General features: G+C 47.4%; 7 protein-coding genes across 9 annotated transcripts; 3 read left to right on the top strand and 4 right to left on the bottom strand.

The window, feature by feature from the left end:
• Positions 1–2,303: 2,303 nt before the first annotated feature.
• On the bottom strand, positions 2,304–8,444 carry LOC119373921 (uncharacterized). The gene is made up of 3 exons (XM_037643983.2): positions 8,069–8,444; positions 6,180–7,089; positions 2,304–2,681 (listed from the first exon to the last, which is right to left on the bottom strand). The coding sequence occupies exons 1-3, from the start codon at positions 8,350–8,352 to the stop codon at positions 2,319–2,321; spliced, it is 1,557 nt and encodes a 518-aa protein (XP_037499911.2). The 5' UTR covers positions 8,353–8,444; the 3' UTR covers positions 2,304–2,318.
• A 27,008-nt stretch (positions 8,445–35,452) lies between these two features.
• LOC119375090 (leukocyte elastase inhibitor) lies at positions 35,453–40,815 on the top strand. The gene is made up of 5 exons (XM_049420485.1): positions 35,453–35,615; positions 36,481–36,644; positions 37,363–37,655; positions 39,139–39,458; positions 40,404–40,815. Exons 1-5 carry the CDS (start codon positions 35,466–35,468, stop codon positions 40,764–40,766), a joined length of 1,290 nt encoding a protein of 429 aa, XP_049276442.1. The 5' UTR covers positions 35,453–35,465; the 3' UTR covers positions 40,767–40,815.
• Positions 40,816–42,696: 1,881 nt separating this feature from the next.
• On the top strand, positions 42,697–48,012 carry LOC125756150 (serpin B9-like). Its single transcript, XM_049411155.1, has 4 exons — positions 42,697–42,884; positions 43,613–43,997; positions 44,469–44,655; positions 47,276–48,012. The coding sequence occupies exons 1-4, from the start codon at positions 42,703–42,705 to the stop codon at positions 47,839–47,841; spliced, it is 1,320 nt and encodes a 439-aa protein (XP_049267112.1). The 5' UTR covers positions 42,697–42,702; the 3' UTR covers positions 47,842–48,012.
• A 17,298-nt stretch (positions 48,013–65,310) lies between these two features.
• Positions 65,311–75,218, top strand: LOC119375089 (leukocyte elastase inhibitor). The gene is made up of 5 exons (XM_037645283.1): positions 65,311–65,460; positions 67,342–67,505; positions 70,535–70,827; positions 72,721–73,040; positions 74,667–75,218. Exons 1-5 carry the CDS (start codon positions 65,311–65,313, stop codon positions 75,024–75,026), a joined length of 1,287 nt encoding a protein of 428 aa, XP_037501211.1. The 3' UTR covers positions 75,027–75,218.
• Positions 75,219–83,241: 8,023 nt separating this feature from the next.
• LOC119375087 (uncharacterized) lies at positions 83,242–85,984 on the bottom strand. Its single transcript, XM_037645282.1, has 2 exons — positions 85,916–85,984; positions 83,242–83,793 (listed from the first exon to the last, which is right to left on the bottom strand). Exons 1-2 carry the CDS (start codon positions 85,982–85,984, stop codon positions 83,242–83,244), a joined length of 621 nt encoding a protein of 206 aa, XP_037501210.1.
• A 5,791-nt stretch (positions 85,985–91,775) lies between these two features.
• LOC125756407 (aspartate and glycine-rich protein-like) lies at positions 91,776–93,200 on the bottom strand. Its single transcript, XM_049411154.1, has 2 exons — positions 93,194–93,200; positions 91,776–92,209 (listed from the first exon to the last, which is right to left on the bottom strand). The coding sequence occupies exons 1-2, from the start codon at positions 93,198–93,200 to the stop codon at positions 91,776–91,778; spliced, it is 441 nt and encodes a 146-aa protein (XP_049267111.1).
• Positions 91,990–142,285, bottom strand: LOC119373785 (papilin-like). 3 transcript variants are annotated; one of them, XM_049410779.1, is made up of 26 exons: positions 142,149–142,285; positions 141,125–141,305; positions 136,389–137,372; positions 134,409–134,579; positions 131,490–131,867; positions 130,305–130,581; positions 129,005–129,138; positions 127,867–128,111; positions 124,586–124,762; positions 121,769–121,945; positions 121,135–121,311; positions 120,433–120,609; positions 119,472–119,651; positions 118,163–118,372; positions 116,683–116,853; positions 114,172–114,384; positions 112,422–112,604; positions 109,868–109,915; positions 107,283–107,453; positions 104,281–104,573; positions 103,449–103,539; positions 102,579–102,743; positions 101,312–101,380; positions 100,253–100,549; positions 93,194–93,464; positions 91,990–92,209 (listed from the first exon to the last, which is right to left on the bottom strand). In XM_049410779.1, exons 1-25 carry the CDS (start codon positions 142,165–142,167, stop codon positions 93,259–93,261), a joined length of 5,394 nt encoding a protein of 1,797 aa, XP_049266736.1. In that variant the 5' UTR covers positions 142,168–142,285; the 3' UTR covers positions 91,990–92,209; positions 93,194–93,258. The 3 variants fall into 3 exon arrangements, with proteins under 3 accessions (XP_049266736.1, XP_037499768.2, XP_049266735.1); XM_037643840.2 differs by lacking the exon at positions 91,990–92,209 and adding an exon at positions 96,979–97,363 and having other exon boundaries at positions 93,225–93,464; XM_049410778.1 differs by lacking the exons at positions 91,990–92,209; positions 93,194–93,464 and adding an exon at positions 95,891–97,363.
• Between the last annotated feature and the right edge of the window lie 1,008 nt (positions 142,286–143,293).

The raw sequence follows: 143,293 nt of genomic DNA, 5'->3' as shown, positions 1-143,293 counted from the left end.
AGTGTTGAGGCTTGGGCTAGTTTGTTGGTAATCATACTGGCAGGTGTTTGCAGCGCGAACACAGAAAAAAAAAAGGACAGAGTAGACAGAAACCGCGCTGACTTCCAACTGAATTTATTTCGCAAAGTGGCAAAGCATATATATGCGGAAAAGGAAGATGAAAAGCAAACATAATAGCCTAATCAAAGTGACTGTAATCAAAGCACGTGGAACGAGTTGCGCGAGTTGGAAGTCAGCGCTCTTTCTGTCTACTCTGTCCTTTTTTCCTATGTTCGCGCGCTGTAAAAACCTGCCAACGATAACAGCTTTTCGAGCCCACAGAACCGCTTCAAAAATGCATGCCAGATCATTCCCACTTGATCCTGTACCACTCAGCGATCCGTACAAGCATGTGTAGTCATTCGAAAAGCTGAGCGAAAAGCTGATTGTACAGGGGTCAGGGCCTCAGTCAGGCGCAGGCTCGCGCCTTTAGCCCTCACCCCTTTGGTTTTCTGTAAGAAAACTATCAAACGTGTGAATAAAAAAATTATTAAAACCTGCTCATAATAAAAATTAGCCCAGCTTGCACTAAGTCGCGCGAGGCTGGGCCATAGCAGAGCTGGTGGGCACCAAGCTGCTTCTGGATTGGCTAGGTTTTACCCTCTCACCTGTTCCACTCCTTGCTATACTCTGTTATACAGTGCTCTCTTTTTCTTTCTTGTCTCTTTATTTCTATGTATTTATTTCTCATTCTCGCTCTTTCTACATTTCTCTCTTGCTTTCTCTTTCTTTCTATATCCTTCTTTCTCTCGCTGTTTCTTTCTCTTTCGGTCTTTGTTCCTTTCTTTCTCTCTTTCTCTTTTATTCTTTGGATGTTTTACTAACGCCTCGCCTCCTTTCACTCCTCCCCACCCTCACATCTCTTCTCCTCACCGTAAATTCCCTTTTTCCCCCTCCTATACTTTGTTATACAAGATTCGACCATGCTCTGCTAGCGTGCCTGGATAGCCGAGTGGTTACGATGCTCGCCTTCAGATCGTGGGTACGTGGGTTCGAATGTCGTCTATCCAAGAAATGTTTTTCGCCAAGACTCTCTGTCTTTCTTTTTCTTTCTTTCTTCTCTTTCTTCTTTCTTTGTAATCGTTCCTCTCACCAATCAGAGTTATAGCATCCCACGTCGGAAAAATCAGCGCACATGTCCTGAGAGCGAAGCAGAAGAGGAATAAGAGGATGAAGATGAAGAAGAGGATGAAGAGACAGCGTTCCGGTTCATCATGATTATAATTTTCTATCTGCGACACACGGCAATCCTTGACCATAAGAGCTCTGCTGTAAAAATCGTTCTCTTACCAATCAGAGTTATAGCATCGCACGTCGGAAAAATCAGCGCACATGTCCTGAGAGCGAAGCAGAAGAGGAATAAGAGGATGAAGATGAAGAAGAGGATGAAGTGACAGCGTTCCGGTTCATCATGATTATAATTTTCTATCTGCGACACACGGCAATCCTTGACCATAACAGCTCTGCTGTAAAAATCACCAATCAGAGTGCATCGCAAGCGCACATGTCCTGAGAGCTAAGAGGATGAAGATGAAGAAGAGGATGAAGTGACAGCGTTCCGGTTCATCATGATTATAATTTTCTATCTGCGACACACGGCAATCCTTGACCATAAGAGCTCTGCTGTAAAACACATTGCGCGAGCATTCTCTTACTCGGTTCGCACACTCGTGGTTATGTGACAGTAAAATACTTCATTAGTTTTCCCACAATACTTTTTCATGACACGTACAATAGTGTGAGTCAGAATTAAGCGTAAGCATAAAGAAAGCATCCTATACTGAGGCATTTGTCCGCCTTGGCGTGAAGCCCAGACGAAGAGAGTTTGAAACGGTACGTCGTGTCCGAAATACTTTGCTGTGTATATATTTGTTGGCCCCGTTTTGCCTTTGAACTTTCTGCATTTTTTTTTTTGCGCTGGCAACGGAATGACAGCCTCGTTTTCAAGCTAAGCTTGTATAGGCTGACTTGCGAGGTCGGTTGAAGCTGTCTTCGTAGGAAAAATAAAAACCAGTCTCGCTTGGAGGCGACAGGTTCTCATCCTCACTCGGAGCTGGTGGCCGGAAACCCTCCGCTCTTGCAAGTGGCGCGTTGCATGACGCCAGTCTCAGCCAATCACAGGCGCTCCCTCCCTCCGCAGAAGCGGGAGAAGGGTTCACTGGCTCCGCGTGCGCGGTTTCTCGCAAGTTCAAGGCCAACTACGCTATGGGTTGGCTTCGCTTACTCCACTATGCCAGCGAGAGGTGCACGCGAGGGTGTTTTTTCTCACTCAGAAGTCCTCACACTCCCACAACGTCGCCTATCTTTAGGAAGCTGCGTATGTGCAGCCAACAATATGCGTTGATGTCAGTCAGTCTTAGTCCGGCACCAGGTTGATCATCCGAGCACTCGACCTTTTCCCGCACGACGCCGGCCATCCTCATGAAGTCGTCCAGACTGCAAAGGCTGACGCACGAGAAGGCGTTGGCGACCATATTTCGTGCTTGGCCCCTCGTTACACCAGCGCGTTCCCGGACCATTCGAAGGACATCCGGATGGCCGTGCATCAGTTCGAAGGCTCGCACTCCCATGACAGCATCTCGGTCGCCGAGTACGAACTCCACTGCAGCCCGCACCAGGGATGTGTTCCTTGCGACGCATTCCTGCATGTATGTAAATCCAAAGTAAAGGGGGGAACATATGGATGCAAACACAATGTGCTGTAAGTTTGTATGTACAGCACTAAGGGCCTCAGACAGGCTGGTTGCTGTCGCGATGGGTATATCTATCTATTACGTTACGCGTAGACAGCCGGGCTGGTTGATTTTGGTCATAGCTATGTAACATAACAGTGGCTAAAAAGGGACATGGTCTAGTAGAAGACGCCAACAAGTCCAGTCGGTGTCTCCTACTCATCCGTGTCCCTATTCGCCAGTATTATGCTTTATGTGACGTCACGTCGAGTTCACGCGTGAACTTGAATATGGCGTCGCCGCCTTGCATTTTCTTCTTGCGCGTTTTCTCGCTTACCAAGCGTCTTCCAGCTTTAAAAGGTCGTTTATTTCGTCTAGCAAGGAGGGCCATTAGCTAATACGAGCAAAACAGTTTCCACTTAGTGTTACCTTATGAACATTTCCCATATTTTATCGCCCTTACTTCTTACGGTATGCATACAATTACGCAAATGTGTTATATTTGTGTAACAATTCTCAGGTACGCCTAACGCTGGAACGCGACCCAGTACGCAAGATATCGCCGTCTTTAACACGCCTCCCTCTTTTAGTATATGTAGACGGAGCTAGTTAGAAGGGCCCCAGAGCACTTTTTGACACAGGCAAGAAACGCCGTTGATCTATCGGCAGGTCACCTGTGTACACGTCAGCTAAGTATTAGGGCAATGCATGGACAAGGGAATGTAGCACAATGCCCAAGAGTTATGGTGGTCTTTGACCGCCTGCCTCCCCCACTCCTAGTACCTCGTCTCTTCACTGCGTTCTGATCATAAGGACCTCAGTCGGAGGGGTCGGTAAAAGAAGGGGCATGGCTTGGTGGACACCTGCGACTACCGCCGGTCGCGCGACAATTTGCTACTGGCGATCAAAAAGCGACTCTACGCGACCGATGTTCGCACCTGCGTGCGACCTATATCCGTCGCCACACAGAATTCCCGCCTGCTCGCATTGCGATTGCCGCGTAAGATAAGCGAACGTCCTGTTCCTTCACATTTGATTGGTTCGTAGGTTTACGACTGCAGTCGCGCAACAGCAAAATCGAGCAGCGAGCGACTGGGCCAGTTCAGTCGTTCTGCGACCAAAGCGGCCATTTCCGACCGTTTGCTTGAGACTAAAGGCCGAGACAGACGGTACGATTTTCCATGCGATGCGACGTCCGACACGGCGGTGGGGAAACCGGAATGGTGACCTTTCATAGCATCGGACAGCCACCATTCCCTCTCCCCCACCGTCGCGTCGGCCGGCACATCGCATGGAAAATCGTACCGTCTGTCTCACGCTTAACTCGGTCACGCGGCCGGTGCTAGCCGCAGATGTGAACGAGCCATTATAAAGGTTACAGCGCACGCAGACGTAGACAAAAATTAACAAGAAACAAGACACAGCGCTGTAGTTGCAGCGTCCGTGCGCTGTAACGTTTCTGAGAGATGGAAAGCGCTGCAGTAAACCCCCTCTCCCCCCCCCCCCCTCCAACAATGAATAACCCTGCGCACGCCTATCGGGTCATTCGACGACTTCTCGGAATGCTGTTGCAAAACTGTATACCGATTTGGTACGCTGAGTACTTTTGCATAACTCTCTACCTTTACACGAGGTACACGAGGTTCCCGTAAGCGAGTCCGACGATAAAAGCAAGAGAGCGTGCGAAGATAAGCGCAATCTTTCAAATGAAACGTATTTAAGAGATTTACTACTAAGTTTTCTGTATAAGTGGTATGTGAGGTGTTTCCGTGTGGAAAGCACTTGCTAGAAAAGAAAAATGTTGGGGGGCAGGTGAAGAGGAGTATAAGGGTAAGAGATGCGGCACATGCGGAACAACCTCCTATCTTTTTCATCTTGCGACGACAGACTTTATAGTCCCTCTATTTTTCTTTTTCTTTTTTTTTTCAACCACGTTATATCTACCACCTTCGCAGAAACTTTTCGGGCTTGTCGCTAAATACACTTCAGTTGAGAATTGACACTGGATGGATGCTATGAGCGTCCCCTTTATAACGGGGCGGTGACATGTCTGCCACCAGGCTCGAAGGCGAAAAAAAAAGAGAAAGAAGAAAAAAAGCTTCCTTGTTTCATGTTGTCCTAATGCCTTATCTACATTGATTAAATCTATGTTATTATACCAAAAAATATAAATTCACGGTCCATCTCTCCGCCTCTTAAGGCAGAATGACCTTATTTTCCCCCATTATTTATTTTTGTACTTTATCTCTACTTTTCTGCCACCAATACTCTAACCGTCCCTTACTTATTTCTATCGCGGACGTGTTCAGCTTTCCATTGTTGTCCCTAAAACCCAAGGCTTCATGTAGACTCGTGCCCACACGTATACCTGGGTGAATATCGCCACATTCAATCAGTACATGTTCCATCGTTTCCTTAGTTCCCCCGCAGCATGTACAATGTTCTTCTTCGTTACTGAATCTCGCTTTATAACTACGCGTTCTAAGGCAGCCCGACCTTGCTTCAAACAGTAAAGCGCTTCCCCTTGAATTATCATAAAACCTTTCCCTCCTTATTTCGTTTTTTGCAAAATAGCGCGCGCCCCCTAGCGTACACTTTGCAAACACCTGTAAGTTGGCTTTCCTGCGATAATATTTTCCCACAAGACTTCTCGTTCCCAGACTGCTTTTTTCGCTCAAAGCGTGTTCACCCCTGCGCATTCCAGCGAAGGTGCGGGGACAGCACGAAGGCTTTTCAAAACACATTGCAGGAATGTGACGCGCCATTGTAAGTTACCTCGTATACAGAGAGAAAGGGAGAAAAACAAGAAAGGAAAGACAGGAATGAGCAGTGAATTGAAAAAATAGTTTGTCTGCTAGCTTCTGGTCTTGGCTGTTCGCGCGGAAAACATGCCTGCTCACGTGTGAACAGAGACTATTTTGCAAGCTGTCGTATGTTAATACAAACTACATACCACAAGCCAAAATTTATTACAAAACTCCTAAAAAGTGCTCGCGGCCAATCCCCGAGTGCCCTGTTGGCTGTCATACTAAGCCATCCTCATTGAACCGTTTTAGAGCGCTCACCCAAAACATTCTTACGGCTGGGTACCGCTTCTCGCATTGGAAACGAGAATAAAGAACGTTACTATTGCCGTAATAATTCGTACACCCGTACTCGACGCAGTTTACTGGCTGGCATGCCACTCACAAAAGGGCAAGAGATCGTGTCTGAGCTGCGGCCTCAGCGTACCGAAATGGCGAAGCCGACCAGCAGTCGTCTGCGACATTTCCAACCACATACGGGGCGCTCGCAGTAGCTTTTTTGCAAAGCGTGCAATTTGCGGTTGTGTTTGTCTACTACCGTTTTTCTTTTTTCATTTAATCGTCGTCCTTGTGAGCAAGACGTGTTCACTTATGAAGCTGAACGCTTTTTGTTTTGTTTTGTTTTTTTAGCTTACGATAAAAAAATGGGAGAAGTCCACATTACCTGTATTTCAGCAAAAGCTGCTTTTCTGGCGTGGTTCAGTTCCGTCCGCCGATCGCGTGTACGCCAGTTCCAGTGCTCGTCTACAGTCGCACTGAACCTAGTAAGATTCCGACTGCTGCGAGCACCGTCCACCAGAATTTTCATGTCGTTCTTGCTCAGGATCGCGCACCTGACGTCGATACTGACAAGACGGTTGTTGGAGGCCAGGGCAGACATCAGTTCGGTCTCCAAGTTCTTACGCTCTTTGTCCCGCAGATGGACACCAAAATCCCTCAGGTCGACTTCGACGTCCGTGAGTGAGCACGCACCACGCACGTACGCCGTCAAAGAAGAGAGTAAAGCGCCGTCGCATGTGTCCTGGCTGTGCGCTCGAATGGACGTCACGTGAGCGCAGCGACTCAGGACATCGTACGGCGAGCTGATTGGCTCGCCGTTTTCTGCGCCGCCCAACGGAAGATTCTTCTGTCTGACCGTGACGCAGCTGATTTCCGGGCATAGGGGCAGCACCTTTACCGACTCTTCGTCGACTTCGTGGTCCAGGATGACCACGCGATCAGTCAGCCCGAACTCGCGTATCGTTGCGCACAACTTCTCAACGCCGACCATGGCGGGCACGGTTTGTAGGCTGACCGACTTCAGGGTTTCATTTTCTGCCACTGCTTCAAAGAAGGCATGGCATTCCTCCGGGCCGAAGCCCTCCAAGTTTATGCGAAGCTCGTTGAGCTCGGAGTTCGGCGACCGTAGGGCTTTCAGCCAGGGTTCCATGAATTGGGCTGCGTTGCGTACCGGAAGGTCAGGAGTTCCATAAGATTCTGTCCAGCAGCTGAAGCCAGTCCCCGAATGCAACTGCAGCCGTCGCAGTGTGGAACTCCGGGCAACCACGTCGGCGAAGAGGCTGGTTGTACGCGTGCTGGAAGCAAATATAGGAAAGAAACATGTCAGCAGTGATGTTGCGAGTTTGGGTAAAATTACGGTGTTTGTTACACACCTCTGTCTCGTAGCAAAAAGAAATGGCTGAAGTTTGACTCTCCTAGTTCTTACGATGAAAAGGTAGATGTAGCTCAGTTTTGCAAGCACTACGGTTAAAACTCGATATAACGAAGCGCGATTTTACGAAGTACCCGATCTAACGAAGAAATTTCCATTCCCCAGCAAATAACCATAGGGTTCAGTGTTATCATCAACCCGAATTAACGAAGTAACTTGGCCACCAAACCCGTTTTAATTAAGTTTTTCTAGAAATAACTAACTTGAAAAGCGGTGATTACTTTCTATTTTGCAGAGATGGGCTTTTGCAGAGATGGGCGTATCTCAAGGGCCATTTTTAAACTGAAAGAAAATCTAGGAGCGTTGCTTTAAAGCGCGCCCTTCGCGCCATCTCGCGGGTTATAGCGAACACGCTGAAGCACCTCCGAGCTTTGCGTACCGCCACTAAAGAACGGTGTATATAAATAGCTCGCCGTTAGTATGCTGGATGATGTATGGAGCGTGGTAGAGTTGCCTAATGCGGCGCGCTGCGGACTGAAGGGTCGCAGGTTCGAATCCCGGGTCGCGCGCTCCGGAAAATTTTTCTTCTCCTTACTTTTTTCCTTGTGAAAAAAAATATATATATACATATACGTATGCGGAACATGACGGCGACGGCAGAAAGCCGCCCCGTGTGTGTATATAGTTCTACCGCAATAATAAAACATGTTGCTAGTTGGTTCATACCGTGCAAAACGTACTGCGACTCAATGAGTGACCTTGGGAGACATGGAGTAGTAGAGCATTCGCTCTAAAACTGAGTTCTATCTATATTAGCGCAGAAAATGAAATATATAAAAAGCGCCAGGAAGTACACGACACGGCTTAATGCTGCTTGGGCATATCATTAAAGTTATACTCACAAGAGTGTGTCCCAGGTAACTATGTCCACATTCAAGTCTTCTAGCTTTTTCATCTTGCACACGGCCTCGACGAGAATGGGTAGAAGGGCCTCAGCACTTCTATGGCTGAGCGACTTAAGCTTGAGCCTCTTCAGCGAGCAGTTCTCGTTGGTCAGGTAGGCGGCGAATAGCGTACCAGAGTCGCTTTCACCTAAAGAAAATATGAAATCGCTGACGGCGAGATCCACAACGCTGTTGTTCGTCGTCAGTGCTTGTGTGAATCGAGACGCTTGCTTCGGGTTCATCGCCAGCTCCGCCACGTCCAGTGTTGTGAGATGCTGCAGGCGCAGCTCCAGCGCAGCGCAGAGCAGGTCGTGTTCCGCTGTCCGGTCGTCGCAATTGCTGAGAATACTCTGGCGCCAGAAGGCGTGCGACACGACATCTAGCCACCCGAAGCCTGTTGTGATACTCGAGCCGTAAATGGTGAGGCTCTCTAGCGACGTGTGGTTCTTCAGCACAGCCGTAAGCGATGGGTGGTATTTCGCCCGTGCATGGATTTCTACGGCCGTGATGCACGGATGATTGAACACTAAGTATTCCGCGAAAAGCCACGCTTGCTCTCTGTGCGAGCCTTCGCCAGAGTCGTATCCGCAAGCGCTTCTGGCGAGCGCCAGAGTGACATCACCGTCGGCGTTCCTTCTCGCGGCCACGTGCAGCTCCAAACCGACGTCTAAAAGGACCTCGTTCATGTCGCGTGTGCGGTCCACCAGCCAGCATCGTTTGCCGCGGGCAACATTCTTCGTGCATGGCGTCGAAAAGTCGAGGACGGTGTCTTCAGTTAGGCTGAAGTCATGTCTTCCTTCTCTCCCGGTCGTGTGGCCAACTGGCGGTGGGTTCGCCATGTTCGATTGACACTCAGAACAGCGTAGGCGGCCTGGCAGACGTCCCTTCACGAACCTGCATTACAGTAATGTCAAACAGAATAGCATTAACAAGTGGTTATTGAGCACCTTTCTAAGCAAAATACACGTCACGCCTCCCACATACATTATCGCCTCACTTGTCAATTTGCTCAGGGGAGAAGGATGCATCCTAGTCGTGCCTGAGTCATGCATAGTGGTGACAAGTAAAGCTAGAAACCGCGAAGTTAAATTCGTAACTTTCCAAGAGAATTAATTTGCGAAATTTGTGCCGAAACAAGAAATCCTTGGCCGTATCTATCTATCTATCTATCTATCTATCTATCTATCTATCTATCTATCTATCTATCTATCTATCTATCTATCTATCTATCTATCTATCTATCTATCTATCTGTCTGTCTGTCTGTCTGTCTGTCTGTCTGTCTGTCTGTCTGTCTGTCTGTCTGTCTGTCTGTCTGTCTGTCTGTCTGTCTGTCTATCCATCTATCTATCTATCTATCTATCTATCTATCTATCTATCTATCTATCTATCTATCTATCTATCTATCTATCTATCTATCTATCTATCTATCTATCCAACGTCTTTGTGGGGCAGCAATATACTTCTTTGCAGACTAGTTGGTTCATACTTGTAAAGTCGAGTTTACTTTGTGGGGCGCTGGTTGGGGACCCAACCTCTCTTATGGTTGGCGACCCAGCCATAAGAGAGGCAATTGGCATCGCGAGGGTGAATTGATCAAGTTGAAGCACATGGACACAAAACACGAGGAATCAATATTTGTTGAACTTTTAATAATAATTGTTAGGTTGCCGCGCACAAAGGAGGACACGGACGAGGAAAGTGAATAGGAAAGCAGTGAGGAAGTATAATGCTGGCCGCTGTAACCGCCTAGCTCGAGCAGCTGACAACTGAACAGCAGTAGTGCGGAAAGCGGAAAGCTGTTTTTGCGCTATTGCACTATGAACTGAACAGCACACATCAAAGGATCAGGGAGGAGTAACTGCTGGGGAGACAGGGAGACGAAGCTAGTAGTGCATCCACCCGATGCGAAGAACAGGCAACCGATGATCAGCGGCAAAACTCGCTAGAGATCCGCTCGCTTCGCCACCTGAGCATGGCGGAAAGCCGGTTGGCGAGCCCGACAGGTCTCGTACTCATGTCTTCGCCGGAGCGAAAGCGGAACGTTTTGTCGCTTTCCCGGAAGCGGTACTTCGGCTGCGCTAGCATGAAGCGCGTGCACATGAATGCGACAAGTGGCGCAACGCATCGCATCCATGCAAACAGGGGTTAATGCGCTAGAAAGGCGTATCGCACTAGTGCGCCAGGCAGGGGTGGACTTCGGAAGGTCACGGACCTTCAACCACGAGGTGTGGCACGGCGGCCCCTCGCCGTGTCAGCTTCGAGCCCACCCCTGCGACATTACATGACACCTGCGGGTAGAAAATACGAGGCTTTTCCGAGAGAGTTAATGCGGGACTTGAAAACAGCGCCATGTTTAGAGGTTGAAGGAGAAGAAGATAAGCGTTTCCTGCCACCCTTAAGTCCCTAGATTCAGAGACTTTGGGGACTTTATCTAACCTAGGATTTTATGCCACGCTTGTTGTTCCTGTCCGCCTCTTCCCTTTCTCCTCCTCTCCTTTCATCCCACTCTCCCCTTTCCACAAAAGCCCTGATTCTTTACCCCAGCCGGGAACATTGTTCGCTACCGGTGCTGTTCGTAGTGGTTATGGGAACCGTAGTGGGAGCTTTGAAAAACGAATTAAATTCATTCTTTTCCTCTAGTATCTGCCTGGAGGGAATGTTGCGGCTATCGATTTCATCACCCAGTCTCTCAATTTGGCTGAAAATCGCGGCGGCAAAAGTGTTCTTCAGTATTCCTTTAAAGAGCCCCTCACTACCCCGCGTTCAAAGACGAGGGAGTTGTTTCCCCCTCGCCTTCGCTACCCTTCCTACAGGCCATATCTCCCCCTCAACACTTCTTTCTTAAAATCACGTATACCACGTCAGCACTAAGCGTTGACCCCATCAGGATTTCGCGCTTGTCGGCTACACGCTGTTATCTCCGTTTGCACAGTCGCAAACACAGCAAATGAAGTGAAATCAGTTCATCACGCACGATAGTCATGCGAGGCAAGGAAGAACGGATGGGCGGCTGCATGGCAAAGGAGTGCAGGAGACAATTCACATCTGATATACCGCGTATATGGACCAATCAAGAGTACGTACTATAAAGACGCCACGGGATTCACTATTCTGGCGTCACGAAGTGCGCCAGAAAGACGAGAAACGCCAGGAGAGAATATTGCGCTCGTTTTTTTTTTTTGTATTTTCAGAGGCTGGTGAGGGACCCTTTAAGGTAACGACAACTGTTCAAGCGCCGCCGACGAATCTCAATGGGTAACGTTCGTTTTCTATCCATGTTCTTCCTAACGCTTTTCCAGCGTGGTGAAAACGCGTCCCCCGCTCACTAATGACTGGTGGATTAGCGGAGGCAGAAATGCGCGTCGCGTCCGAATATTGTCCCCTAAAAGGTGCATGGCTAATGTACTTTTAAAAGCACGTGGCTTTGTGAATCTTCTAGGTTAGGAAGAACATGGTGGCAGACGCCGGCTGCGCTTGAAGGGGGTCGGGACAGGAGGCAGATGTCGCTACTTACGGCGAATTCCATTGGCAGAACAGGAGCGCTCAAAAGCACGCTGGAAGTGCTCCCTTCAGAGCCGGCGGGTTTCAGTGATCGAACAGGAGTAGGAGCTCTGTCATCCAGTGGCAGAGCAAGAGCGCTTTTGCGGCGCCGACAGCAGCCAGGAGCAGTTTTTAGTGATCTCGCCTGAAATTCGGAGTAGGCGCAGTGCCGGCAGTACGACGAAAGTCACGTGACTTTTAAACGTCACATTTTCCGTATTTGTTTCACTTTTGCTTCGGCCGGCGAGCGCGGCGGCAATGGTAGCAACCATGTGTAATTTGACACCACTGGTGTTGGCCGTATTGACGCCGTTTATACGGCTAGCGACGATTACGGCTACAAAGTGCACGCAGCTACGTTTGCTGGATGCGTCGTTGCACAAACGTACTATGTAACTGCGAATTAGGATAATGGCGATCATGTGACTGACAGATTGCACGCGTATTTTGCTGCTGCCCCGCGCAGAATGCCGGGGCTTCGAATGTTTCGATCACGTGGTATGTTTCTCCCCACTCGTCACCCTCTCACCTGCTCTCCAGAAGCGTGCCGCATTCCAGTGGCAGATCGAGTGGCCCTGCTCTCAGTGCTCTGCCCCCCCCCCCCCTACCCCACTTCTGTTTGCATGACGCCCCTACTCCTGTTTTCTGAATGGAATTCGCCATTAGGTAAAAGTGATAAATCTAGGGACTTCACTTCCATATGCTTCGGCAAATCATGGAGAACAGGCGTGACCGCACGGCATGAAGAAAAGAAAAAAGCTACCGCTACATAAACGCCGCATTTTGGCGCACCCCAGACACCCCTGAATGAGGGCCCGAGTGAGAACCAAAGCATCGAGGCTTTTTCTTTTTTCTTTCTTGTAATTATTTTTTTTTTACTTTTGTACCAACAACCCTTGTTGGCGTCCCTCTATTTCAACCATAAGCGTCTTCCCAAGCAGACAGACTTTTGTCGAAAGTTTAGGCGGGGACCTGGTCCCCAAACCGCTGGACCCAATACACTTGCGCTTTAAATATACAGGATAAGCGTGCATAAAACAACATCTACATAATTCTTGCAGAACACCTGAAAGAGCGTATGCTTGGACATTTGGTAATTCATGTTTCACTTTTTGGGCGCACAAAAGAACAGAGACGAAAGACGACGCGGACACAGAGCGGACACACGTTTTACCACATGCTCATAAAATTGAAAAGACAAGGAATTCACGCACGTAATAGCTATAGCCATAAATATAAGAAATAATGATGGCAATGTTACAGAAGTTCCTATTTCTTTGTCATGCCACTGGGGATGCTACAGTCACTGTAGCATCCCCGGTGCCAGGACCTTGGAAGTAGACAATCTAACCAAGCTTGCATTTAGCGCGTGTGTGCCCTGGAAAGAATTTTCTGAATATGATATTTTTCTCTACAAGTATATGCCAATGAAGATGGTGACTTAACATAATCTTAATTGTTGACTGCTCTATGACTTCCCTTCATGTCCCTACCGGAACCCAGATTATACTCTAATAATTTACGGGATTTTACGTGCCAAAACTAAGATGAAGCACGCCGTAGCGTGGAGCTCAGGGAATTTCGACCATCTGGTGTCCTTTAACCTGCACTGACGTTGCACAATACACGTGTCTTTGGCATTTCGCCTCCGATGAAATGAGGCCAGCAGCGGCCGGGATCGAACCCGCGACCTTTGGGTCAGCAGCCTATCGCCGCAACCACTGTACCACCGAGGTGGACTGCCTAGCAACATAGCAAGCCGGAAGAGTTGCAATTATTGTGTACTTGTAATAGCGACGACTGCGAAGAAGACTATGCTGTTATCTGCAGGCGGGTCTGGCCTTGCCAGATATGCACAGATTCCTTTGATAAACATGTGGGAAACATGGTCATCCTTCAAGTGAGCAGCGTATCGCAGCAGTCCATATCTGATTCTGAGACTGCAAAGCGCGGGGGCTTGATGATAGCTTTGTTTTTCATCTATCTGACCTAGATGCTGTGGTCTGTCTTGGTGTTTCCTTCTGCGAGGATTTTTCTCGAATAAATTTCAGTTGGTACACAACGCTCGTCCTGTGTGGTCTCCGCTCGATGGCAGGAGCCATTTTCGGCTGCCGATGCAAATATATGCAACTGGAAAATACTATTTCAAATGACCTGCTGTGACTACCCAACCCGCGTACATCTCACGGGACCAAAGTCCTGTCATCCTCGAGGTTTGGCGCGCGAGATACGTCGGTAAGATTTTGTGTCGGTAGTCTCGCCTTCCTCGATGTAGCATACTTGAATGAATGAAATCCGACTGTTGACCCGAAAGTCACGGGATCAAATCCCGGCCACGGCAGCCGCGTTTCGATGGAGGCGAAATGATGGAGGCCCGTGTACAGTCTCAACGGAAAAAATATTAGCGCAAGTGAACGGCGGCCGGAGCCACAAAATTACGACACGCGGCGCTGTTCAAGAGCACACCGGTAGCGAGACTGCCAAGGACATTCCACTTTCCAAAACAGGGGTGAACGTCGGACCGGCGGAAAGCAGCCCATCATGCTGTTGGCCCATCCGAAAGCCCATATCCTAAAGAAACGCTTGTTCATTGCTTATCGCCAGATGTGACTATGCACACGATATCTTTTTGTTTTTCTTTTTTCGCTGAGGTTGTGAGCAACCGTATCTTTATCGCAGTTGCCCCGAAAAAGCTGCTTGTTGGAGTGCTTTCCGCCGGCCACCCCTGCTTTGGAAAATGGAATGTGCTTGGCACTTTCGATATCGGGGCGCTCGGGAAGAAACGCAGCGCCGAGTGTCGCAATCTTGCCGCTCCGGCAACCGGTCGCTTGTGCCAATCTTTTTCCGTTGACACTGTGCTAAGATTTGGTGCACATTGAAGAACACCAGTGGTGCGATCCTTGTACGCGTTACAAAATAAACACGGAGGACGTGGCAGTACATTCCAGCCGCACGTGACCACACGTGACCGCACGCGATTGGTCAATGCAGAGCCGTGACGTCTGTCGCGGTTCAAATGGGCCATTCGCGTGCGGCTGGATGTAATGCCACGCCTCCGTGTTTATTTTGTAACGCGTACAAGATCGCACCACTGGTGGTCTAAATTTCCTTAGCCCTACAGTACGGCGTCCCTCATAATCATAACGTGGTTTTTGGATGCCAAAGCCCAACAAGCATTATTATTTTTACTACTATTATTAATGAATGAATGAAACTACGCTCAACACTTGCAAAGGAGGAAAGGGGATGCTAGACAAAGAGCTGCAGACACGTAACTTCAGTGCGCCTGAGACCCTTTAGACAAACCAGCCTTTGACAAAATGTAAAAATATCAAAAAATACCGTAGCCACTCACCCTTGCTCGGGTAGAACTTGTGTAGCGTAGGAGTCGTAGCTTGAATCCAGGGAGACGGACGAAGAAGGCGCGCGGTAAAATTCGTCGACCTTTCACCGGAGCAAGGCAGACAGAAATGACGGACGGAGAAGGGCTTGCAGAAGGCACTGCAGAGCAGCGGTAGGGGTTCTGAGGAACGAAGAAAAAGGCGCAGCCCCGAAGGCAATGTCAAAACGTCTAAGCGAGAGGACGTAACTGCCCTCTCGCTCTTCTTGCGAAGGGGAGCGCAGAGGCGGTTCTGAAGAAAGTACGCAGGACAGGACCCTCTCCCCCTAATCTCTATCAGCCAACCAGCAGCTGTCCCTTTGCCGTTCTGGCGCTCTTGTCAAATGCTAATCCGCCTCATTTCCGCGACCTTGCCGAAGCACGGCCGGTCTGGCGGCGCGCGTTCGAAGGAAGGAGCGAGCGCGCACCTCCAGACCGGCCATGGCCGAAGCAAGAGATCGTCCAGAGGAAGGAGTAACCAAAATCCTCTTGTGGCACGAGAAACGAGTGACACTATTGTTCCTCTTCCACGCACACACGGTCGAGCCCTTTTTTCCGGTTTTGCGAATATTCCTACAAAGTCTTCTCAAAAATATAAATCCATGGTTCTGTACCTCGATGGCCGCTTTCCCCCTCCGTGGAGGGTGGTGCCTTTCTTTGCGGAGGTCAATGCCGCCCCAGCGGCATTTGCACGCAGCGAGGTTCCGCGTCCTCCTGGTCCCAGTTTTCGTCGGGCCGCGAAAATGGCCAGAAGCCTGGTTGCTTCGTGCCACTGTGCACAACCCACGCATGAAACGGCTGGAGGACGTTATCATTCCCTAGAGACCCCAAATGAAGGCTGCTCTGGACGGTGAATATAAAGCGGGACAAATGACGTCCTGCAAACTCTTGTTTGAACACTTGCATTATTTGAACACTTGCAATTTTTCCTACTTAAAGGCCGAGGCAGACGGCACGATTATCCATCCGATGGGATACGTGTGTCGTCACGCCGCTGGTGGCGCCCTCTCCCTGTCGCCGCTCCGGTCACAGTGGCCAAGGCGAGTCGGTGTAGTCGAGCCTCGGAGCATTTGCCGACATCGCCGCTCGCGGCGGCATGATAACCATCGAGTACATTTCGTTATTGAGATGAAATAATTCCTGATTGAATAAAGTGATGTTTGAAGTACGCCATTTCTGCGCCCGTTTCCAAACCACTAGCGAGATCGCAAGCAGCTATGCAAGGCCATTTCGAAGGTAAACACAGCGACTCCGGCCGTCTCGGCGAGCCGGCTCGCTTCGCTTCCACCTTTGCTCTTCTCATCGATGGCGTAGAGAAAATTAATAGCGTAGGCTAACGCATTGCATACAAGTACAAAGCTTAATAGTGTTGAAAAACAAGCGCTCTATGACGAGCTTGCGTGTGATTGCGAACGGCGTAGGCGACGGCCGTCGTCCGCCTTGTTAGGCCTACCTCTTGGAGTCGTGACTGACGGCGGGCTGTTGCGTTGTGCTTGACGCTTATATCCATATAGAACTTGCTTATATTGCTTATATTGCTTATATATATTGCTTATATTGCTTATATCTATATAGAACGAAACGCGGCTGATCAAAGTTGTTTGTTCTGTGCTTCTTCACGAGGATACGAAGTCTTCAGAGCGTGCATGCCGAGGTGACGTATGTGGGCGGAGCCTACGGCTGATCGCTCGTTCGCCCCATGTGTGCGGAGTCGTCGTACTCCGCATGCCGGACATTTGACGCCGCACGTCGGATCGGAGGCAAATCGTAGCGTCTGCCTCGCCCTTTATGCCTGTTGTTGCGGTTATACATCCAATACGTGTACCATCAGTTGTGTTAATGTTCCTGGAAAGGACGCAACCACTCATGCTGCTGTGAATATTTTTTTATGATAGATTCGCATAGGCCGGCAATCTCACTCATGAGTCGACTCACTCAGATCGGGCCGTGAGTATGAATCTGTGTGAGTCCGGGTGAGTAATATTTTGGTGAGTTCGATTCCGAGTGAGTCCGGCAGAAGAAAAATTTAGTGGGTCTGAGACCAAGTGAGTCCAGTTGAGAAAAATACTGATGAGTCTTATTCCGAGTGAGCCCTAAGCGCAAAATATATTTCTTGAGTTTCTGAGTGAGCTCCATCTTCTATTGCCAACATATGGTCCTATCTACTCATCTTCAGCATTTTTATCAGCCTTATATCGGCTTATGTTTATACTCAAGTCTATACATAGCTTGCATTGACGTCACCGTTGCCGCCATCTTTACGAACCAACTGCTAGAGACGCAGGGTTATGTGCACCGCCTATAGAGGCGCCACTGATAGCCACCTAGCGGGCGCCGCCGACAGTACGTGCGGGAAGCCGAGCAGACGACAGCGCGTTGCACAGCTTTGCTGTGAGGAAATGAATGAAGTTCGCGGCTGCTATTTCCCCTTCTTGCGGGTGCCAGACAACTAATTCTGCACTGGCAGCTGCAGGAAAGGCGCGGGCCTCTACGAAAGTGGACTTGTGCACGATGTTTGTCACGAACGAGCGCTTAACTAAGCGCACGTTGCCGATTTCGAACGACGGCATGAAAGCCTGGCGCCGACGGTTCGTGCGCGACAGAGCGCGCGCATCGAAAAAACAAGTATAAAAAGGCGCCGGGAGCGCGCCCGCGCGCCTCTTACCCTCTCCGCAGAAGACGCCACCGACACAGCCAACGAACGCGAAAGATCGGCATATTCGAGAAAGCAAAGCCGAGCCAGCGGCGCCGTCTGATTCCGCAGACGAATCGGTGAGAGGATCTCGCCCTTTCTCTAGCTTTCGCTGTGCTACGCACAGACGAATCATACGCACCTTCCCGAACCCAGGCGTGAGCCGATACAGGCAATGCAAGCGCAGCAAGCGCGCGGGGGCAGAGTCAGGAGTTAGTCGGCGATGATGTCGTTCTAGTGATAACATCGTTCGCTCGACCGCAGAAGACGTGTTGTTTGATGATCTAGTGCTGTGAGTTAAGTATCAAGAGATGACAGTGACAAGTTTTGAAGAGGGTTGCCGAGAAGACATGTGATGACCGACTGCGGAGGAGAACAACGTCCGCGTGGAGTGAATCGTCATGCCGGTGAATATCAAAGGTGCGTCGCGCAGACCGGCGTAACAAGATCCAGCTATGAGGTGCAGCTCGTGGTGAACATCCGCTTTGTTTTGTTTACAAAGGTGACGTCTCAATCACTTCTTGTTCTTTCTGAAGTCAACCATTGCTGCATTTCTGTTTCTGTAAATAATAAATATAGAACTTAGCTTGTAATAGCGCGGTACATGTACCGCGCTAGTACAAGCTAAGTTCATGGATGACCAACTCGCCCGAACTACAACACTTCTGAAATATAGAACGTTTGAGCGAAGTGTCCTGCACGGCGGTCGAACCGAACCAACGCATGCTCAGGCTGATAACTTTGGTCGTCTACCAGTGTCAACATGATCGAGTGCATCCAGTGAGCACCGATATGACAGAACGAAAGCATTAGAACAAGAAGCGACGTGTTAACCCGCACAATGACGAAGCGGCTCGTCTTTGCCAACGAACAGCGGCGATCCATTGCTTCCGTCGCTCTTGCTCAGGAGGCCTTGCGGTAAGTGAGTGAAACCGTGTTCCGGGCGCGTTTTTGTAGGTGTTTGAGCACTCCACTCCACAGCAATTGTGATTCGACATCCCTTGAAGTTTCGGCCACCACACACACGACGAACGTTGCTCATTTCACTACGGAAACGGGAACAACGCGGATACACACGTACAACGACGTAGGAAACCACGGCGGCCGTCTGCTCGCTTTCCCGAGAGCAATGATTGAGTTCGCCGCCTATGGCGCTTCCGTCGGCGCGCACTAGGCGTGGGTGAACTCTTGCTCGGACGCGCGGAGCAAGAAACGGTGACGTCAGATTAGTTCCGGTGCCCCCTCCAATCCTTTGTGTTCCCCCTTGGCGCAGCTGGCGAACAGAAGAAAGCGGGGAGAGCACAAAAGAACGCGCGGGGAGGAAACGACTTGCTGTCCTCCGCTCAAGTGACACTCTAATAAGATAAAAAAATGTCATGGTGGCCGCCATGTTTGCGAACCAGCACAGAGAACATGTCAGTGACGTCACGGGCAAGCTATGTATTCACACATGTCTCAACGCAGAAGCGTTCATGCGTCACCTCAATATTTATTGATCAGATATGTGAGCTACGGGAGTGCCTTGACAGTACTCCCGCAATCTTTTTCACAGGAAGTTCTTGATAAAGATATCTCGTGCGAGTAGCGTATTTCTTAAAAGTGTTCTTGCCAGATTTAAACCACTGATACCACGCATTTGAAAGTACAATATCAAAGGGCGTATCGTAGAGCACCGATTATGTGAGATATTGGCGTTAAAGAGCATTGACACCATGATCAAAAACCATGATAGAGGGGGAGAACGCAGAGACTGTTCTAAGCAAGTGTGAGGCTCTGTAATGCTGACAAGATATTTTACTTCGAGACTAAAGTCTGTTTTCGCGTGGCGCACCTATTGACATCGACACTAGTGTGGCGTCAGGTTACACTATCAATTTTGGCGACTTCACGCACCAGTATGGCTAGTTGCGATTACGTCAGGTAACAAAACATTCAAAATGGCCACTTGTGCATCACCAATGGAGTCACGGAGCGGAGTGGGCGTGGAAACGTCACGATCTTTTCCGCGAGCACGTGACGAGAAGGTCATACCGTGCGGTGACGCCAGGGTTCAGCAGGAACCAAAACTACTATTAAAAACATGTAATTAATTTTTCAAGGTGCACTCACGTTTACCAGTGCATTCACGTTTACCAGTACAAAGTTCCGTAGAATTTGGATGAAATCGATTTAGGGTCCATTTCTCTCCTGCCTAAATAGTAAGCTTTTGGGAATCTTGTACTTTTTCGATTTTTCAAAAGATCGTAAGATTTTGATGAAATAGGGCTTGAGCTTTTTAGTGTCTCTACTTTCCAATGTCTTGTTTAATTTTCGTAATATTGATATGAGAGGCATTTTCTACCCTACAGTTGAGTCTATTGACTTGCCTTTTTTGGTAAAAAATGCTTCTATGATTTGTTTTATCGTAATGCATGGATATTTCCAAAAGTCGAAATATAAAAGACGTATAAACGAGGTAGCGTTAAGTCTTGGTCATTAATTACACCAAAATCTTCTTGAAGTGGCACCTGACGCGGGGCTTGGACACGACGCATTAAGTTAGCATTAAGTTTTATGATTATGGGGTGTAATAATCTACAGACCAAATTTTAAGCACTGTTCGCTGCGCCGTTCCAATAGCCCAGTGGCTAAGGTGTTACTCGGGAAAGCGAAAGGGCGGTGGTTCGAATCACGGTGAGGGTATCGCTACACGAAGCAGGTAAGGCTAAAACCCTTGCAATTCTTAATGTATCCGATTGCGGCAAGAGGGTTCTTGGAGTAAGGGACCCTCCCACCTAGAATGACCCTGACCTTGATTTACTTCATCCTTTTACAGCGAAAGCTGTTATGAGATCATTTCACCGGTCGTTTTTGGTGCCGTAGTTGTCCGCCGCCGCCGCCGCCGCCGCCGCTGCCGCCGCCGGTGTCCGTAACCAGTATCGCTCGGAATAAGAAAAAAGACTAAATAAGAAAAAAATTCCAGGATGGAACGAGGTTCGAACCTGGGCCCTCTGCGTGGGAGCCCAGTATTCAACCTCTGAGCCATGCCGGTGCTCGAAACTGCTTTGCAAAAAGGTCCTATACAGGCTTCATGTCGGGAAGGAACCACATTAGCATATGCAATATAGCGTGGTAAAAGAGTAGAATAAGCACCAAGCGTCGCACAATGCGAATTCTGTAACCAGGCGTCACACAATGCGAATTGCGCAACGAGTAGTTTGTTGAATGCTTCCAACCCATTACAAAGAGCTCTGCCATAATTCTTCATCGTCATCACGCACAGCATCAACAAAGTGCGCATAATGCCTTACATGCGTTTAGCAGGTACCACGGCTGTCTGTAGAATGACGAAAAATGGCACAGTGCCTATTGCCCTACTTCTCAAAAATTACAATGATTTATAGCGTAGTGGGTTCCTCGCAAGTGAACTTCTGTTGGTTGCCAAGGAAGCCCATAAGGCTCCCATGATTCATTTCCTCAGGGTCTCAATAAAGTCAATTCTCTCTCTCTCTCGCTCTACGTTTCTCCGGTTAACGTATGTTATAAAGCGTGGTGGGACAGTTAAATAACGACCGGGCGTCACACAATATGCATTACGTAACTAGTGGGTCGTTTAAAGCTTCCAACCCATTACAAAGGGCGCAACCATGATTATTCATCGTCATCAACCGCCGCATCAACAAACTGCACATAATCACTTACATATGGTACCTCGCTTCTCCGCAGAACAACGAATAATGTCGTGCTGGGTGCTTCCCAAAAATTACGCTTTGTGGCGTAGTGGGTACGTTGCTAATGTACCTGTATTAGTAGCCACAGGAGAGTTTATAACGGGCTCTAGAAATGCCGCTCTTCCAGCTTTCGCTGTGACTGTGCTGCGCTTTCCGCGCAGGCCTGGAGTTTTTTTAAGTTTCGTCACATATTCACGAAACTTACATCTTGCTCGTTGTTTACTACTAGTACCCTCACCGCAGTGGTGGCGACACCCTTAGGCGTCCGCTTCCACTAGTGCCGGCCGACCAGTCACCGGTTTCCAATGGGTACAGGCGGGCTTCGTGTTGATGTTACAGTACCGCAGTGGTGCGAGGGTTACCACGCTTGAAGCACTGCCAACTTGCTGCACGGGACCAGAGGCCACTTCCCGGTCAACGAACCGGGGGTACTTCTTTTTATGAAATATTCAAGCAAAAAAAAAAAAAAGATTAGCTCCGAACACCCAACCTGGTTTCACGCGTCAAAATCAGACGTTTCATAGAAATCCGACGAAATCGATCTGGGACCATTTTCCGCCTAAATAGTAAGACTATACCATGGGTATTGGACTTGCTAAATAGTAAGCCTATACTGTGGGTATTGCACTTGCTGCGTCCGGTGGGTATAGTTAAACCAAGGAAGAAGTAGGCTGCACAGAACAACGGACAACAATTTATTGAACGCTCACACGTCAGCACGACGACCGAAGGCGCGCAAGGCAGAGCAGGCAGGAAGCGAAAAGTAGGCGACCAGCAACTACAGGCAGCGTGTGGCTGTTGTCGGAGACAGAATATCCTCTCCCAGGGCTGCGCGAACGCGACCACAATTTAAGAGCAGTGGATGGACCACGCGCATGGCTAGGGCGCATCACGCGGTGCCGTCAAGCCAGCCAGTGAGGGCGTGGCTCCTACAGCATATATATGTCCAGTTTTGTGATGAAACGTTGACGTGGATGTGACCGCTCGTCATGCATTTGTGTTTTTCATCTAGTCCAATAGGCATGCGCGGAGGGTGGGGGGGTGGCAGCAGGGAGGCGGCCACCCCACCTAGTCACCAAGAGGGGGGGGGGGGCGGGGGCGCGAAGCCTTCTCAACACATTGAGTTAATAGGGAGGGGGGCGCTACGATAAACCTTCGCTAGAGTCACTGTATATGCTACCTTTAGGTAGCAGAGTAGCGCATAGGCCCGGCTAGCAACCACAGCTATGCGGTGAAGTCGCACTCCATTTTTGCAGGCGACATGCCTACCGCATCGCCGATAACCATGTCTGGCGTGTCGAAGGCCGGCGATAAACATTTGCTGTCGATGACTAGTGTTAATTGAGTGAGATGCAGCGGTGGCGTCGAGAAATACAAAAATTGGCCCGATCGTCAGCTTCTCCGCAACGCATCGTTGCTAGCGGCGTTTGCAAGACAGATGCGCAACTCTGCTACCTATACGTAGCATATACAGTTACTCTACCTTCGCCCGCCTTCGTCCCCCCTGAAAGGGAACCCTGCGCACGCCTATGATATCGAGTGCTAACGTTACTGAATACTTTGTCTTTTTGTAAATATGACGTGTATATGTGAGCGCACATCATCGAAAAATCAGATGAAGCCTTCAACGCAATAGACTTCGTTCTTCAATTGTGATAGCTACAGCGTGCTTACAGTACTTTGATAAAGGTTAATTAATTGACCTTCAATAATTTCGCGCTCAAAGTTATCATGCCGCGGCCGATACGAAAACGTGGTGTTTTGGAAAATAGCAGCGTGCCCGTGAACGCAAACAAACTGGGTGTTAGGAACTAATCTTGCGTGCGATTCTTTATCGTTGTAAACAGTGGCAATTCACTGCGCTTCTCCACACCACGGCGCGACTTCAGCGGGCGCATGATAAGCTCTTACGCGTAATAATTGATGCATACTTCCTTAAACTCTAAGGAATTATTCGTTCTAGTACGCCATCACTGTCGCGGCACACATTGTAGGTATTGAACTCGGTGCTTCCCGTCCGTAGGTAAACCTAGGCACAAGTAGTATTCATATAACAACGGGCAACAATTTATTTAACGCTCACAAGTCAGCACGACGACCGAAGGCGCGCAAGGCAGGGCAGCCAGGAAGATAGACGCCGGCGAACAGCAGCTCCAGGCAACGTGCGATTCTCGTTGGACCGATTATATCCTCTAACTTGGATGCGTGAAATCGGTCACATTTGAAGAAACAGGATGCGCCTCGCGCATCGCTAATGCGCATCACGTGGTGCTATCAAGACAGCCAGTGAGGGCGTGGCACCTGCAACATGTATACCTCGCATTTTGTGATCAAACGTTCAGTAGCAACCATTGCAAAATGTTAACAGCGCATATATAGATTTGAAAAGGTACGGGACAAAAAAGGCAAACAGTGCTCTTTGTTCCTTTCCAAACCTTCTATGCCCTGTTAACATTTTGCAATGGACCACACCAACCTACACAAGCGTCAACCCTTTCAAACTATGCAGTTCAGTTGTAGCCAGCGCTCGTCCTGTTCTCATGTATCTGATGACTCCGATCTGGTCCATCTTTGTTCACACTGCAGAATTTCTTTGCTATCAATCAACTAGACCAACTCCGAAATAACTCTGCCTAAAAACTCGATTTCTTCAAAATACGATAAATCTTTCAAAAATACAGAAATTCGATGTTTCCAAACGCTTTAGGCTGACCCTTTACGTTAAAAACTTCCATAAGATCCGTTCCATCTGAATTCGACGAAACCTTTAAAAACCTTGAAATGAAACTTCCTGGACGCTACAGCGTTACATTTCTTTTCACAAATGACACCTGAACGTACCTGTGAAGCTGTGCATTTGGCCTAGGATGGACAGGCAAGCACCGCATTTCATTTTGACGTATGCGCTACTACACCTTGAGATACATGCATGCGCTACATGTGTGCATGCGATAATGTGCAGTGCAACTTCTATGCACCGTTTCCTGTGCTGTTGTTGTGGCCGAGACGGTAAAGTGTTCGGTTCACAAGCGGAGGGGCGTTGGTTCGAATCCCGCTGACGGCATCGCCAAAAAAAAAAAAAAAACGGAGCGGTTTGACGCAGTGATGCGGTTACCGTGGCTGAAACCCACTTCGCAGATCAAAAAGTGGTGGTCCGTCTCGCACTGCCGGAAATGCAGAACATAGCACGATGACATCATTCATGTGTAGGGGCTCGCATTGCCACGGCCACCATTGGCTGTGTAAGCATGCGCTACAGTAAGGTACTGACCGTCCCTTAAACGCCTAAAAATTATCGCGGGTGTTTTCCTTTTTTTTGTTTCGACCTGAATATTTCATAAAAAAGAAGGACCCCCGGTTCGTGCACGGGCAGCTACCCTTGAGCCCGTGCAGCGGGTTGGGGATCCTCCAGGCGTCTTAAGCTCCGCACCACAGTGGCACTGTAAGACCACTACGAAGCCCGGCTGTACCCATTTGAAACCGCTGGGTGGGCGGCCGGCAGTGGGCTTCGAACCCGGCACCTCCCGTGTTGGAAGCTGACGCCCAAGCGTTTCGCCACCAATTCGGTGAGGGCACTAGTGAACAACGAGCAAGATATAGGTTGCACGATAATTTGCGACGAAAATTAAAAAGAATCGAATGATATAAAGGTCAGGGTCACTAGATCTAAGTGGGAGGGTCCTTCATTCCAGGAACACACCCCCTTACCGCGATCGCATCCATCAAGGATTCCGAGGGTTATTGCCTTACGTTTTTGGTTGCGATGCCCGCACCGGGATTCGAACCACCGCACTCTTGGTTACGAGCGTAACACCTTAGCCACTGGGCTATTGGAACGGCGATACGAACCACGCTTACAAGTTGGTTTGCACACTGTTGCACACTATAATCATAAAAATTAATGCTAGGGTTTTTTGTCCAAGCCTCGGTAGGTGTAGCACTTGAGAAAAATATTCGCGTCATTGATGATGAAGGCTATAGTCTCTATTAACCCTCTATTTCTCCATTTTTAGGCTTGCTTACAATTCGATAAAATGAATCATTGCAGAATTTTTGACCAAACAGGAGGCTTACTTGTTGGTGAACACTAGCCCTCAAATCTATATTCTGCAAATTCCACAAAACATTCCCAAGTGAAAAACTCTAGATTAGCTAAGCCTATAGCTTTACTTTCTTGGCTAAATATACACACACCATACATTTCATGAAATTTTAAGAGAACGTTGAAAACTAATAAAAAATGTCCATAGGTTGCCGTTAAGGTTGAAAATGGTCCCAAAATCGAATTCTTCAGAATACGACCAAACAATTGAAAAATACGAGATATCCAAAGGTCATAGGCTTGCTATTTGGGCTGAGTATGATCCCAAAGTCGAACGCATCAAAAATCAATCAAAATATAAAAAATCGGGAAATGTAACATTTAGGCTGCAAATAGCTTAAACGTTGAATGCATCAAAACGCGATCAATCTTGGCGGAATCTAAAAAATGCAAGATATTTAAAGGCCATAGGCTTGACATTTAGGTTAAAAATTGTCCCAAAGTCGATTGCATCAAAACACGATCTGACTACGAAAAAGCGCAAAATACAAGATTTCTAAAGGCTATAATAGGCTTGCCTGTTATGTTGAAAATGGTCCGAAAATATATTTTATCACAATACGATCAAACTATCAAAAATCAAAAAATACAATATTCCTAAATTCCATAAGCTTGCCACTTAGGTCTAATATGGTCCCAAAATCTGTTTCACCAGGATTTGAGCAAACTGTGAAAAATCGAAAAGTACAGCATTTCAAAAGGTTTTATGGTTACTATTTAGACCGAAAATAGACCGAACTGGGCAGATATTTTTTGCAGCATCAACAAACCAGAACGAGAAGAGACAATTAAAAACGGTACGAGTGCTAACGTTACTGAATACTTTGTCTTTTTTTAGAAAATATGATGTACATATGTGTGCGCACATCATCCAGAAATCAGATAAAACATTTCAAGCAACCAACTTCGTTCTTCAATTGTGATAGCCACGGCGTACTAACAGTACTTTGATAAAAGTTACTTAATTGACCTTCAAGAATTTCGCGCTCAAAGTTATCATGCCGCGGCTGATACGACAATGTGGTGTTTGGAAAATAGCAGCGTGCCCATGAACACAAACTTGGTGTTATGAACTAATCTTGCGTGCGATTCTTATTCATTGTAAACAGTGGCAATTCACTGCGCTGTTCCGTACCATGTCGCGACTTCAGAGTGCGCATGATAAGCTGTTACGCGCGTAATTATTGGGGCATACTTCCTTAAACTCGAAAGCATTAGTCGCTTTAGTACGCCATCACTGTCACGGCACGCATTGTAGGTATTGAACTTGGTGCATCCCATCCGCAGTTAAACTGAGGCACAAGTAGTATCCACATAACAACGGCAACAATTTATTTAGCGCTCACAAGTCAGCACGACGACCGAAGGCGAGCAAGGCAGGGCAGCCAGGAAGATAGACGCCGGCGAACAGCAGCTCCAGGCAACGTGCGGTTCTCGTTGGACCGATTCTATCATCTTACTTGGATGCGTGAAGTCGATCACATTTGAAGAAACAGGATGGGCCACGCGCATCGCTCATGCGCATCACGTGGTGCTATCAAGACAGCCAGTGAGGGCGTGGCACCTGCAACATGTATACTTCGCATTTTGTGATCAAACGTTCAGCAGCAACCATTGCAAAATGTTAACAGCGCATATATAGATTTGAAAAGGTACGGGACAAAGAAAGGCAAACAGCGCTCTTTGTCTCTCTTGGTCCCGTTCCTTTCCAAACCTTGTATGCCCTGTTAACATTTTGCAATGGACCACGTGCACCAACCTGCACAAGCGTCAACCCTTTCAAACTATGCAGTTCAGTTGTAGCCAGCGCTCGTCCTGTTCTCATGTATCTGATGACTCCGATCTGGTCCATCTTTGTTCACACTGCAGAATTTCTTTGCTATCAAGCAACTAGACAACTCCGAAATAACTCTGCCTAAAACTCGATTTCTTCAAAATACGATAAATCTTTCAAAAAATACAGAAATTCGATGTTTCCAAACGCTTTAGGCTGACCCTTTACGTTAAAAACTTCCATAAGATCCGTTCCATCTGAATTCGACGGAACTTTTGAAAACCTTGAAATGAAACTTCCTGGACGCTACAGCGTTACATTTCTTTTCACAAATGACACCTGAACGTACCTGTGAAGCTGTGCATTTGGCCAAGGATGGACAGGCAAGCACCGCATTTCATTTCGACACATGCGCTACTACACCTTGAGATACATGCATGCGCCACATGCGTGCATGCGATAATGTGCAGTGCAACTTCTATGCACCGTTTCCTGTGCTGTTGTTGTGGCCGAGACGGTAAAGTGTTCGGTTCACAAGCGGAGGGGCGTTGGTTCGAATCCCGCTGACGGCATCGTCAAAAAAAGAAACGGAGCGGTTTGACGCAGTGATGCGGTTACCGTGGCTGAAACCCCCTTCGCGGATCAAAAAGTGGTTGTCCGTTTCGCTCTGTCGTAAATACAGAACATAGCACGATGACATCATTCATGTGTAGGGGCTCGCATTGCCACGGCCACCATTGGATGTGTAAGCATGCGCTACAGTAAGGTACTGACCGTCGCTTAAACGCCTAAAAATTGTAGCGGGTGTTTTCTTTTTTTTTTTTGACCTGAATATTTCATAAAAAAGAAGGACCCCCGGTTCGTGCACGGGCAGCTACCCTTGAGCCCGTGCAGCGGGTTGGGGATCCTCCAGGCGTCTTAAGCTCCGCACCACAGTGGCACTGTGAGACCACTACGAAGCCCGGCTGTACCCATTTGAAACCGCTGGGTGGGCGGCCGGCACTGGGCATCGAACCCGGCACCTCCCGTATTGGAAGCTGACGCCCAAGCGTTTCGCCACCAATTCGGTGAGGGCACTAGTGAACAACGAGCAAGATATAGGTTGCACGATAATTTGCGACGAAAAAAAAATCGAGTGAATGAAATAAAGGTCAAGGTCGCTAGAGCTATGTGGCAGGGTCCTTCATTCCAGAAACACACCCTCTGACCGCATCCATGAAGAATTCCGAGGGTTATTGCCTTACGTTCTCTGTTGCGATGCCCGCACCGGGATTCGAACCACCACCCTTTTGGTTACGAGCGTAACACCTTAGCCACTGGGCTATTGGAAAGGCGATACGAGCCTGGCTTACAAGTTGGTTTGCACATTGTCGCACACCATAATAGTAAAAATCAATGCTGTGGTTTTTTGTCCAAGTCTCGGTAGGTAAAGCACTTGAGAAAAATATACGTGTCATTGATGATGAAGGCTATGGTCTCTATTGGCCTTCTTTTCCTCCATTTCTAGGCATCCTTACAATTCGATAAAACGAATCATTGAAGGATTTTTGACCAATGACCAAACAGGAGAGCCTATAGGCTTGCTGGTTGGTGAACACTAGCCCTCAAATCTATTTTATGCAAATTCCACAAAACATTTCCAAATGAAAAAACTCTAGATTAGCTGAGCCTATAGCTTTACTTTTTTGGCTAAATATACACCCACACCATACATTTCATCAAACTTTAAGAGAACGTTGAAAACTAAACAGAAATTTCCAGACGTTGCCGTTAAGGTTGAAAATGGTTCCAAAATCGAATTCGTCAGAATACGACCAAACAATAAAGAATTGACAAATACGAGATATCCAAAGGCCATAGGCTTGCTACTTGGGCTGAATATGGTCCCAAAGTCGAATGCATAAAAAATCAATCGAAATAGAAAAAATCGGGAAATGTGCCCGTGAACACAAACAAACTGGGTTTTATCTTGCGTGTGATTCTTTTTCATTGTAAACAGCGGCAATGCACTGGCGCGACTTCAGCGGGCGCATGATAAGCTCTTACGCGTAATCATCGAGGCATTCTTCCTTAAACTCGAAGGAATTAGTCGTTTTAGTACGTCATCACTGTCACGGCACACATTGTAGGTATTGAACTTGGTGCATCCCGTTCTTAATTAAACGGAGGCACAATTAGTATTCACATAACAACGGACTACAATTTATTTAATGCTCACACATAAGCACGACGACCGAAGGCGCGCAAGGCAGGGCAGCCAGGAAGATAGACGCCGGCGAACAGCAGCTCCAGGCAACGTGTGGTTCTCGTTGGACACATTCTATCATCTTACTTGGATGCGCGAAGTAGGTCACATTTTAAGAAACATAATGGGCCACGCGCATCGCTAATGCGCATCACGTGGTGCTATCAAGGCAGCCAGTGGGGGCGTGGCACCTGCAACATATGTACCTCGCATTTTGTGATCAAACGTTCAGTAGCAACCGTTGCAAAATGTTAACAGCGCATGTATTGATTCGAAAAGGGACGGCACAAAGAAAGGCAAGCAGCGCTCTTTGTCTCTCTTGGTCCCGTTCCTTTCCAAACCTTCTGTGGTTGTTAATATTTTGCTATGGATCCACACCAACATGCACAAGCGTCAACCCTGTCAAGCTATGCAGTTCAGTTAAATCCAGCGCTCGTCCTATTCTCACGTGTCTGATGACTCTGATCTGGTCCATCTTTGTTCACACTGCAGAATTTCTTCGCTTCGAATCGACTAGACAACTCGGAGATAATTCTACTTTAAACACGACTTCTTCAAGACACGATAAATCTTTCAAAAATACAGAAATTCGATGTTTCCAAACGCTTTAGGCTGACCCTTTACGTTAAAAACTTCCATAAGATCTGTTCCATCAGAATTCGACGAAACCTTTAAAAACCTTGAAATGAAACTTCCTGGACGCTACAGCGTTACATTTCTTTTCACAAATGACACCAGAACGTACCTGTGAAGCTGTGCATTTGTCCAAGGATGGACAAGCAAGCACCGCATTTCATTTTGACACATGCGCTACTACACCTTGAGATACATGCATGCGCCACATGCGTGCATGCGATAATGTGCAGTGCAACTTCTAAGCACCGTTTCCTGTGCCGTTGTTGTAGCCGAGACGGTAAAGTGTTCGGTTCACAAGCGGAGGGGCGTTGGTTCGAATCCCGCTGACGGCATCGCCAAAAAAAAAAAAAAGACAGAGCGGTTTGACGCAGTGATGCGGTTACCGTGGCTGAAACCCACTTCGCGGATCAAAAAGTGGTGGTCCGTTTCGCACTGGCGGAAATGCAGAAGATAGCACGTTGACATCATTCATGTGTAGGGGCTTGCATTGCCACGGCCACCATTGGATGTGTACGCATGCGCTACAGTAAAATACTGACCGCCCCTTAAACGCAGAAGAAAGGACAACCAGCCCTAAAAATTCTGGTGGTGTTTTTTTTTTTCGAACCGAATATTTCATAAAAAAGAAGGACCCCCGGTTCGTGCACGGGCAGCTACCCTTGAGCCCGTGCAGCGGGTTGGGGATCCTCCAGACGTCTTAAGCTCCGCACCACACTGGCACTGTAAGACCACTACGAAGCCCGGCTGTACCCATTTGAAACCGCTGGGTGGGCGGCCGGCACTGGGCATCGAACCCGGCACCTCCCGTGTTGGAAGCTGACGCCCAAGCGTTTCGCCACCAATTCGGTGAGGGGTTCAAGTGAACAACGAGCAAGATATAGGTTGCACAATAATTTGCGAGGAAACTTAAAAAGAATCGAATGAAATAACGGTCAGCGTCACTACATCTAAGTGGGAGGGTCCTTCATTCCAGGAACACACCCCCTTACCGCGATCGCATCCAACAAGGATTCCGAGGGCTATTGCCTTACGTTTTCGGTTGCGATGCCCGCACCGGGATTCGAACCACCACACTCTTGGTTACGAGCGTAACACCTTAGCCACTGGGCTATTGGAACGGCGATACGAACCCCGCTTACAAGTTGGTTTGCACATCGTTGCACACTATAATCATAAAAATTAATGCTAGGGTTTTTTGTCCAAGCCTCGGTAGGTGTAGCACTTGAGAAAAATATTCGCGTCATTGATGATGAAGGCTATAGTCTCTATTAACCTTCTATTTCTCCATTTTTAGACATCCTTACAATTCGATAAAACGAATCATTGAAGGATTTTTGACCAAACAGGAGAGCCTATAGGCTTACTGGCTGGTGAACACTGGCCCTTAAGTCTATTTTATGCAAATACCACCAAACATTTCCAAGTGCAAAAAACTCTAGATTTGCTGAACCTATGGCTTTACATTTTTTTGCTAAGTATACACACACACACTGTTGTGACCTCAGCAGACATGGCGCAACACCTAGGCTTGCACAGTAACAAGGGTTTATTAACAGAAACAGGTAGAAAGAAAGAGTCACTGTGAACATAAGCTGGCTGCCTTTTATAAGGGCAGTAATCGCGATAGTGATGACGTCTGTCCAGTCACACAGCGCGCACCTTCAACCGCGCCGCGCTTCCCTCACACACAGGCACTGACGCATGCGCACTGACACAACACTCCTTCCCCTTTATGTGGGAGTTAGGAGGGCGCTACGGGACGTAGCGATCTGCGGGTCGTCTCTCTCGATTGCTGCGACGCAACGGAGGTGGAGACTGGCCTTGTGGAGAGGCTGTTGCGGCTTCTTCTGGTTTTGACTGGATGGGCGAAGTAGGCCCATGCCGTTGGCCGGACTTTGGCTGGGCCATATCTGGCGCTAACGCTGATGGGAGGTCCGCGACGCCCGCGTCCACCACTTCTGGAACCCGTGTCGGTGTCACTAAGGGTGCTGTGTCTGGTTCGTCGTAGGATTCCATCGGCCGAATCTCAGGCGTCGACTTCTCCGGTAAACGTCGAGGTCGTAGGTTGTCTGCGTAAACATACAACTTTTCGCTCCTCGTACGTACTAAATAGGTTGATATACTCAGGCGCTTGAGCACGATTGCAGCCAGCCATTTTTCCTCAACCGGCCTTAAGCCATTCACGAAAACTGGCTGTCCTGCCGCAAATTCTCGCCATTTTCCTCAGGTTTCGTTTGTCGTATCCTTGCTCCTTCCAAAGGCTATATGCTTACTATTTAGGCGGAAGATTGTCCCAGATCGATTTCATCTGATTTCGACGAAACTTCAAAAAATCGAAAACCACAAGACTTCCAGAGGCTATGGCCTTGCTATTTAGGCGGAAGATGGTCCTAGGTCGATTCCATCTGATTTCGACGAAGCTTTAAAAAATCGAAAAACACAAGACTTTGAGAGGCTTATAAAGGCTTACTATTTAGGCGGAAAAGGGTCCCAGATGGATTTCATCTGATTTCGACGAAACTTTAAAAAATCGAAAAAACAAGACTTCTAAAGGGGCTTACTATTTAGGCGGGCTTACTATTTAGGCGGAAGATGGTCCTAGGTCGATTTGATCTGATTTCGAAGAAACTTTCAAAAATCGAAAAGTACAAGAGTTCCAAAGGCTATATGCTTACTATTTGGGCTGCAAGTGCTGCCAGATCAATTTCACCTGGTTACGACGAAACTTTCAAAAATCGAAAAAAATAAATACAAGACTTTCGAAGGCTATAGTCTTACTATTTAGGCCGAATTTTGGAAGTCCGAAATCGGTCCGGAAATATAATTGATAAATATCCGACGAAACTATGAAAACTCAGAAAAATAAACAATATTTTGTGCCCTTTGTGCCCTAAAACGGAGGGAAAATCGATTTCTTCCAAATTCGATGGAAACTTGAAAAGTCGCAAACTACAAGATTTGCGAAGGCTCTGTAGGCTTACCAATTAAATAGACGCAATATCAATTTCATACAAATTGAACGAAACCTTGAAAAATCGAGAAACACAAGATTTTCGAAGGCTATAGGCTTACCTTTTAGGTCAAGAGTACACCCCAATTCGCACAGAAACTGCGCAGCTCCAACAAACAACGACTACAAGAGACACATAAAAACGGTACGAGCGCTGGCGTTACGCTGAATGTACATTTTCTTTGAGAAAAATGTGCCGCTTATATAACTGCGCACAACACCCGAAAATCAGAAGAAATCTGCCGAAAAATCAACATCCTCTTTCAATTGTTATAGTCGTGGCGTTCTTATTTTACTTGTACAGAGTTTAATTAAATAGGCTTAATATTATGCCGTCCGAGGCAAGGGCGTAGCCAGGGGGTTGGGGGTTCAACCCCCCCCCCCCCCCCGAAATTTGTCAGTTTTGCTTGCGTATATATATATATATACACGCACACATACAAACGCACGCACGAACATATATAAACCATGGTTGACCCCCCCCCCCCCCCTTCGAAAAAAAATTACTGGCTACGCCCCTGGTCCGAGGCGATCGAGCGGCCGATTTGAAAACGTAGCGTTATGCGAAAGAGCAGCGTGCGAGTGAACACAAACTGGACGTTCGGAACAAACAAGTAGGGACCTTAAAAAATCGAAAAACACCAGACTCACGAAGGCTATGGGCTTACTATTTAGGCGGAAGATGGCCCTAGATACAAAGGACAAACATGTCCTTTCCTTTGTATCGTGAACAGCGCGAAAGACTGCTCTTTTCCATACCACGGTTTCAACGAGAGCATGATAAGCTCTAACGCGTAATCATTAAGGCATATTTCCCTAAAGTAGAAAGAAGTAGTCACAGGCACGAGCACGAGGGGGGCAGGGGGGCCACCGCCCCCTCCACTGATCACCAAGGAGGGGGCGCAAAGTCTGCCCAATACGTTTACTCAGTTATGACCACGCAGGTTTTGAACGATAATGGCAGCCGAAGGCCCCTAATGTTGCATTCCAAGAACTGTTTACTTCTCCTCTTTGCTACCGGTTAACTAAGACCAAAGGCGGGCCATTGTGAGAAACACGTCACCGCTGCATGTTTTTTTTTATCCGCATCTTGTCATTTGGGCTCGTCCAACAATGAGGAGGGGATGGGGGGTGTCTAATATAAAACGTTGCCACCCTGCCCCTATTGGGCAACCCTGCACACGCCGATGGGGTTGACCATGTCGACTTTTAGCAAAAAGAACTGATGGTCATGGTTCGAAAATTCCGTGAAGTCAGTCGCGCTTCTATTCTCCCAAGACGTTCTTTTTTTTTCTTCTCGCCGTAGGCAGGCAGGCGAACACAGCGCCGGCAGTGCCACGGTATGCCTCTTTCAACGCGCGAGAAAAAAAAAAGCTACGATTACTCTCTGACGCCACGGAAAGCTGCGATTACTTCCGTGACGCCACGGAAAGCGCCGATGTGACAATCAATCTTCTCATTTCCACCAAAATAAAAATAAAAAATTCCGAGTGGTAGGCAGTCCCTTTAACCGCCGGCTTCTTGGCCAATCCCCCATAGTGGGTAGGAGCCAGTTTTATGGAAAAAGCAACCTGCATTCGCCAGGTGGTGGAGCTTGGGGTGCCTGAATTGTTTCCCTCGCCCGCCGCTCCGGCGGATGAGTGAAACCATTCAGGCACGCCAGTGGAGCTTGCTTGCCAACGCCGCTGTTTGCCCGGACTTCACGGGCGTGGAATTGGCTTCAATTTTTATTTAATCTTAAGTTATTGCACCCTCGAACAATATTAGTGCGATTGAGTTATTTTCGTTTGTTTACCGTCCCCATCCAAGCAAACGTTGACTAACTGCTTTTCCTACGTCACATGTGATTTACTAAAATTCTCACATTTTATCGATATATTCATTTTTTTACTCGTGATTCGCGGTATTATTTCATCAAAAATACCACCCGGTTCTTGACATATGCCTCAAAGCGGCTGCGTGGCAGCATTAATAAGGGATCATCATCAGCAGTACGTCACTAAAAGAAGAAACTGGGAATTTCGAGGTAAGCTGACACGGAAGCAGCTTGTTCTTGTTTCATTTAAATGGCGAACAAGATTAGGAACAAGAGCGCACGATGCGCGCTTGAGCCGCTTATTCGCACCGTCATGACATTTTGTTTTTTCAATCGTGCATTCATTCGCCAGTTTTCAGTGATGTGCTTTCGATAGTGACCACGGGTGAGAGGATCGTCGCTACAACATTACGTTTTCGGGGCGCAGCATATCACTCTCGCGTTCTGGAATGCCATCTTCGGAAGAGGACCTCAGCAAGCCCGGACCCGCCAGGGCGTCCTCGCCGAGCGTCACGAAAGTCGCGGTAACCGGCGAAGGCGTCGCCCACGTCTGCAACGCCCTCGCCGCCAACATGACTAAGCAACTGCTCCACATAAAGGTCGCTTTCAGCGTTCTTTCATCCAGCTTCTGTTCAAGGCCTATGGAGCATATAGGCGTGCCTTGGGAGTCGCGATAACCGGCCATCCATTAATAGGCGTGGGCATGATTCTCCAGTAAAAGGGGTGGGGAGGGGGGGTTCGAGGCATCAACGCAGCACCCCCCCCCGCTTCCTTTTCTTTTTGGTTAGTAACATAGCGCCATTATTGTCAAAAACCTGTATAGCGATAACGCTGCCCTCAAAACAATGACAGGACAGGTCCGACTGAGGAAAGGTGGGGGCACACTTGTAGCCCCCTTCTATGATTGGGGGGGGGGGGGGGGGATTCCCCCTGCCTCCATTGTGCGCACGCCAATGCTGGGGAGTTATTTTCGAACTGTCCGTGTAGTGAACTGTCCGTTTCGGCCGCCGTTGATTGGCCGAAGCTTGACGAGCAGCCGCCCCCTGTTTCCGGCTCTTCTTTCGCAACGTCATTCTGACGTCACGAAGCTTCCGCAATTTTCGGCACAACTGAGAGGAACGAAACGCGCTTCAATGCGGCAAACGCAGCCTCCAGAGATCCGCTCTTGGCCGACTGAATCTCGGAGGCCGTGCTATAACTCTGATTCTTTGTAAACGTTACACCTCGAAACAGCTTCAACACGACCTCCCGTTTAAATGACCTGCTGCTCTTTACGGCAACTGCACGCTCTCTGATGACCTCCGGTCGAAGTCTGACCGATATAGATATATCTGATGACATCCGACCAATATATATATATCGCACGGATACAACAATAAATATTGCAAGATCGCCTTTTTACTTCAATATTGGCACGTTTTCTAGAGCGTGCAACGCAAACAAACACTGCTCATCCTTTTGCAGGCTCCGAGTAAACCCGAGGACATTCCGGTCAACATCGCCTTTTCCCCTCTGGCTGTGGGCTCGGCTCTGTCAATGGTGCTCGCCGGGACGAGGGGTCCCACGGCAAGACAGCTGACCGCCGCCCTCGGTGGAGCCGACGTCAGGACGGTGCACGAGCATTTCAGGTACGCAGCGCGAAATTGCAAAACTGTTGAGCGCCTTTTGTGTTACTTCCCGACTTACCCAAATGAGAGTCTTCACCTCCGCACTGCACTAAATCACCTCGACGGAAGCGTTTTCACTGTTGGGACCATGTGGCTGCCCATCACAGTTCCGAAAGGCAACGACAGCGCTGTTGCGTTTTCTCAAGGATACCGGGCTGATTCGCCGTTTGCGATATAAAGCCCGGAACTAGCTCGGCTGAAACAGTGACTTTTCTCTCCCCATCTATAACTTTCCTTCCTCCTCCCCCTTTCCCCAGTGCAGGGTAGCCTACCGGGCCCAGCCTTGGTTAACCTCCCTGCCTTTCTTTTATTCTTATTCTCTTTCTCTCTCTCTCCTACATACTGCTACATTTTCTGTCTATAGGCACTCTGCAGTGCAAGTCATCGCGGGGCTATTGCCGTGATGTAGGTTTTTGGCGACAGTGGCAGCCAAGAACTCCTCACGTTGCATTCCTACAACTGTCTATTTCCTACATATTACTTGGAAACCCGGGGACGAGATGCAGGCCGTTATGAGACGCACGTCATTTCCTCATTCTCATTTCTGCGTCGATGCTAAGGATTGTGTTCTTTTTGATGTAACCGACAGGTAGAGAGCAGAGGGGGAGACGTGTCCCCCTTTCCCCTAATGACGAACCGAAACCTCGTTACGACACCACGAATTGCACGCCACTCGCAGGCACGTCTTCAACGAGCTCGGTCACACGGACGAGCACATCACGCTTAGCCTGGCCAACCGGCTATACGTCGACGATCGGTTTCGGCCTGTGGGCGGATACCAGACCACGCTGGACCGGTGCTACAAGAGCACCGTCGGATCCGAGCGCTTCCACGCCGACCCGGAAGCGTGCAGGTCTAGCATCAACGCCTGCGTCGAGCGTACCACGTGCTTCTGCATAAAGGAGTTACTTCCGGAAGGCAGCTTCGACTACGGCACGCTGCTGGCGCTTGTCAGCGCCCTCTACTTCAAAGGTGAGCATAACATGTTAAGACGAAGGCCTTGCCGTGACCGAAACGTTAGTGAAGACATATTTTGTAGAGTATCTCCCTTCTGTACTCGGGGGAAATTCACGTAAGTGTGGTTACATATGACACGAGCAATTCCTACTCCCAAAGAAAGTTCTAGCGTGTTCATCCATGTTTAGGTAATTCGAGAAAATGTTTCCAATGACGTTACGTCACACACATGAACCAACGATCTCGTTTCCCTGCGAAATTCCTAAATGTTTTTGGAACAATTGGACTGTCTTTGTGTAATGATCAACCACTTGTCACGAAATTATTCGCTGTGGAACTTAAAAAGCATCTCTTATCAGAACAGAGCGCACCTGCATGCTCTGCCAGCATCATCATCATGGTGCTTAACATGTGCCCATGGTCAGCGGCAGACCAGGCCGTGGAGATGCGCTGGCAGCCGAAGGAGTTTGTTTTATCAGCGAAGCTCTTTGAGCTAGCCGTAATTTGTGTGTGCGGCGTATCACAAAACCATCGCCATCATAAACGGGTATGTGCCACAGAAATTAGGTCAATCTCACAACTCACCACCGGTCCATTAAAAATGAAGGAGGCAACAGTTAGCTCAACAAATGGCTACGGAGCGACGGCGGCGAGCCGAAGACCCCGAGTACATACAACGAGAGAATACTATAGGGAACGGGAAAGGCAACGGCGGCTGCGAGAAGACCCCGAAGTGATGGAAGGCCTACGCCAACGACGACGTGCCCGTAGATCTATCTATGAGAGGTGCGAACGCTTGTTTTCAGCGCGAGTTTCTGTCTTTAGGGTTTGGACATCCGTGTCGTGTTTGTGACTGTCTATGGTTTAAGTCGAATCTCTATGCACTGAGAACCAACGTAGAAACAACCTAGAATCAACCAGCTAAACCTAGCAACGACCTAGAAGCAACCTAGAAACAACCTGCATCACCTAGCTAAGGCCTAGCAAAAGCAACCAGATTAGTCTTCAGAATCGTCCAATTTGGCTCTTTCAAGCCTTGCGCGGCTTAAGGCAAGTTTCGCCAATTTTTCTTTTTCTTCTGGCTGCGTTAGAGTAAAAGATGTGTACTCTCTCTCTATCTGCCTGCCTCACGGTTATGAACCACAGCGCCGCTGCCGAGAAGGGGACGATAACAAGAAGGAACAACAAGGCACTGGCACACAACTGTTTATTTTCTTCCATTCGTAACCAGTTGTAAGTCAGCGCCCTGCTTGTCCTTCTTATCGTCCTCATCTCGGTAATTGAGCCGTGGTTCATTATGCAACACCAACTGTCTTACGTTTCCACGTTACTAAGCTCTATAGGCCTCAGAGTATGCGTATCTCAGAGCCTCCATCTGGCTGATTAGCCATGGCCCTAAGCAAAAACAATCAAAACTGATCTCTGTAGTGCATCTAGTGTCTAACTGTGCACGCTTTCTATTGAGCCATGAAAACACCCGACGATTCCCGACATGCAGGACAGTGGAACACACCGTTCGACCCGTACCGCACCGTCCCTGGCGCCTTCCACGAGTCTCGTACGCGGGTCGTCCGCACTCGAATGATGTCGGGTGACGCGCCCGCACGGCTCAATCGCTACTGCGACGGCCTCGTGGGGCACGCCGTTGATGTACCCTACAAGGGCAGCGGCGGCCGCTTCTCGATGACGCTGATGGTGCCTGACCAGGTGGACGGGCTCGGCGAGCTCATAGACTCGCTGACGCCTGACCACCTGGACGCTATTCTGCGAGGGTTCGATCCCGAGAAGGACGCGCAGCTGGAGATTCCGCGCTTCAAGGTATATGTATACAAGGATTGACCCCAATACGCGCGGCACTGAATAGGGCAGCAATAAAGGACGCGAGCAGTGTTACGGAAATACGGTGCGGTATTACCGTACACTCCTCCTTTTTGGCTCGTTGCGCTTCTGCCGCTCCTAATTGCAATGAAACCACCCCAACACCACACATGCTTTTTTTTTTTTTGTTTCAAAGATTACTATGGGGTTGTCATACCTCACTGTTGCTTCTCAGCCTAACCATGGTGAACGAGGAAACTGTCGTTCGAGGGATGCACTGTCACTGGAACTGGGATTGGCCAAAGCACAACGGGCGAGAAGAGAGGAGCGATACGGTAATACCGTACTGTATTGCCGTACCGTATTTGCCTAGCTTGCTAAAAGACGCAACTGTCCTTTTTGTACGTGCCCCTAATCCCTCTAACTTCGTCTGTGTTCCCCCTCCCCTTCCCTTTTTCCACACTGGATTCGGGGGGAGGGGGAGGGGGGAGATGAGCTATACGAAGGAGGAGGTATTCCTCACCACCCTAATCCTCTTCGGTATCTTACTATGACTGGACTAAATTGGGCTAATTGGTAATTCACATCGGTAAGTTTCCATCACAGCGCGAAAGCGCGCTCCAGTATATAAAGCCCTTTAGGTTTGTGCGTATAAGGGCGCCTAGACAAAGCTCTCAGGATTTTTTCCTCCAAGAGTAGTCTTTCATCTAAGTGGCGGAGCCTATTTTCGCGATCACTAAATTGAGTTTAGAAGAATGAAGAGCCGCCCCGACGGTGCTCAATCGTCTCACCACAGCAGCAAATGTCGCGAGCCGTAGTGAATCTATTGTTGTCTCATTGCATTGAGAAGGGCACACTAACTCGCGTAGCTGGTCCACATTTCTTCATTTCCCTGGAATGTGCTTCTACACGGTAACCGCGCTGTCGGTTAACTGTGTCGCGCAGGTAGAAGATACGACGGACCTGAAGGTGGTCCTACAAGCAATGGGCGTCACAGACCTGTTCGACCCGCTCATAGCCGAATTTCCGGGCTTCGCAATGAGCGAGGACGCCTCCAAGAAGAGCAGCAGTAGCAGTCTGCAGACCAAGGGACTAGCCCTTTCGGTTGCCATGCACAAGACCTTCATCGACGTCAACGAAGAAGGCACCGAGACCGCCGCGCCCAAGGACGTTCGGGTAACGCCTAAAAGCTTCCTCACGGACCCGGGTCGGTTCCGGGTCGACCGACCCTTCTACTTCCTGATACGCTGCCACAATCCGGAAGCGATCTTGTTCGCCGGTTGTGTGCGCCACGTTCAGCCGCTTTAGCGGAAATATTTACTTGCGTGAAAAATTAAAGCCGTCTGATTGAATTGCGTTTGTTTGACACCAGAGCACGACATTTAGCACGCTTTCACTGCACCTTCAAGCGTCTGTAAGCGTCTGAAGCAACCGTTCTCTTTCTTTGCAGCTGGCTATTAAATTATTCATTATGCGAGCACCTTCCTTATTTTCAGCATTCCTTTCGTGCGCGAAGTGTACAAGTTATTCATATCTCGTCGTCATATAAGCTGGTCTCGTCCTGTATATCTGCGAACGTGAACTATGAAGAGACTTGTAGTATGTACCAAGGTTGTACAAAGGTATGTACCAAGCTCTCGACAGATCCCAGTCTGTCAGTACTGTTTTGTTACTTTTTCCATCGACCTTCTCTGCCGTTCATTTGTTTGGACAACGCTCCTAAGGAGGCGTTGGTTTGGATCTTCAGTCGGAAGCTCACTCCGTTTGTTTCACCTGCTGAACATTCCCCATTGATTTCTGTTTCGAATATCAAGCAGCCCGATTCAAAAGGAGGAGGAATAAACGTTTGTTGTTCGAAACGGTATAGTGGTGCTAGTCTCGCTACTACCCTGTAAGTGGGAGATCTCATTCCAGGAACCTTCTGGCCTTCGCTGCCTCTCCTTGGCCCTGGCGACGACACGTCGTTGTTGGTCCAGGTCTTCAGAGACGAGCTTAGACTCCCCCGTTTTGTGGTCTTTGCTTCCTTGACCGGCGCTACAGGCATTCGGAGAAGGTGATGTGTCTTTGTATATTGCACGGGCTCGCGAGGATCAGGTCGGTCAAGGTGACAGGTACGACGCGAATTGGGCAGAGATATTAGTGCAACGTTACTGGGCATCAGTACACTGTGGGTGCGTGCGCGGAGGCCGAGTACGTGACCGTCCCGTATACTGTGCAATACTAAAATATCAAAGGCTGCAATGCTTCAAGACACACGGGGAAAATTCGCACATGAAGCAGCGGTCGACGCGCGCAAACAGCTGGACCATCGGTCCTGTCACTCTGTGCACCAACTTCTACGCAGGTGGCTTTCTTATAGCGCTAACGTTTACGGCACAACCGGTATTGTGACTAAGCAGCTGACAACAAACTTCAGGGGCTATGCATTATCGCGCCTGTCTATAGTAATCCTGTAAGCATAGGCGTGCGCACAGGGGGGGCAGGGGGCGCGCAAAATCTGCCCCATACATTCACCCCCCCCTCCAGTCACCTAAGAGGGGGGGGGGGCGAAATCTGCCTCTTACATTGACTTACAAGGGGGGGGGGCTGCGATAAACCTTCGTCCCCCCCCCCCCCCCGATGGAAAACTCTGCGCACGCCTATGCCTGTAAGTGAGCACGGTGCGAAATACACGCCATGTATATATCTATTACACTGCACTGCATGTGTTCTGTGTTGGCTACGCAAAGTTTAAGCAGGAAAGACGGAGTAAATTGCTTCCTTTCGTCCATTTGCGTGTATGAGCACGTGCAGTCTGGTTCCGTCCGCTTTACAATGTCGTTACAACCGTGACAGTGGCCATGATGACATGAATAGTTTACTATAACCATATCGCCATTTACCTAGTCCGAAGGAAATTGTTTTTGGCAGCGCCCACTGGAAACCATTTATTTCTAGCATTAATATTGAATCAATGAATTATTGATGCATAATTATTGAATATCTTGATAAAAGCTTCCAAAATTGACTTTTAATCAGCGTGCGCAAGTGGGGATGTGTTCAAGCTGACTAGGTTCGGGATCGCGTCCAGGGACGCGATCCGCCAAAAGCTCTCTGCTATTTTAATGTTTGGCTACCGTAGTGGGTACACCTTGATCGCGGAACAAAGCCAACCAGCAGCAATTCTCGGCCAATCCCCCACAGTGGGTGTGAGGCACAGTTGAAGGTGAACAAGAACAAGAACTAGCGTGGACACTTCGTAGCCATGAAGAAAACCAAGAAAGGCAAGAAACTGCCGTCGACTTCCTCCCGTCACCTGCAAGTGGAAACGACCTCGACAGCCAACAAGACCAATCCAGACACTGCTGAGTCCGCCGTTCCGACCTCTTCGTCAGAGCTAGAGACGCTAGGTTCCCGCAGTCGGCGTGCAGCTGTCCGCAAAGCAAAGTGAGTGTGCGCCATGACTCAGTAAAAGGCTTCGGCATATACCCAGAAAAAACGTTAAACATTTACTCCATAGAGTAGTAAAGTAAACGCTCGCTATTGGAAGAGGAAAGAAAGGTTACATCTAGCAGGGAGCATCCCGTGAATACATTGAAGCCCAGTCGTAAAATAAATAAGGCAAACAATAGTGGAAAATGAGCCGTCATTGCGTGATGCGGGAGCGGTAAGGGCTCGGCGTCCAGCACGCGGAGAAGACCCGCCGCGGTGGCTACGGTAAATACGATGCTCGGCTGCTGACCCGAAGGTCGCGGGATCGAACCTCGACCGCAACGACCGCATTTCGATGGTGGCGGAATGCTAGAGGCGCGTGTACTTAGTTTAGCCGAATGTTAAGGAACCCCAAGTGGTCGAAATTTCCAGAGCCTTCCATACGGCGTAACTAATGAGCATATCGTAGTTCTCGGACGTAAAACCTCAACAATTCTAATTATTAACGTGACACTCTTTCCTAATTGTTTCCATCCATGCCTACAAAGTATTGCAGCGATAAACGCTACATAATCAACATCAAGGTAAAGTGCGTCAGACATAATGGCTTACGCTCTAATGGGTGGACTTATCTTTGCCGAATGCAGCCATTTATATGCTCAGTCAGCTCATGCATAGCCACCTTGGTATCATATGAAACGGAGGCACACTAACGCGGCGCACTTTCTTATTTCCGCGTATAGGTTACCGCAAAACGAAAACGACATCAACGGCGCCATGCTCCAGTTCGCCGTGGATGTGTACCTAGAGCTGAGAGCAGCCACCGGGGCCGCCACTGGAACCCCGTCCAACCTGCTTTTCTCTCCCGTGGCCGTGCAGACCGTGATGGCCACGATGATGGCTCTCTCGGGCGGGCGCACTGCCGAGCAACTGGCCGAAGCACTGCACCTGCACAACATCCAAGACGAAGATTTCAAGGTGGCCCTCCTTGAACACATCGCTGCGCAGCAATTGCTTTCCTGCACTCTACAAAAGCGTTTGCACCCGCTGCAGTTAATGTTGTCCCCGAACAATGACCTTCACCTGCCGTGCGGGCATCTTCTTTTTTACGTACTCACTACGGCGCAAGTTAGGTTTCTTGGTCTCGTTTCGTTTCTCCCAAATTGCCCTCGTAATTTCTGAAGTGTAGGTCCCGGCCGCGGCGGTCGCATTTCGAAGGAGGCGAAATGCTAGAGGCCCGTGTACTTTTCGATGTCAGTGTGCGTTAAAGAACACCAAATGGTCAAAGTTTCCGGAGCCCTCAACTACGGCGGACCTCACAATCATATTGTTGTTTTCGCTCGTAAAACCCGAGATACTAATATTATACTTTCTGCAGTATTAAGCACGAGGTATAGTACCAACTAGTCCAATTAGCATTTTTGTTCTTTAGTGCAGCGCGTTAGAATGAGTAAGAATTGTCCCCTCTTGCTGCGTTTATCAAATCGGAACAGAACAAAGCAAGCGATACTCTGGACCGTAGGTTTGCCACATATCTCATAAAACTGCCACACCACTTTGTCTGTCTCATCGCACATTTTTTTCCATATTCATGTGCAGCTGTACATGCAGCGTCGCGCGTACAAGCTCACCGGCCTGGCGGGAGGCTTCAGCTACTTCTGCTTCAACAACAAGACGCAGCTCATCACGGGCAGTCACGTGGTCCCTAGTACCGCTCCGGGCACTCCTCTACGCACGGTCACTGACTCCCTGCTTGTGGAGCACCAGCACGCCGATTTCGCACTAGGTGACAACCGTTTAAATCTACAGTGAGGAGAAAATACGGAGCACGAGATTACCTCATTTTGAATGAGAGCTCCATTGGAAAGCCGTTACGAACTTTATGTGTCCCCGGACACATAATAGGAGCACTGGTTGACACTTGATAATGTTGACTAGATTTGGACCCGAAGGTCGCGGGTTTGATCCCGGCCGTGGTGGTCGCATTTCGATCGAGGCGAAATGCTAGAGGCTCGTGTACTTTTCGATGTCAGTGCACGTTAAAGAACACCAGATGGTCTAAATTTCCGGAGCCCTCCACTACGGCGTGCTTCATAATCATATCATGGTTTTGGCACGTAAAAGCCCAGATAATATTATTGTTCGCTAGGGTTGGCTCTTATTAACCAGCTTCGACTATTGCGGGCCGCAGTGGATGGCTATGTGTAGCGGGTGCGCGTGTTTTGAATTCCGCCGTTACTACCACACGTGAGTGGGAACTGAGAGGACGAGGAGGAAAGAAGGTGGCCTCCGTTGGAACTCGCAGCGTAGCGAGGCGTATAGTTGTTCGTGGGCCAACGCCTTCTCTGAAGATGCCTGCGACGTCGCCCGCTTTCCCATTGGGACGGGAGGTCCCTCGTAGTTCATTATAGTCTACGCAAGGAGCGCTTACAGATGACACTGCTTCGGGTAGCATCGAAAGTGACTCCATCACAACCATTGGCGCAGCATCTACGGTGGACGCTGCCTCCTGGGCTTCACTAGACATTGCGGGTCGAGCGTTGCACAGCGATACTGACCCGCGGAAGGCGGAGACATGCAGCGCCTACCTGCGCATGCATGAACAGTGACGCACGCTTCACTTATCGCGTCATAGAAACCGCACATCACCGTGATGGTTGCGTGTACGTGAGGGTTCGCGCTAAAGTGAGCACTTAAGGTGAACGGTCGTCTCCTTTCCTCCTGAACCCGTATTCTCACTATCGCGTGTAATAGCATTATAGTGGCGTTAAAGGCACGCAACCAGTGCATGTCACGAGGATGCGGCTAATGTTTCGCAGTTTTGTAAGTCACCCTTACGAAAATTCGCCACAATTTCTGTCTTTAAAGAGATACTGTAGTATCTCTTTAATAGTATCTCTTCACTTTATAAAGGGAAGCAATGAATAAGTTTACATCGATAAATTGTACTCTGAAATTTCTACCATCCTTAAGTTCACCATCATAGGTTTATTTGTTAGAAGAGAAAATCAGGGTCGTAGTTTTAATCTTAAGTTTTGCGCCAAAATCCTCGTACGTGACGACAGGAATTTCACAGTGTTTTTTCGTATCTTGGCGAGGAAAACTTCTTGAAACTTGGGATGTCAGGAAGCCTAACCCTCTCAGAGGACAATGTATTCCCCATTCGCCGATTAAGAACTGCGCAAGCCCTACAGTACGCCATCAAAATCTATGACATCACGGCGATTTGTGCGGGAACTTCAAGGCCGTCCCCGCCCGCATTTTTCTTTTTGTGCGTTTCCTTGCTTACTAAGCGTCTTCCCGCGGCAAGAGCGGTTCATTTGGATATGATAAAAGAGTAATTTACTCATGCGAGAAAAATCGTCCTTCTCTTTAGCCTCTCTTTAAAATGACATAGGGATCGACAAACCGCTCGCAGATGGCGCGAGCGTGAGGGAACGCGTCAACGAGTGGCTACACGTGATGTCGGCCTTCGAGTGCGAGAACGCCATCCCTCAGGGCGCTCTGAATGAGACCACATCTCTCCTGGTGGCCAGCGTGACGTCACTGCGAGCGGCTGACTGGAAGTGGAAGTTTCACCTCAAGGACACCACTTCTGGAGTCTTCTACGATTCTTCCGGAGCCCACAAGCAGGGTGCGTACCTGTCCTCGTCAGAAACCTTTTTACTACCTCAAGAAGAGCGCAATGGCGGATAAGCTGGGCAAACTTTTATCGGCGTCGTCGTCGATGTTGCAGTGATGTTCACTATATACGTCACTTTTTTGCCGGATGACACGGTTCACTTCATAGAAGCCGACGTTGTTATAGATAGATAGATAGATAGATAGATAGATAGATAGATAGATAGATAGATAGATAGATAGATAGATAGATAGATAGATAGATAGATAGATAGATAGATAGATAGATAGATAGATAGATAGATAGATAGATAGATAGATAGATAGATAGATAGATAGATAGATAGATAGATAGATAGATAGATAGATAGATAGATAGATAGATAGATAGATAGATATAGATAGATAGATAGATAGATAGATAGATAGATAGATAGATAGATAGATAGATAGATAGATAGATAGATAGATAGATAGATAGATAGATAGATAGATAGATAGATAGATAGATAGATAGATAGATAGATAGATAGATAGATAGATAGATAGATAGATAGATAGATAGATAGATAGATAGATAGATAGATAGATAGATAGATAGATAGATAGATAGATAGATAGATAGATAGATAGATAGATAGATAGATAGATAGATAGATAGATAGATAGATAGATAGATAGACGGCCGGACGGACGGATGGATAGGCGCGCTTTCTAAGTTCCCCATAAACAACCACCACTTAACGTATACCTCATGTCTTCTTTCATTTCGCCTGCCGACGCAGTGACCATCATGTATCAACGGGGTCGCTTCCCAACGGCCGACTGCGATGACGAACTGGACGCGACGGCCCTAGAGCTCAGATACCGGCGCTACAAGAAGTCCATGGTGATCATTCTGCCGCGCAAACGCGACGGACTGACCGCCCTGGAAACGGCGCTGACGGGACCCCGGCTGGAGAGCTGTCTGGACCGCCTCCAAGACCGAGGGAGCGTCGACGTCAAGCTGCCCAAGTTCGCCGTCAAACAGACGTTCGACCTCAAGGACGTGCTGCCCGGGTTGGGAGTCTTGGACTTGTTTGTGCCGGGCGTTGCCGACCTGTCGTGCTTAGCGTCGGACGAAGCCGAGCCTTCGGGTTTCGCCGAAGGGGGACCCCACCTTTCGCTTGCCGTCCAATGCGCCTCCTTGCAGACCAAGGAAAAAGGCCACAAGGTTGGCCCGTGGGACGATCCGGAGGCTAGCCTGACGTTCACTGTTGATCACCCGTTCATGTTCGTAGTTCTTAGCAGGGCTCCTGATGCGATACTCCTCATCGGATCGGTGAGGGAAGTTTGCCTTCCCTACATTTAGCCGATATTCACATGTATACATATGCTCACCTAAATATATATCAGACAAATAAATACGAAAAGCGATAACACAGTGCAAAGTGTTGAAAATTCTTTCGTGTGGTGTGCGTTGTATTGTTGAATCAGAGCGGCCACGAAACAATTACAAATAAGTTTGTCGTCGTCATTCACATCTAGAAGCGTGCAGGCTACGCCACAGGATAGGTCACTGACCCACACATATGACACGCACATACAGTAAAACCTCGGTGATACGAATCTTGCGGGGTTACCAAAAATATTCGTATGATCTGAAATTCGTATCACCAGAAAACATGGAAAATTAGTATGCGACCAAAGAAAGTTGGCATACGTTTTGATTTAGTGATTCTCAGGGCCGCAGCGACGTCATGAACAGCTCTGAATGACTGCCAGTAAAGATTTTAGACGTCAATGATCATACTAGTACTCGTAAATATACGGTGCATGCGCGCGTGAGTAATTAAATGAACCAGATGTGTTGTGCTCCGTGACCGTTAGTAGCCCCTTCCTAATCTTACTACGCTATTCTGCATGACACTACAGTACTGCGGCGAAAGTGACTTAAGAAGCGCTTTGCACACGATAGATAGAGGCCAAGCTCCTTCGCCAAGACCGTCCGCTTCGTCTCTCGGGGTCTTCGTCCACCTTTAATGGGACTTCATGACGGACCCGTAGCCCAAGTTTCAGTCTCGTTTCATAGAACGTCTGATTGCGGGGACATGGCTTGTATCGACAGTACAAAGACGCTGCTGCCTCGAGCATAGGAGCACGCGTCAACACTTCGGAAAAAAAAAAAAAAACGCGACGTGAACGTTATCTGTAATCTAAACGCGAAGGCACCTAAAGGCCTCCAAGATTCGCGCGCACTCTCTGGGAGGCCACGAGGCACCGTTGATGGTCGCGTAGCGCGCATGCCCACGCCCGTGCGTGACTGCCACGTCTTCCGCGACAGTACGGGCAGCACCTGTTCGTACCTGTGCGCCAGCGCACGTTCGTATCAAACGTTGCGGGGTGCAAATCGGTTCGCAACAACCGTACTCCAATACATTGCAGGCTAATGTCCCTTGGCCGGGACCATAGAAAAATTCGTATCACCCCGAAATTCGTACGAGCCGTGATCGTATCACCGAGGTTTTACTGTATTTCGACGAATGTGCGAAGTGTGACAGCACTGTGAAGTTAGTGACTACGAATAATACCAACACTATAGATTCACGAGATGATTTTTTTTGTAGGCTCTCGACAGATTCGCATATCACGCACAATGCAGCGCTAGCAAATAACAGTCACTCTACAAGTTCCTCGAAGTGGCAAAAAGAGGATCAAGGCTGTCGTTGAGGGTTGTTGCGGTTTGCAGTGAACTTCACCTTGGACGACATTGAGAGCACCGACCTACTTATTATCTCGCAGTCGAATTAAGCCAATAAGCATAATACACGACATTATTTAGCTGATTCAATAGCTCCGCTACTTACAAGTTCAAAGTAAGCAGTATGCTCCCGGAGGCCTAACGCGCAGCCCATAGTATGCTGACCTTGCTGACAAAAAAAAAGATTTAAAAAGGAGCAGTAGGCCCATACTTCCACAGAATCAAATTTCGCTACGTTGTCGTCCCCCCCCCCCCCCCCCGCCGGACAGTTTTTCATTGCTGCCAGTAAACCATGTAATGCTGTAACTAAAAGCTGTTCTTCCGAATATAAGAAATAACTTCGCAACCATAGGAAACAAAGATAATTGTAGCCCTAAAAAGTCAATACTTCACCGCTTCGTCCTGCAACGCATGCAAGTCACTGGGACTCCGAAGACGGGTTGTGTTACGAGCATAGGCGAGCGCATGAGGGGGGCAGAGGGCGGGGGGGGGGGGTGGCCGCCCACCCTAATCATATGAGGGGGGCGCCAAGTCTGCCCCATACCATTACTCAGCCGGGCCTGCCCCGGCATTGTTTAACGTGCGAGGTTATGGCCATGAAGGTATTGACGATAATGGCAACGCAGACCACTGATGTCGCTTTCCAAGAGCTGTTCACTTCCCATATTTACCCTTCGGAAAGCCGAGGACCGAAGGTAGCAAAGGTAGGTCGTTGAGGGAAGCGCGTCATCGCTTCATTTTCATTTTTTACATCGACTGCGAAGCTTGAAAGCTTGTTTCTTTCGAATGCAACTAAAAAGGGGAGGGGGGAGGGGTGGGTGAGGGGGGGTCTGCGGTGGAACATCTCTTCCCTAATGGGGAACTCTGCACGCGCGTATGGTTACGAAGCTTTGTTCTTCCAGCTTAGCACATAAAACAACTTGTTCCTTGTTTACGCTTTCCTAAATCAATTTTGGATTCATTCTAAAAAGACAGGGCGGGCAAACACGGACACAAGAAAGAAGTCAGGACACCACAAACGCCGGAAGTCCTGACCGGTGTCCTTACTTCTTTCTTATGTCCGTGTTTGCACGCCCTGTCTTTTTAGAATGAATACTTACCAACTAGCTCAGCTCTCTGTTATTCTAAGCTTCAATTTGGGAGTGGAGCTTTATCAATACTATGTGAAAACTTGCTAAACGTCATTTTATGATGACATTGATTGTCGATGTTGCTGACGCCGACGCCAGCGCGCAAATATAGAGTAGGTGTTCTTGACTTAAGCGTACAAGACAAGGAATGTTCAGAGCAGCTTTGCGGTCACACTACGACAACTACCGACAAAAACGTACATCACTCCAGCCATGCTAAACAGAATCGATCCGGACATTTCACCTCACTGTCAGCACTGTAATCACGTGCACTGCAATTTCGAACATATGCTCTGGCTGTGCCCCTTTAATTTGGGGTCAGGATTACCAGACAAACCCTACTGGGAGGCTGCCATGCGCAGCATGGAGCTCAGCAACCAACTCCTGGCAGTCCAGAGGGCTCGGGACATCGGCGAGAGGCTCCAGCTTCCGGCACTTTCCTGGGTGGTGCCACCTGGCTGAGCTAGCGGGACCTCCAGTCGCGTTCAGCTTCTGCCACTTTTGGAACACAATAAATTTCTCACTCACTCTCTAAGAGCAGCCTTTTTTAAAAGAAAATGAGAGTGCAGTTTTCTGGTATGTATGATAATGATTCATCAAGAATTGCTACTTTATTTAGAAAATATGTTCAGGCAGGCAGGCAGGCCGAAATTGTGCACTTCAGATGCGATGTGTGCATGTGTCCTTAGCAGATTTAGTATGCACCAGCGCCACCAAGGCATCAGCCGTTAAGAGACATGATTGGGGTCACGGGTCATGCGCTTGCACCCAAACCACGCAGTCAAGCTTGAAAGATATTGCAAAACTAGTAGCGAGACCAAAATGTACCAGGAGTTGTGACACGTAAGAATAGATGGGCACCGTCTCGAACGTGTCCATGTATTCAGGATCAAATTAACTGTAACATTGAATTAGCCAAAGCCAAACAAAGAAGGTTCTTCTGAATTGCCATTCTTGCATGAAAGTGTGGCCACCACACAAACGAACACTGGTGGCACACCCTGCTGGCTAATTATTGCTTATAAAGCGCTTACTAATTAAAATACACTAAATACATTGAAAGACTCGTAAAACGATTAGACGACGTGGTATAAACACAAAGCGAGAAGGTGCGTCTTCAGGAAATGAAGCTTCGGACAAAAAAAAAGACACTCCGCTGCACCCCATGAAGAAAAAAGAAAGAAAACATAAAACCAAAAGACAAAACACAGAAGGCCAGAATATACTCCCAATTCATATTTTACGTGGAGACCCACGCCAGCGCTTGGAACTGCTTCGGAATAAAAGCCTATACGAATGTCATATAACATGAGGAGTCTCCTTAACGCGTGTAATATTGCGTGGCAGAAGCGTAGAATCGCGCCAGGCGTCAGACATGCACATTGCACAACGAGTGAAAGGCCTAAAGGCCCACCCATTACAAAGCTCTCAGACATATTTTGTTATCATCACCAGCAAAAGCATCAACAAAACGAGCCGCTGCGTAGGTTCGCGTGTTGCCTTATACGGACGCGTAGTGGGCACTTCGCCGATTCTCAAAAGGAATAATTATGGCGTAGTGGGTACTTTGCACCTGTACTTGCTGTAGGCATTCTAGGATATTTTTAAAAGGCCAATGTTACTCCCACGGACGTTCCTTTCCTTGTGACATGGTTGAGGCGTACACCGAGAAGCGAAGCGAGGCTACCGATTGAGAAGGCGATGCGAACGGAGCCCCGATTAGGCTATCACATTTCACTCTTGAGGTGAAGCTCAAGCGTCCCCCCTCCAAGTTCTATTCTACTGACTTTTGTTAACACTATTTTTAACACGTGTTTCCCATTTATAGGTTTCCTCAATGAGATTCAGTCGCAGGAAAGCTCTTCGCGCCATCCGCAACTTGATTATAGAACCAGAAAGATTACCGTGTGAGGTTTATCAAATTACGCATTCATTCTTTAGCCTATTAATATTATATTTCATTAGTTAACGTCCTTTGCTTTGTTTCAACATTTTTTTTCTCTTTGCAACCACGCTGTCAGATAAAGCTCATAAGGTCACTTATAAGCATTCGCTTAGGCCGACTCAAAGCCGAAAGTCATCCAGTGAGGTTACGCAAACGCTCCTTTTTATTTATTTATTTATTTATTTATTTATTTATTTATTTATTTATTTATTTATTTATTTATTTATTTACTTATTTAGTAGTCACGCGAACCCCGCAGTGACGAAGTGGACGCCCAGCACACGAGCTCACGTGGTATTTTCCGTACCTCACAAGACGACCTTCAAACATAAACATCTAAGGCTTTCGCCTTAATAATTACAATACTGAATAATAACATATGGCAGACAGACAGACAGACAGACAGACAGACAGACAGACAGACAGACAGACAGACAGACAGACAGACAGACATAGAACTTTATTGGGTCCTGAGAAGCGCTACTCTTAGAGCAACGCCGCGGGCCGCTCCCACGTGGGGACGGGGAGGCGTAGCCTCACCGCCGCATCAAGGGCTCTCTGCACCGCCCGTGGTTATGGTAAAGACTCTGAACTTCGTAAGGCAGAGTCCCAATCCTGTTCTGTGAGCCGACTTGGGCCCCGTAACGAGGGGCACCGCCAGAGCATATGTTCAACGTTACTGATCTCCCCGCAGTCGGGGCAGGTAGATTCTTGTGAAAGCACCTGCCTCTACCCCATTGCACCGTATAGTGGGTCCGAGCCATCGATGAGAAGCAAGAAAAAGAAGGCGTCTCGTCAGCAAGCCGTAAGTGTCCGATTGCATAGCTCATGGTTTGTGATAAAGAGAACGTCATACATGAACAATGAAGCATATCGTAGAACGTCACTGTGACTGCATGCAGAGCAACGTACAGTTCGTGCATGAAAACGGTTTGGTCGTACAGAACGATTCGAGGAAAACCTCATGGAAAGGAGAGGACCTACCTGAAGAGCCTCGTATAAGAACATCCTAAAATATATGCTTTAACTCCTAAAATGCAGATCGATATAGTCGACTGAGATGAATTAAGAAGAAGGTGGATTTCTCCTTTGAGTCGTCTTAGGCGGATGCGTATGAGACCGTGTGAATTTTCTCGACACAGGCAGGCCGAAGCATTGGCCATGTCCGCCAGCAACTCTCCTTTCCCGGTCAAGGAGCGCAACCCGATGCTGCCCCGTTACAACGTGCCCAGGGTCGTACTCGATGATGAAGGATACGAAGTCATGGACGATCTTCGCACCGACGACCTACCACTGGTGAGCACTGCACGCGGAGGATTTCCGGCTTATCATATAAAGTGTCATGTCATAGAGCGTATATTAATGAGAACTAACAGACAAAGAGCGTGACACTAGTTGCAATGACACGCCTTGTTAACCTAACAGCCGCCCTTTGAAAATGACATTGTGTATAGCTCTTGTCTAAGCGTAAGCTCGAAAATAATAAAATTCTATTTTCGCGAATCTAACGCCATTTGGCAGGTCGCTCTGAGCTTGTTCCGTTGTGCCAAATGAAATGAGCTTATTTAATGTTGAACACACTGTCTTATTTATTGTTGAACACACTGGATCAATTCAATTGAATGAGAAGAAAAAAAATGTCGGTCTTGTGTAGGCGCCGGTGCAGGTCCACATCCCGCGCTAATGGCGTTCTTGAGTAGGTCTTGGTGTAATTCTAAATCCTGCGCTTAATGCAGTTTCACTACCATGAAACCTCAGGAAGTGTGTAGCACGGGCTATACTCGGCGATTCCCTTGCGCTTGCCACCGCCTCGGCCATCGCGCGCTCGTCGAGGAGGTGGCGACCTCTGTTGCGCGGCGCGGGCATAATTTGGATACTTCAGAAGCGTTTTCGCAATTTCAGATAAAATATTTCGCATAATTCTTGGTTATTTCTGTAGTTTATAATATTTCAGGCTTCGTTAGTTTATTTTGCACGGGTTTGAGCATTGTTAGCCTTGTTTTAGGCCTGCATTGATCAATGCGTGACCATGTGACTTGAGACAGTGGGTGGACGACAAGCCGGGCCCTTAAAGTGCTACGCACTTAAAAGAAAAAAGACGATGGCTCTAGCCTTCGAGCCATCTGAGGCGCATGCATGGACCCTGTGAGATTTTAGGTGCGTAGTTGTCGTCCATACGTTGATCTCATGTGGCGTTCAAAATCTCTCACGCTTAAAGGGGCCCTGCAACACCTTTCTTTGTTATATTGGAATAGTCCCATTATTGACGTATGACTCTTCACGAGCCATATGCCGCAAAAATTTTTCGAATCCGTCAAGTCTAAGCTGTGTTACCAAATTATAGAGATCACGTTCCGCAGCTTTCTCTCTCAACTCAACGCAGCGAGCGCGCGGAAAGCTGCGCGCGGCGTGAGGGGAGGGAAGGAGGGCGGAGGTGCGAGGAGGCGACGTCAGCGCCGGCGGCATTTTTTTCATTTTTTTCTCTCTGGCGTCTCGTCGCAACCACGTGGTCTGTGCCGCCACTTCCGGTCGGCTTGCGTCGTTCTCGTCGAGCGCAGTCGATCGCGCTGTGTATCGCGCGTGCTTGAAAACTGCGCGTCGGTTTGGTAATGTTGGGTGTGCACCTCGAACGCCGTAGTGTTTTCATCGCTCTGCCAACCATGGAAGCAAACGTGCGCGCTCGTTTGGAACGAATGACAGCTGAGATCGGTTTCGGCCCATACTCCGATACACCGCCTCGTAAGACGGCACTGGCAGACGACCCGAAGCGCCGCCATTACCTGACGCCAGCATTGTTATCGGAGACACGCTGCGCCCGTGCCTCGGTCGGTCGTGAGAACGTGCCGACGATGCAGTTCTCAGCTGACGAGGCAACACTCGAACGTCTGCCACTCTCAACGGCAACCGGCGATGGTCAAAAGCACAGAAATATTCACGTTTTCGGCACTGCGCATGGCGAAGAAAACGGAACCACGCAACTACGAGCAGACGAGCTGTCGGTGAGACCGGAAGTGCTAATATTAATGTTTGTTCGGTGTTTTTAACGCGATAACATAATATAAACATACATATTATCTACTTATTGAACTAAAAATTAACAACGAAAGTAAAAATGAGGGTGCTATCGTGATTATAACATCAGCCAATGGTGGAACAGCCGACAATCGCGTCATATTTTGCGGACTAATACATCATTTGTCGAGAGAAGAGGGAGCGATTTTCAGCTGACTTTGAGAATTTATTGTAAATTCCAGGCCGTGCGCATCGCTATAATATTTGGCTCGCGTGTTCTCGGGAGCCTCGACTACCGATCGGCAGCGCTTTTTGAGCATGCTCGAAAAGTGTTGCAGGGCCCCTTTAAAATCAAGTGGCCAATACTCGCTAAAACAAGGCTAGTATTGCTCAAACCCGGGTTAAAATAAACGAACAAGGTCTAAAACATAATTAACGTAAAATTGCTAAAAACACTTCGGAAACATGCGGCAGATATCCGCACCGCGCAAGAGAGAGGGCGCCACCGCCTCGCCAAGCAGGCGATTGCTCCTCCCACCGCCGCCTTCGTCGCTACATCTGAAGGGGGAAACGACCTCACGGAACTCGCTGCAGACGACACGTATCTCAATTGCCGTAACAAGCAGGGAATCGATAAAGCGCAGCACAAAGTAGCGCGCATGTCGCACACCGAGTTTGCGAATCTCCCTAACAAAGTTCTACTCGTGCCGGGGAAACCCTACATGCTTACCTGAAACACTGACGTCATCGACGGCGTGGTAAACGGAGCAGTGGGAACTCGAAGAACGGGAATCGCTGGGTGCCCGTACTACGCGCTTCCTCAGGTTTCACATTAGTGGAGCTGCATTCAGCGCAGGATTTAGAACTGCACCAATCCCTACAGACCTTTTTTTTTTTTTTGCTCTCCGCGACGTTCGATGACGTGATTGTTCGTTTTGCTATGTGATGGCCACCTTATGGCTAATGTCCCTTGGTTGTCGTTTCACAGGGTCCCCCGAACGACGCGAACTTCGCCCGCAGACGGCTGCTAGTCGTCGCGTGTTGTGTCATGCTGCTCGCCACTGCCGTGGCCTTCATCGTGTGCGCCATCGTAGAGAACCCCTCGGCATTCTTCGGCCACCGCTACGCCGCAGTGCTTGACGACACCACCCACGAAGCTGTCAGCACGTGAGTGTGTGTGTGGAGGGTGCTCTCGGTGTACTAGCATGTCGTTTGGTGTGTGCGCATGCGCACGCCACGCACTTGAACGAAATAGCGCAGCAGCGTTAAAAGTGTCACTCATCTGATTTTCGACTAGTGGAGTTATTCTTGAGCGGTCCGTTCTGTGGACTGTCCATTTTGGCAGCCGTTGATTGGTCGGAACTTGACGAGAAGAGTCCCCGGTTCTTTTTCCACAGCGTCATTAGGGAGTTTTAGCTTGTAACGTATACTTCTTTACGTTACCGTGTTACCGGATACCGGATGGAATCTGCGCATGCGCGAACCTTTACGGAACGTAAAGGATTACGGAACGTAAACTACTCGCCGGATAGGCTTTACGTTTACGGCCCTATCTCGCAAATCCACCTTCGTTCGTGGCTACTCGCGATATCCGCTTTGCGGAGACTCCAGCCGCCGAGTCAAAATAAGCAAAGTGCGCTCGATCACCTTTTTCAGCCGGATTACCGAGCCTAGAGCGACCTAGAATACCGAATCCGCAAACGTAAGAAGCCTAAAGACGCTGACAGGCTGGATAGGTGGCGCCATCTAGCGGGGCCAAGGTGTACCAGGCGAGCACAAAATTGTTATTGTAGAAACATCGGGCATTCTACTCCCAATGTAAATGCCTTGCAGCGGCATTATTACGAATGAGTTGCCTTTTTAATCATTTTTTCCCCTCAAGAACACTAAGCAAAAACAAACGTGTGCATGATTGTGGTTGCGCGAAACGTCACAAGATGTCGACACCATCGCCCGGTAACCTGGTATTGCTACACATCTTCGCTTATACCGGGATACTGCACGCGCTAAAAACCTCTCATGATTTTGCCGCAGCGTAATTCAATATTATCTAAATTAAATGTAGTTTAAGTGCTGTTATCATCACCATTTAGTGGTTTGCGCAAACGTAAAGGTTTACGTACGTACGTAAAGGTTTACGTTTTGGCAGCTAAAAAACTGTACTAAAACTCGAGTTCCGGTAAAACGGTAAACGTAATCCGGTAACGGTAACGTGAAGAAGTATACGTTACAAGCTAAAACTCCCTATTCTGACGTGACATAGTTTCCGCAATTCTGATCCGCCCTTTTAATTTTCCTGTGTTGTCCTCTGCCATTTTGGTAGGGATGCGGAGGTCTGCTAGGTGAGTCGGGGCAACCGGGATCGCCAGAACCAAAGCCTCCGAGATCGAAAGACGTGCGAAAACCTTTATACCACAGCGTTTCGCAACTTTCCCGCTAGAGGAAGGGCGTATGCGCTGTGGGCAACTTGGAAAAGGCGGATTGAGCGCTTCAATGCAGCCCACCTCTGACCAAGCGACGGCCCGCCTTTGACCAAGCGATGATGTCATATTGATTACGTCATCATGTGACGTCACGTTGTGACGTCATGTTGACGTCACCAATTTAATCGATTTGTGACGTCGTGATGAGGTCATATAGTGGAGGTTGAATTGACTGGCGCAAATATTCTGACAGAAACGAAGAACACAGAACGCGGACAAGCGCACCCTCTTCATCCCTGTCTGAGTATTAGGGCCAGTCGGTTCAACTTCACCTACGTATCAACTAACCCAACAGCAGACGCTACCAAACGTCATATGGTGACGTCATCACGTGATTATAATTTTTTGCATCCCTCTTGTTGACGCTGACGGACAAATTTCGCGTTTGATGTGGCATCTAAGGCTTTCTTTCGCCTTCATAAATAAAACTGAATTGAATTGAAATTGAAGATAAGCGCGTCATGGGCGTTCCTTTTAATCCGCAGAAAGGAAGCCGGATCGTCATCCAACACGACATGGGCCGACAAAGCGGACGCTTCGTTGTATCCAATTGTGCACCCCATGACCGGTGCACTCGACGACAACGTGTCTGTATCGTTCCTCTCCGAAGGCGCCGACGCAATTACACTACTTGCCAGCATCGAAGCGACGGAAGCGCCTGCGACTGGCGGGTCTAAAGTCTCCTGAAACAGCTTGGGATAGCACAATTCGCTCAAGGGGCAATATCACCAGATTATATAAGCACTGTGGTCAATCATCATCTTATCCTACGTCGAGAAGCAAAAGAGAATTACAATTATCTGAAACAACAGTCCATATTAACAAAATAAGGCATGTAAACGATAGCGATGTATACAGTACTATTTTACATTCAATAAACGCTGCCCTATCTTATGATTCGTTGTGATCTTATGATTCGTTATGATTCGGCAATAGACCCTTTTCGAAAAAGGGCGCCCCTAGCGCCGCGCACGCAAACTACAGTCTGCCGCCATTGTGAGGGCACCGCAGCAGACGACGCAAGCTTCGGCAACGTGCCAGTGCGTGACATTTCAGCACCGCCGAATCGTGAATTGTCATCAACGTTTTTTGTAGAGACGGCGTGCTGCAATGGTGCAGACGTGCTGCGTTCCCATGTGCCACCATCGAGGATATCGCGACGAGAACAGCGATAAGGTACGCGATAAAACTTGAACAACAAACACATGTGTTCTCTCTCCGTACGTGATGTCAAACGGACGTGCGGAAGGGCGCCGTTTTCTAAACGCGCTACAGAAACGGACGTGCTTATTTCATAGCGCCATGTGCAGCCTCGCTTTTACGAATGAATAGTCTTCTCCCGAGTGCCTGCACGCGGTGCATTGCGATAAGATTGTTTGTGCAGAAATACTGCGAGGGTTCGTAAGGCCAGCCAGAAAAATGAAGTTGCGTACCGTTCATTTAGTAGCGACAGTACTCGCATATCGTAAGCCACGTGTCAACATTTTTAGTACATACAAACAGGGGCGTAGGCAGAAATTTTTTTCGGGGGGGGGGGGGGGGCACCACCTTGATCTGAAGTGCGGGCCGGGCAGGCAGATGTGGTCGAGTGTCATTTTGTGCTTTGTGTGCCAAGGCAAAAATTCCGGGGGAGGGCACAGGCCCAATGTGCCCCCCCCCTCCCCCCCCCCCCCCCCCCCCCCGTCCGGAAAATAGTTGCGTGGTGTGGCTTGCGGCAGACAGGATTTTCACCGGTTGCGGTCGCATAGTTCCGCGACAGTGAAGTCCTTCCTTTCCTTCGGTGAGAAGTTTGTAGCTTCGGCGAGCCTTTTTTCCCTGTCCGGGCGCGCACGCGAGTTGGCTGTAGTCACGGTCCCGCAACCGCGGCAGTCGAGCCAAACTGCTCGTCCAACCCGTTGAAGGGTACAAAACGTTGCTCATTGTGCAGCGGAAGCACCTCAGAAAGACCAACGGAGAGTACTAAGAGCTCGTTCAAGCACGCAAACGGTGAGATTTCAGCGGATGACACGGAGAACTAGCCGCCAACACAAACATCACAGCGCTCACGCATTTGACGGCTCGCTTTCCATGCCCTCACGATGGCGCTGGCTATCCCACGCTCCTTTGCGAAGCGAAACTAACGAAAAGCCCACCGTCAGGTGGCGTATTTATGAAAAGGGTCTATAACCGCTCTAACGATCACGTATGGTGTATAAAAGAAATATGCCTCATTTATGTAGTAGCTAGATTTTTTTTCTTTTTACTACCTAATTTAGGGCTCTCGGTGTGCGCCACTAGCGAGGGACCTCTCTTGAATCGTGGCCTCCGCGATCGGCTCCGGCAGCACTGGAGCTGATCGCGGAGGTCACGGTTCAAAGGAGGAGGGAGATAAAAATAAGGCAGAGAAGTTAACCAGGGTTGTGTCCTGCACTACCCTGCATTGGGAAAAGGGGAGTTAAATGTTTGAGAGAAGAAAAAGGACATTTTAGCTTCATGCTCAAATGTCTTTTGCTCAGTGCTTAATGTCCTTCATGCTCAAATGTTATTCATGTTCAAATGTTCATGCTCAAATGTCATTCATGCTTCAAGCTCTGCATTCGGTGACGTTAGCTTAAAGCAGGGCTCGGAAACCTTTTGAGTGAAAAGAAACAGTTACGCCGCAACGGCGAAGAAATAAATGCGATAGCAACAAATAGGAATGTAACGCGAAGAACGGAAAGCAGCTCGAAATTTCCAGCGCGTCACTCAAGTACAAAGGACGCACGAAAAGCGCACACACAGGACGAGCGCGAACTATCAAGTGTCACAGCTCGACACCGAAAGCGCGCTGCTCAGACATAAAGAAGGACGCATGAAACAAATGCATAGGTATACACAGGACGAGCGAGAACTAGCAACTGTCACAGTTGTTACTTCTTTCTGTTTGAACAGCGCGCTCCTTTCACAAACGCGGCCCCTGCAGCGAGCGAAGTGACCTTCGTACGCTCTGTAACTTCAGCGCGGACATCGCGGTGAAAGCACAAGACATACAACCCCCCCTCCTCCCTCCACGAGATAAGCGCGCGCGCAGGCGACCACGCCCTGTAGAGCGAAGTGCACGGAGGCGCGCGCATGCGCAACGCTACGAGCGGGGCGATGACCTTTAAAGCGCGCCCTTCGCGCCATCTCGCTGATGAGCAAGAAATCACGCTGAAGGAAATGGTGTATATAAATAGCTCGCCGTCAGCGAGCTGAAAGACGGTACTCTTCGTGACCTAGCCGCCTAACGCCGAGAGGTCGCCCGTCAGAAAGTATTTTTCTGAATTATTTTTCTCTCTGACTTATACACATATATATATATATATATATATATATATATATATATATATATATATATATATATATATATTATATATATATATATATATATATATATATATATATATATATATATATATATATATATATATATATATATATATATATATGCATATACGGGACATGACGGCGACGGCGACGCCGATAAAAAAACCAGCCGAGAGTGTCCATATAATTGGGATCGCAATAAAAACCGCGTCTCGATGTATCGGCAATGGACGCCCTTGGATGTAGGCAAACACCCGCCGGCGCGTCCAAGGTTAGTTTTCACGGACTTGCTTCCCTGCGCTTTATTTCTTAAGTTTCAGACAAATTTTCTGCACCGAAGTCTGGATAGGTTAGGCACTTTCCGTGGTGCAGTGCAGTGAAGCGCATCCTCTGCATATTTATCAAAAAAAAAATATTTTTCGTTTTACTTGTCTTCATATGTCGGGGCTCAACTATGGGCTGTCCAGAGGGCCCTCGATGCGGCGGTTGGGCTTGGCTTGACTGTCCCAACGTGGGAGCGGACCGCTGCGCGTTGAGTCGTGCACCTCAGGACTTACAATGAAGTTTCGCATCCATTCATCCATCCATTCGTTTAACTTGCGAATAAAGCGCTTTTGAATAATTTTTTACGTGTTTCAAGGCACGCAGAATCAAATGGGCAAATTCTAAAAATCGGTATTTTTGAATCGTTTTCCGCCGAAACCTCGGCTGATTGGTTGGTTGGTTGGTTGATCCTAGAGGAATGACACAACCCACCACGGGGGATCGGCCACGAATCGTGCGGCAGTAGGATTTGTGAATGGGAAAAGAAGGGATAATTCTAAAGAGATAATTTGATGATGTGTAGGTAAGCAAAAATAGTTCTGTTTACGGTTTCCGAATTGGATGCTAAAGAGATAAAAGAAAAAAGGAAGAGAAAGCTGAAAATCTATATTCGCTGCACGAACACCGAGTGATAATCTTCTTATTCTTCATAGCATGTCCGGTCAAGCACTTGCTTTCAGCTTTCCGAATATTCATAAATGGTCCTTTAAAAAATAGAAATCGATGGTTCTTTCAAGTTATATTGCATACATATAATATCGGAGCATAACTTGTCGTATAGGGCAATTAACTTTCGGAATAATTAATTGAAATAAATTGATTCAGTTCATTGAAAAATTGTGAGGAGCTACGATGATCGCGGCACCTGGCGGAGCACATCTAAACCACGCGCTTCTTTCTACATGGCCTCTGAGAGCAGCTGCGGCAGCGCGCGAAACACAAGGTTAACACGGAGCCACCGAGATTGACACTGCCGACACGCAACGGCGCGTTGCCGGAGCCGATCACGGAGGCCACGGTTAACCCGAGGAATACATCAGGGCTCACGAACGCCGACGTGCGACTGCCGCTACCAAACATCTAAGTCAAGGATTGGGGTCGCCTCCAAATTTTTCACGATAAAATATTGAATGAATGAAACTATACTGAAAGAGCAAGCAGCCATCTGAGTTGGAAAGTAGGCTAGATATTATAACCCAAGACGTGATAAAAAAAATTTCGGAATGGAGACACTATAAAATCAATCTCACCGAAGTTGGAAATAATAAAATGACGAAGTGAAAAGGTTAGGACTACTAAGGTAATATTTTTGTTGCAGTTATACATGCCATAGTCGAACACAACGAAGCAGACATGCCTGTGACCCAGTGTAATAGCCCCAAAATGACAAAATTACTGGAATATTTAATCATAATGCTATCTTCTGAGGTCGAGCTTCGAGGCACCTTGCTTTCTCTGATTCGAATATATCTTACAGGATTGTGACGTAGTGCACAATCATGCACACGCGCTTAGCCGGTTGGGAGGAGAAGGAGGAACCTTTATTGAAGCAGGTGATGCTGGATACCCCTTATCCCTACCGGGCTGGTCGAAATCCCTAGTCCGGTATGTCACTAGTCGAAGCCGCCGCCCGCGCCCGCTGGACCACAGTTTTCTGTTCCTCTAGATCTGAGCTATTGAGCGGGGTCGCCTCCCAGTCCTCTTTTGTGGGGTTGGGGATTGAAGTTCACTTTGGGTTCAGTTGGCAGGCTCAGACCATGTGGTAAGTGTCGGCCACTTCGCCGCAGTACTGGCACTGTCCACTTATTTTTGGGTCGTAGTGTTTTATATGGCTGGACATAGCACCGTGTTTGTCAGTAGGCGCCGCAGGACGCCCTCCTCCGTTTTAAATCGCGAATGCATTTCTTAGTCGGGCTATGTAAGGCACCCGGCGTTGTCCGCGCGCCTCTCCGCTCTCACGCCCTCTCCCATAGCAACAGCTGCGGGCGCGCGCACTTATCCTCGCCCCTAGCAACCGGAGCAGGTGGTGCGGGCGGAGTAGCGGAGAGTGAGTGGAGAGGAGGAGCGCGCTCTGGCGTGTGAGGGCGCTCGCATCGCGGGAGCTCGGGGAGCTCGACCAGCGCAAATTTTTTTCTAGGCGGCATTGGCTCGGCGGAGCTCCCGCGTGTGTGGAGAGGGTAGGTGCAGTGCTTCACTGCTACTTCTCTCGCCGTTCGCTCTCTCTCCTCCCTGCGCCACCGCCTCAATGCAGTGCGTTTGAAACGCGTTTGTAGCGTTTGTGCTGCCTTGGCACATCCTGAAAACAGCGCGTTCTAAACGCGTTTGTGCTGCATTGAAGGCGGTGGCAACATCCCTGAGGTGATTACGAACGCACGTAGGAAGCGTTCGTTGAAACAGGCGCCCAAAAGGGAGACACTTGAGCGCGTCGATGTGTCCAGCTTTACGCCATTAAAATTACTACGCCGTCTACTCTCGGCGCAAGAAATGCATTCGCATTTCCTCACGATTCCCTTCGGGGAGGTGGGGGCATTTTTTGAAGTCCCTTGGCTGGTGCAGGATACAAACGGCTTTTTTCGATATAGTAATATCTAATTTCTCGGAACCGTGCGGGTTAAAGGTGTGGGACGTTCAGGTATATATATCGGGGCGACGGGGAGTCTCCCGGGAGGTAAGCGCGCGGGCCGCTGCAGCTGCAGCCTCGGCTGTGAGCCCCCCCCCCCCTTTTTTTGTTGTGTACGCAAGCGCTCTCCTTCTTGAATAAACGTTGTTGGTTTTGACGCACCATACTCTGACACATCCACAAGGATAACAAGAAATGATTTCAACGTTGTAGCCCCATTGTCATCGTCATCAGCACTTCCCAGCTGAAAGAAGACGAAGAGAAAATTAGGAAAGCGGCCGGATTCTTGGTACGTCACTTTAAAATTTGGACGCTATAAAGGTAAGCTGATACGGAAGCAGCATGGATGAAACGAACTTGAAGTTAATATCCATACCTACAGGACACTTGAGAGCTTTGCACACGTCTTGCCGATGTGTTTTCAATAGCGTCTGCGCTGCATGCACCGCAGAATCATCTAACATTAAACATGTTTTGATGTCTTCTTTTCAGAACTCACTAATAAAGCTGCAAAAAAAAAAGCATCTGCGATCCACCCTACGGTGTCTACATGGTCTGGGTGGCGTATTTATTTACGTAGCGGCAGCGTTTTTTTTTTTATGGATACTATCCGCAATAACACTCAGTGTCAGCATATTTCTCGTCTCGCTCTGCTTCTTGTATATATGTGTTACGTTACCTATGCATAAGTAATTACGCAAGAAGTGTTATGATAGTACAGCTCCTCATTAAAATCTAAAGTACATCGATAGCCAAGAAATGGAAGCATACAATAAAATAAAAGTTGTTTAAACAATCGGTACTTCGACAGGCTGGCGGACGTTTCGAATGGTGGACGTCTCTTTGTCATCAAACATTCAGTAAGTAACGTGTTTTATATTCAGCCTTGTCAACGTCGGCATGTCAGTTTTAAAGGGTTAACAAATGCCGTAACGCGACGTCATCATTTACGCTTTATAGCTAATGAATAGATGTCCGTCTATCGAAACGCCCGCTGGCCCTCTTTGAAACACCTCTGTTTATGCACTTAGTTCTACAATAATCCCTCATTACAAACATTACCTTCTACCTAGCATCCCCCGTAAAATCCCCATAAACGTATTACAATACCAACACATTAAAATTCAGTCATCGCAAGTGAGCTAGAACGAAGGCAGTTGGCCTTCATCTAAAGGTAAGCACAGTTTGTTTGTTTTTCGCAGGTAATTCGCTCGATTTAGTCGCAGTCACTGCCTATCGGCAATGGCTTCCACCGAAGACGTGCGCGCCAGGCCCGGCACCGCCAAGCTGTCTCCGACGAGGGCCACGAAAGTGCCGACAACCGGAGAAGGCGTCGCCCGGACCTGCAACGACCTCGCCGTCAGCATGTGCAAGCGCCTGCTCCGCATAAAGGTCGTCTTCTGTATTCTCTCATCCTTCAACTTCTTTTAACATTCGATCATCAAAGCGCCACGTGACACGAGTTCAACGGAAGGTGGAAGCTTGCATTGATGAGAGGTGGTCGAACAGGGAAAGTCACTGGAGCCAGCGTTTTTGATAGCAGAACTTGTCTGAAGACAGGGCTAAGGCAGACCCTCTTGTCGAAACGTTAGTTTCAGCAGCATATCCTGTTGAACGATTGCTCATCATTTAGGATGCACCGTAGCTTATTATAGTGACAGCGATTACAGGGACAACCAGTTTTATAGCGATAGCCACTGCAGTTAAAACTCGATCGTACAAAACCCAATTTCACCAAGTTCCCGATCTAACGAAGTAATTTCCATTCCCCGGTAAATACCCATAGGGTTCAGTAACCCGAATTTACGAACAAATGTGACCACCAAAGCCGATTTAACGAAGTTTTTCTCGGAATAGCCCAGTAAAAAGCCGATGATTTCGTTCCACTTTTGACATAGATGGGCCTTTTTTTCGAACGTGCGTCGTAACTGTCGCGTTAAAACATCTAGACGCTCGGCGCTAGCTTTACTTTGACCAGGCTACACACTACGCCCATGCACAGTACAACGGACTAGACAGTGGGTAGCGCTCCTGCGTACCGGAAGGTGCTATAGAGGAGGTGGTGGTAGCTTTGGTTATCACATGGTCTATGCAGCACTTAGTACGGATAATCTCCTCGCAACTTTCTCGCTCGGCCTGCTCGCACAATCGCTCCGTTCTTTTTCCGCATCGTCGCATATGTCGGTACACTATCACAGTTTCACGCAACCATCTAACCTGCCCTGCATCGCCCGGATATGGTATCCTCTAGTGAGTATCACTCCGTTATTGAGTATCACTCCGGATTGGGTATCACTCCGGATTAGGTATCACTCCGTTAAGTTTTTAGATATGGAAATACCTCAAAAACCGTTTTCTCGATTTAACGAAATAATTCGAGCGTCCTCATCACTTCGCTAAATCGAGTTTCAACTGTAAATGAACACACTGCAGGTGAATATTTGCCGCCGCCGTCGCCGTGATGTTCTGTATAAAGTACAAGAACGATCCCATCGTCCAGCGCGCGTCCTATGTTCCATGTGCAAGTGAAAGTGTGCAAGGGCTGCCGACGACAGCGACTCAAGGGAAAGTTAACGCGCCGGCTGTCCTCATTCGCGCTAAAGGCCCGTGAGGTGGGGGAAGGGGGTCCTCCCACAGTGGGGACGGGGGAGGGGGAAGCTGTGGCTCCGGCAGCAGCTACGTACTTTGAAAAAGCCGGCTGAGGTCGCGGGTCCTTTATCTTGTTCTGTATAAAGTACAAGAACGATCCCATCGTCCGATCATTTCCGATCAGGAGATGGCTCAAAGCTTTGTACGTCCTCATAGCTTTGTTTTTGTTGCAGCGATAGAGAGCTCGAAGGTCGCTTCGCTCGCTGAAGCGGCCGCGTTTTCTTACGCCTGTGTTTTGTTGATTTACGCCTGGTCGGGTGCTAAAGAAGCAAGCTGCTAGCCTTACTTCGTATCAAACTATAATTTGTCGCTATCGCATTGGTCGCTTCGCCCTCGCGTGGAACTGACCTTTTTGTTAGTTTCAGCGCACTTACGTAAGTTTGCACGTCTTCGCAGGAAGAGGTGCCATGGTGAAGCACTGCAGTGAGTCCTCTGGTGATGTTACAAAAAATAGCTCTACTACTGAACAGAAAAAAAAAATTTTAAAAAGCATTGATAGTATTAGTGCCATAACCTATTGCTGTAAACATAATGACAGTTTACGCACTTATACAAATAATAAACAACAGTAGTGCCTAAAAACAAATTATCAGCACATCGCAAACACTGGTCATCTGTCTGCAGGAGCAGGATATTAAGCCCGGGGATACTCCGGACAACATCGCCTTTTCGCCACTGGCTGTAGCCTCGGGGCTGTCGGTGGTGCTTGCCGTAACAAGCGGTCGCACGGCGAAGCAGCTGTCCGCCGCCCTCGTCGCCGACGTCAGAACGGTGCACGAGCAGTTCAGGTATGCCGTGCTTCGCTTGATATCAGTTTACGTCTCAAACTGCACTAATATTGCTTCATAATCCACGTCGCAATTTCCATGATTCTCTTACTTGTTTTCATTGTTCATTTAAGGGTACGCTTTCGCGAATTTTATTTTAAAGCAAATTATGCGCACTTCGAGCTAAGAAAATAATTGCTTTTGACACGAAAGTCTTTTATGCCGGGTTTCATCAAGACGTCACTGACGTCATTTCCGTCACGGAAATGACGTTGATAAAATGCACATTAACAGATGACAAAGAAAAACTAGAGCAAAAAGCTTTCCTGGCGCGAATGACCTGGGTGTCGAAACCACGACCTCTCGGTGCGCAGCGATAGATGCCGGGCGTTCTACCCACTGTGCTAACCAACACAAACGCACGAGGCTTTACAAATGCACCTTGTATATTTCACACCTTCTCCGCGAGAGCGACGCCAGCGGGAAGTGGAACGCCTTCGCGCGTTCACGGCTCAACCTACGAACAGACCTTCTCAGCGAGACACGCCAGCGGAAAGTGGAACGCCTTCGCGCTTTCGCGGCTCAAGCTACGAACAGACCTTCTCAGCGAGACACGCCAGCGGAAAGTGGAACGCCTTCGCGCGTTCACGGCTCAACCTACGAACAGACCTTCTCAGCGAGACACGCCAGCGGAAAGTGGAACGCCTTCGCGCTTTCGCGGCTCAAGCTACGAACAGACCTTCTCAGCGAGACACGCCAGCGGAAAGTGGAACGCCTTCGCGCGTTCACGGCTCAACCTACGAACAGACCTTCTCAGCGAGACACGCCAGCGGAAAGTGGAACGCCTTCGCGCTTTCGCGGCTCAAGCTACGAACAGACCTTCTCAGCGAGACACGCCAGCGGAAAGTGGAACGCCTTCGCGCGTTCACGGCTCAACCTACGAACAGACCTCAGCGAGACACGCCAGCGGAAAGTGGAACGCCTTCGCGCTTTCGCGGCTCAAGCTACGAACAGACCTTCTCAGCGAGACACGCCAGCGGAAAGTGGAACGCCTTCGCGCGTTCACGGCTCAACCTACGAACAGACCTCCTCAGCGAGACACGCCAGCGGAAAGTGGAACGCCTTCGCGCTTTCGCGGCTCAAGCTACGAACAGACCTTCTCAGCGAGGCACACGCCAGCGGAACGTAGAACGCCTTCGCGCTTTCGCGGCTCAAGCTACGAACAGACCTTCTCAGCGAGGCACACGCCAGCGGAACGTAGAACGCCTTCGCGCTTTCGCGGCTCAAGCTACGAACAGACCTTCTCAGCGAGACACGCCAGCGGAAAGTGGAACGCCTTCGCGCTTTCGCGGCTCAAGCTACGAACAGACCTTCTCAGCGAGGCACACGCCAGCGGAACGTAGAACGCCTTCGCGCTTTCGCGGCTCAAGCTACGAACAGACCTTCTCAGCGAGGCACACGCCAGCGGAACGTAGAACGCCTTCGCGCGTTCACGGCTCAACCTACGAACAGACCTTCTCAGCGAGACACGCCAGCGGAAAGTGGAACGCCTTCGCGCTTTCGCGGCTCAAGCTACGAACAGACCTTCTCAGCGAGACACGCCAGCGGAAAGTGGAACGCCTTCGCGCGTTCCCGGCTCAACCTACGAACAGACCTTCTCAGCGAGACACGCCAGCGGAAAGTGGAACGCCTTCGCGCTTTCGCGGCTCAAGCTACGAACAGACCTTCTCAGCGAGACACGCCAGCGGAAAGTGGAACGCCTTCGCGCGTTCACGGCTCAACCTACGAACAGACCTTCTCAGCGAGACACGCCAGCGGAAAGTGGAACGCCTTCGCGCTTTCGCGGCTCAACCTACGAACAGACCTTCTCAGCGAGACACGCCAGCGGAAAGTGGAACGCCTTCGCGCTTTCGCGGCTCAAGCTACGAACAGACCTTTTCAGCGAGGCACACGCCAGTGGAAAGTAGAACGTGGAACGCCTTTGCGCGTTCAGGGGCTTCTGCTTCTCGCGTTCCTGAAGCGCTGTGCGGTAGTGTATGCATGAGCAGAGGCATAGAATACCCTATTACTTGGAGCGTACACATTGCTGTTTCTCTTCTCAAATGACGACGCTTTGAACGAGTGCATATCGAGTATCAGTGTTTATTATGTGCCTGCTGATGCCACCTTTGCGCGGGATTGACTATATATATGCTGTGTCGAGGTGTATGTTAACGACTTACAGCTACCACAAGGGTTAAATCTTGATCATTAACGTTTTTAACCTCTTCACTACCGAGAAAAAGTGTAGGCAAGAAAAAGAGATGCACTTTGCAAAATCTCTTCCCGCGTGGTTCCACAAGTGGAAAAGAAAAGAAAAAGACATCGCGACAAAAATTTCCTATTTCAAAGGCCTAAAATGGGCGTCCACAAATGGGGACTCTTGCTGCAAATATGCCAATAACACCGCCGATAAATGCGGATTCTGGCTTTCAGCGTTTCAGATATTTTTATAACGATTTCCGAAGACCAATAGCACAACTTTTGTTCGCGCTATACTTTAAAGCCAAAAATAAAGTATTAAGCGCAAAACTCTACGCAGTCAGGTAGGCCTAGCAGGCGCGCGCTGCAAGATCTGTCCACTGCCGTTTCGTTTAGTTTGCACGACGAATGCGGACTACTGCTGCTCAGTCTTAGAGCATGGGCGTAGCCAGGGGTGGGAGGGGGGGGGGGGTTCAGCGCCTTTCCCAAAAAATTTTTCAGTTTCGCTTCGGTATATATATACAGGCACACATACAAACGAACGCATGAACATGCATTAAAAATGCCTGAACCCCCCCCCCCCCTCCCAAGAAAATCCCTGGCTACGCCACCGTCTTGGAGTACGGGTAAAGGACACTCTGAGCGACAAAGGCGCGAGTTTTCAGCGACGCTGTTGTGTAGTTTGCTTAAGAAGGCATGTCCACGAACGTGGACGCAGGTAGCGAAGAGGTCAAAATAGTATTTCCGGTTATAACAACTAGTCGCGACCAGTTGCCACAGCGCCATGTGCGGACCTTGCTCGCACGCAGGCACGTCTTCAACGAGCTCGGTCACATGCACGGCCAGGTCTCGCTTAGCTTGGCCAACCGACTGTACGCCGACGACCGACTCCGGCCGCTGGGCGGATACCAGGCCACGTTGGACCGGTGCTACAAGAGCCCCGTCGAGTCTGAGCGCTTCCACGCCGACCCGGAAGCGTGCAGGTCTAGCATCAACGCTTGCGTCGAGCGTACCACGTGCTCCCGAGTGAAGGAATTACTTCCGCGAGGAATCCTCGACTGCGGCACGCTGCTGGCGCTCGTCAGCGCCCTCGACTTCAAAGGTGAACATAACATGTTAAAACGAAAGCCGTGTGGCGACCAAAACGTTAGTAAGGACATCCTTTCTAGAGTGTCTCATTTCTGTACTCGGTGGCAATGTGCCATTTCTGAAATACGTAGTTTTCATTGACGTCACCATGGTCACCATCTTGGAGTACTAGCTGGTTGACATGCTGCGTGAACTCTTGCTCGAACGCGCGGAGAAAGAAACGGTGACATCAGATTAGTGCCGGTGTCCCCACGTGTTCCTTTGCGTTTCCCTTTGGCGCGTCTGGCGAACGAACAAAGAGGGGAGAGGACAAAAGAACGCGGGGACCGAACGACTGCGTGTGCTCCCCCGCACTGACACTCTCTAATGAGATAAGGAGTCACGGCGGCCGCCATGTTGAGGTACCCAGCGCAGATAACCTGCTTGTGACGTCATGTGAAAACTATGTATACGTTGTATCAGATGGCACGTTCACGTTTTAGCAATATACCCATTTGCTATGGTTTTGTTGTACAGGCTGTGAGATTCAATATTAATTAATCAATAAATCAACAGTTTCGCCGCAAGGGCGAAGCAGTGAATGCAATAGCAAAAAATTGAAATTTTATACGAAGTAAGGCTAGCACCTTACTCGTTTGGATCCTATCTCGCGTAACTCGAAACGCTAAGCGGATATGGCCGCTCCAGGAAGCGAAGCGGTTTTCTTGCTGTCTGTCGTTTCAACGCGAAGTAAGCGGTGAGGGCACAACACGTACAAGGGCATACGAGCCGTTTACTGATGTCTGTCCTGATAGCGCGTGTGCCAGCGCCCGCGACCATGCCCTTATGATCGAAGTTTGCAGTTGCTCAGGGGCGTAGCCAGAAATTTTTTTCGGGGGGGGTTCAACCATACTTTATGTATGTTCGTGCGTGTGTTTGTATGTGCGCGTGTATATATACGCAAGCAAAACTGAAAAATTTTGGGGAGGGTTTGAACCCCCCCCCCCCTGGCTACGCCCCTGCAGTTGCTGCTCGAGCGACCGAGTCAGCCGAGGCATTTGGCGCCTGGAAGTGTCGTGGTAAACGTGGTGTGTTCCCTCTTTGTCTGCCTGGCGCTCGTCTCAGAGTACTTTGGCTGGCCGTCTGGCTCGGAAACCGAGGAATTGAGTCCACGCAGTCTAAATTGATTTCTTTTTGTTATTCTTCATTGTGCTGTGCGTCATAAAACACAATGAAAAATCAACTTGAGCAAACGATTTGCACGTGTACTTATTTGCCTAGCCGGCCCGCGTCTTTGCAAGATAGTGTCTGACCCACGTCCGCTAGTCATGCCGCTGAAAGAAGAATAAAGGACCGTGACATTGTTAAGCCCCTGCACTCTAAAAAAATATTCATTTGAAATTGACTCTTTTTTGCTACATATGTGACTCTCGCAGGTGAGATCAGGCCCGTAGCCAGGGGGGTTGTCCTAGCCCCCCCCCCACCCCGGGATGTTGACAGAGGGGGGGGGGGGTGTTTTACTAAAAATAAATAATGAAAACAGGTGTTTTTCTCAAATAGTCAAGGCCTGCAGCAAGTGCCCCCCCCCCCTCCGAAAAAATTTCCTGGCTACGGGCCTGGGAGAGATCTATAACACTTTAAAGGGAGACAAGCCAACTCTCTTTTGGAGAGTCGCGCGTCACACGACACTCCTAAAAGGAGTCAACACGCCTCTCTAAAGAGAGTTATACATGTAAAACTCCAAGTAACATATGTAGCAAAAAAGAGTCAAATGACTTTTTTTTTTCTTAAAGTGTGGGACAGCTTTTCTTCTGCGACACCTTTATGTCTGTTACTGAACATATCGATGCAAACGATCTAATTAGAACGTATATGCACCCGTTTTCTCGAATTCATGAACATACCTATAGCCCGCATGCCTTCACAGGACGGTGGAACACCCCGTTCGACCCGGGCCGCACCGTGCCGGGCGACTTCCACGAGTCTCGCACGCGGGTTGTGCGCACTCGAATGATGTGGGGCGACGCACCCGCGCGGCTCAACCACTACTGTGAGGGCCTGGCGGGGCGAGCCATCGACGTGCCCTACGAGGACAACGGCGGCCGCTTCTCGATGACCCTGCTGGTGCCGGACCAGCTGGACGGACTCGGCGCTCTCGTCGAGTCTCTGACGCCCGAGCGCCTGAACAGGATCTTGCGAGGGTTCGACCCCCAGCAGGACGCCCAGCTGGAGCTTCCTCGCTTCAAGGTACTGTACGTAGCCTCAACGGAAGAAAGATTAGCGCAAGTGAACGGTGGCCGGAGCCGCAAGATTGCGACACGCGGCGCCGTTGTTCACGAGCACGCCGATAGCGAGATTGCCAAGCACGTTCCACTTTCCAAAGCAGGGGTGGCCGGCGGACTGTCGGAAAGCAACCCACCTTGCTGTTGGACCATCCGAAAGCCCATATCTTAAAGAAACGCTTGTTCATTGCTTATCGCCAGATGTGCCTATGCACACGATATCTTTTTTTGTTTGTTTGTTTGTTTGTTTTTTCGCTGAAGTTGCGAGCAACTACCTTTATCCCTGCCCAGAAAAAGCTGCTTGTTGGAGTGCTTTCCGCCGGCCACCCCTGCTTTGGAAAATGGAATGTGCTTGGCACTCTCGATATCGGCGCGCTCGGAAAAAACGCAGCGCCGCGTGTCGCAATCTTATCGGTCCGGCAACCGGTCACTTGTGCCAATCCTTTTCCGTTGATACTGTACATACGTACACCACTGTGTCCACGATATGTCTGGCACTGAGGCGGGGAGCAAAGGACAACGCGAAACGATTAATCGTACCAACACGAGCCTTATGTCTTGAGTGCCCCGTCCCCATCTCACATACTAAGATCGAGTAAAAAGGGCGTCCTTTGTGCCCCAACCATGGTCCTCATCTGGCTTGCTTGCGTTTCCTTTCTTGAATTTCTTGAAAACTCGGCACTACCCACTTTCCTCTGCAGAATGCTATGTCACGCTTGTAACGCTGCACTTGTTGTTGGGCTTGTTGGTGTTAGACTCCTACCTACTCAACTTCAGCAATACCCTTCTTTTATGTAGCGACCGTGGCATTACTATCTAGCCTTATGTCGGCTCACGTTTATACTCACGTCTACTCGCACATACTTCAACGCACTAGTGTCCATACGCCAACTCAATATTTATTGATCAGAGGCATGAGTTACGAAAAAGGGGGCGGGGGGGGGAGGTTGTAGAGGTGCCTTGACCTCTGGACGCGAACTCTTTCACGGGAAGTTCTTCATAAAAATATCTCGTGTGAGTCCTCTCTTTCAATAAAAATGCCCTTACTGAACTGGAACCAATAGTAACTCGTGTATGAAGGTACGGGTTCAAATGGTGCCAGGTAGAGCACCGAATATGCGAGATATTGGTGTTAAAGAGCATTGACACCATGGTCGAAAAAGCTAATTATACGCTAACGGACGCATGAGTCGACTCACTCAGACTTCCTTAGACGCAGATCGAGCCGTGAGTCTGAGTGAAGTGAGCAATATTTTCGTGGGTTTGAGTCCGAGTGAGTCCTGTTGAGAAATATTTTAGTGAGTCTGAGTCCGAGTGAGCCCGAAGGGCAGAATAATTTCATGAGTGAGTCCGAGTGAGCTCCACATTTTTTGCCGACCTGTGCTGTTAGCTGATCGCCCGTAGTGTAGCGCGAAGACATAAATACAAAGACACGTACGGAGTGCCTGTTTTGTATGTCTCCGTGTCTGTATTTGTGTATTCGCACTACATTATGACATCGTCTAGCTGTCGAGGTTGCGCACTTCTTGACCTCGCTGACGTAAGATTCCGCTTGGTTATACCTCTCCTGGTTGGTTTTTTTCTCGCACAGCTGGAAGACACGACGGACCTTCGGGTCGTCCTTCAGGAAATGGGCGTCACGGACCTGTTCGACCCGCTCGTGGCCGAATTTCCGGGCTTCACAATGAGCAGGGACCCATCCGAGGAGAGCAGCAGCGGCTTGCAGACCAACGGACTAGCCCTGTCGGTTGCCGTGCACAAGGCCTTCATCGACGTCAACGAAGAAGGCACCGGGACGACCGCGCCCAAGGACGTCCCAGAAACGCCCGGAAGCTTCCTCAAGGACCCGTCTCGGTTCCGGGTCGACCGACCCTTCTACTTCCTGATACGGTGCCACAATCCGGAAGTCATCCTGTTCGCCGGCACCGTGCACCACGTTCAGCCTCTTTAGTGAAACTACGCATTTATTTATTTTCTTTCATCAGCACTGCTGCTGGTTGCGTTGTCAGTGACACCATAAGTAAATATCTGGGCAAATTAGTAAATAAACGTTAGTGAATATTTTTCGCCTTGGCCGGCGTGCGTCGATGTTTTCGCCGCAAATTGAAAACGCCACGTTCATTCAAGTGTCAGTGCTTGTTTGATACTAGAACTATGCATATGGCAATAAATATTTTAATAGTAAGTAAAAACCAATTTTTCGCCCCGCCACGGTGGTCTAGTGATTATGGCACTCGACTGCTGACCCGAAGGTCGTGGGATCGAATCCCGGCCGCGGCGGCTGCATTTTCGATGGAGACGAAAATGTTTGAGGCCCGTGCATTAGATTTAGGTGCACTTTATAAAGAACCCCAGGTGCTCGAAATTTACGGAGTCCTCCACTACGGCGTCTCTCATAATGATATCGCGGTTTTGGGACGTTAAACTCCAGATATTATTAAACTATTAATTTCATATTGCCAAGCGTGTTTATATTTCTTTATTTTGATGTATTCGGATTTCACCTGCAAAGACTGTTAGCAATGCTCGGCGCAGACCGCTTCACAATGTTTGAGAAGCTTTGCGATTTTATGAGATCATTCTGTTAACATTACGCGCAGGACATGGATAGTCAAGTTTATTCGAGAGCTTACGCGAGCACCATGCAGCGATAACGCTGGAAGGTTCGATGACATGTATAAAAGACGCGTTCCACCAATGGACAGATTACTCGACGGCCGACGCCATTCTCGCCGCTGTCAGTGTGCAGCTTGAATTGCTAGTAGTTAATTTGAGCCTTTTATTTTGCGGGCACAAGTTCGAGCTAAATAAAGAGTTCTGTACTTCTGAGTTCTGCGGGAGTCTTCTTCGGCGTCACGGCCACGTGACAATATGTCAGTATTACGAGTACTAGCCCGTGTAACACGTAACAAAGCTTTTGGTAAACTTAATATGCCACCGACGAGAAATATATCTGGCGAGAGATTAGTTGAATTCATCGGCATCAAATTATGAAATAACATACCATTCGGTGTAAAGCAAAACAGAAACATGCCACATTGCTTAAAGAAATACTACTTTCCGCGACTGTCAGCCGAACATGTGAAACGATCTTCCTATGTACTTCTATATCTATATTCTCTTTTCTTCTTTAGATGTGAATCATCTTATAGCGGAGTTCAATCCGGTGTGGTGGTGTGCGGCGTGACCACCCTTACTGCACATGCGCAAGCCCTCTCCACACACCTCCTCTCCCTCTCCACCTTCCCTCTCCCATCCTCTTTCGACTTTCCCCCTATCCCTCTCCGCTTTTCCTCTCCCCTCAGCCCTTTCTTTCCCCCTCTGAAACGCGGGCTCTACATGCCGAAACGCTGCTTCGCATCGCCTCATGGTCCCCTTTAGCGGGAGATGGTGTGATTTTTTTCTTTTAGGTTGGAGTTCTGGACGAGATCTTGTGTCGTGAGAATTCGCTGTACCTTCATCTACAGTACTTTTATGTGTTGTTTTTCTGTTGTTCATTCTCTTTAATTTTGCATCCTTGACTTGTTGTACGGCCCCTCAAATATTTGTATATATTTGTTCATATAAAACGGACCCACAACTAGCCTTCAGCTAAGGGGCCATACGGTCATGTTTTGCATTTACTTACTGTTCTTTCTTTCATTTCGGCTGTAAATAGTCACCATGCGACATCCTTTATGATTTTCTGACACCCTCCGGCGCAAAGTATACTTAAGTTTAGTCGTATCTTGTTGTTTTATAGTAAAGTGTCTTTGTCATGTATTTCTGCAGACGCTAGCAAAAAAAAATTAGACACGTTAGATTTCGACACAGCCTACGTACTCAACTAACGCAAACGCAAAGAATCGTATTCTAAAACTCTCTAGTGGCAGAGCACGCGCTTTCGTCGTCGCAACACCACAACATAAAGCATAGGCAAGCAGGCATCATGTACGTTTGGGCAATTGAGCTATGATTTAACAGGTGGCTATCGCTTTCATGCCATTGCTCGAGTCAGTCTGGCAGTTACGCGGTTCAACCGCAGCATGTTTCTGTTTAAGTCAACGATGTCATATAGCAGCGGAGCTGTTTAAACTTGGAGAATCTCCATTAGTCGCGAACAAAAATTATCATTATCGTGAAACGGCAAGCGCTCACTTCGTCATCTTATTCCTCTACATCTTCTGCTTCGCTCCCAAAACACATGCGCCACTTTTTCCGGCGTGGGATGGAATAACTATCCCGTAACATGACACATTACATGACATACTTGCCAAAGTCACGTAACACTCGGCACGTGACGTAAAATCACGTAACAATAGTCACGTTACATGTTCCCACCAAAATCACACTAGCCGCATATAACACTGGTCACATGACATGCTCCCGCCAAAATCGCGTAACACTAGTTACGTGACATGTTCCCGCCAAACCGATGTCGTTTAAGTGGGCCAGGGACACGGGCTTTGAAGGGCAGCTTCTTCCTCGGGAGTCCGATACATTAACTCCCCTGTTTGTTCGAGCCTGGCACCACTATAGTCCAAGCTGTGCACATTATTTTTTTATTGTGATAATTATATGAACAGTCTCGGCGGGTTTTCGCCGTTGCCGTCGGCATCACCATCATGATCCGTATAAAGTCCAAATCGATAACAGCGTCCCGCGCATAGTATGTACTACGTGCAAGTAAGAGCGCGCGAGCTCTTTGGACCAACGTGGCTGCATGAAGCAGAGATGAAACGAGCCGGCCATCTCCATCGCACTAAGGGCGCGTGCAGTAACATCACCCGCGTGCGGGGCATGACAAGCAGAGAGGAAGCTTTCGTCGGGAGAATTGGATCATGAAGGGGCGCCGGTAGAGAGAGAGACCAAGCAGTGCGTGCGTTTGTATGTGCGCGTGTATACGTGTATATATACGCAAGCAAAACTGAAAAAATTCGGGGGGGGGGGGGGTTGGTTTGAACCCCCCCGACCCCCCCTGGCTACGCCCCTGGTGTGTGCCACTTCCTCCTGCTATGCCATTGTTTCATATTTATCATCTTGCATGAGTTTTAACAGCGAAGCTGTTTAGCAAATCGTTTCTTGTTCACCCCGTACCAAAAAACTACCATCATCATAAACAGGTATGTGCCACAGAAATTGGGTAAATCCCACTATTCACCACTGGTCCTCTGAAAATGAAGAAAACTATCGTCATCAAACGGGTATGTGCCACTGTGTGGCCTATCAGAAAACTACCATCGTCATAAACGGGTATGTGCCACAGGAATTGGGTAAATCCCACTATTCACCACTGGTCCTCTGAAAATGAAGAAAACTATCATCATCATACGGGTATGTGCCACTGTGTGGCCTATCAGAAAACTACCATCGTCATAAACGGGTATGTGCCACAGGAATTGGGTAAATCCCACTACACACAACTTCTACTAAAAAGGAAGAAGGCAGTTTGCCCAACAAATGGCGGCGAAGCAACGGCGGCGAGCCGAAGACCCTGAGTATGTACAAGGAGAGAATACTAGGGAACAGGAAAGGCAACAGCAGCTGCGAGAAGACCCCGAAGCAATGGAAGGCCTACGCCAACGAAGACATGCCCGTAGATCTATGAGAGGTGCGAACATTTGGTTTCAGCGTGAAGCCCTGTCTCTGGAGTTTGGACATCTATGTCCTGATTATGGCTGTCTGTCGTTTAACTCGAACCTCTCTGCACTGAGAATCAACGTAGAAGCAACCTAGCATCACCTAGCTAAAGCCCAGCTATGACCTGAAAGCAACCAAGAAACAACCTGCATCGCCTAGCTAAGGCCTAGAAACAATCTAGAAGCAACCCAGATTAGTCTTCAGAATCGTCCAGTTTCGCTGTTTCAAAACCTTCTGCGGTTTAGTGCAAGGTTCGCCTGATCAGGCGACGCTTTTTTGTAATTATATTCACAGCAGCGGTTTGCATTTGCTATCAGGTGTGAAAGCTAGTGCCGCTGCCCTGTGATGACTATATATCACTAACAATGCTGCTGACAGTAAGGTTTTTGGCAAAGGCACGTCGGCACTTTGTATTTCATATGAACACCAGGGCAATTTTCAGACCAAAGTTTCTGGAAAGAAAGCTGGGTATTATGTCTGAAAAATATAGTAATCATTCATTGTGAAGCACAAGTTTTATGAAAGGGGCCCTGAAACACTTTGCCAAGTAATCACCAAACCACTTCAGTATCAGTCTACATTGCCTCACGAGTCGAAATCACCACACAGCTACTTGGGTGGGATATGATGCGAGGGAAATAAGATACGTCAGCGCATGTAATGAACTTGGGCATTTTCTCTCTCTCTCTCTCTCTCTCTTTTTTAAACACGTTCACTCACTTCCAGTGTGATTACTAGCATGCTAGTATCGCTCCTGTCAGGGGCGTAGCCAAAAAATTTTTTCGAGGGGGCAGGGTAAGTTCAACCAACCTTTATGTTGGTTATATATATATATATATATATATATATATATATATATATATATATATATATATATATATATATATATATATATATATATATATATATGTAACATATAACCATCGGCTCACTGGCTCGTCCCGTGCTCCCAACAGCCGCTTACGGCGACAGCTCGCGCGTTTCAAACTTCACGATGGAGCACTCCTTCGGCACATTTACCATCCTCTCGGTAACCGATGGGTCCCAGTCATCCCTCGCTCACTTTGTTGGCACGCGTGAGCGACGCAGAGACGAGGCGTGTTGTTGAGAGTCTCGGTACCAACTAGCTTTATTTCTCGGCGAACTGGTTTTCCTTCTCTCCCTCTCCGCGCCTCCTTCGTGCCTTTGTTACGGCGCAGAGGGAGGAAAGGGAATGTCGTTCTTCCTCACGCTGGCAGCGCCACGGCTGCACCGCGGCGCATTTAGAGTTCACCACAGTACTCCCCCCCTAGTGAGAGCACGAGCGAAATGAAACGCGGCTACAGGTTGAGGCGATTTGGCGCACCTGTCCGTCTTCCACTGCGTGTGTGATATTTTTCAGTCACTTGGGTGTCCGTCGCTGGTGTGGGATGTGGCGCTGTTCGGCAGGTTTCAGGTGGAAGGGCGGAGGTTGCTGTCGTGGACTGGTTGGTCTCCATGTGTGCCGGCTTAACTCTGTCCAATGACACCACTTCCTGGCGGCCATGCCTTTCGATGGTAATCGTTTTTCTCCCGTGGCGGAGAACTCTGAAGGGTCCGTCGTACGGTGCTTGTAGTGATCTTCGCACTACATCGTTGCGCAGAAAGATGTGGCTACACGACTCGAGTTCGCTGCTCACATATATGCTTCTTTCTGTGGGCTGTCGTGGAGGTGTCGGTCGAAGTTTTGTCATGATGTGACGTAGGCGAGATGCGTAGTCGCCAGCAGGAATGTGGGTCTGTTGTTGGTCAGGCACAAAGAACTCGCCAGGCAGACGCAGGGTTGTGCCGTAGACAAGTTCTGCAGCGCTGCAGCCGACGTCCGCCTTGAAAGCAGTGCGTATGCCCCAGAGTACAATGGGCAGTGCTTCGACCCAGGAGTGTTCTTCGCTTGCCATGAGTGCGGCTTTCAACTGTCGGTGGAATCGCTCAACCATTCCATTACTCATCGGATGGTAGGCAGTCGTTCTGATGCGCGAAGCACCGATGAGCTTTGTTAGACTGGCGAATAATGCGGACTCGAATTGGCTTCCTCTGTCGGTTGTAATGGATGATGGCACGCCAAAGCGACAGAGCCAGTGACTGACGAAAGCACGGGCAACAGTTTCGGCTGTGATGCCTGGCATGGGAACAGCCTCTGCCCAACGCGTGAAACGGTCAACACAAGTTAGCAGATACATTTGGCCCTGACAGGGTGGCAACGGCCCGACGATGTCGACGTGTATGTGGTCGAATCGAGCATCTGGCCCGGGAAACGTCTCCAACGGTGTCACGGTGTGACGCTGTACCTTGGAGCGCTGGCATGCGAGGCACTCACGAGTCCATTGTCGGGAATCGCGGTTGATGCCGGGCCATACGAAACGTGCCGTTAGGAGCTTTTGCGTAGCCCGGATTCCTGGGTGTGACATCTCGTGTAGCGATGCGAATACCTCGCGACGGAAGTGCATGGGCACAAATGGTCGTGGCTTGCTAGTAGACGTGTCGCAGCAAAGCCCTTCTGTACCTGGCAAGGGCAACCACTGCAGGTTTAGTGACGTCGACGTTTCTTGTAGGCGGCGCAATTCGTCGTCATCCCGTTGAGCAGCCGCCATTTTGCTGAGATCTATTCCTGTGGGACAGGTTATGGCGCTGACCGGGCTGCGCGAAAGGGCATCGGCGACAGCGTTGTCGACTCCTTTGATGTGGCGGATGTCCGTGGTAAGTTCAGATATGTATGACATCTGCCGCAGTTCGCGGGCTGTATGGGCGCCCCCCTCAGCATTCAGTGAACGCAAGGCATACATGAGAGGCTTGTGGTCCGTCAAGACAAAGAATTCGGTACCTTCTAGGTAATGCCGGAAGTGCCGGATTGTCGCGTAGACGGCCAGCAGTTCGCGCCCGAAGGTGCTGTACCGCTGTTCGGTGGATGTCAGTTTCCGGGAAAAGAAAGCGATTGGTCGCCACACTCCTTTGATGAGTTGTTGCAGTGCGGCACCCACAGCTACGTTCGATGCGTCGACCATGACGCACTGCGGAACTCCCGGTTGCGGGTAAGTGAGAAGCGCGGCGTCGGCAAGACGCCTCTTGATCTCTTGGAAGGCCGCTTGGGCGCCCTCCGTCCAGTAGAGCTCCTTAGCGGCATCCTTTGTATCCTTAGCGGCACCTTCGTGTGTCGACAGCAGGAGGTGGAGAGGCTGTAGAATAGTGGCACACTGGGGGATGAAACGGCGGTAGTAGTTCACGAGACCAAGGAACTCACGGAGCTGACGTTTAGTGCTGGGTTGTGGGAACTGCTCGACAGCTTTAACCTTGTCTGGATGAGGTTTAATTCCGGAGTTCGAGATGACGTGGCCAAGAAACGTCAGCTTGTGCACCCCAAACTCAGACTTGTCCGTGTTCACCAGTATTCCATGCTCTGCCAGGCGCTGAAACACGGATCGCAGATGCACCTCATGTTCATCTGGTGTGCTGCTTGCGATGAGTAGATCGTCGAGGTACGCATGACAGAAGTCGAGGCCGTGCAAAACGCCGTTAATAAAGCGCTGGAATGTCTGTCCGGAGTTTCTCAAGCCGAAAGGCATGCGGAGGAACTCAAACAGGCCGAATGGCGTTGTTATCGCCGTCTTCGGGATGTCTTCTGAGGCCATGGGAATTTGATGGTAGGCACGTACAAGGTCGATCTTGGAGAACAGTGTCGCACCATGCAGGTTGGCCGTGACGTCGTGAATATGAGGTAGCGGATAACGGTCGGGCACGGTTGCTCGGTTGAGGGCTCGATAATCCCCGCAGGGCCGCCAGTCTCCTGGTGTAGACTTTGGCACCATGTGTAGTGGAGATGCCCAAGGGCTAGCGGATGGGCGGATTATGCCGAGCTCGAGCATGTGGTCGAACTCCTGTCGTGCTACTTGCAGCTTCTGGGGGGACAGGCGGCGTGGGCGTGCGTAAACCGGGGGCCCTGTGGTGGAAATGTGGTGACATACACTGTGTGTGACGACCCCGCCGGTCTGTGGCGGCCGCGTCAGCTCGGGGAACTCGCGTAGGATAGCCGTAAAACGGGCGGTGCCCGGTGGTATCACGAGTGTAGGGCTGAGAGGCGGATGCTTAGACTGCTTTCCGCACACTTCTGCTTGTGAGAGGGGATCCTGTATACGCCGGTTGCGTACATCAACAAGCAGTCCAAAGTGACGCAAGAAGTCTGCTCCCAGGATAGCAAATTTTACGTCAGCTACCACAAATATCCACCGAAATGTCCTCTTGAAGCCCAGGTCCAGCGAGAGTGAGCGGTGCCCGTACGCCGGTATCGTCGTGTTATTTACAGCTTGCAACGGTGACGAACACGGGCCTTTGCGATCGACTGGCGACGCCGGCACAACGCTCACTTCTGCCCCAGTGTCGACCAGGAAACGGGTACCTTTCTCGCGATCAGTCAGGAAGAAGACCGACGGGCGACTTTCCGCTGAGCCGGTGGCACTTGTCGCCGTCAGTGCTGGCTCGGCGCGTTTCCCGATTTCTCGCACGGCGGCACGCATTTCCGTGCAGTATCACCGAACTTACGGTGGTACCAGCACAGCTGCCGCTGTTGTTGTGTAGCACTCCGCCGTGTGCTTTGGCTTCCGCTTGACTGCAGCGCCGCGACGGTCGGCGAGGCGAGAAATTTCCGCACGAATCTCCAACAAGGCGGGAGAGGGCGAGGCTTCGGCGAGCACCGTGGCAACTGCTGGCGTGGCCATGGGCGTGGCGACGGCCATGAGTCGGTCAGCCATTTCGGCGATCTTGGAAACGTCCGTCTCTCCGGAGGCCGTGACGCCTATCCGCACGGTTGCGGGCAGTCTTTGAAGGAAAAGCTCCTGCACCAGGCGACTGTCGAGACCTGCTGTGCAGCCCGCTAGTTGCTGCATGTGACGCAACAGTTGGCTGGGTCGGCGGTCGCACAGTTCGTTCTCGCGTAGCAGCTGCTGCAGGCGCTCCGGCTCCGAAGGGGTTAGACGGCGAATCAGCGTCTCTTTGAGCACTCGATAGGCATCTTCGGCTGGTGGGGCAAGCAGAATGTCGCGCACCTCGCTCGCTGTGGCAGGTGGGATGTTGGCGACCACGTGGTGGTACTTGGTGTGGTCGGCGGTGATGCGGCGGGCGGCGAACTGCGATTCTACTTGGGCGAACCAAAGTGCCGGGTCGCTGGTCCAAAAGGGAGGAAGCTTCACGTCTAACACAGCTACTGTCGGGCTGGCGACGGCGTCGTGGTGTTCCATGTTCGGGACTGCGGGTCACCAATTGTTGGCACGCGTGAGCGACGCAGAGACGAGGCGTGTTGTTGAGAGTCTCGGTACCAACTAGCTTCTTCTGTGGTTATTCAGGAAAGGAAAAAGACACCTAATTTCTGTCTGCCTATAGGCGACACGGCGCAGTGCCTTGTAGGGGTGGGGGGTAAGGAGGGAATAAAAGAATAGTAGGAAAATAGAGAGAAAAGTGAGAGGAGCACATCCATCCAACGAAGAGAAAAGAGGACAGGAAAGATTGGGAAACGGTCACGGGAGTTCAGGGACGGGTCCGCGAAACACAGCTAGAGGCACAGTGCACAACACCGACGAAACGGAGAAGGTCCCGACGATGAGCGGCGCACGGCATAGCGGGCGAGGAGTCCGTCACGGGGCGCCGGTCAGCGAGAGGTACGAGGAGTAATCCAGGACATCGCGGCCGGCACGTCCGTCTTGCTTGAAATCCAGCGAGCGAATCCGACCAGCCTCGGCGAACTGGTTTTCCTTCTCTCCCTCTCCGCGCCTCCTTCGTGCCTTTGTTACGGCGCAGAGGGAGGAAAGGGAATGTCGTTCTTCCTCACGCTGGCAGCGCCACGGCTGCACTGCGGCGCATTTAGAGTTCACCACAACTTCGACTCCAAGTTTTAGAAGCCTTTCACGACGACCCGACAGCTGGCCACTTAGGTTTTCATAAAACCTACGATCGCATCAAGACTCGCTGCTTCTGGCCTGGCCTTTCCACTAGTGTTTCCAAGTACGTCGAGTCCTGTTCGTCATGCCAGCACCGAAAACGTTCGACATCTCTTCCCGCCGGCCCTTTACAACCGCTACCGTGCCCGTCCGCTCCCTTCGAGTTCGTGGGCATAGACTTATACGGACCTCTTCCAATTACACCCGCCGGTCATCGCTGGATCGTTACTGCCGTAGACCACTTAACTCGCTACGCTGAGACGGCCGCTCTTCCTTCAGGTGCTGCCTCCGAAGTCGCCGACTTTGTCCTGCGTGCCATTATCTTGCGCCACGGCGCCCCTCGAGTTCTCCTTAGTGACCGTGGCAACACCTTTCTTTCTCATGTCCTCGCTGAAGTCCTACAGGCCTCTGACACCATCCATAAGACCACCTCGGCCTATCACCCGCAGACAAATGGTCTCATCGAGCGTTTTCACCGAACGTTGTCAGACATGATCTCTATGTATGTTCAGCCCGATCACAAGAACTGGGACACAATACTGCCTTTCGTTACGTTTGCCTACAATACTGCCATACAACGCACTACAAGCTACAGCCCGTTTTTCCTCGTGTATGGCCGTGCACCGTCTTTTGTTCTGGACACCAGCTTCTTGTCCGCGCCCTCTGTCCCATCAGCGTCCCTTCCAGAAGAGTTCGCTGCCCGCGTCACCCGCTGCCGTGAAATTGCCCGCGCCAACACCTCTGCCATTCAGGCCAAGAGGAAAGTTCGTCGCGATGAGACACGTAGAGTTGTGTCTTTCCACCCAGGCGACGAAGTGCTCCTCTGGACTCCTATTCGTACACCGGGGCTCTGTGAAAAATTCGTTCACAGATACCTGGGCCCTTACACCGTGCTTGAACGAACCTCCCCAGTGAACTATCGCGTCGCTCCTGTTAGTTCGGCTTCGGACCGCCGCCGTCGCGGTACCGAGATCACCCATGTGTCTCGCCTGAAGCCCTATATCCGGCGTTCGTACCCTTCCTAAATGGACGACTTGCTGACCGCTTTCGTCAAGGGGGGAAATAGTGTGAGCGCTGACTGTGCCGTTCATCATCTTCACTTGTGCATACAAATCATCGTGATCATCATCATCGTGTTGGCTGGTCGGTGTTCGGTTTTTGGTTCGCGCGCCTTTGCTGTAAATATAACAATCGTTCTGTCGTAATTGTCCAGCCATTCTTCTACGTCCTCACCACGAAGGCCGGAAAATACAGGAGGGTCTCGCTGCGAGGTACTCACGGTGTACTGAGGCCCAGCAGGCTGAGCAGGCGCGGCAGCGACGGCAGGAGATGCGTCGTTTTGTGCCATGGATGTTGTTGGCGAGCACAGACGTCGACCAGACCGGAGCTCCAGGGGTGACCGGTAGAGCAAGAGGACGTGGGAATCACAGCACGCTCCACCACTTGTGAGACGACGTCAGGTACGACAGAACGATTGTTATATTTACAGCAAAGGCGCGCGAACCAAAAACCGAACACCGACCAGCCAACACGATGATGATGATCACGATGATTTGTATGCACAAGTGAAGATGATGAACGGCACAGTCAGCGCTCACAATATATATATATATCTATACACATGCAAAATTAAAAAATTTTGGGAATGGGTATGGCGGGGGAGGGGTGTTGAACTCCCTGGCTATGTCAATCGCACCTGTACAAAGTTGTACGTAACGAGTTACAAGTAATCGATCACTTGTAATTGATTACCGGTAATCAATTTTTTTTTTTTTCCAAAGTCAAGTTGAACCAGTCTTCTACGGCAGTTTTCGTCCTGAAAATTATGTGACCGCTCTGTAGGGACTCCTCGTTCTGTCAGAGGGGGGTTCCCTACAGAGCCTATTTTTTCACCTTTTCCTTGGCCTTACCTGCAACGCCTTACCCGAGCGCCAGCAAAAGCAAAGCACGACGCTTCGTAGAGGACATGGACACTAGCATGAAAACCCTGCGTCACTACAAGCTGGTGTGCAAGGTTTTCAGGAAAACATAAGACTACATTATAATACCGCCCTTCCCTCCAGCGCGTGCATTGCGAGATTGTTCGGTCTAGTAGCTGACCTTCTAACGAGCAAACGTGGAAGAATCAGCAACAACTTTGAAAAACAACTCCTGTTGAAAGTTAACGTGTAACACTATGTCACAGAAGCCACCAGTAAGCCTCCCAGCCTTAACACAAGCCTCCAGCCTTCTCTCTACCATGCAAGTCACAGTAGTTTGTTGTAGTTTGAGTAAACTTGCATGATGGCAATAAAGTTTTGAAGTAAAGTAACGCAAAAGTAACAGATTACATTTCTGTAATTGCGTAATTTCTTTTCTGAGGCTGTAATTGACCACTGTAATCAATTACATTTTAAAGGAAGTAATTGTAATCATAATCAGTTACTTATTCTCTGTAACGTGTACACGTATGCTCCTGTGCAAGTGGTGGCACCCCGTCACGGCCACGGTATCTATGCCGCACAATGCCGTACAAGAATGCTCAATGGTGTGAAAGTCTAACCTCTGTCAGTACCTTGTGTGTGCTGGCATTGTCCTGCATGACATCAGCTTGGCAGAGTACATTTTAACCAAAGAATAATAGCCAAATCCAGAGAGCGCATTGTCAAGCGAAAATTGAATTAGCTAAACACAAAGCGACGTCTGGCAAGACATCTTGTTTGCGAGACACATCAAAGAGAAAGCGTGCGCTGGCCAGTGCACCAGTGAATTTGGAAGGGAAAATATGCATCGATGAGCACTGTGAGGAAGCTGTTCAGTGCAGCTCCTTCCTCACAGTGCAACGGCTTCCTCGCAGTGCAAGAATAGTGGCTCACTAAGGCACGAAGAGTATGAGGCAGGCTTATGACTGGTCAAGGCAGTGGACTGGTGCTCATAAGAGGTTCATAAACTCTATGATTGCATAGGTTGCATAAGTATGTTGCCAGACTGCTGCCAAATCTGGTGGCTAAACATGTCCCAACAGTTCCAGCTTTCCGGTAAGGTTGCTGCATTATCTGCCCGCTTTCACAAGTGTCTGTACAGTCTGTTGACATCGGCCATTTTCAGTAACAGCCCCCATGCGTGTGGCAGAAGTCGGGGCCCTGTCTTGTGCTGCACGCACCAGTAATTACTATCAAACCCCAGTAATTATTTAGGAGTGATTAGGTGATGTGTCGCACAGAAAAGTGTGAAGGTGTGTTGTGAAACAAAGCCCCTGGCTAAGGAGCTGCGCTGAACAGCTTCCTCGCAAAGAACACAACAAACCAGAATACACTGCCAATTCATCTTTTATATGTACAACACAAGACAATTACACATACATGCGAAAGCACTTGTCCCACGGGTAAAAAAAACAACATAAAAAAGAGACATTCGTGCACGAAAGCACCAATGCCCAAGTACATTTAAATATGTTTCACGAAAACAATACTGTCAGATCAATGCAAGACATAAAACTGAAGCAACAGGGTGCACCGATACAGCCTGTTTGGGCAGAAGACTGCTGAGAAAAATAATACTGTACAGTAAAGTAGAACAAATAAAACAAACGATACTGTGCTTTTATGCATGGCCTGTAGCAAGCTCTGTGCCTGTGACAAAATGGTACATAACCTTGTTTGATATCATGCGGGTCTTACAATACCCAATCTCCTTCGATGTTGCACAAAGTCAATGCATCGTAATGCTTGTGCTTGCGCAGATGTGTGCAACAAGATTTGCCCACATCAGGATTTTTCGTACCGTGCAATGACGTGAACACATAAGCAAAGCTTGAGTCACGGATTTCACTACAGTAACTGGAAATACTACTACTAGACCGTTCTTAAAGTGAGGGCAGGCTTGGCAGCCTGAAATTACTGTTCAACACAGCTTTGACATACCCTCACGAGCCTTCTGTGATGCAATTCTGTTATCTGGCCAGTGCCAGTGTTATCACCAGGCCAGACATGCAGAAATATAATGGCATATATGAAGACATCCGAAACAAAAAGAAAAAAAGTTACTTCAGTACTTCTGGCACTTGGACTAAAAAGAAGACAAGTACAAAAAAGTACTGTGCAGCACATGACATCTGAACATTGGCATTGGCACGATGATTTGAGCTAATTATCCAACAAAAAAATGTTGGCCTTCATTATCTCCACTAATAAAACCATTTCACCACAAAGAAACTTTACTTTTTAAAGGTGTTCTTTCAATGCAGACAAATTAGCTGTTAATCTATCTCTCTAGTTGTTCCTTAAGACAACTGGTTAGAAAAGGAAAGTTCATTTAAAATAATAAAACACAGTAAATGCTGCTGAAAGTTTGAAGACATGCATTTTGCAGAGATACAATGTTAACGAAACAACAGACATTCTGTTAATTTACTTTACCCACTTCCGCAACACCTGAGTTGAGATTTTTTTGGTCTTGCGGTACATTAATGGTACTGCTGTGAGATGAAGTGAGGCTTCGCAGATTGACATGGAAGATTTACAGGAAAGTAGCATCTTCTACACTGGATCATTCACAATATGGCAGCCGATAACAAAATAATGTAACTGCAATGACCTTTTCATTCTTAGAAAGAATATGTGCAAACATCCCTTACGCAACAGAAATCTTACACTGTTCAAAGCTTAGTGATTGCACTGTACTCTGTATGCACACGCAAAACTGCACCATTTACAGGCGGGACAACTTATCAGGACTGGTTATCTCTGAAGTACAGTTACCGCAAGGGATAATAAGTAAGGTTCAGAAACAGCAAAGTTTCCACGCTTTGGACTTTGAGCTCATGATTGTGAAGCGAAATTTCACGCAGCTAACGATCAGATCTGTGCACGAGTTCTTGCACCATTAGATCAAGCAAATTATGGAGTAAAGCACTCAAAAATAAAGTTCTAAAAACAAAGTAAACCAGTATAAAAAGCAGGAAAAGCCCGTTGTACTACAGGCTAATAAAAAATTGCTCCCATAAATGAACAAAATGGAAAACAAACTCAGGGGGACACTACCGTAAAGACAACACAAACACATATAAAAAGAAATAAACGCAAATGCTGTTCCATGCTCATCTCTCGTGGAATGCATTGGAGAGAGGTGGTGGTTACAGACTAGAGCATCTTGTTAATATGACACTGCTGGCAGTGTTGAGTATGGTATTGCAAAACAGTTCGGAAGATTCAACTGGTTGATCCAGAGACGGCAGCTTTGTTGCGTCCCATAGCAGAAGACTTCTTTCTTGTTTTTGCACTGGTTAACTTAGGACGTGTTCATCTTCACTACTGTTGTTTTAAGATTACGTTCTTACTCCGTAGCAGATAACAACTACTTTCTTGATGACTGACTGAGAGGTTTTGAAGGAATTGCATGTAGATTGCACCAGCCGAAATGCTGAGTTTGCTCTAATTTTAGCACTTGCGAGCATTTGAACAAGCTACCGTTTGCTTGCACAGATATCTGTACTTGCTGCGTTTGAGGCTCACACCTCCTTTGTGACAATCCTCGAACGAACCCTTCAGAAAGGCAAAATGAGGGCAGTAGTTGAATTTTAGTGAGCACAACAAAAGGATTCCGTCACTTCAACTGTTACAATGTAACCAAACGACATGAGCTTCGATCTGGAGCAAAGTGTTTCTGTCATGTCTGGTACACTTGAACTCTCGAGATAGTTCACTCGCTCGAAGATTCACGATTCATGCATCTCCTTCGGATCAACCGGTGAAACTCACCACAACGAAACGTATTCACAAGTAAAAACGAGACACGCATTCAATGTATGGCAGTATGCGTATTACTTGTGGCCGCTGGACTCATTAAAAAAAAAAAAGTGTTTTCTTTAAAGCAAGCACGGCACACCGAACACACTACGTGGGGAGCGTAACTCGTAGGCATAATACTGCGATGACAAGAAACAAAATGGCCGTCAACAGCATCTACAAAACTTTGCGCTGCACGAGTTAAAAAATGATCACTGTGTGAGAACACACGTTCCTTAATTCAGCATGCAGTGTTTAATAAACAGCCTTCACGAAGCCCCATGACCGCATAATAAATGAAAATTGCTTGGTGATGTCAAAGCATACCGTATAGAGTAGGAACTCAGTCACAAATAAAACAGGAACCCTTTAAAACTGGCACAAGCTCTATAGGCACGTTTGTAGCAGTGAGTAGGCCACAAACTCAAATTAAGTAACAGCTCTTGCACAAACACAGTTTACACGTTAAGTGCAGTTCATGTATGTATAAAGCAAAAAAAAAAGGAAAAGGAACATATCCCCCATTTTTTGTTGCCTGCTACTCTGCACTGGCGATTCAACGGTACCTGATTTCTTGAAAATTCATATGCTACAGGTAATGACATGCTATGCTTTTATTTTAATTTAACACTGCATGGCAAAGTCTTTCGTTATTTTCGGGTGCTTGACGTATTGCACACGAAGCCATGTGGCTTCTGCAAGGTACTGCAGTGTTAAAGCAATACATGTAAAGAAAAAAAAAACAAGGTGAGAGACCTTGTGGTAATTGAGTAAATACATGCAGCATGCATATGGCATCACACCACTAAGAGTCAGAGCATACTGACAGACTTAAAAGTAATGCAAATGAACACTACAGCCTCTGGAACTATAAGACATAGCTAATTGCATGAGACGATGCAATGAATTAAACATTTAAGACGGCAGTGTTCAAGAAAATTGAAAATATTTTCTCAAAATCAGTTCTGATCAGATGAAGCTGATGTCGATGCATAGGCAAACAATTGCCTCTCCAGCATTCCCTTCCAATAATGTCAACCTGATGCTGTTCTCAATGTTGACAACTCTGTATTTCTTTCAGGTCAGAATTTGACAAGTTTTAGCAGAGCTTTTCACATGAACTCCCAGCTAATGTATTGGTATTAGACTCTGAATTGAGTACAGAGGGCAGAAATGCTGTTGACAAGATCATACGATGGCACAAAATGACAAACAAACTAACTCCGTACGAAGTGCCATAATACCCAGAACATGTCTTATAATAAAAGGTCGTTGCAAGCTCTGAAGAGATTTTACGCAATGACCACTGAAAATCAAATATAAAGAGACCTGGAAAAAAAAACAACCCTGAGTTGCAGATTCGGCAAGATTCGCTTAGGCGAGTTCGTTGGTCTTGTTGCCGTTCCCGTTTCCGGTGAAATTCCTGTATCCATTACTGTGCCCGTTTCCAGTACTGTATCCATTAACGTAGCCATTGCCAAAGCCATTTCCATTGCTGAAGCCGCCTCTATAGCCATTGCCATATCCGTTGCCGTAGCCATTCCCATTCCCATTGCTGTAGCCATTTCCATTACTGTAGCCGTTTCCGTTGCTGTAGCCGTTCCCGTTGCTGTAGCCGTTTCCGTTGCCGTAGCCGTTTCCGTTGCCATTGGTGTACCCATTGGCATCGGCATGAATTTGGCCGGCAAGCATGCAAGAACGGCAACAGAACCTCGAGTAATGCTTGTTTGTGCAGTAGCGAGCACGTACGATGAGGTTGCAGTTGGCAAAGCGGGGGCTGTCGGTGCACGACTCTGGAACGTAGATGTCTGCAAAGAATTTGACATTCACTGAAGCCACTGAGAACTTAACTTCTACTGACATCTTTCCCTCAAGAGCAACAGCTGAAAGGCACCTCTATGACAAATTCACCAGCCTAATGATTTACCATGCTTCAAGTTTTTTTTAAAGTTGACAGTTATAACTTGGGGTGATCTCTTACAAAAATTTCCATCTCTCTTTGATAAATATTGAATAGAAATGCATCAAACAGAATTAAAGGCTTTTGAGAGATTTTATGTTTTGACTCCTCGTAACTTCACTGCTGGCCGTTTGTAAACAATACACGGGTATCCCACTGCTGTTAACTACCTAACTACAACAGGTCAGAAAGCGTCATTGTGATATTTAGTGAAATTCGCTGAAAGGCATGACACGACATATGGCCAAAGCAAGCACTGTCATATCCTTTGCTTACGTGCCTTGATACTACTTTATGATTACGGACAGAGAAAAGCACCAGGGACAAAGGCTAAAACAGCAAGAATATCCTGTCTCAACCCTGCATTCTTTAAACTGTCAACTAATGGCAAACACACATCAACTACCCAGTTTTTCTTCTTTTGAACGATGATAATTAGAGACAAGTTCTATAGAAACCGACAAAGTGGAACATGGTTAATGAAAGGGCGAAAGTTAGCATCTGTCGGATGTGGCACAAAGATCGTCATCAGCCTGACTACGCTCACTGCAGGGCACAGGCCTCTCCCATGTTTCGTCAATCAGCCCTGTCCTGTGCTTGCTGCAGCCACGTCGTCCTTGCAAACTTCTTAATCTCATATGCCCACCTAACTTTCTGCCTCCCCCTCACACGTTTGCCTTCTCTTGGAATCCAGTCTGTTACTCTTAATGAGCAGCAGTCATCTTGCCTTTGCACTGCATGCCTTGCCCATGCCCAAAGCAAGGCACAAAGATACCTAAAGAAAACACTCCCTCAGCCCCCCTCTCCTAATATGTCACTGCAAATCACTCACCATCCATGACGATGTGAACCGAGACGGATTCATTGCTGTGGCCATTGTCTGCCTGACAGGAGTATTCACCTCCAGTCCGACATCGCCGCCGACGGAATGTACAGCGTGTGGTTCTCCATGAGTACGTGATGACCGTCTGTTTCGACTTGCTTGCCATCGTGCAGCCAGGAGACGCGTGGTTCAGGAGCGCCCGTCACGTAACAGTCCAGCTGCAGTGGCGCGCCCACGCGGTTCTCACCCGTGGCTATCACCACGTCGACGGTCACCACCTCTGCAAGGAGGTGCAGATAGTTTGGTGAGTGCCTGCACTCAACTGATGTCACATTACACATGAAGAGGGCACACACTCACTCATTTGCTCACTCGCTCGCTCTTTACTTCACTTAGTAACTTCAGTCGCATCTCTTACTCAACTCTCACATTCACTAACTCAACTCACTTTACTTACTAACTCGCAATATAGCCATTACTCACAGTACTTGCTAAATTAAATCTGAATTGTAAAAAAGTAAGAAAACTGCTTCCCTTTATATACATGCATGCATGCATGCAGGAATCTGCATGCACATTAGTCGTTTTCGAAGTCCCATAGCCTATGTAAATCTCACAGTAAAGCTGCTTGCAATAAATATTAATGTTTAATGCAGTCATTACTTGGCTGTCATCAAGCCCCTCAGACTGAGAAATCCCATCACTCAATTCATAGACTGGACAATGGGCTGGCAATATGACGTAAGAAATGCACTCAATGTTGGTCATAGAATAGGGAGCTGTGGCGAGGAATGAGTATGTGGCACAATATCTACAGCCTACTTTTTTTCTTTATTTATATCTCTACTTTCTGATCTTTCGCCTGGCAAAAGCTCCCACGCATAGTTCAGCATCTACACTCAAACTTCATTATAACGAAGTTACATCTGCCACGAAAATAACTTCGTTATATCCGAAAATTTGTTATAAACTTTTATTTGTAACAATGTATCTATGACAACACTATTCTTCATTTACTTCGTTATAACCAATAATTCGTTACATCCGTGTTCGTTATATCGAGGTTTGAGTGTATACCATGCTTTTGCCCTTTTTTTTTTGCTGTACAGTTAATTACGGTGCGTGATTTTTCCTGAAATTTCATTTCACAGGTGAGCTTCTCCACCAGTACAACAGAGAGCTCAGTCATTAAGAAATATCACGGGCATGAAATTCAAGTGCAGTCATGTTAAAGACAAAGAAGTGACAGCGGCATCAGCTTAGGAGTGGCTGCTTTCCTTTAATCACAATTACAAAAGGCACGCCTCACAAGCATCATTACCGTATTGCCATAAACTTTCATTGCTTTAATGCCTGTTAATCTGGAGAAGGTCCTGGTGGGTTAGTTTGACACATTTGAGAACGGCATGCACTGAAAGACATACTAAAGACATGTCTTATGTTCTTATTTATCGTCTTTGCAACCTGTACATTTTTGCGCATGCTATGGACATTTATGAGCTTGTGAACGTTACATCATTTTGATATATTTGTATAGTCAAGCACATAACAATGCATAGATAGCAAGTCACGACAAATTAACTAAATTAACATCAATGTGAAATGTTTCTCACCGACATTAACACTTAATGAGCACATGCACATTATCTAATGTTGCAAATGTATTTTAGGCTGCATGAGACTTTCTTGTAATAACGTTAGACTATGCAGTGCATCACGAAGACGCTAACCAGCTTGGCGTTCCAAACTTTGCTTGCTTTGGGACGCCGTTGTTAACCGCCTTGGGTTAATTTGCGCTAGCAGTTAGACTGCGCTAACTTTTGTATTGCGGTAGGCACTTAGCATAAAACACCCTAATTTTGCATACAAACAATGAACTACATGGATGTGCAACACTCTCTCACCTGTGGTCTGTGCACACTTTCAATGTTACGCACATAAAACAGTTTATTTAGCCTGCATTTCATTTGACCTCATTAAATACGTCCAAACTAGCAATACCTTTTAGGATCTTAGTACGAACGTCCTTTTATTTTTAACTTTAAGGTTATTCAAACCAATTTTGCTGTCTCATCAAGATTACCAGGGGTTCCCTTTGTGTGGAAACCCCCTGAGGTAGAACACCCAAGTTTAGTTTTCTTAACCTAAGTTTCACAAGCTATCATATAGCTAGCTGTGTATCCCACTGAAAAAAACGTCAATGGACAGAAGGGCCATACAGAACTGCAACATTTGCCATTTGGCACCAGGCTAAATTTGGATTACTCAGGGTTGCTCTGGTTTTTGGTACAAATGTGTTTGCTTTTGTGGAAGCGAAGTGTTTCATAGTTAAAACATAATGCACTAGTTAAAAAACCCTAATGTTATTGAACTTGTATGATCCCACCCTTTCTTTGTGTGGGGTTACATTGCAAAACAAACAGCTTTTATCACTTGAGGATGTAGCATAGAGCTCTTTTAAAGCACCCACCTTTCACTAAATGCATGTTATTTACGCGTGAAAAGCGCAAAGATACCATCGTCTACAAGCGTCTGACATGCCTTGGAAGCAAGCTTAAGCGACTCTACAGCACAGTTATTTTTACAGCCGTTCATGTCTTTTTTTTTGCAATTCAGCCAACTTAAGCCAAGCACGTACCTTCCCAGATGCACGAGCACCAAGTGACAAATAATTTTCCAAACGTACAACAATAGCCTATTGGAAGTGACGTCTCTGTACACTTGGCTTTCAAAAATCTTTTATTCTGTTCTGTAATGTTGCAGCCCTGCTGAGAAGGTGGGCTGTGACTGCAACGAGCTGCAACCAAGGCACTTGGAATGATGAGATAAAACTTCTGTAGTTCTGATTAGTGATCTGTGCTCAGCCTATGCCTTGAAAATCCACGTATGCATGAATGCAATTCTGGAAAGACCTCAATCACATGGCACACCTCGTTGAAAGCGTTGCAGCACCAATCCTCGTGCCTTTCGAAATTGTTCTGATTTTATGAACTTTTTCGATGCCAAACAGAATGGCATGACACTGCCATACTGCTGTGTTGTGTCCGACGTGACTAAAGTTCAATTACTTGAGGCAGTTCTTTATTGTGAATATGACAGTATGCAGCTTCTAATGTTCTACAGGCCACGGCTGTGCCAGGACCTTGGCTATCCACAAATAATGGTGGAAAAAATGAAGAAGGAAAACAAAATTTTGTATGGCTATGTTTTTATGTAATGAAAAGTGCATGCATACATATGTACAGACATCATGACAAAAAAAATATAGAGGCAGATGTCAGGCCAACTAAAATTTCCTAGCATAGTGACTCTTCTTGCAGTGTTGCTGGAGTAATGAACTCACTTAAATTTATGAGCGCAATAAGTTACTCCCAATATTGTATGACTTATGGCTGAAAGCACAACTTTCCAGTCGGTTCAATATGTTAGTAAGAACAGGTTTCCAAGAGGCCGTTCAGTAAGAACCTCACATTTTGAATTCCTTTAACATGCGATAAAAGTTGTGATTGCCTCTAATCTACAACCTGTAGTTACATTGATAACTGTGCAAAGGCGAACTATGCTACACTAGCCCCAGCATAAAATGTGCTCAATTTGAGCTCATATGTCGCCGCGCCAACGACCACTATACAGGTAAAAAAAAGATCTGAAGTGAGGCACTTTGGCTATGTATACAGTTCCCTGAAGTTCTCAAAAAGCTCGGAGGCACGACCAACATATTCAGTTGGGTCATGCCGGTAATACAGCGAATACACTCCCAATAACACTCGCACCACCCGCGCGTGGCTACGCACCATTGCCGGTCAGGTATATTTTCCGGCCCGTGCGGCGAAACAAGGCACTTCGCGAGCCGTGGCCGCGGCGCCGGCGCCGTCCCGGCACCGTCGCGTCCCGGCGCAATGGCAGCACCGTGAGAGGACACCTTCCAGACGGCCGGCTGGCCGTGGTAATTGTACGCGCGGCACATGTAAATGCCCTCGTCTACTTGAGTGACGTTTCGGACTGCGAGTGTGAAGTCGGGGAGTTGGGCGTAGCGCGCGCTCCGCTGCGGCAGCTGCTTGGAGTTGTGGTACCACTGTACGACGGGCGTTGGGTAGCCGACGGCCAAGCAGGACATCCGTGCCGTTTCTGACACGGTCACGGTCACTGTCGCGCTCGAGGGCTTGATTGTGGCCGGCACTGGTGGCGAGGGTTATTGAGATGGCGAGTGTGCAGTGACGGGAACCATGCGTCGAGGGGAGACAGGAAATGGGTTGCAAGGAGGAAAGAAGATGGCACATGCAGGGTTAGTGTACCATTTGTAATGGCAGTTCGCAGTTTTAGTGACAATAGAGGTAGCACACTCATGCAATTCATCAAAGATGCTTTACTGCATTTCAACGTGCAAGAGATAGTGAGTACGTAGAAAAGAGTCATGCACTGTACGAAGCCAAACCTCATTTTGACAGTCACATTTCATGCTAAAATGTCTTTGTTATATTGAATACATATGATAAGCATATATTCGTTACATGCCGATACTGACCGAAAACATATAGAACATAGTACTTTGTTACATCTGATGTTTCGTTATATAGAGGTTAATGTACATTCACACTTGCGACTAGCATTGGTCGCGCTACCATTTGTGACTGGCAACCAAAAAGCAACTCAAGGCTACCAATATTCACGCTTGCATGCTGCCTATACCTGTCTCCACACCAAATTTGCGTCTGCTCACATTGCCACTGCTCTGTAAAATAAGTTGATGTCCTGTTCCTGTGCATTTTATTGGTTCAGAGGTTTGCGCCAGCAGTCGGGCGACTGAGCCAAAGCTGTCGGTTCGCAACCAAAAGGCCATTTGCGACCGATCACTTTGGAGCTAACTTGGTCGAGTGACTGGTGCAAGTCGCAGGTGTGAACGAGCCTTTTATGCTGCTGATCTGTGACCGAAATACTACTCCAACACAATATGTAGGTCCCGCTAGAAAGCTAAGAGGAAAGGTGATGGTGGGTAAAGAAGAAAAAAAAGAACTATGTTGAGTAATGTTGGCTCAAGGTCATTAGGGCAATTAAGTGCAACGCTAGCACGTTTATTACGCACCTGCCGTTAAACCGCCATGGAATTTTAGTGGTATGTGCCAGATAGATTCATTAGTGGTACCATTAATTACCCCTAATTAATTTATCCAAAAGTTTCCAGCAGCAGTGAACATTTGACACTAGAGCTGGTATCACGCAAGCAAACGTGGTAGGCGTTCCAGCTTTCACAAACTTTATAACGGTAAATTTGCTTTAGCTTTGCTGCAACATGGCAATGTAATGCAGTGAAGCACGCAAGTAGTGCAGTGAAGCATATTATGTGGGGCATATATGTCTTGTACGTATCAAATTATGAATAGTATGTTGAACTATTTTACAATCTCCTTCAACTTCGATACGTCCAGGTTCAACTGAACATATACTGAACCCTCCTACATCTTCACTACACTATGTTTCAATAAGCTTGAATTGAACTTTGATGCTACAACTATGTAAATAAAGGACTTTGCAGTAAAAAGACGCCAAAGAAGGTAACACTGACGTGCACACGATAGGATCTTACACAACCAAAATGCACAGGTTTACATGCAATCTCTATTAGTATCTGGGCATGCAGTCAGCTGGACGTTAGACAAGTGGTCAGTGGTACATAGCACACTAGAGTACTGCACATTACCTCCCTTCTATGCAGTACTACAGTGCTTTGCTTAGGCGGCATTTTTAGCAGCATTCCAAGAGCCCACACACAAATACGTATCAGGCAAGCAACTGACCAATGAAGTTTTACTGGAGACCAACAAAACTTAAGAGATGAGTGGAGAACTCCTGATTAAGTTTTGATATCTAGGTTTATTTCAACATGCAATGAAGCCCCAATGCACTTTGCATTTCCCTTCCATTGGAAAACAACATGCTGCGGATGTGAATCAAACCCGTGACCTTGCCCTCGATGACGGTCCACCATAACCACTACTAAGGCACAGTGGCGAGTGAATCAAGTAAATGCGCGAGCCAAACTGGCTTTGCTAATCAGCACATTTCATTCTTTTTGAAATGTTCTTTCATCGAAGTAAGGCCGTCCTTCAAGGCAGATGAAGAGACCATGACTCTTCGTCCAATAGTATAAAACAAATCTGGCAGGTTATGGACACACACCATGTAATTGCCTGAAAATATTCACGCTGTAAGATAAAAGGACCGCGAATGCGCGAACAAGCAGCAACACAGAGCAGAAACGAACAAACATTCCAATAATTAGTTTGCACTTTGCGTTGTGTGTTCACGTATACTAGTCTGTCTCCTTATATTACAATGTGATAATTTCAAGACAATGTATAACCAACTGGCCCCTATTGCTGCTTTTTTTATGCCATGTATACAACTTGTATGACCACCCAAAGCCTGAGCAGGCCATACGCCTTCCAGTGAGGTTTCTGTTGCATTACCAGTGCTTCCGACTCTAGATGCTCACCGTCTATGCCCTCTGAAGCTACAAAGTGTAGTTAGTGCCATGTGACCTATACTCCACAAATTCAGATGGTACACTAGCAATAAGCTGTTTGTCACAGAGTCATGGCCAATAGTGCACAGCTGCGTAAAACAGGCCTACAGCCAGTGACAAATTAAATACGAATACGAGTGTGCTGCCTCCAGCGCAGTGTTCCCTGTCATGAAGCATTCTATGCATTCGAAGGTTGCTCAAAGCACGAAAGCAACGTGACATATCACACATTTTCTTTAAGTGCTGATAGCTTCACTGGCATCATATTGCATTTCAATGACCAAAAACCATGTGCTTAGGTAATCAGTTTCATTCGTTGGAGACAATGTGTGAACTGCGAAGGCACACATTGCATGAGCATACAAACGACATTACACTTATAACGTCAAAATCTTGACGTCAGACACATTTGCAATGTCAGGGCTTTTGTTGATGACGCCCATTGACAAGACTCGCTGCCTCGACACTCGATGGTTTGCTGAAATGTGCTTGGGAGGCAAAGAAAAACGAATGAGTCATGAACGTACAGTATCTTCTAAACTCACCATAAACAACGAGGTTGGTGACGTGCGACACCTTCTGGTGCCCGTCGTCAGCAGTGCACCGATAGGGACCAGCGTCGTCACCCGTCAGCTGGGAGATGTGCAGCGAGCCGTCGACCAAGATCTTGAAGCGCCCCTCATTGCTCTCAACCAGCTCGTCACGGAAGGTCCACTCTACAGACACTATCAGGAACGGTCGGTCGAGGCACGACAGCGTAACGTCGGAGCCGGCGTTGGCCGTCACTTCGGGCTTTGCTTGTGCAACCATTTGTGATGGCTGGTGCACTGGTGGAGACAGGGCTGCAGAAAATCAAGCTGGATTATTTTCAATGAGATTAACCAAGAGTTAATCTGCTTTTTGTTGTAGAGTTGTAGACCATGAAAAATCCTAGTGTAGAAATAACAGTGGCATGAAAATGCCAGAAAATTCTTTCCCTCAAAATGCTAATTATTTTATATCTGAAATTGACGCTGCCGACATTAGCCCCACACAACTAGCCATGTTATGTACTATCTGGATTAAGCCATTAACGATATCACCGACATATAAAACAATCTTTTCGTTGACAAAAAAATAAATGCTACATGTGACATATCTCGGCTACGTACTGATACGTATTTTCTTTTGTTTGTCCTCAATATGCAGCACATGCTTCTGGCAGTACCGCTTTTACTTTTGCTGCAGTACATAACGTTATCTGTGAGGGTATCCGTGTTTCTTTCATTAATTGTCAACACTCTTTATCGGTTGCTGTGGACGCCACAAATAAGACGAAGGATCCCTTCAAGCTGTCAAGTCACGGTGTTGCTTCTTCGCCTCTTTCATAATAAGCAAATGCAATTGTGTGAAGAATAAAGAAAATGAATGAATGAATGAATGAATGAATGAATGAATGAATGAATGAATCCTCAGGTCAATGAGCCATGAGCCCTATTGTTGAAGTGTTACTCCATCTAAACTCTAGTTGCACTTTTGACACACACTGACACTGTTGATTGACAGAGGCAGTGCTGCTTCCTTATGCAAGTAGGCATAATATTAAAAAGCAGCAGGTGCCTCACCTTCAGTTGTTGGCTCAGCGGTCAGAATTGGAGCCTGCGTTGTCGTGGACGTGTGAATGGTGGTGCTCTCTGCAAAGAAATATTTTCACTCATTCCTACGTGACTTTTAATCTGATAATATATACCCTAAAAGAGTAGTACGTATCTTTTCTGCCAGCAGTAAGGTACGTTAACACTGAATATTATTATTGGTTCCCATTATATTACTCCATAGGACATGCATGAGCAACTGAGGTTATCAGATGTGTCTAACATACTTAGGTCCCAGATTGGCTGCTTCTGAACAATTAAAATGCAGACTGCAAATTAATTGAGTTCAAGTTATTAGAAGCACGCTATATCTGGATCTTGCTTGAATGTGCAATGATAAATCGAATCTAAATTGATAGTCGGGCAAGATGCTCGAGTGGCAAAACCAAGCCTCAAAAAGCACAACCTTATGAAAAATGGTGAGTGTGCTTTTGTTTGTCTGAAGAGAGCAATATCGAGAACTGCAGCTTCAAAAGCTTATGGTATTCTTAAAGGGGCCCTGCAATACTTTTCCAGCATGGTCAAAAAACGCTGCCGATCAGTAGTCGAGGCTCCTGAGAACACGCGAGCCAAACATTATAGTGCAGCACGCCAGCCTGAGATTTACAATTCATTCTCAAAGTCAGCTGGAAATCGCTTCCTCTTCTCTCAACAAATGATGCCATATACCCAAATTACTGCGCCATATACCCAAAGTCCATGGCTGTGGGCTAATTTGAGCATCGTGAGCTGCATAGTTAGTGTGGCCGCCACGGGATGCCGCCACATGCCCGCGCCCTCGCAATCACACTAAAAGTAAGCTGCGCGTTTGAAGAGAAAATGAACAGAAAGTGCTCAAGGTGATGACGCGCGCTGACGAATGGACACATCTTCTTGCCCCCTTGTCATCCCCCTCCCTGCGTAGCTTTTAGCGCGCGCGCTGGTATGAAAGGAGAGAGAAAGCGCTTAAAGCATGCGGCAAATCCCTGTAACTCCGTTCGTACTAGACGGATTCTAAAAATTTTTGCGGCAGTCGATTCGTGATGCAATGAGCCCTCTTAATGAAGCCATTAGACGATTACTTGAAAAAGTGTTGCAGGGCCCCTTTAAAGCAAAACAAAGAGTGAAAGAATTGAAAATTCCCTACATAAAAGAACTCGCCAGAACGTAAAGAAGACACGTTCACTCCCACAAAAAAGGACGTACGCGGGTGCGAGGACACAGACAAACACAGTTTACGTGAAGCAAGAAATCCAACCTGTAACAACGGCCTGGACACAGACATGAGCGCAGCCATTGTAGCAGCACTTGTGGACGTCGCGACAGTCGGCGTCCACGCGGCAAACGTCCCGGCAGTCGGCTCGGACCACGGCTGCGGGTTGCGCTTCGACTTCGGCTACGGGGCAGTGGCCGGGCTTGTTCACTGGTCAACGGTCAGAACTCGTGTTACAGTGAAATTCCACATCCAAAAGTGCCACATTGAGCTACGCAGAATATCTAATCAAACAGCAAAAAAAAGCTTGAGATGAGTGCATTGGCATCGGCAGGGGGGTGCAAACGGGGCACTTGCCCAATAGCCAAGCACTCCCTCCCTCCCCTACCGTGATGCAACATGGGTTTGCACCCCCCCAAGACAGAATCCTGCCGACACCCATGGATGAGAGTCCTTTTCCAAAACAAGCAGTTATTCGTCGCAGCATAGTGGCTGAGTGATTAACATTTTTTGGCATAAATGTGCAGCACAATAATCAATTTCACATTAATTTGTAGTTGGTCATTTTTTCCTGGCTGTTCACACATACACCTGTATATGATGATCTAATTTTCTATAGTCTTATTCATCTGCACAACCATTTATAAACAAGAAACCAAATTATTAGGTAAAAGTGAACATCTATTATGTTACTATTACATGTTCATACATGTCCATAATTTCAGTATTCTGAATACTTGTTATCCAATGTCTGCATTTGACATACCACTCATCACCCAAGTTCTTTTTTCATGCTACTGAACTCGTTCGGGACCCTTGAGCAAATCTGATGAACCCTGGAAAGTGTGCTAAGTGCATAGTGTTCTTCAAAAAAATTCTATAATAAACTTCAAAGACTCAACAGCAAATGCTCACCCAGGCGACACACCGGTCGGTAGTTGGGTGTGCCATCGGCACTTCGGTATGCCTCAATCCTGCAAAGCTCTGCTTCGTGGCACGAAAAGGTCTGAAAAAAAAAACGCAAGCACCTTAGCTGTAGCTGTAATTTTTTAGTTGCCTACAAAACCCCCAGGTCTTCGAGAACTGCTATGTAGTGCTTCAATGTAGGGTAGTCAAACTTGCTATGGTTATGAGCAAGGGTATGACAACCTTGCTCACTAAGCAAGAGAATTGAAACTGGTGCCGAAATCTCTTGTTACCTTCATTTTTATGTTTGTGATCAGCATCCGTTTTAGCTTTGATATTTACTCATTGTAAAACTGACCTTCTTCAAGACGTGTGATTGGTTAACCCAGCTCAACTCATTTCTGTTTAGTGAAACCTTAACAACTGCCGAGCCAAGTTAGTCCACGAAGAAAAAGCACACGTATTCATTTTTTTTTTAATCTTTGCTTAGCGCATCATCCCTGGCCCTCCTTTATTTCTGCTATCTCACTTTCCATTCGCCACTATGGCTTCATTCTATGCCTATCACAGAGGTGTCGCTAGCTGGGCTAATTGGTATGAATCCATCACAAACAACGTAAAAAACAAGACGAGGCACACAGAAGAGGAGTGACGAGAACAAGCGCTTGTTCTTGTCACTCCTCTTCTGTATGCCTCGTCTCGTTTTTTGCACTGTTATTTGCGATGTATGCCTATCACCACAGAAGCTGTCGTTAACACCAACAATACAGCTGCTGCTGCCACCTCCCCAGTATCAGCAGTGGCAACAATAACAGCAACACCGACAGCAGACCACACTCACCTCACAAGGGTTGCTGCAGCGACACTGGACGCATCCCCGGTGGTCCACGGTCTGGTTCTTCCCAAGGGGACACTGTAGCTCCTCGCAGTTCGACGGGAGGCACTCTGGCGCCGGCGTCTGTGGTGGAGCTGCCGGCGTCAGTGGGAACGGTTCTGGAAACGGTGTAACCGGCATTGGTGGCTTCGCACGTGGGTCTAACTCCTCCTCTGGTCCCGCGTGCCCTCGAGAAGGTGTTGGTGGCATCCGCTTGTCGTCCGTGTCCGGCTCGTATACTTCGTAGTCGGGGGTGTCCACTGCAAGTGTGCCAGGGTCATAGCGATGCCTCAAGTTGTGGGGCGAAGAATTCAGCTTTCTTAAAGAGACACTAAAGGCGAATATCAAGTCGGCGTTGACTTTTGAAACCTCATAGTGCTTGTTTCGTGCCAAGAAAATGCTCAGTGTGCAAGAAAATCACGTTATAGTGGTCCGCGAACAGTTAGCGCAATTCAAACCACCCGCCTCTGAAGGACTCGTGATGTAAGCATTTCTCAAAGCTGCCCTTAGCTGGCGCTTTCCGTTTTCTGGCAACATTGTGCCTCCACTGGAAATGCACGCAAGAATACTTCCTGCTATACTGAGCCAGAATGCAGGTGGGAGTTGCGAGCTCCCAAGTGCTAGCTTGAAAACTCAACCATGAGTGCAAGTCAACAAAACACATACGCACGTGAGGTTTTTTAAATTTAAAATAAATTTTGGTTGCAGTTTTCCTTCTTTGTAATTCAGTTGTCCCCGACCGGGCAGATATCCGCTGAATGTTCACCTTTGCAGTTTTTGAAACTGTTACGAAACAACATGTAGGCACATTCTCGCCAACAGTCTAGGCTCTACTTGCAGTTGCTGCTGTTATTTTAACTGATGGCAATACTTTGGTCTTCAAATAACAATAAAATTGCATCCCAGGAGTAATCACAATTAATGCATTTGCTCACACAATGTGTGCCTCGTCCTGCCAGTGGATTTGACAATGTGTAAAAGCAAAACTAATGGTAAGCGTACTCATGCACAAGACTCTCACAGTGTCTTCTAATCAAAGAAATTATCCACAGCTGCTCAAACGAAAGCCTCAAGTGACAACCAAGGCATCTGCCACTGCTGTGATGGTGACGGACTGTGACAATGGCAGTACGATGAAGGAAATGACAATGAATATGACGTGAGCACCAGACCACTGAAATGATGGCAGGATAATGGTGACAGTCTCCGATACTGTACATAGAACAACAGTAGTGACACCTACAGCATGGCAACTACGACAGTGTGAGGACAATCTCACAGATGACCATAACAGCGATGACGCAATAGCAACAACTCCATGACAGCACAATGGCTAGCATGTCATGAACCAAGGATTAAACAGCACTACCCTGAAGCAGTTTATTTTTCTGCTGGCTTCCTCTACGTTAAAGGGGTACTGACACCGGGTTTCGAAGCTGAGTTTATTCTGCCATACAAATTTCCTGTGTACAGAGACGGCTCTCAGCAAGTGTGAGGCTCAGGAAATGCTGATAAGGTATATTATTTCGATATTAAAGTCGATTTTCACAGGGTGAACCCACTGACATCGACACTAGCGTGAGACCAGGCTACATTGTCAATTCTGATGACTTCACGCACCAGTACAGCTGGCTGCGATGACGTCAGGTACCAAAACACACAAAATGGCCACTTGTGCGTCATTAACGGAGACATGCAATGGAGCTGCTGTGGAAACATCACGATATCATGCGCAAGCACATGACAAGAAGCCCATACCGTGTCGTGACGTCGGGGTATAGTAGGAACTGAAACTAGGTTTTAAAAACATGCTATAATTAATTTTCGAGAGTGCACTGATACTTACCAGTACATTTTCTAGGATCTCAAAGGGGCCCTGCAATGTTTTTTCGTTTGCGTTCTGCAGCGTTGGAGTGTGCGTAGAGCTGGATAGTGAGATAAATGCTAAAAGAATTATAGAAATTTGTGCAGGTAACGCAAGATATTAGTCTTCAAACTTCAGAACCCCAGCAGAGGATGGGAAAAAAATGTTCCCTTTCACATTTCACTCTCCCATGTATGTCAAAGGCTGGTTCCAATCACTGCGCCTCTTACAGAGACATACCGGAAGACTCGCCCCACGATGGCCGTTGTGCAGTGCACCTAGCATCGTTTTGCAATTGTTTTCAAAATTTCATATTTAAAAACGGGAATCCTTTTGTGTCCGAGGAAGTATAAAGAGCACTTTTATAGCTTTTAGTTAACAATAGTGTGACCTAGCTGGGACCATATGACTATTACATGTTACTTGTCGCGTCAAGCCATTCAAAACAACCGGTAATTGTTGTCACTCCAACGCAATGAAACATCACTTCCGATCACAACAATTGCCGTTGTGTGTTGCTCTAGTCCGAAACCATTGTGGTTTCGCCGTTGCAATAAAATTATGACAGCTTTGATTTTCGCGTTGCGACTTACGCAACGATATCGTTGCATTCCACAGTACCAGAAGAACTGATGAAATGACAAGCTTAATTTGTGTCACAGGACCCCTCTTTCATGTGATGCAACAAAAACGACAACTGAAAATTTTCGTGTCAGTACCCCTTTACGGAAACAAGATGATGGTATCTATGTCAGCAAAAGCATGCTAAACAACTCTCACTGCAAAGCTGAACCGCCTATGACAGGTGCAGCAGATGCGCACTACTTCGTGAACCTGTTGAATACTGAAAGCAGAATCTTTATAACGATTCCAAACCTAGCACGCCTCTTCGCTAAGCCTGAAAAGGCGTGCTAAACTTAGCACGCCTGCTCAGTTACTCCCAATCACAAGCCACACAGTGTACTACACTTCCTACCCACTTCATCGAAGTTCATGCAACAGGAACCACCTCGCATTAGCACGTGTGCAAGCGTACAGCACGCACAAGAGGGTATACCATCCATTTTTACATGCAAGAGGGATCACAAGCGGCACCTCCACCTACTTGTAACCCCAGAGCAGAACTTCATGCAGATTTCGTGCGACTTGAACCGGTTCTTATTGCCTCCACAGCCAGTGAACACGAACGGCAGGCAGGTGCCGCTCTTTACGTCGTAGAACCATCGAGTATGCACCTCATTGCAGTTGCCAGGGTCGGACATTCTCTTGCATGCACCTGCGCAGTTCAGTCGCAGCTTCTGCAGCTTTCAACGCTGCCTCGCTTAACACTGTCTCCACTGCACCGTACACCGTGCGCCATTGTTCTTAAACTTTGAAAACATTTGTTCGTTGTTATAACTAGTCCTTCTAGTTAGAATGCATTGTGCATTTCAGTTAACGCTTTCAGAGATTTTTAGACATAATTTTTCTGAGAAAAAAAGATGTTTTTTTCTTTCAAAAGTAAACCGTCACATGCAATGGACATCCATAAGTGGTCCCCATTAAATGAGGAGCCCAAAACTGAGCCAATTATTACACTTATAATGCACTATGATAAAACACCATATTTTCTCGTGTATAACCCGCACCCCCCCCCCCCCCCCCCCCCCACAGGCTTGGCAACAATAAAATGTTTAAAAAAACCCCCTTGTACTGACGTGAAGCTGCGTTCCTTGCAGTACCGTGAAGCTGTGCCTTGACCAACTTGAGCAGTGAAATTCGCGTATTTAACATGCACCTCAACTTTAGCTCTGAGATTTCTGTATATTGTGTACGAGTTATACGTGAGAAAATACGGTATTAAGTAATACTAAATACAGAAAAAAGTGCCCCTGTGCTTCACATTGTCGGTTATTTCGCCTTTAGCTGCAATTGTCTAGCCTCTTGTTAGCTCATAGTGCGGCCGCTCCAAAAAAGTAGGCTCGTGCCAATACTAAATTTTAGGTTCGAAGCGAATTCAAAGTAAATAGTGATTTGGTCGAATAATTTCGAATCGAATTCGAATAGTATATATCACATATTATAAAAAAAGAGCATATTTGTCATGATCCAGCTAACCTGCACAATATATTTTTAATATTGAAACAAGGTATGTGCAAATGTCACTCTTTTTGGTTCAAAGGGAAATAGAAGCAACCTCGAATAGTAGCAGGATTTGACTTTCGGTAGAATGCACTTGATAACCTGTAAAATACGTTACATTTTAAAATTTACTCTATTTAGAGCATATAAGCTGGTATAACGAGCTTTTAAACTTAAAAAATGATGAATTGATGTGAGGTTAATATGTTTATTTAACCTTGATGTGGGGCTTCGTGGCAGTGTGGATATCCCCTGGATAGATGTACTCACAGCATAGTACCCCTCTACTGCAGTGAAACGATGTTTACAGGGGGTTACATGCGGTTTATAGTATATGTCTTTCGCTCATTTCGAATACTTTGAAATTTCCAATAATTTAAATTCGTTCTGAAGCGAATTCGAATACTTTAATATTCTTTCGAATATTCGAAGTGCTCGAATATTCGCACAAGCCTACAAAAAGGCATTGGTCCTGGGTTTGAGTTACAGAGGGCATAAAATTTTGATCGGCTAGGGAGCTTTAGTCCTGAAAAATCTGTATGAATTTTATTAACAGCTTCGTACTACAAATCTGTGGATGACAATCTTTTATTCTTTTACGACCCTTTCTTTGTCTCATGGGCTTCGACAGAAAGAAATTACCAATACAGGCGCCAACCAATTTCTCGGACCTTCATGGGGCTGAGATGGCATCCGGAAAATCGGGCAGTCCGAAAAAACAAATTCACGCAGAAAAAGTCACTTTATTTATAGAATGGCTTGCAAAACTGGCCAGTCTAATTCTGCGGGGCACTACGCTGCCGTACCCACTCTTCTCCATCGTTTATCGACTGTAATTTCCTTGCTTAGAAGTTTTTGTCGAGGACGCGGATGAGGAAGGTGGTGTCGGCACCATCACTAAGAAATCGCAATGAAACCACAATCGGTTCTTGAAGCGGCGATGCAAACAGCACAACCGACCGCATGCGACACCGCAGGCGAACCGACCAGATCAGCTGACGATACGCATGCAACGCGGGTTCGCGGCTGCAGAAACATAAAATGGCAGCGATGTTTGCGTTTTCAGTGGTTTTCGGTAGCTTTCGACTCGCGATCACAAGCAAAAAAAAAAAATCCGGAAAATTGAACGAGAAGGGTTTCAAACATCCGAAATTTCGGTTGGTGTTACACATTGACTCTAGGAAGTGCGTCACGGTGCTATGGCACAGTGCGGATATTCAGGCAGGCATGAAAAATAGGGCGTCCGAAAAATCGGTCGGTGACTGTACTAAATACTGTATTTTCTCGCATATAACACGCCCCTGCATATACAAGCACCCCTAACTTTAACACTACAAAAAGAAAAATAACATACGCATATAACCTGCCGCACCACTTTTTAACCACATTTTTTTTCCTTTCTTGGTGCGGGTTATACGCGAGAAAATATGGTATTACTGATCATGTGTAAGTACCGTATCAGTATACAATAACTTTACCATACTTAACAGTTTTATTGCTACAAGAACAGAGGGCAGACAGGGTAATGGAGAAAGCATGCAAGTATACGTTAGTACACAAAGGTGTTACCTTTGCCAATACGCCAGGGTTTAGTGGGATGCCGTGCAGGTGGATCTACTACAAAAGGCAAGACGATAATCAGCAACAAGTTTAAAGCTGTTCAACAAAAGTCATGCAAACAAAACGTCAAGAGGCACCAAGCACAGGCGCAACCTCAGTAAGTCTTTCAAATTTTTCCTGCAGTCAAGTTTCATCGTTTTCAATGCTTCAGTTTAAAACAATCGCTTGCTCAAAATCAGCAAATGTGCTGACACCGTCAAACATTTAGACAACGACAAATGTTATGCCACTAATAAAAAGGATGGTTATGGCTATGATCAGTTACAGCAATGGGCATAGGTGCCAAGAGACTTACTTTGCATGCTAATTAACCACATGCACATTCTCATGAATGCTTGCACACCAGGTGTCATACAGCGAAACAATTAACAAGTTCCGCAGAGTATGCATTCGGCGGGGAACACACACTACAAAACTTACTGCGAGTATGCACAATTTGTGAATTTATCACCCACAGTTCGTAAGGGCTGCTAATATATATGCTGCAATGTAATTGATTATCAAGTTAGACAGAAAGAACGGTTTAGCTATTTTGATTTGTTGTGCGAATAATGTCCACCTTTTGGAGCAATTCAGCTCAAGAAGTTGAAGCCGTGTCGCGCACCATGAACAATATTTCATGCATCTACATTAATGCTTCAACAGAGCCCTGCAAATCTTCAGTGACAATAACAGATTCTAAAATTCCTTTTTCTTTTTACAAATTAAAAGTGAACTGACGCAAGAGTGCTTTATTCCCTCCTAGTTCCTTCAGTGCCTTGGACACAAGGTAAGCAAATAGTCAGTGCACTTCATTTACCAGTAACGTAAGATTTGTTAACTAATATTCGATTACAGCCTTTACAGGGTTCTTGGAGTTTTTTTGTAATATTATACAATCGGTCAGGTTACAAATGCGCTTAATTATTTGTGCTGTGCTTTAAGTGATGCTTGTGTCAAGAAGACATAGGTGATTAACGGTTACCCTCCTCCCAGAGCTATGCTTTTCCTCCTCAAGTTCTTCACCGAGTGGTTGGGAACTAAGCTTCATCTTCAGCGATACACTACACTCATCATCATCATTATCAGCCTGTCTACGCCCACTGCAGGGCAAAGGCTTCTCCCATGTTCCGCCAATCAACCCTGTCCTGTGCTTTCTGTTGCCACGTTATACCTACGAACTTCTTAATCTCATCCACCCACCTAATTTTCTGTCTTCCCCTCACGCGTTTGCCCTCTCTTGGAATCCAGTCAGTTACCCTTAATGACCACCGGTTATCCTGCCGACGTGCTACATGGCCGGCCCACATCCATTTCTTCTTCTTAATTTCAACTATGATATCCTTAACCCCCGTTTGTTCCCTGACCCACTCTGCTCTCTTCCTGTCTCTTAAGGTTACACCTATCATTTTCCTTTCCATCGCTCGCTGCGTCGTCCTCAATTTAAGTTGAACCCTCTTTGTAAGTCTCCAGGTTTCCGCTCCGTAGGTAAGTACCGGTAAGATGCAGCTGTTATATACCTTCCTCTTGAGAGATAGTGGTAGACTACTATTCATGATTTGATAATGCTTGCCGAATGAGCCCCATCCCATCCTTATTCTTCTAGTTATTTCACTCTCATGGTTCGGCTCCGCGGTTACTACCACCTCCCACATGAATACACTACACTCAAACCTCATTATAACGAAGTTACATCTTACACGAAAATAACATCGTTATATCAGAAAATTCGTTATAAACGTATATCCTAACACTGTATACATTGCAAGACTATTCTTTAATTACTTCATTATAACCGATATTTCGTTATATCCGTGTTCGTTATGTCGAGGTGTCAGTGTATTTGCATGCCATAGATCACACAGGGCAAGCTTCGTGTTTGTCACATTGAGCTTTGCATAACCAGGTGCCAAAACAATCCTGTATGCTAATATTTTCTCAGCCAGTACAAGCGCTATAAAATCAAATCCGTCACACGAGTGACGTCGCAGAGCCACACCACGTCCCGAATTCCACAGCAGCTGAAAACTCAGTCTGGTAGTGCACCATGGTCTTGAATGAAGTGCACATTTAAAACTTCATAATAAATTACACACTTTATGCAGGGCAATTAAATCAGTCTGTTAATGAAACAAAATGCTTGTGCTGCCGGCTCAACGGGTGTGTATAAAGATCGTCAAAGGCATTTCAGGGTCCCTATAAGGGCCACATTACAAGAATTCAGCAGGGTGCTGCTGTAGGCTAGAGAACTTTACACTGTTTGAAAAATGTCACCTATTGACATAATGCAAACAAGGATTTGCCTTTTTTTGAGCTTTGATTTTCAAAATATAGTATGCACAAAAAACACCGCAACTGCTGGCGATGCTATTCTCGATGCGGTCGTTACAGGTGACTGTGACACTTTAATGCATGGGACACTTGAGTGCTCATGGTGCTTGAGTGCATGTGACACTTCACCAGCTCTACTCTGGGGGAGCGATTTCAGAAAAAATCTGAGAAAAGGCAAAAAAGAATGTCTCACCTGTTGGCCCTACTGCAGCGTGGGCACAGTGTTGTTTACAAAGCTCTAAGGACTCAAACCGGTTGTCGTTGCCCTCGCAGCCTCCGTAGGTAAAGTTGCGGCACTCACGAGTTGCAATGTCAAAGTACCACATCATCAGTATGCCATAGCATGGTCCAGGCTGTTTGGGAAGGGTGCACACATCTACAAAACAGAGAGGGCGATTGATTGATTGATTGATTGATTGATTGATTGATTGATTGATTGATTGATTGATTGATTGATTGATTGATTGATTGATTGATTGATTGATTGATTGATTGATGTTAAAGCACTTGCTAAGAGGTTTACTAGAGAAAGACACAGGCAAACAGGCAACGGTCAGGAGCGCTCAGCCAAGCGGAGCAACTACAAGCCCACATTGGTGGCAATGATGTTGAGGCACAGGTCCCTCTTCACTACAGATTGATTGATTGATTGATTGATTGATTGATTGATTGATTGATTGATTGATTGATTGATTGATTGATTGATTGATTGATTGATTGGCATGGTGTATGTCTAAACAAGATGCTGTGTCCATAACCATCAAATGATACTGACTGATTCATGTGCCTGATTCATCATCATCATGGCGAACACTTTGCCATGACATCAAGCACTGTTTAAACACTTTAGATGGGAATGACTGACGAAAAATGGCATAGGGGCTGCTTCACTATTTTACAAAAATTATGACGATTTATAGCACAGTGGTTTCCTCGCAAGTGCACTTCCATAAGTTGCCAAGGAAGCCCATAAGGCCCCCATGTTCCATTTCCTCAGGGTTTCAATAAGGATCTTTCCCTCTCTCTCTCTCTCTCTCTTTGTGACGTTACTGTATGTTATATAGCATGGTGGAAGAGTTAAATAACGACCGGGCGTCACACAATGCGAATTACGTAACTAGTGGGTCGTTTAAAGTTTCCAACCCATTACAAAGGGCTCGGCCATAATTCTTCATCATCATCAGCTGTCGCATCAACAAAGTGCACATAATGCCTGACAGATGTGTAGCTGGTACCTTGCCTCTCCGCAGAATGATGAATAATGGCGTAGTGGATACCTTGCTAGTGTACTTGTATTAGTAGCCCCTAGAGAGTTTACAACAGGCTTTAGAAATGCCGCTCTTCCAGCTTTCACTGTGACTGTGCTACGCTGTCTGCACAGGCCTGGTGTGTTTTATCTAAGGAAAAGTATTTGTATGGAGAGAAGAACAGCTAATTTTACATTATCCTTTATAATCAAGCTGCACCTTTTTCATGCAAATTTCAGACACGCCTTTGTTTTAAAAACTCATATGGTTCATTTGTACAAATACAAAAATGCTGCGCTCTTTGCAGATATTTCCAGCTTTTCATCCGTCCTTTAATATGTCATCGGATCTTCTTTCATTTCGCATCACTAGATTGCCATCATCGAAATGGCTAGGCTCTTCAGATGTCACACAAGTATGTAACCCACGCTGCTTACCCGAGAGAGAACAAGGACAACAGAAAGCAGAAAGAACAAGGAAAAAGCAGGGAGGTTAGCCAGACGCATGTCACGTTTGCTACCCTGCACATTGGGCAGGAATGATGAGATGAAAGAAGCGACTGAATGGAAGAGAGGGAGCACATCAAGCCTACAGGCGGCCGCAGAGACATCTCGACTCTAGTTAGGCTAACAAGACATAACTGCCTTCCGCGCCATCGATGCACGTTTCCACAGTGCAACAATCTTGAACGCTCACCAAGTGGCGTGGGACGCTCCAGAGGATGCTCTGTGGGCAGCGGCGCACCCTTGCGGCACTTCTTCTCGCACGCCTCGCGGTCGTTGAAGCGGTTGGCGTTGCCCTGGCAACCGCCATACGTGAACTCGTGGCACTGGTCTGTCTCGGGATCGTAGAACCACTGGATGAACGTGCCGCTGCACGGTCCTTGCACTTTCGGCAGCATGCACACGTCTGCGTGCGGTTGAACAACAGAGAGGTTGAGAAAAACTACTGAAATCAAGCGCGGCAGAACGGTCAAGCACAATCGCTCAGAAGTAAGCGCACTGCAGCAAGGGAGGCTACTGTTTATTATTGATCAAGACAACGCAACAAAACATGATCAACACAGTGCTAATGGGCCCACATAAGTAAAACGGCTTGCGTGCCCAGGTGGGTTGTACTAGATAGCGAGCATGGTATGGGCTTATCTGTTGGACCTATAGAAACATCCCAAAAAACGCTCCCTAATCAACAAACACAAAGGTCAAAACAGGAGTGTGCACATACACTTTAACATGTTTGCAATGAACCATCAAAAATTGTTGAATGTCAATAACAGAAGAATAAAAAGAAATGATGCACAGTCATTGCCTCTCTAGTCTAGAACCCTCTTAAAAGAATGTTTGAATGCTTACGAAATGAGCGACCTTTACAGTTCATTTTCTGAAACAAACCACCTTCGTAGCTGTCCGGGCATTGGTTGCACTTTTACAGCCTATATTCATAAGTGCGTCTTTACTATGGGACACAAAGCCAGTAGACATCTTTACTTAACAGTGAATCAGTAGAAGGTAGTCACAATCAGCTCTACCAAAAAGTCAGTAGATCTAGCATTACTGCATATACTAATCCACATACTGACTCACCTGCTGTGTCAGGTTTGTGGTGCTAGTTGCTGCAATTCAACATGAACTACTTATCGAGGCGTAAAGCAGTGTTTACTCCATCATTAACTGAGGAGGGAGTTACTACTAGTTAATGCATTAACTAATGACTCCCCTTCTCCTCGCTTATGCGTCATTTAATTAAATGTTTATTTGTTTTCGTACTCTCAATCACCAAAAAGGCTTTATGGAGATGAGGGGTTAGAACAGACATCGTGCTTCAAATTCTTACGGTTAGAGGCAGAAGTGACAAGCAGGAAGGAAGTTCCAGTCAAGCGAGGTTTTTGGAATACAGCCGAGTCCACTTATAACGATACCGTATATAACAATATATCGATATAACGATGAACAACGATGGCACCGTCCACTTTTGTATGCTTTCTATGGTAAAATAAACCGCTTATTACGATGCTCCAGTGCCATAATATCGGATATAGCAATTGAATCCGCCTACAACACGAGACTAAAATGGCTCTCCACGCTGACGGCATGCGTCACGATACGCTTCACACCCCGTCTACCCCCTCAGAAAACAATCAACTGCGCCACTTATGAGCAGGCGAGAGGAGGAGGAGCTTTCCTTCCAAACTCTCCTCCCGGAGCTGCCGCTTCGGCCTCATCCGCATGCCTGGTCGCACCAACGTCGGCGTGCACCGCTAGCTCGCTCACTCGCCTGCTGTGTGCGCCGTGCTTTGACTGTCTTTCTCCACAACTGCCTTCGTTTTACGTTTCGCCGCGAACGGGACGTCATGGCCGATCCGCCTGCAGCGCATTCTTCGCAAGGTTGCACGCCATCACAACAGAAAAGAAAGCGCAAGGAAATTACACTGGAAGTGAAGAAGAGCCTTTTAAAGGATCACAGTGACGACCAAAAAGTGTCCGCCCTCGTGGCCAAGTACGAACTGTCACAATCGACTGTCTCAACAATCATCTGGTCCGTTACCAAGCTGACTGAGAGTGGATTCAGTGGCGTGGACAGTGGGAACCGCAAGAGACTTCGACAGGGTGCATACAAAGAAGTTGAACACGCCTCGTTCGAATGGTTCTTAGGCGCTCGTGCCATGAGCGTGCCCATCAACAAGCCAATTCTGGCCGCAAAGGCGAAGCAGTTCACCTACATGCTTCACGAAACCGACTTCGAGCCAGGTGGCAGCTGGATACCACGATTTAAGACGGACTATGGCTATTCTGCAAACAAGTACACAGTTGCACTACGTTACTTGCAAGCAAATAAAATGTCTTGATCCCTCTTTTGTCTTTTTTTTTTCTGAACCCTCTGATAATAAGTATCGGTTATAACAATCAGATAACAATCAGACTTGGGTATCGTTATAAGTGGACTGCACTGTAAATTAGGGTGAATTCCAATGCAGCAAGAAGGGAGGCACACCAACATTTTGGGGAATTTTCATGCGAAATGATAAACACAATAGTCGATCAAGCAAAGCTTTCCTAAGTAGCCGATTGAACTAATACAGTTTCGAAGCAGGTACAGTCGAGGATGCTTTCATGGCAAAGCGAGGTCTTCTCATCTAAGGAGTGTTAGTTCATCCTAGAGGTGCTAGAATAGCGACCACAGCTAGAAAGACCTCTCGAAGTCACATACCTTGAGAACTGAAGCACCGTTCCTCGCAGTCCCTGCGGGACCGGAAGCGGTTTCGGTTTCCAAGGCAACCGCCGTAGTAGAACTCGCGGCACACGCCGTCTTGCTTGTCGTAGAACCAGCGTACCTCCATGTTGGTGCAGGGGCCCACCTCGTTAGGCATAAAGCAGTATTCTGCATAGGAGTTTCAAGATTATATTCACCTTGCCCCATTTTATCAGATTGGGTCTGTAACAGAATTCGCTCCTGTTGCCTTTTCTCGCTGGTTTTTGTTGGCATTGTTGATGAGAACGTCACGCCACGTGATACGTGTGGCCCTCTCGCACTGGCCAAGTGGCAAGCACAATGAAATACCATTTCTGTGCTTTGCAAACGTGTGGGCAATGCACTTCTTCGTGGTGTCATAATGTCTTCAATAACCATATCAACGACTACAATTATCTCGAAAACTAAGCACTCTGTCAGTAAAGAAAAATTGCATCAACTTTCTCAGAATCACAGGCTGACACTGCAGTATTGAAATTATTTGGTGCAACATGATCGAACTTGTTTCGCCTAAGTCTGTTCCCTGATAATTGCTCCTAGTGTTTCATATTTTTTCACCTTGTCGGCCTCGCGCTCGCGTGTTACGTTTTTTTAGATACGAAGCATCTCTTGATTGGGGGTATGTCCCGCGGCCTTGGCCTGGGCATCCGCACTCACACTACGCATGCACAACTCTCCTCCTTCCCTCTCTCCAACAGCTGCATGTTACTCTCTCCACTTCTCTCCCAGCAGCTGCTTGCGCTTCTCCTGCGTTCTCACTTCTGCTCTCACGGCGCATGTGCTACTCTCCTCCTCTAGTCTCCTCTCCTTCAAGCGGGTAGAGCGCTGCGCGCCTTGTCCAGCGCTTGCTTCGGTTGACTCCTCTGAAATGCAGGCTCGACATGCCGAAATTCTCTCCTGCACAATGCCTCAATGAGCACCAGCACATGCACATCCCCTCCCCCTCTCTCTCCTCTCCTACGCTGCCGCCCTCTCGCGTGCCTGTCGACCACGTTCCCCGCTCGCCCTGTGAGAATTAACGGCCAGGCTAGAGGGAAGACACAACGCGCGTAGTGTTTCTCTTCGCGATCCACGACGCGAGGTCAGTAGCATGCCCAACGAACACCACCGGAACGCAATCGTGCAAGTGCTCCGGCTTCGCATCACCTCATGGTCCCCTTTAGCGGGAGATGGTGTAATTTTTTTCTATAGGTATCGCCTTTTGCCTGAGCATGAGCAGATAAGTTTTTGTGCTTATTTTTTATTCTTCCGCCGCTGTGTGCCTTTTCAGTTGTTTGTCGGCATTTGTGTTGCCTTGACTTCTCTCTTGTGTCAGTGTTTGCATGCCCTGTCTTTTAACGCAGAATAGTTACAAGTTGTCTCAGTCTAGGTCAGCTACAGATTGCCAACAATTTTTCATTTTACAACATGTTTCTTTGATACCGCATGATTCCCTCACCCAGCAGGAACTCTCCCTCGGGCTCGTCAGTCGGGGCCGGCTGTCCGCACATCTGTTCGCACTCCAGGTGCGAGGCAAAGTTGTTCTCGTTCCCGTCGCAGCCTCCATAGTAGAAACGGTGACAGCGTCCTTCCTCGGCGTTGTAGTACCACCGCTCGCGGAACTCCACGCAGTTGCCAGCCTCTTGAGGCAGCAGACAGATGTTCCGACCTGCGGTTCGACGTGGTTTATGTAGCCACACGAAAACCGGTCGTGCCATTTTACAAAAGCACATAGCAGTATAAAAAGGAGATCCTGCTGCAGTGCCGCATATGGTCGCAGTGCTGCGAGTGCTGCTGAATACACAACAGTATACCGTATTTCCTCGCGTATAACCCGCTCAGTATATACAGAACATTCAGAGCTAAAGTCAAAGGGCGAGTAACATCATATGATTAGGTTCTTTGATGCATTAGCTAACAATGTATACTTAGGTTCGGTGGTGTATTAGCTAACAATGCATGATACGAGCTTTATTTGTACGAATTAGCTGTACTGACTGCTTTTTGTTGAATTACTTTTCTGTAACAGCCCACTCCCCTCAGTAATGCCATCTGGCCCTAAGGGTGAACTAAATAAATAAATAAATATGCACTAAGTTTGGTGCGCAAGTTGGCTTCACGGCACGGCTTCACAATAATGCAAGGAAGGTGACTTCACATCAGTATGCAGGTGCTTTTTCTTTTTAATTTTTATTTTTGCACGGTTTGTAGTGCAGGGTGCGGGTTATAGTTGGGCGTGGGTTATCCACAAAAATATACAGCAATCATTCATTTGTGCAATTAGGCCTTCACAGTGAAGCTTCATTAATTGGAATTTCACAGGTACCAGAAATTTCTTCAAATCAAACAGAGCTCAAACTAAGGATTCCTGGGCCGGTAGCGCCTCAGTCATATCTGACGTAAGCCAGTTTCAAGTTGAAAGTGGGGGGGGGGGGGGGGTAAATATGCAAACATACTACATACATGTATGTATGTATGCATACATGCCCTCACGGATCGAAACGCTGCATACAAAGGTTCAATATGACGAGTGGCATGCGCAATTTCTTGAGATCACCACATCATGTTCCTACGAAACTAGCCACTAAAAATAAGGCTGGTTTTAATTCTAGTCGAATTTACGCCAATACGACATGAACTGAGGGTGGCGGAGAAAGTACTTAGCCCTAAATTGTCGCATTTCAATTCATGAGGACTGTACTAGCACGCATTTGCTGAGGTTTAGTGCCGAATGCGTGTGACAAGTAAATCATCATCAGAATGCTCACTTCCGGTAGAGAGACAGGCACGCTCGCAGTCGCGCCTTGACTCAAATCGGTTGGCATTGCCCTCGCAGCCGCCATAGTAGAACTGCTCGCAGCGGCCGGCCGCCATGTTGTAGTGCCAGTGCAAGATGGCCGCCCGACATGGTCCCTCTTCCTTGGGCAGGGCGCAGATGTCACGTGACACTGCAGAACAGACGAGAAAAGAATGAGCAACTTGATGCTTCATGATCTGCTGCACCCACGATTAATTTTGCTTCAGTAATTTTTATGCTCAAGGTCTTATAACATTACAGAAGTGGGCAGGTGAGTTACACAATGCAAGTCCATATGTACAAACTTGATAAACAAAGGTTAAACAAATGTGTACAAACAGAAAACTATGAAAACCACAAATACCAAGAATATTGTTGCAGATGTGATGGGCGAATATAGTGGTCACTCAAGACTAAAATTTTCTATTCGATAATAAATGTAACTTTAGAGCATGAATTCGTATGAAAAATCAGCTGCAAAAATGTATTAGACTCAAACTTCGATATAACGAATTATCGGTTATAACAAAGTAAATGAATAATAGTCTTGTCATATATACATTGTTATGAATATACATTTATAACAAAATTTTGAATATAACAAACATATTTTCATGTCGGATACGACTTTGTTCTAATGAGGTTTGAGCGTAGTGCTGCGGGAACACTGACGCCGCATTTATGGTTCGAAATATCCATCAAGTCCAAATTTTTGGAGTCCAAAAAATCTGTTGGCGACTGTACTCATTAGTACTAGTACGCCCTGTGAAGCAAGCTTATCCGACCTGTTCTTCAAAACTGGTTGTTACATGCCATGTCTCAAGGACAATATTCAATAAAAGCACTGAAAAGCTACATACAGAGCTGGAGAGAGTCATAAAAGCAATCGTAATATGTATGCCAGGGAAGAGTGAGCCACGTTCAGAACTCACCGGCGACTCTGGTGGAGTTGCACATGCGCTCGCACTGGTCGCGCGTGTTGAAGCGGTTGCGGTTGCCCTGGCAACCCGTGTAGACAAACTCCTTGCAGCGCCGTTCCACGTAGTCGTAGTACCACTTGCGGTCCTCCGACAGGCAGCGGCCTTCCTCCTTGGCCAGGATGCATATCTCTGTGCATATGAAAAGAGAAATGATAGACAACTCAATTATTAGACTGAGATCGAATGAAGACAGGGTTGCTGTTATAACTGCGTTGAACTACCCAATGAAGTGGACGGGGAAGTGCCTTCCATTGTAGATCTACTGATAGAATATTGTACGGGTAATGTGAAGGTTGTGGGTTTGGATCCCACCTGCGGAAAGGGTGTTTTTTCGTCCACTTTAATTCTTTTCAATTCACCTCATAATTGCTACATACTGATAAAGACAACAATTAACGGACCCTATGCTTTCCTTGGCCTAACTGTCTTTACAAAAAGAAAGTGTAGAAAATGTAAGCAGACTTGTGCAGGTTGAAAGATGCAGCAACTGTTGTGCTACGTTGAAAAACCAATTGGACCAAGAAATTCCTCATTTGTGACATGGCTATGTACAGAGGAGAGGGGTCGCGAGTGCGTATCCACCTCGACAATTTGAAAAATTTGGATGTTTATTGCACGTTGTTCACCGTGGATCCCAGCTGTGCGCAGACTCACCCTGCGCGCTAAGCCTGACGCATCGTTCTGAGCACTCGTCCTCCGTGGCGAAGTTGTTTGCGTTGCCCTGGCAACCGCCATAGGTGAACTGCTTGCACCGGTTCTCTTGCCGGTCGTAGTAGAAACGTGGATAGTTGCCCCTGCATGGTCCAGGTGCTGCCGACTGTTCGCATGGGTCTGAAGACGGACAAGCCCGAAGGTTAGAGACTATTCGCACAAAACTAATGTATTTAAGAGTTCATTCACTTTCCCACAAAATATTTTTGAATGGAACACATTTCTTGTCAACGTTATCAATTGCCAAATGATCTCGACGTTTCCCCGGGCACCTTTGCATAATCCATAATGACAGAACCTCATTCCTACGTTCTTGAAAAAAGAAAAATGCGGGAAAAAACACACTATCAGGGAAAACGTACAATCCAAATTCACTAAAACATCACGCCGTTTCACTTGATGATGATATTGCAAACGTTGGCACCGGGAAATCGTATCAAACGGGAACGTATACAAGAGATTATACTGTGCTCTCTTCTGCTCCTACACATCATACATTACGACAGGTACGCAGAAGGAAAGTTAGGTCGAGGTTGCAAATAGTGAAACTGCTAAATATGCTTTGAAAAACACTTGCCAAGCATCTCTTGATGCAGGCATGTCTGCTCGCACATGTCCTGGCTGGCGAAGCGGTTGTTGTTTCCGAGGCAACCGCCGTACATGAATGACTCGCAGGTGCGAGTGACCGAGTTGAAGTACCAGTGCTCGTACTGGCCATCGCACGGACCAATCACCTTGGGCAACAGGCAGGCATCTGCAACGATATTCAGATCTATTCAAAGTGACTGCATTGGGGTTCGTGTGGAAACAGAGCTAAGTGTGCATTGTGAGAGGCACGCAAATAAATGAATCATCGTTAAGATCGGAGATTTGTAAGTTCACTTACACATGATTGATTCCGGAATGATACTAACTCAAACCTCATTATAACAAGTTACATCTTACACGAAAATAACTTCACTATATCCGAAAATTCATTATAAACGTATATTCCCGACACTGTATGTATTGCAAGACTAACTTCATTTACTTTGTATAACCAATATTTCATTGTCCGATAATTCCCGAGTAACCGATAATTCGTTGTATCCGTGTTCGTCATATCGAGGTTTCAGTGTAGTTGAACCTCGTTATAGCAAAGTAGTGCCGGGATCATAAATTGGTTTGTCATATCTGATATTTGCTGTGATAGTAGAGGTAAAAATCGGCTCCAACAGGCATTCTGGCTCGTGCAAAAATCCTATAAATACAAAAACGCATGATTCGATCAAACCCATTATAAACAAGGTAATCCTTACCTGTCTCCTTCTGGCACTTCAAACTAAATAGATTGAAACATTAGAAGACAAAATTACAACAGAATAAAGTTCAACACAGGCCTATGTTCACATCAAATTTTAATGCCAACCAACTGTTAATCAATCAAGTTTTTAATGTCACAAACACATTAAAAAAATGTGGTTGTGAATTGTCTTTGAATACAGTCGAGCCTGCATATATTGAACCCACGTGTAACGAATTATTGTGTATACCGAAGAGTTGTAAAATCTCCTAGAATATATTTTCTATATATGAAATATTTCATGTACCGAATTACCTAGTATATATAGAACTTTTTTTGATCCCCTTCGGATTTGATATATCTCAGTTCGACTCTATTTCTTTTGCTTTTTAAGCTACCTTTAAAGTTTTGAGCCTCACGCGAGGCAAATATTTCTTCGTCACAGCCAATGTTGCGGCGACTCTCGCTCTTTCGGTTTCGTTACAAAAATAATAATTGTCACTGAAATGAAGCATGACCAACCAAAATCCGTATTTAGTTCACTATAAATGGTAATTTGCTATAAAGGTGCACAGAACAGGGAAGGATGAGGGGAACACCACTGCACCCCAGTAATAATACCTTTGTCTCCCTCCATATCTCAATGAAGAGAATGGAGTATACATCGTAAGCATGCGCGCTCAATCCTCGATATAACGAACACGGATACAACGAATTATCGGTTATAACGAAGTAAATGATTAATAACCTTGAAATAGATACAGTGTTACAAATAAACATTTATAACAAATTTTCGGATATAACGACGTTATTTTCGTGGCAGATGTGACTGTTATGTATAGGAAAGTTTGAGTGTATATTCTTTTTTCCCAACCAATCAACGCCGACAAGCTTAATACGTCACATCCAATCCAAGAAGTTGTTGTCGTGTGATGCTGCCATCAGTGTGAGAACCGATTTCAGGAGCAATATAGAATGTCAAATGCTTTCATTTTGCCGTTTTTACCAGTGCTATAGACACCATCAAGACCCGTAGTAAGCAAAAATACAGTAAAAGCATGCACTATTTGGAGAGCAAGAATCCTTCAATGAATAGCTAAACGGGTCACAAAAAGTACTGGTACAGGCTGAAACATCTAGTAATTAGAGGCTATGTTCACAGGCTACATGAGAATTCAGCTTTTCCGCAAACATCATGTCCCACAAACTTTAATCACCAAACATACACAGCTCATGGAGTGAACGCTACATCAAAAACTTGAGTATAACATCAGGTATGCTCAATTTTTTTAGATAACCATGTCCTGTCACTGAATCTAGCAACTAAAGTTGATGTTCAATCTGATGTAACTGTATGAGTGACTATTACGCTGATATAACACAAGCTGATAATAGTGGAAGCAAGCATTACTTATACCCCGATCACACTGGCAAATTTAGTGTCATTTTGAGCCAGTGTACTTATGCCCCCAGAATGTCACTGTGGCGGTGCACTGCTACACAAGAAAGGGAAGTGTACTTTAAAAACTATGGTAATGGCGACAGGTACTTGAGTAGCACAACAGATATTTGTTATTTCAGGTAATGGTTCTTAAAATAATGTTTTAAAGCTATAAGCGGCCCTTAAAATAAATTTTATGTACAAACACAGCGGCTGTGGCCATAGCACGGCATGTCCTGGGCATGCCCCTGGCGGTCATGGCTGTAAACTGCCTGAGAGCGAGAATAGCAGAGTAGTTTTTTTGTGGTATAATATGTTTTAATGCATGACAATATTTCTAATAACGAAAACGATAGCTTAAAAAATGCTATGAACACTGCTTCGAATAATACCTTTTTTATTCTCAAGCCACTGCTACCGAGGCTAGACACTCCGTCACAGCGAAGTGAGTTTGGGGAACACACTCGCCGGCAAGTGCACTTTGCAGTGAGTGTCACTAAGCGCTCCCGTTTGACAGCATGCGAATGACACTAGCGGCGAAGTGCACTTAAGTTGCCCGTGTGACAGGGGTATTAGCCCTAAATTGACGCCGCTTTTCATTCTGTGAACACTGTTTCTACGGTAACCGTGCTTCACTAAACCTCGAGTTTGCCTCAATGCGATTCCCTCACCAGATCCTTCAGGTTTGACGCAGGTCGCCTCGCACTCCTCCTCCGAGTTGAAGCGGTTTTCGTTGCCCTCGCATCCGCCGTACCAGAAACGGCTGCAGCGACCATCGGCAACGTTGAAGACCCATTTGACCGTATAGTTGCGGCAGGGGCCGAGCTCTTCGGGTAGACCACACACGCCTGAAAGAATTGAGCGCTGTGTCTGCATCCAGTACGAGCGAAAGTGGAAAAACGATGGCACTGCTGATGGTTACTGTTGACGCGCACATTTCGCTCAGCTGTGATAGCTGTCACGATTTCCAAGCAAAATAGTATGACATATTTTATCATAGTCAACCACCCTGAAGTGTCAAAGCTTAGTGGCCCAATGCATGACATCCCTGAGTGAGCATCGCACAGCGGCCTACAACGGCAGATTGAGAAGTGAAGCTGCGAAAAGATTTAGGACTTTAAAGAGTACTAGTTGTAGCAGTAGTAATGGTAGTAGTAGTAGGTAGTTACTTATAAATAAAGGGAAGAAGGAACAATAGCCGGCATGGCAAGAACTTTATTATGGTCCGGAGAAACTATGGCCCGAGGGCAAAGCCCCCAGGCTAAGTCGGTGGCTCCATCCACGTAGGCAGGCATCATAACTTAAGTGTATCATTTCTGCGCAGATGCATAAACTCGGACAGGAAGCATAAGTACTCTGACTTTAGCTACAGACTCTCGCAGGACTACTACAGCATTTCAGAAAACATAAGCATAGTTGTATTACTCACGTGGCGTGTCCTTCACGAAGAAGCAATGCAGAAAAGAAGAGCACCATTGATTATTAAGAAATGCCGCCACCCTTTCACATATCAATGGGTGCATAAAAGAAATACACTGGTAAAGTAAACGTAAGGCTTATGCATCAGTATTCCGAATGTTTTTATCTGAGACATCAAAATTCTTTAAATGCACATAAGGGAGCTTATGTATTTGAGTGGTTCTTTTAGAATAAACCTCACCCTATGACATGCTAACTGTAATTACGCAAACAATTTACAGTTGCACTCAACGACTTAAGTAAGAGGCATGCAAACAAAAACAGAGATTTTATGTCGTGCAGGTGGCAAAATCATAGACTAAGGAATGCATCCTCATAATGACACCCGAGGTGCATTAAATGGTTTTGACAGAAAATAGTTAATGTGGGGGACATTTGGGAAGACATGAACAGATTCAAGAGTGCAAGCTAAGTAGTGAATGACCAGTTCTTCAGGCATGTTCGGTAATTCAGACGCCTCTGCCACACCGCCATGGACCCCATAGCGTCGACTTCCCAAATTTTCGATTTCGGACTCTGAAACCATGTCTCATCCAATTTTTCGAGCTCTTTGCCATAATTGAAAGCATAATTAGACCTCTTCGAACCAGCGCTCTAGGTCGCCAAACCGCTCGTTACCATAGACGGTCCCAAAAGTCGGCTTTGCCGCAATGCAGGAGCGTTAGATGGTGAAGCATATGCGATGCAGTGCATAGTGAAGCATAGCAAAAATGGAAAGAGGTAACTGTCACAGGACATAGTATGCATTCCTTATTGGTACACGCATGTACCTACCGCCTCATTCACGGGATGGGCACCAAGACACTTGCTTAATAAGTGTACTCGAAGGTAGAGATGAGCGAATAGTAAATGTGAGGTTCGAAGTGAATTTGAAGCAAATTCATACCGAACAGCAATTTTGTCGAATAATTTTGAATCAAATAGTTTTAATAGTACATATCACATATTATTTTAAAAAAAACGAGCATTTTTGCCATGACCCAACCAACCTGCACAATATTTACAAGAACTGGAACTGGGCACTTGCGAGTCTGACTCTTTTTCTTCGAAGTGAAATGGAAGCAACTTCAAATAGTGGCAGGATTTGAATAGTAATCGGGCGCAAGTTAGAAGCAATAAAATATGTTGTTTTAAGATTTGTTACACTTAGCTCATATAAGCCATCATAACATGCTTCTTAAACTTTAAAAAAATTATTAATCGAGGTACAGATAATACGTACACTTCAACCTTGAAATTTGGCTTCGGAGCAGTGCGGATTTCCCCTGAATACCGTATTTACTCGAATCTAAGCCGATGTTTTCTTCGAAAAAATGATGTGCAAAAGTGGGGGGGGGGGGGGGTCGGCTTAGATTCGAGTACAATGATTAAGTTTTTTTTTTTCCTGGCCTTGCGAATTTCAGGGGTCGGCTTTCAGGGGTCGGGGCCGACCTAGATTTGAATAAATATGGTAAATCGTTTCACGGCACAGCAGTCTCCCACTGCAGAGAAAGCACCTTTTTAAGAGGCTTACATGCAATCAAATATATATGTCTATTAGTTCATTTCGAATACTTCAAAATTTTGACTAATTTATATTTGTGACAAAGCGAATTCTAATACTACAATATTTGTTCAGATATTGGAAGGACTCAAATATTTGCCTATCCCTACTGGAAGACCTTCGGGCAGTAGTAAAAACGCATTTCTTGTTTCGCAGTGAAGCTATTAAGCTTTCCGTTATGCTGTATGGCGGCATCAGAAAACTAACATCATCATGAACCGGCATGCGCTCTCTTCGTCCTCTTCTTGATATTCTGCTTTGCTCCCACAACGACACGTGCGTGGAGTTGTCCAGTGTGAGATGCAATAACTCTGATGGGCAAGAGAACGAGTACAGAGAGAGAAGAAGAAAGCAAAAGAAAGAAAGAGGGAAATAGAGAGAAAGAAAGGGAAGAAGAGAGAAAGATGTAGAAAGAAACAGACACAAAAACACAGAGGAAAAAGGGAGAGCAAGCATAGCTATGTATAGTATACACACAAACCTCATTATAACAAAGTCACATCTGTCATGAAAATAAGTTCGTTATACCCGAAAATTCGTTATAAACATTTATTGGTAACACTGTATCTATTACAAGACTATTCTTCATTTACTTCGTTATAACCGATAACTCGTTATATCCATGTTTGTTATATCGAGGTTTGAGTGTAGTAGAGTATAGTGTAGCAAGGGGTGGGAAAGGAAAGTAAGGGTGAGGAGGAGGGGAACGCTCCTCAGTCTTCCGCACCACTAGTGTATAGCTGGCAAATTTTTTTTCTTCTTTTTTAGGACTACCGGACATTTCCGGCTATTTCGTGGTCCCTGGAGAGAGTTTGAAAAATCGTACGTCGACTGAATGCGTACCACGTTCTGTGTATACACATCAGCATTGCTGTACGTGCATGCACCAAACCCGAGCAACATCACAAATGCAATCGAAGTAGAGCTTACTGGCGCTGACATTCCTTGCGGAGGCAACCAGAGTTGTATCGGGGCAGCCCTCAAAGTTGCGCCCCCTGGCAGCAGTGACCCCGTCGGGGCAGCAGCCGTACGCCGTCATGGCGCAGGTGCAGCCGTCGTACTCGGGTCCTCGAGCCGGAGTTCGTCCGTCGGGGCAGCAGCCGTGCGGGTAGTGGTGGCACGTGCAACCCGTCAGACTGGGGCCCGTGGCTGCCGTGCGGCCGTCGGGACAACAGCTGCGCGAATGCATGCATTACCCAATTAGTTAGCTCATTAATTTGCCCTTTCACGTCTTGAAGGACCCCATTGCAGTACATTACAAAGGGAGGTTGTGATAGGATCGGAATCGATTATGACGATGATACAAGGATGAGCTGGCATATGTGATGGCAACTACACAAACAGGATTGCTAATAACCATTTATTAATATGTAGTAATACTAATACTTTAGTGCCCAAAATAGTATGAGGAGCACACAATCAGGCCCACCAAAGCAGCATAGGGCTTTGGCGAGCCGCCAAAGCCACAAAGCCCCATTATGCAGCAAGCATAATCACTTTTAAAATTTATCTGAAATCTCCTTCTTGAATTCCTGTTTTTTAAATTTTTCTTATATCTTTTACCGCATGTTACCGTTAGTGCCTGCATGTCTCACGTTCACCAAGAATTTTTTTTTCTAAACCTGCTGTGCATATATGTACAATACTTAAGGGTTGAAACGGGAAAATTGAGGGCTAAGTAATGCAGATACTTTCGTTTTCAGCTTCTTCAGTTTCTGTCATATTGGCGTAACTTTGACTCGAACACTTACATCAGACATATCAGATCAAGCTTTACCTTTAGCGGCCGGATCCATAGCGATACGATGCGGTTATCTTGACCAATCGCTAATAGCTGTCGTTATACTAAAACACTGATGTCACAGTTCAATCCACGAGGAGTGAACCTCAGTTGTTGGTTATTGGCGTCATTCAGTACACACTGCTTCTGCTGGCCTCTCCACAAGAACTAAATAATGTGCCCGGGTAGGCAGGAAACATGATTAAATGCCAAACTGATTGCATCATCATCGTTATTTTCATTATTACTCTAAAAATATACAGCTGTGCTTCAGCATCCAAGACGCACCCATAGAGAAGATTCTCGCATTCGCAGCCTCGGCCGTCCGGTCCTTGGGCAGCAGTGTGTTGGTCGGGGCAACAGCCGTACGGCATCGCCGTGCACGGACAGCCACCAAAGGCAGGTCCACGGGCCGGCGTTTGCTAGGGTTGAACGACAAGACCATTAACACACTGCGAATGCTTTTGCACGAGATGGCGAAACCACAAATTACAAATGGCCAAGGTCATGACAGCAGCTCGAACATTTGGTCAAGAACATTAGAGACCATCGAGCATGCACGTGTGAGCAACCACACACAAGAGAATGTGTACGCGAGAGACTGTGCTGATATTGCGTACGTCATTCACAACCTAAAATTAAACACATGACAATAACGCATGGAAAGGCACGGAGTATAGATGACAATTATTAAGGCGAAAGCCTTAGATGGCTCATCAAACACGAAAATTGATCGTCGGAAGCATCGGCGGCGCCAACACGAGTGATGCAAAAGATCATCATCACGAGATGGCGTCGCCATACGACGTCATCATGACATCACAGATTGCCAAAATGTGTGTCGTCATCATGACGTCACTATGACATCACATAATGTGACGTCACCACATGACATTGTCCCTTGGTCAAAAGTGGGCCAATCACGGAGGCAGGGCAAAACCAGGGGAGGTGCAGAAATTCCGGGGGGGAAGGGGGGGTGGCTTTCACCTTAGCTAAATGCATAAGGCTAGCTAAATGCTAAGGGACCCTGTGAGTTTTTAGCTAAATGCATAAGGCATTTAGCTAAATTAGCTAAATGCATAAGGGACCCTGTGAGTTTTTTTATTGTGCCAGAAAGACAGCTTAAATGCACCCCTCTTTTAGTGTGAAAAGTGCACTCAAGAGGCACTTCCTCACACTGTCCCTGCACGGGAGATGCACAAATGCTACGTCTGCCTGATGTTGGCATCGCTTTGAGTTGCTGGAATTACTCTTGAACCAGAAGCCAATACACTGTAACCTCATTATAACAGTCACATGTGACACGAAAATAACTTCATTATATCCGAAAATTCGTTATAAACGTGCATTCATAACACTGTACTAATGACAAGACTATTTTTCGTTTACTTCGTTATAACCGATAATTCGTTATACCCGTGTTCTTTATATCGAGGTTTGAGTAATAAGTATTTTGTCTACACTCTTTGAAGGGAATAAAAATTATGTTCCATTTTCGCTTTTATTCCGGTTCTAAATATAAAGTTCTTAATTTTTCGCTCCATTCCGACGCATCGAACACGCAACAATAAGCCAGTCGTTCACTCACTCGGTCGGGGCAGCAGCCGTAGGGCATGGTCTCGCAGCCGCAGCCAGCGAGGTTGGGTCCACGAGCTGGAGTGCGTCTGTCGAGGCAGCAGCCGAACTCCATGATCTCGCACGGACAGCCTTCCATGTGGGGGCCCTCAGCGGGAGTGACCTCGTCGGGGCAGCAACCATAAAGCAGGCGCGAACATATGCATCCTTCGAAGTTCGGACCGCCGGCCGGCGTGTGCTTGTCTTGGCAGCAGCCGTAAGGATAATTGTGGCAAGTGCAGCCGTAGTACCTGGCAGTAAGAGTGACAGAAGAAAACATCAGACTTCATTCAGTCCTCTGAACTACAGTGAAGTGTTAGCGTGCACTGGTTGGTGCATACGAGAAGAGGTGGGTAATAGTCCCAAGGAAATGGACGGACCGAGACCCACAAAGCACTGTCGATCAATCACCATTGGTGATTGATAGTCAGCACTTCGTCTGTCTCATACTGTCCCATTCTTTGTGCTGTTACCCAATTCTCCTCTGAACTGAATTCACTGTGAATGGCTGTTGCTAGCTCTCTGGCCCTTCATTGTGGTCATAGATTACAACATGATCTCTAGAATGCCATACGCACGATCACAGTCATAGGCATTGGTCAACAAAGCGTTGTTGTGCAGCTATCAATGTCGTGTCACTATCATTCAGTTCTACTTTATCATTAAAAACATGTCGTATTTATCTCTGTTGCTGTGCCATAACGGCAGTGTTACTTCAGGGCCACTAACTTCTTTCTTGGGTCTTTATTATGTCTCGCAGCTTGAGCCAAAGCATGTGAAACAAACAAAAAGCGAACAAGATCAAGCTCATTTCTGTGATATTGTGTGTGTGTGTGTGTCATAAATTAACGAAAAGAAGAGGCATGAACACAGAGAAGGTAAATACTACAGGACACATTGATCATAAACTTGTGCAAGTGTAAAAACTGCAAAAGGTGATTGACCGAGAATGGGACCCCAGATCTCTGCTCCAAAATATGTGACAAACAATCCCTACATGTGATGTCTGCATTTGGTGCTGCTAATTCCTTTATCGTGATAGGGATTTCCCTAAGGTATAGCGCTTTGTGTAGCATTGATTATCTCTACTTCTTGTTATGTTATAAACCGACACAAGCTAGCACTTTCCTAAAAAGACCGGGACTCTTTTTGATCGTACCTCGGGCCACGAGCGGTAGCAATCCCGTCGGGGCAGCATCCGTGCGGTGTCGTGTGACAGCTGCAACCGGCACGGTCCGGTCCCTGCGCTTCCGTCTTGTTGTCGGAACAGCAGCCAAACTCGGTGTGGAAGCAACAGCCCTCGCCGTCGGGGCCGAGGGCGAACGACGTGTTGTCCGCACAGCAGCCGTACAAAGACTCACTGCAGTTGTCGCAACCTTCGAAGCCGATGCCCGAAGCTGGAGCTCGTCCGTCGGGACAGCAGCCGAACTGGGTGCTTTCACAGGCCACGGCGCAGCCGGCAAAGTACTCGCCCTCGGCGGCTTGCAGTCCATCGGGGCAGCAGCCGAAGGTGGTGTTTGTGCAGTTGGTCTCGTAGCTGTGTGTGAAGAAAGAATGGAAAAAGCTTTCCACTGATGTTACATGCTAGGCTTGTCGGTACATCACACTAAATTTCATCGGTATAGCACATTCCACACAAGAAGAGTGACACACAAACACGCACACAGGTACTGCATTGTGCTCATGCTCATACTGTGTCGAATGCACTATTTCAATGGCATTTCATGCGAAGTTTTGCAACATCTTTCTGTCTTTGAGGTCATCCCTGCCACCTCCACATAAACCTCTGCAAGTTTGACAACCAGCATATAATACAAGTTCAGCTTGAGTTGTCTTAAAGGGACACTAAAGGCAAATATTAAGTCGACGCTGATTGTTGCAATAGCGGTCCAGAAACCTCGTAGCGCTGCTTTTGTGCCAAGGAAGTGCTTATTTTGAAATAAAATCACGTTTTTAGTGGTCCGCATCGCGTTAGCGCGCTTCAAATCTCCCGCCTGAAAATACGACTCTCATATGTCACTGCTGCCGTGCTCAACGTTGCCCGCTTTTACTGCGCGGCCGCCGATACTAGTAGCAGCCGAGCGGAAGTAGCGGGACCCACAGTAGCAACAACGGCGCTGCGGCAAAGACTTGCTCGGATGGGCACATTCAAAGCCGTCACCAAGTTGCAGTTGGTCTTGTAATCCTCAGTACGAAAGTGCAGCGAGCACACACGCAGAGGTTTTGACTGTTTAGCACACTGGCGCAATGGCATGACACTAAGCCACTTCGAGCGTAAGGGTTCATTCCGCGGCACCCAGTGAAAAGACACACCGGTTTCCTTGCTGCAGCACTGGCGTTGTGCACCATTCGGGCATCCGGCAATATCACACGCATGCGGCATTTTGTCGAACTTTCTGTCAGTGGTGCGATCTTGTACGCGTCACAAAATAAACACGGAGGCGTGGCATGACAACCAGCCGCACGTGACCGCACGCGATTGGTCAATGCAGAGCCGTGACGTCTGTCGCGGTTCAAATGGGCCATTCGCGTGCGGCATGTGCGGTCACGTGCGGCTGGATGTAATGCCACGCCTCCGTGGTTATTTTGTAACGCGTACAAGATCGCACCACAGAGCGACTTTCACGAGCGCGCAAAACACGCACGGCAGTACGCGATCCCGAAACTACCACTGAGACGGGCGAGGCACAGTTCGGCGAAAACGGAACCTTTGAACCACGCGCGCCGTTCCCCATGGCAACGCCACGGAGGTTTTGTTTTCCATGAATCAAGCGGAAACGAACAAACAGCATTTTATTACGTCTTTCGATGCTCGGAATGTTCTTTTTTTACTGCTGCTAGTTTGATTACTAGTGATTTATTGTAGGCCGACTTCCCTACGTCATCGGGATCACTTCGAAAATGTCCCACTCGTGGCGCTCATCATGTGATACATTTAGCTTAATTTCTCGGTAAGTAGGGCACTGCTGTTGATAATATTGCCGTTTTAGAAGTTGTCATACATTGGGCTTTCACTCTGACATAAATTGTTATTTGCCTTTAGTGTCCCTTTAAGTTCCTTCTCAGTGCCACGAACCACTGAACATTAATACTAGTACCTTTCCGATGATGCTTCTTGCGTGTCTAGTTGTTAATTATCATAAGTATTTTTATGTGCATGGCTAAACCTAACTGTTCTTTTTTCTGTGTGCTTCTATGAGAGCATGCATAATATATATTTTTATGTGTCTTGCTTTACATTTCAACCCAAACGGAATGTGTGCAATGTAGCCGGGACCTCAACCTTGTAAGCTCAGTAGTGGTCCAATATATATGCTAAATCATCGCGATGAGTAACTTTATTTAATTCCAGTGTTGGATGCCTTGCACCACCTACAGAACTGCACTGCAAGTTGCAAGAATAAGCGGGTGTAATCACAGTGATCTGGCTTCATTAATGCTATTATTGCCATGCAAGTTCGCTTCTATATGTGCAGGAAGGTTGGCTTGCTGGCTTTCTTATGTGTCCGCCCACGTACTGTTGGAATATTTGATTAGTCAAACACATATAAGCTTTTATATGCCGCGCCGTCATGTGTTCACTTTGCGTCGTTTATTTTACCTTTACTGACGCAACATTTTATCACTTTATGTTTAAAAGTATGACAAAGAGTGCTTAACAGCGCAAACGACCGGAGGGGATAGAAGAGACCCTCCGGTCGTTTGCGCTGTTAAGCACTCTTTGTCATGTTATACCAACACGCCCAATCCTACTGTCTCTTAAAAGTATGAGTTCTGGTGCTATCTGTGCACAGTGATACAAACAATGTTTGCATGAAACTGTGTCGTCATAACAACCCTGTCCGAGTACGTCTTCAAGCTCAACGCATCGAATGTCTTCCCTGACATACGCATACATCATGCGATAGAAAGGTCATCACAAATTCCTCTCTTCATGGCCACACATTCAACCAACAGAGTGTTTAGTTTTTTTACTCAGCTATCTGCTCAGTCTTCACCAAAAATCCCACACTGCGTAGACTGTAAAACAAGCGCATCTTACAAAAAGCCATTAGCAGAGTGAAATGAATTTGCATACCCTTCACAGCCCTCAAAGTTGGGTCCCATCGCTGCGGTGACGTCATCAGGGCAGCACCCAAAGGTGGTGTTGGTACAGATGACACAGCCCTCGAAGTCTGGGCCTTCGGCCGGAGATTTCTTGTCGGGACAGCAACCGAAAGTGTAGTGCTCGCAGGTGCATCCTTCGAAGCTGGGTTCAGCGTGCAAAAAAAACCTTCAATTAGAATACTGCTATCACATACTAGTTCATCAGAAAATGCTGTGGTGCACAAAAGGTTTCGACTAAGTTGATATTTCCTATGCTCATGCTCATTCTTATGCTTGTGCATGTGCAGGTGCAGTCATTTCAACACATTTCTTCACGTATATTTCGTGGCTGTGGCACATATCAGGGGCGCATTTGCTACAGTGAGTAGAAAAGGCCAGCAGCACAAATGGTTAAGACTTGGCAACCAACATTTAGTTAGACTGAGCGTCATAATTCATATGGCGTAGTGCACCACGACAGGGACAGAGAAGAAGGTTACACACACACAGCGCTATGATTCCCAACCGACTAGCCCGGCAACGTGCCTTAGTAGACTGAGCGATTAGCGCAAGCTATACTTGCGCCGGGCACGTAGCACGGCCGGGCACGTAGCACGTCAGCAGGATAACCAGTGGTCATTAAGGGTAACTGACTGGATTCCAAGAGATGGCAAACGCGTGAGGGGGAGACAGAAAATTAGGTGGGTAGATGAGATTAAGAAGTTTGTAGGTATAACGTGGCAGCAGAAAGCACAGGACCGGGTTGATTGGCAGAACATGGGAGAGGCCTTTGCCCTGCAGTGGGCGTAGACAGGCTGATGATGATGATGATACTTTTGCAGTGACATGTCGAGAGAATGCGAGCTTGGGAATGTTGGTATTCCATCTTAACACCTATAGCACACAGAGGTACGACGAGCACTGTGTCCGCGTCGTACCTTTGTGTCTTGGTACCCTCTGTGCGCTTATAGGCGTTAAGATGAAAAAAAAGAGTCACAGTTTCGCCGCAATGGCGAAGCAATGAATGCGATAGCAACACATTTGAATGTAACGCGAAGTACGGAAACCAGCTCGAAATTGCCAGCGCGTTGATCAAGCCCAAAGGACGCATGAAAAGAATGAACACAGGACGAGCGCGAACTATCATGCGTCACAGCCCGATACTTGAAGCGCACTGCTGAAACATAAAGCAGGACGCATGAAATGAACGAACAGGTACACAAAGGACGAGCGCAAACTAAACGTCGCAGTTGTTACTTATATTTCTGTTTAAACAGCGTGCTCCTTTCGCAAACGCGGCCGCTGCAGCGAGCGAAGTGAACTTCGTTGCGCTCTTCGCGCCATCTCGCTGGCAATGAAGAAACGCTTATAAGCGCCTGCCGTCTCTGAGTCCAGCCAGCGGTAAAGGGTGTGTATATAAAGCTCGCCGTTAGCTTCCTAGAGGATCAGCGTTTCGTGGAGTAGTGGCTAGCGCCACGGGCTGCGGAGCGAGAGGTCCCTGGTTCGATTCCGCGCTTCGGAAGCATTTTTCTGAATTATTTTTCTTTGGGACTTTTAGATATATATACATACATACTTTTACGGTGAATGACGGTGATGGCGACTGGGACGGACAAAAACCAACAGAGACTGTCCATATAATTGCTATCGCAATAAAAATTGATATGTTATTCCCAGTAATATCTCTGGAGCTAAATTCAGCTAGAGCTTAATTCAAGCACACCAAACAGTTGGCTGACTTTAGCAACAGCTCTCTCAATAACAGGCTCAGACTTGTTCCTAGCGAAAACTTGTACATAGCATAGAGACACACAGGTAGACAGAAAAAGAAACAACAGCCCAAAAGACGTAAAATGAAATGTATGCTTATTTGTATCTGCGCATAATTAATAATTATGAATGAAGTAAAAAGTTCAGGAACCCAAGATCACAACAGAGAAATCATCAAGAGCAACAGCGGTGGCATACATACTCGGGACCCAGCGCAACGGTGACATTGTCGGGACAACATCCATGCACTGTCTCGTTGCAGATGCAGCCGTCGGCCGTCGCCGCCGTGACGTTGTCGCGGCAGCAGCCAAACTCGGTAACCACGCAGCAACCCTCGCCGTTGGGTCCCAAGGCGAAGGTCACATTGTCGTCGCAGCACCCGTGCGCTGACTCCGTGCAGTTCCCGCAGCCTTCGAAGTCGGGTCCCTCGGCCGGCGTGACCTTGTCGTGACAGCAGCCGTACTTGGTGGCCTCGCAACCCTCCGCGCAACCTTCGAACGCCTCTCCCTTTGCGGCGCTGACTCCGTCGGGACAGCAACCGAACGTGGTGTTGCTGCAGTTGTCGCACCCCTCGAATCCCGCACCGCTCGCCGGTGTCTTGCCGTCCGGACAGCAGCCAAACAACGTGTTCTCGCAGTCCGTCGGTTCGGTCCCGCTACCCTCGATGTCGTCCTCGCAACCGAGCCCGTCTGGACCCAGGGCAGGAGTCATTCCGTCTGCGCAGCAACCGTACGTCGAGAGAGAGCAGTTGGCGAGCGGCGTGACCTGGAAGAAGGGCGGACAGCCTTCGTTGTTTGGACCCTGGGCCATTGAAAAGCCGTCCGGGCAACAGCCATGCGTCGTGCCCTGGCAGGGCTCCTCCGTGCCCGAACCTTCGATGCAGTTGAGTCCGCCGGGTCCGTCGGCTGCGGTCACGTTGTCAGGACAGCAGCCAAACTGGGAGTCGGCGCACGATACAAAGGCGGTTATCGTGGCTTCGACGCAGTTGGTTTTGTTCGAGTCTTCGGCGGCGGTGACGCCGTCCGGACAGCAGCCCCATTCAGTCGCAGTGCAGTTGGAAACGGGGGTCGCGTCGGTCGTGGCTGAGAGGCAACCTTCGTTGTCAGGGCCCTCGGCCGGTGTGTCGCCATCGGGACAGCAGCCGAACTTCGTGCCATTGCAGAGCGACAGCTGTTGACAACCCTTCCTGGAAGTGGAGGTACACGGAATATAGATTGGTATGCAAAAACTATGCTTGCATGATCAACATAAATTGAGACACACAAACAAATAAACTGCAGCTTTTTACAGCAGAGTTGTTATGGCCGAGGTTTGCTGTGCATTGTAGATAGAAAAGTTATCATCATCATGAACCGGCACGCCCTCAATGGCCCCCCAAGCATTCTGTACAGATGGTTAAGAGAAGCTGACAATTGCCCATCAGCTCTGCTGCGTCCCAGCCTTGCACAACCTAGTGCAAGCTGCACAATTTTTTTTGTGTGCGTGTGCTGTGTACATGCAAAGTGAAGTGTATAAAAAATGGGTGTGGCACTTTGCTACACTGTAGCAGCTCTGCACTACTTGCGTTTCTTTGTATTCTTTGTTTACCGTATTGTACCGTATTCTTTGTTTCTCGATTAGCACCTCAATTTAAATATATCTTAAGGGTCTGTAATCACACAATGAACATCTGATATGAGAACTAAAGCCGAAGCATGCACCGTTCTAATCCCTGAACTTCACAGACTACTATACTAGGTGACAACTTTTCTTGGCAGTTCTATGGAAGCTACAACACAGAAACGCTTGCCTGCGCGCAAGCCAAGAAATAGTACCTACTTTTATTTTCCAATTTTCAGAGGTACCTAGCTCGAATAAAAAGAGCTTTGGTCATTATAAAAATAAAACAAGCATTGGAAGCCGCCGGTGGAAAAAATTATTGTACACTTCAATTTTTTTTGTCTTTTTTTCATTTCTTCGACGGCACCACGTTTTCCGCACACCTGTTCTCAGTAAACATGGCCTCCTCGATACCGGCTAGACCACGTGAGACCGCAAGCTCGCCGTTTCGTTCTCTGAGAAAGGTATACTCGAAATGTGAGAGAAAGCAGCTGTCAAAGCATACCAAGCAAGTTATCTGCAACATCTACGCTGGGATAAGGTGCCATCAGCCTGAATTGTGGACGAACGCTGCGAGCAAGCGAAACCGAAATTGACGCTGAATCCGGCTGCAAGTTGCCAGACTACTTGCATATTAGAACCTCATAACAAAGTTGCATTTGACACGAAAATAACTTCGCTATACCCAAAAATTCGTTATAAGCGTATACAGTATAGACCGCTTATAACGTAAGTCACCGGAGTCGCGAATATCCGCACTATAAGCGGTACCGCACTATAACCAAAACAACCTTTTTCAAAGTCTGCACTTGCGCAAAACGTGTTGAGCATGTAGCCTCGCGTGTCCGATAATCGACATATGCGATTTGGGGCACTTACAACCACTTAAATCTCCGAATGTTCAAAAATTAACCGCCAAAGACCCGCATTGCCAACGAAATGAACACGGGGAAAAAAAGCAAACAAAAGAAAGTGCCATCGCGGAAATTCGCCGACTACCTCGAGGTATGCGCATTACACCGAAACCATGTCGAATCGCGACCGAAATTTCACGTGCTGAGCGGTACCGATCGTTCGATTTCACGGACGCGCACGCGATGTCCAAGACATTGCAATCGAATCCGGAACCACCATTCGAGAGCTGCATGTGCCAACCATGCCCTCGTTTTCATTAACGATATGATTCCCTTCCCTTCAAGTGCAGCCATCGCAAAAAGTTTCGTTGATTCCGCACCAAACCGCAACTTTTATCGCCCGCGACCGCTTTCCACACCAAACCGCAACTTTTATCGCCCGCGAAAAGCAACCAACGCTGATTAGGCCTAGCCTGCGGTTCAGCATGTAGTCGCGGGAAGTTTGTCCAAGACAAGAAGATCGGAGGTCAAAAAGATCGCACTCAAGCACTAACCCAAGAACAGCGCGCGTGATACGAAGTTAGCAGGGGCGTAGCCAGAAATTTTTTTCGGGGGGGGGGGGGGGGGGGGGGGGGTTCAACCATACTTTATGTATGTTCGTGCGTGCGTTTGTATGTGTGCGTGCCTATATACGCAAGCAAAACTGAAAAATTTCAGGGGGGGGGGGGGGGTTGAACCCCCCCCCCCCCCTTGGCTACGCCCCTGGAAGTTAGTGTTCGCGGCCGGGAGATCAACGGCGACAAAAGCCCGCCAAGGTTTAAATCCGCGCACTGGCAGAAAAGGCGAAAGCCCGCGTCATGAAGCCGCAAAACTTTTCAATTTGCGGACGAGGTAGCAAACGCGATATCTGTAGCAAGTGTGATAACGACGACGCTTTTCCCGACAGGAAACTTGCTTTAAAGCGCGCTTGATGAGGACGCGATCGTACGTTGCACGCGGAACGCACTGCCGGCAAGCGGCCGCGGAGCCTTGCCGCCGCCGGTGCAAAGGCTACTCCGTCGCCTAGGCAACCACCATCCTTCCCCACTCGGCGAGCCCGCACAGCGCTGCCGCGGTCTTTTTCCTCCCTCCGCCCCTCTTTCGTTCACTGTGCATGCCCTCGCCCTTTGTAACGACCTCGTCGCTCCCTCCCCAGTGGCGTACCTCCTTTGAGAACCGCACTCGCTACCGCGTTTGTCGGAAATATTTTCCCGCAACCGCATTATAAACGGTATTTCATCTTGGGGGACTGCACAATAAGCGGTATGCGTATACATGCGGTTCTATGGGAGGGTAAACGGGAGTCGAAAAAGACCGCATTATAACCGGTCCTGCACTATATGCGGTTATGTTATAAGTGGCCTGCACTGTATTTGAAACACTGTACCTATTACCAAAGGTATTCTTTATTTACTTCGTTATAACCGACAATTCGTTATATCCGTGTTCATTATATCGAGGTTTGAGTTAACACAAATGTGGGGATGCCCCGCCTCCGTAGCCTACACTCCGCTGCCAAGATAAGTTGTTGCCGAGTATAGGAAGTGTAAAACGAATCATTGAAAATATTCCCAACTATCTTACAGGTTCTCACACATATAACTGTGATAAATTTTGACAGATGTGGGCTGTGCCAGTGAATTTCCAGTTGCATGGATCACTTCATGTGAAGTATTCCATTATTTCACAGTTCATTAAAGCTTCTCACACAACAAGTGTTACCTATGTATGTACGTCTATAAGACTTGTCAGAAAAAAAAAGAAAAAAAAAACTTTAGGCAACCTTACTGACTGTTCCATTTAAGCGTCTTGATGGCACTAGCCCCTAGCGCTTGGTGAACTTGATTCCCTTGGATAGACTTTGGTGTCAGAGAAGACTGCCCTGCAGTGGGTATGTGTCATCTTGACGGCACACACCCACAAGAGAACAGTCCTGCTGTTTCATTCATTCAATTAATTGAAACACACTCGACGAGTTGAGCTGTGCTTAACTCTGTGTGGCCTTTGCCATCAACTCCGGCCATGCGCAGTCATGGTGCCGAAGCGGATTGCAAAGATCGTGTAGAAAGAAACGTGTGGTCGAAATCTACTCCGCCAGGTGTCGAAACAATCCCTGCTGTTCACAACAAAACAGTGTGCTCTTACAATAAACATGTTCAATTAACTTTTATTAATTATCTCCACACTTAATTGGCCCTTACCTTAACTAAAGTTATGCTCTGAGATCATTATGTATCCTATACAATTAATAAATTGAACCATTGCCTCTTTCTTATATGAGTTTTGATATTTTTTTTCTTTCTGGGGTTTCATAAGATTTGAGCCAATGCTCAACTTCCAGTTCGCTGGGTGCGAACTCCAGCGTGCTCCTTGAAAAGCATGTTGTTGCTGGGTGCTAGTGCCATAAAATGACAGAGAAGCCACAAGACAAGACAAGTCAGCTCACATGAACGGTCCAAAGGCCGGGGTCACGCCGTCCAAGCAGCAACCAAACTCCGTAGCCTTGCAGCCGCCTTCGACTGGGGCAACCTTGGGGCACCCAGCGTAGTTGGGACCGGCAGGCGTCATGCCGTCGGGACAGCATCCGTGCTTAGATTCTTTGCAGCCTCCCAGAAGGATAACTTCATCTAGGAAAAGTTACGTCTAGCATTAGCATCAATACAGATCGAGCAAACGGATGTTACTAAGCTAGTGCAGGACTGTAGGTGTAGGATGTGTGTTTCAGAGAACTTGAATCTGCTTTCTCCCAAATTATTTTACACATGACGAGTTGTCAGCGCACTGCACAAAAGAAGGAGAGTGGATCAAGGGCTCATTTTCTTTGTTAGACACAACCTAATAAAACCAACAGACAATCAAGCCAAGGAAGGTAGAGAGGACATTACTTGCAGTCTTTTTTTTTAACTGTCGTAGCAGTTATGATGTTAAATGTGAGGAAGCCAGAGTAGACGAAAAGACAACTTGCTGCTGGTACGTACCAGACCTAGAACCTTCGAATAATGCATCCGATGCTCTACCAATTAAGCTACAGCGGTTGTCATCCTCCCGTCCAATTTATTGGGTATATCTGTGCATTTAAACTTGAGACTGTTAGTCAGAGCCACTCGTAGCCATCACAGCGAGTGTGGAACACTTTTTGTTGCCAGCTGGCATCATGTGGCACGTGATCTTTTTACAAAGTGGCAGCTGACCAATAAACCCTTGAATACAACCTGAAGGCATCAAGTCTGCCAGAAGAAGACCCTCTCTATGAATGAACAAAAGAAGGGGAGTAGATCAAGGGTTCGTTTTCTTTGTCAGAGACAACCTATTGAAACGAACAGACAATGAAGCGAAGACATCATTTGTAGTCTTTTAACTGTAGTGTAGTATAATTATGATGTACAAGTGTCATTTCCAAACCAGGAAACACCCTGTGACATCTGTGACATCCATAAGGAGGTGTAGGTCACGATGAATATGGGTTGTACCTTCGTCGCAAGCATCCATGTTGCACGACTCGGTGTCGAACGGCTTCTTGCCAAAATCGCAGTTCTTCGGAGCAGCCGGTTTCCCGTCCACGTGGCAGATGACGGTTCTTTTGCGCTGGCCGCCACCACAGGGCGTCGAACACTGCAAGGGGTGCACATTGTTTGCCATGAGTCAGACTTCCCTCAGGCACCACAATCAGCACAAATATACATTGTTTGGTGGTCCCTCAGAATCACTTATGCCTGCTCCATATGCAAGTGCGCTTGCACATGGCTATGCCATGTATGGTGCATGCAAGTGCAGCGATATAAAAGGGAATGCCCCCCCCCCCCTCTCTTTATATGGCTTCAAGAGAAACAAATTTGGAAAAACACTTGCTACGGCAACTGCGATGCCTAATCCACACTGCAAAATTTGATCATGCTGAAAACGCACTTCAACAGCCCAAACAAAGTCATTTTGTAAGCACGCATGGCGAAACAGAGGCTGAAGGTTGTGCAAAAGCAGTGGAGTTCATGGAGCCATCTCCCATCCATCTCATTACTGAGCACCGCCATCTTGGCATCGTTTGAAAGCTAAAAGTGCCGCCTTTTCGTTTCCATCCTTCCCTCTTACAATGGCTGCACGGAAAAGTGCAAACAACGAGAAACCTGGGGTGGTCTGGTGAATTTTGCAATGCCCAGGGCACTCCCATTGGCGCATCGCACAAATACATTTAGAGGCACCTTCCTATTGGCTGTTGCTATGGTCAACTGTTTCCATCTCTACCAATGAAGTGCTCATCTGATGGGCTTTTTTTCACAATTACGTCTCTCCGCCGCTTTTGTGAGGTGGGCAGACTAAGTACGGCGGAGCATAAACCATAAAACTGACACACATTTGAAAAAAAAAGAAAGAAGGGTTTGAAAGGACACAGGGGAAGAAAAGCGCAAGCCTCTTCAGCTTCTTACAGAAGAATAGAGGTAACGGTTATTGCAAAGGTTCAACGATTAGATTAGATCGTTCTAAATCAAACTGGTCATCGGCACATAGTGTGATCCCTCACCATGTAGCGAAATTTTTGCACGAAATCAAATTGACATATATAATGTTTTCTTCAACTCCCCTCTCCCTTCAAAACATCAGTATAAAGGCCTCAATCCGA

Source organism: Rhipicephalus sanguineus, chromosome 11, assembly GCF_013339695.2.
Source record: "Rhipicephalus sanguineus isolate Rsan-2018 chromosome 11, BIME_Rsan_1.4, whole genome shotgun sequence".
In the NCBI taxonomy this organism is placed as follows: Eukaryota; Metazoa; Arthropoda; class Arachnida; order Ixodida; family Ixodidae; genus Rhipicephalus; species Rhipicephalus sanguineus.
The sequence above is the reverse complement of the archived record's forward strand: the minus strand, read 5'-3'. Positions and strand labels throughout refer to the sequence as shown.

What these genes read in the sequence shown, in the direction of transcription:
- LOC125756150 (XM_049411155.1), top strand. Translation starts at nt 42,703, where the DNA reads ATGAAGAAAACCAAGAAAGGCAAGAAACTGCCGTCGACTTCCTCCCGT. An exon ending in GCAGCTGTCCGCAAAGCAAA is followed by an intron (nt 42,885 to 43,612) that starts GTGAGTGTGCGC and finishes TTCCGCGTATAG; the next exon opens with GTTACCGCAAAACGAAAACG. An exon ending in ACGTACTCACTACGGCGCAA is followed by an intron (nt 43,998 to 44,468) that starts GTTAGGTTTCTT and finishes ATTCATGTGCAG; the next exon opens with CTGTACATGCAGCGTCGCGC.
- LOC119375090 (XM_049420485.1), top strand. Translation starts at nt 35,466, where the DNA reads ATGCCATCTTCGGAAGAGGACCTCAGCAAGCCCGGACCCGCCAGGGCG. An exon ending in AGCAACTGCTCCACATAAAG is followed by an intron (nt 35,616 to 36,480) that starts GTCGCTTTCAGC and finishes ATCCTTTTGCAG; the next exon opens with GCTCCGAGTAAACCCGAGGA. An exon ending in ACGGTGCACGAGCATTTCAG is followed by an intron (nt 36,645 to 37,362) that starts GTACGCAGCGCG and finishes CGCCACTCGCAG; the next exon opens with GCACGTCTTCAACGAGCTCG.
- LOC119373921 (XM_037643983.2), bottom strand. Translation starts at nt 8,352, where the DNA reads ATGAACCCGAAGCAAGCGTCTCGATTCACACAAGCACTGACGACGAAC. An exon ending in GTTACCTGGGACACACTCTT is followed by an intron (nt 7,090 to 8,068) that starts GTGAGTATAACT and finishes ATTTGCTTCCAG; the next exon opens with CACGCGTACAACCAGCCTCT. An exon ending in CAGCTTTTGCTGAAATACAG is followed by an intron (nt 2,682 to 6,179) that starts GTAATGTGGACT and finishes ACATACATGCAG; the next exon opens with GAATGCGTCGCAAGGAACAC.
- LOC119375087 (XM_037645282.1), bottom strand. Translation starts at nt 85,984, where the DNA reads ATGGCACAAAACGACGCATCTCCTGCCGTCGCTGCCGCGCCTGCTCAG. An exon ending in CTGCTGGGCCTCAGTACACC is followed by an intron (nt 83,794 to 85,915) that starts GTGAGTACCTCG and finishes GACCACACCAAG; the next exon opens with TACCACCACGTGGTCGCCAA.
- LOC119373785 (XM_049410778.1), bottom strand. An exon ending in CCTGCATCAAGAGATGCTTG is followed by an intron (nt 121,312 to 121,768) that starts GCAAGTGTTTTT and finishes GTCCGTCTTCAG; the next exon opens with ACCCATGCGAACAGTCGGCA. An exon ending in GGAGCGTCCCACGCCACTTG is followed by an intron (nt 112,605 to 114,171) that starts GTGAGCGTTCAA and finishes TCTGTTTTGTAG; the next exon opens with ATGTGTGCACCCTTCCCAAA.
- LOC119375089 (XM_037645283.1), top strand. Translation starts at nt 65,311, where the DNA reads ATGGCTTCCACCGAAGACGTGCGCGCCAGGCCCGGCACCGCCAAGCTG. An exon ending in ACGGTGCACGAGCAGTTCAG is followed by an intron (nt 67,506 to 70,534) that starts GTATGCCGTGCT and finishes GCTCGCACGCAG; the next exon opens with GCACGTCTTCAACGAGCTCG. An exon ending in CAGCGCCCTCGACTTCAAAG is followed by an intron (nt 70,828 to 72,720) that starts GTGAACATAACA and finishes ATGCCTTCACAG; the next exon opens with GACGGTGGAACACCCCGTTC.